Source organism: Passer domesticus, chromosome 6 (assembly GCF_036417665.1).
Source record: "Passer domesticus isolate bPasDom1 chromosome 6, bPasDom1.hap1, whole genome shotgun sequence".
NCBI lineage: Eukaryota > Metazoa > Chordata > Aves > Passeriformes > Passeridae > Passer > Passer domesticus.
In genome coordinates, this window is record NC_087479.1 from 57,878,727 (window position 1) to 58,010,472 (window position 131,746).

Below are 131,746 nucleotides of genomic sequence, written 5' to 3' on the forward strand. Positions count from 1 at the left end.
CTGTCCTTACTGGCAGCTAGCAGGATGTCATCCAGTTGGTATATAAGAGCAGACAAAGTGCCAATTGCCCATGTAAGACAAAGTTCCAAATGTTTTTTTAAGCCACATCCACGCCACCTTTAGGTGGAGTCTTGTGCCACATCATCTTCATCCTAGGTATTGTTTTGGAGACTTTGAGGTGGTTGGATGTGCCTTGCTATTGCTGTTGCTTATGTTAATATTGGTGATAACAGCTGGATAGATTTTTAAAAAACCTGTTTGTAGACACGTGTCATCTTAATGTTTTCATGCTATTGAGGACACTGTACTTGGTGCTTAGCGAGTACAAATCGTTGGCAGGGAGATGAGATGTGGGTTAGCCTGCAGTGCAAGCCCCTCCTTAGCATTAGTGTTCTTATTGTCTCTGTGTTTTCAATCCTTTTTTTTTTCTTTAGATAGTTAGTTGCTAAAGTTGAAGTAAAATTTGGGAGGGATGGGTAGTCAGCAAAGCCTTGAAGAGCTGCCCTGAAGTGTTTCTGTGTGCATCCGTGTTGAACAGTTCCAGCTGGAATCAAGCAGGAGAAAATAGCTGGAGTGAGGCATGGCAGCCCAGCCATCAGCATTCCCAAAGTCCTGGTGAGGTCTGAGCACTGTGCAAGGAGGGGAGCCTTAGGCTGAGGCTGAGCAGCAAAAACACTGAGAGGGTTGTTTCTTCAGAGTGTGTCAGACGGCCTGTCGGTGTTGTGAGTCAGGGAGTAACACAAGAGGTGTGTGCTCTCACTGTACACAGTTTGACTTGCACTTGATATTTTGTTACATTGCCTAAGCAGGGAAATACCGGTTGTACTCATACTGAAACTGTTGTGTCTCTAAAGGTGTATGAACATGTGTATGAGACTGTGGACATCAGCAGTAGCCCCGAAGTCAGAGCTAACGCAACAGCAAAGGTAAAAGCCAAACCACAACTTGCAAAAAATACACTAGTTCATTACTTCAGAAGCAGAAGATTATGTCAAGTTCAGAAGGCTATTATCTAGATGTCTGATAAAATGGATAAGCTTAACAGGATATTAAAAGGTATAACAAGACTCTCATGGCTTCTAAATTTCTTTCATTTCAGTTTTATTCTTAGAGTAATGAATTTTTCATGCTGGTGTGTTGGTATGTAGGGAATTAATTGTCTCATTTGTCTTAGCCTGTAAGTACTTTGAGATGAAATCCATTTTCAGCCTGCTCACTGTGTCTAGCTAACAGGACTGTAATTTCCTATAAATGAGTCTTGTTTCTCACAGGCCACGGTAGCTGCGTTTGCTGCTAGTGAAGGCCATTCTCATCCCAGAGTGGTTGAACTACCCAAAACAGAAGAAGGTCTTGGCTTCAACATTATGGGAGGCAAAGAACAAAATTCTCCAATTTACATCTCTCGAATTATCCCTGGAGGTATAGCTGACAGACATGGAGGCCTGAAACGTGGAGACCAGCTGCTTTCTGTAAACGGAGTGGTAGGAGCTGCTTTTCTCTTCTTATGTAGCAGTGGCTGCTTGTTTCCACTTGAGGGGGCACAGACAACACAGGGCACAAGCTCCTTGTGTCTTCTCATCTTGGCAAAACACTTTGGTTTTGTCCTCCCAAATTTTGGCTTTAGGATTGTTTTGGTTATCTGTCTCTAAAAGGAACTGTACCATCTATATCAGTATTTCAGATTCTGAGGGGTTATATAAATGTAGTCAGAGAATTTTGTAAAATACAAACTGCCTTCCTTTTTCATTGAAGTTTCATGATGCAGATTTTTACTAATGGAATTTTCTGCACCTTCTAAGGTAGGTAGGAAATTACGCTGTGTTACTTTTGGCTGACCAGATTCTCATTTTTCCCATAGTAAAAATGCTACTGTATGATGAAAGCTGTAATGAGATGGAACTACAAGGTGGTGTTACCTTGTATGGTATTTTTTTCCTTCCACTATACTGAGCTTCAGAAGCAAGCTTTTTACTGTATTTCAAGAATTGTGTCTGAAGTGCTGATGTGATTTTTTTTTTTTTTTTTTTTTAGTAAGTATCCTTTTCTGAAGAATTAACAATATAAAAAGTAAAACAAAGAGGCTGGAAAGGAAAGGTTATGGACAGGCTTTGACTTGAGACAGCTTTGAGTCAAATGCATGTAAATATCTCCCAAACACTTGCTTTTATTTACAGGGAGGCTCTATGCAGGCTTAAAATTAATATGCTTATTAACCAAATTTTATTTTAAGACTGAGGGTCAAATTAGATTCTGGGGGGTTTTGACTCTTGAAAGGAATAGTGACTGGGTGCAGATCCAGGGTGTCTGTACTCAAGGATTCCTGGCTGGCACGAATCTCTGTTACCTGGGAGTCCAGCTGTCCTTTACAAGAGGCATAAGGGAAATCAGCTGTAGTGGTGCAACTGTGCTTGCCTTTGCCTTCTGCTATTGAGGAACTGGTGCCAGACTGTCCTCACATGGGTCCTTCATCACCCACAGACTTATGGACAGCAAAACCACCACTCCACCCAAAACTGACCCTGATCATCAGGCAGCTGGCACAGCCAACAGTGGCTGTGTGTGCACGCACATGTGTAAATACATACAGCCCTTGTGAGAATACAGGGAGTGCAGAGATTGCTGTTAAGAATGCTAATGGAGTCAGAAAAATCCTTGTCATCTGATATTTACAGATGGAATCCTGTCACCATAATGTATGACAGGCATTTTCTTGTGATTGTAATTTATACTCCAGTAATAATAAAAGAAAATGCCACTGCTAAGACTGCAGGGAATATGACTGAGAAACAAGTTCACTTTTTCAGACGGGAGATCTTAAGCATACTCCAGAATTTAGGTGTTTTCATAGAATTAAACAGAGCTTTACAAACCTTTTATTACCAGTTTTAAACAGAACAGCCTGCGTATCCACTTGAATAACAAAAATGAAGACATTCAGATGTATGTGGTTGTCTAAATCTGATAGAAGAGAAATAACTTGGGGTTTTTTTAACTGTTGTTTTTCTTTCTGTAAGTAACTTTATAGTAACGGGGAAACCCTCCAATCAACAGGTGCATCACCTGCCTTCTAGCTTCTAATAGTGGGAGGTAGGCTTGGAGTAGTCCTGTCATTGTGTTTCCTAAGTTTGGGAGAAAGATTAAATATATGCTGTGCAGGAATGTATTGGATGCCATTTTTGAGAACCGTTGCTTAAAAATTGTAATGAGATGAATCTAAGGTAATTCTAAGAAATTCTGAGAGTTGGTATAGGAAAGCATTTTTATTGTTGTCTCCCTGAGCTGGGTTAGGCTATTGATAATCAGTTTAGAGGAAGTGAACTGGAATGGTGTGGGTTCACTGAGAGGCACGTGGGGCAGCACTTAGATAAGCAGCTCACTGCATGTTAGCTGCTCCATTGCAAGCAGCCAGCATGCATCGTTCTGCCTTCTTGTGAGGCAAGGTAACACCAAGAAGGCAGTTGTCCTGCAGTTGGCTGTGCCAATTTATTAAGCAAATGGGGGGTGACTGCTGAATTTAAAATGCATGCAAAAGAAGAAAAGTAATAGTAAATTTTAAGTAAGTATTCTACTAAAGCTTTTGATTTTTGAGTGTAATTTCATAATTGACTACAGTTATCATTGCAGAATTTAATTGTTTAGCATAAATCTAAATATTTTTGCACTATTCTTTTGCTAATGCTAATGAGCATTTTTATCATCACCTCACTTGGTTTGTTTAAATATAAGTCCTGAAATTGCATTACATTGTTCTTGAAAGTAAGGTACATGTAAATAAATACATAAATATAATTGCTTATACTTATATAGAATTGTACAAAGAATGTAAAAATGAATCTTGAGTTTGTCTTTACTAACACTGGTTTGTACTTCACAGAGTGTGGAAGGTGAGCACCACGAGAAAGCAGTGGAACTGCTGAAGGCAGCTCAAGGGAAGGTTAAATTAGTTGTGCGATACACACCAAAAGTCCTGGAAGAAATGGAGTCCAGGTTTGAAAAGATGAGATCAGCAAAACGAAGGCAGCAAAATTAACACTGTGTGCAATAACTTAAAGAGAAAATATATATTCCTTTTGCATTTTGTAGTTTCTTTGTGACTCAGTTGATCCAATGCCTGTCATAAGACCCTGTCCTTTTCGTAAAGTTGTGGAACAGTTGAGGATGGAGGGACTAGATCTAGCCCATGCCCCATTGCCCAGCTGAGAGGAGGGCCAGCTGGAGCAGCTTGCTCAGGAGTGAGACAAGCTGGGTTTTTAAACATCTCTAAGGGTGATGTCTCCAGAAGGTGTCTGGGCAGTGTGTTCCAGTGTTTTGCTCTCCCTTACACTACGAAGATCCATTCCTATGTCGAAGTAGAGCTTCTGTTATTTCCACTTGTGCTCCCTTCCTCTTGTCCATCACTAGATTTACTGGGAAGAGTTAGGCTGTTCTTCACTCCTCCCTCTCAGGCATTGACACAGGCTGGTGAGATCACCTGAACCTTCTCTTCTCCAGGTGAGAGAGACAATCCCAGCTCTCCCAAATTCTCCTTGTCTGTAAGATACTCCAGCCACTTAACCACCTCTGTGGCCCTTAAGTGGATTCACTCGTGTGAGCCCATTTCTGTGTGGGACTGGGGAGCCCAGAACCGGACCCAGCGCTCGAGTTGTGTCTCAGGAGGACTGAGCAGAGTGAAGAGTCCCCTCCCTCAGCTTGCTGGCAGTGCTCTTTCAGTGCAGGCCAGGGACTCCTGGTTTCTTTGCTGCAGGGGCCCGTGGTGGCTCATGGCTTGCTGCTGTTCTCTGCCAAGCTGCTCTGCAGCTGCTCAGTCCCCACTCTGCTGGTGGACAGGGCTATTCCCCCATGTAGGACTTTGCACTTCTCTTTGCTGACCTTTGTGACTTGTTTGCCCATTTCTCCAGCCTGCTGAGTCCCTTTGAATGATTTGCTGAGAGTGATGTGTGCCAGCTCTTGGGTTGATAGTAAAAACGTGCAGGAGTGTGGTCCCAGCAGGGCCCTGGGTGCACTGGTGGTGACTGGCACCCAGCAGCACGCTTGGCCACTGATCACAGCAATGCCCAGCAGCTCAGCCAGCTCCAGAATGTCTGCAGGCTCCTTGTGCTCCACGGTTCAGGAGGAATGTGTAGGTTTAGAATGGCCTAAAATGCCCTGGGAAAGCATATGTGGTGATGTTTCTCTTGGCTTTTTTTTGTAAGTCCCGTTTCAGACTTTTAAGCAACAAAGTGAATTTACAGATTTTTCTAAGGCATTTAATAAGACATACTTGTACAATCAGCATCCTTTTTTTTCCTGCTTTTTTTTTTTTGACATTACTTAGTTTAGGATCTGCTGGGGGTTTTGCTAACTGATTTTTTTAAAGAAAAAAGATTCTTATGTAGCAGTATTTTGGCACTTTTCTTAAGAATATGTTGTATGTCAACTACAAAATGTAATCACAATCTACTGTGTAGCTGATAACAATATCAGATTTTGTAATGTTTTTGGTAAGTACATTGTTTTTACACTTCTGCTAAATTATAATTCACTACTCTGGAAATTGTATTACCTCTCCTGTAAATAATTTACAGTTGGTGTTCTTATATAGTGATGTTGTAATAGCCAACATTTACAAATTTGCAACAATCATTCCTGTAATTTACATTATTTTGTACTAATTTTAAAGCAGTTATGGGGAATAACATGATTGCTGTTTGCAGTTCTGGATTGACTCTCTAGATGTATTTTTATATTGAGAAACAGAAGATATTTAAATGCAGTGCAAAAGAATTCCAGATGTTCCCCTGACTTCCTGCTGTGTAAAAGAATTTTTCATCTCTAATTGTCATGCCATTCTTGTCTTTCTAGTATCTTTTATTGTAGTCTTATTTCCATGTTGAATGTATTTGTTCTGGAATTGTTAGTACCTAAATTACTGATTGTTATTGAGTCTTATATGCCAGGTTACTGTGACATGTGAACTTGTCTGGGGTTTTGGCTGCTTCTGCCTTGGGGGGTTCTTGTTTGTACTGCAGAAGTACAGCTTCACAACTGCTAAATAAGGACATCTCTGTGGGCAAGTGCTGTCTTAGCTCATGGGTTCTGGATGGTAGCATGGTGTGTGTGTACCATTTGGAAAATTTCTGGACTTGTTGGAATCTGCCAGGTTTGATGCTGTACTTGTGTAGTTTAGGTTCTGGGTTTGGGTTTTTAAGTGACACCTTTTGAAGAATTGACTTCATTGTCTACTGGGTATCAGTTCACTTGTATGGCAGCTATGAGTACATCCTAATTGACTGTTAGTAATTTGATTTTTAGAGGCTTAAACTGACAGGTGCAGTTCTTGCCATGTGGTTAATCCCTAGTCTTATTTCACATGAAGCAATATGTGAAAGAAAGGAAAAAGTTAGTAATCTAAAAATGACAGCTTGAAGCTTGTGCTTTGTCAGTTGATCTATTTGGAAAAAAAAAGGGTTGCTATGGGCAAGTGAGAAATGTGATTGCTTTCTGCATGTTTGTAAGCATGGTAAGCCTGCAAAGAGACATTTGGGAGATACTGGTAATTTGAAAATGCAGTATAAATATTTATCAGTTAGATGACATTGAGCACTGAATTGCATGGTTGGTTTTATGTCATGGGCCTCTTTCAGAAGGCCTCATGTTGCTGATACAACCATGTTGTTGAATTGTATATTTTTATGGAACAACTAATGTTTAAAGTATTGAGACCAAAATCACTAGTTAGACCAATTGTGGATGTGTTTTAATTTAATTGTTAATTAGTAGAGATATGTTTTAGAGCCATATATAAATATATATATTACAGAAAGGTATGGATACGAGATAGGAATGTTCATTTTACAAACTGTATCCTTTGTATTACTGAACAAGGTGTGTTTTGTTACTCTAATGAAATATTTACTTCACTGCAGCTAGAGCTGCTAAATGCAGTAGCATTCTCATTCTGAATTGTAGCATTTGGTTCTGGTTTGGTGACTCCTAAAAAATGTGGAGAGGTGTACCTGGGCATATAAATAAAATAGCATGTGTAGAGTTTGATAAAATGTTTTTAAATTGCAGTAACAAAAAAATCAATAACATCCAACTAATTAATAATCATCTTTGATGCTAGAAGAACCCTTTATTAATAAGGGGGGGTCAATTAAAATACTCCAAGAAACTTCATGTCTGTTACTACTGAGCAGTGCCTGTACTGTGTTAATCTGCAGTCCCTGCACACTTCTCATACATGGATATGCCAACATATTAAGAAGAGCTATCATTTCTGCAAGTGACTTCTGCATCTGTTGCTACTGTGAAGGATCTTTGGGTTTCATCAAGAGAAAAATAAAAATTCAGTCTGACAACATTGTGTTTGTGTATTTTTCTTCTGCCTTTCCATTTGGAGTCCAGGTTCCAGACTGCTTTAATTGGCTGTTTATAGTCTCTAGGGCATAACATAAACACCTGGGTGTGTGTGGGCATCCAAAGAGAAAAACGAAGCAGTGATTTAAAGTTTGTCTCCTGGTGGCTTCTGAATCATCCCTTTTCTACCCACTGTTTGGTGATTTGCTGGGGAAAGAGTGCTATAAAGCATCTATAATAGTTAGAATCTTTTGTGTTTTTGACAAGTCAGCTGCATAAACTCTTAAGATGCACAATATTCTGAGTCAGATATTACCTTTTAGAGGTTTGAATCAAGTATCTCATTCTGAGTCAGATATTTTAATTGAATCAAGTATCTTAAGTAATGAGATACAGAAATTCAGTAAGTTCTTCAAAGGACAACTTATCAGTAAAGTGTTTCTGGAGTTATGAACTGAGATTAACACAGAAAATTCTTTGAATGTAAAACAAGTTGGGGTTTTGTTGTTTTTTTTTTGTTTGTTTGTTTTCAAATTTAAGTAGGCTGGACTGTGAATTGAAACTACATGGAGAAATGTTACATGAACACTTGATGCAGAGGATAGGAAATAACACATTCTCAGTTTTACTTAACAACCAAATACTTACCATGTCCTGTCTTATGACAGTGAGCTAAGTCGAAAAGCAAAGTTGGAATTGAATTGGTACAAGAAAAGGGTGGTAGGTAAATAGTGGAATTCCAGGGAAATGGTGGACAAGGTGCAGTTTGAGTAATTCTTTGTCTCCTGAAATGCTTGGTGAGGAGCTGGTTTCAGAGGTAAGTCTGGGCTGCAGTGTTCACTTTTACAGAGGAATTGTCCCGAGTCTACAGAGTCTTGTAGGCACACAGTTGGTGATTGGGAGTGGGGCTGATCCCTAATTGATCCCTAATTGGTCCCTAATGGGCTGCAGCTGTGCAGCACAGGTGAATGCTATTGAAGGTGAGGAGCCATGGAGTGCCCAGGGGTGCTGCCCAACCCCACAGGGAGCAGAGGGCACACAGGGGGGCTGAAGGACAAGAAGGGCAGAGAGGAGGTCAGGTGTTACTGTGTGTGGGTTGGTGCTCTGCATGATGTGTGCTGTAACTGTGAGGTTCAGAAGTGGGCCTCAGGATAAAGGTGATTGCTAGTTCTAATAGTTTTAAAACCCCTATATAGCTTCCCTTTAAAATTAAGTTAGAAATAATTTGGAGCTTGTTTCCTGTTGCTGTAGAGAAGTTAGGTTTCAAGGGATAAAATAAAACTAAAGCTCTGTATTCCTCACCTTTTTTAGCTTTAATTGTGTAGTTGTTTGGGATATTTGGCGGCAGGGATGAGTTAATTGGGCATTTTATTGGTAACCAGAGGTTTAAAATAAGTCTGCACGGAGACATGCTAACAATTTCTTTCCCACTTCTCAAAAAAAAATCCATTCCCCATTGCAGCTGTGCAGGTGCCTCTGCCCTTGGAGAGAGCCCCTCAGGTAAGAGAAGTGCCACCAGGTGCACTCAGGGCAGGTGTCCCTGCTTGTGGCAGGGGCTGGAACTGGTTCCTTCCACCCCAAACCATTCCATGAGCAGACTGCCCACTGCTGCCCTGGGTTGGCTGGGGGTAGGAAGCAGGGGAAGGTGCCTGAGAAATGGATTTTATGCTTTCTGCCTTCCTTCTGCTTTCATACAGTAAGACTGAGATGTTTTGTGCTGTCTGCTTACAGTGGAGTGCCTCTAAAATTTACAAAATACAAATTAAAGTCTCTTATTACAAAACCTTTCTAGCTAGAATACAGACTGACATGAATATTGGACTAAACCCCGAATTTAATTTTCAGCAATTTTGTCCTAAATTGCTATTTAATTCCTGTACAGCTACCTAATTTCAGCTGATGACCGGGTTAGAGTGACAAGATAAAATCAATTTGTTATGATGCTATTGTGATGTCCCTCTTGGTTCAAGGGGAACACATAGTACTGGAGAAACTCCGGAGTTAGCTCTAGACAGTAGAAGACCTGACACATCTAGGCTGAAAAAACTCCACCAGCAAAAAAAGAACAAAATAACAAAAATAACTCTACACACACACTTTTTGAGCTGTCCTCTCTTTTGGCTTTGCTCTATCCAATTTACAGAAGGTTGGAATAAGGTGCCTGCAGTCATTCTCTTTTAGCTGTGGTACAACATCTCATTTCTGCCGGCAGCCCAGCTCGCTGCCTTTCTGAGGCATCTTTTGGAATGATGGAGCAAGGATACAGTCATCAGGCCAAACTGCAAAATGCTTTCTGCTCTGGATCATCTAGGTAATCCATGCACAGGGACAGGTGGGAGAGACACTGTGCCATTGGAAGTTAAGCATTGTTTACACAGAAAGGTAATATTTAATCATAAGCAATTCTAAAATTAATTTGCTCTCAGGTTTCTATTTAACTTGTTTATTTTTTCCTTCACTTTACATGTGCTGTTTCTAAACTGTGGATTTCAGTGGTCTTGCTTGTCCTCATTGTTTTTTCTTGTTTTACAGAGGCATAAAGTAGATATTGGGAAACAAATTTTCTGGGCAAATTTTTGACTCTACCAAAATAACTTTTTTTCCCAATAACTTTTCTGAAGCTTTAAATTGTTTCTGTATTTGTGCTCTACCAAGGTTTGGATCTTTACCTTCATTTTCTTAACAAAGCTTTGAACTTGGCTGAGCCTTTCTTTTGTCACTTGTTTCCTGAAGTGACTTTCAGTTCTACTTCACCTGAGTAAAAGTTTCAGCGTTTTTTGTGGGAAGAAGTGTACTTCCATTTTAAGAGAGCTTGCTGTGCCAGTGCAGATATTCCAGACTGTTGTTCTTCCACACACAGCAGCTCTGTGTCACGTTCTCCAGCATAACTTTAATTTCCTGGTGTCGTGGTTTAACCCCAGCCAAGCCCAGCACACCGTGTAGGCAGAATCCCAGTGGTAATTGAATTTCCCTGCAGTGTGGACTCAATAACAGCAGCGGCAGCTTTTGCATGTGATGCCTCTTTCAGTTTGGGTGAATCCTTCAGGTCCATTTCCAGCCCACGGGAGCACAAAGCTTATTTTTATCACTAGACAGAGATGAAATTTAAAGCTGCTCTGAACTGCATACATTTCTGTGTTTACATCTGCACACTAAACTGGGTCTGGGCAATCCTTAGGGAGGGGAACAGCCCTTGGGGCACATCCTGCCACATCAGCATTTCTGATGGAGGAAAATTGGGATGTGTGAAACCAGGGGTGAAACAGCTCTCCTTGCAGGACTAACACACTGACTGCGTTTTTATCCTAATTTAGAAATGAAAACCTCCATGCAAATCCCATTTCTTTCTGTAAAGTCTCAGAAATTCTTACAAAGTTTTTATCACGACTATGATCTTTACATTCTCATTCCCCTGCCATCCTCTCGTGGCACAGCTCTAGCAGCAGGAGTTCTGGTGCTCTGCGTTCACTTTGTATTTATTTTTGTGTCCGTGTTTCAGGTTTTAATCTGCATGTTTTTCCACATCAGGCTCCCATTAAATCCAGATGAATTCGTGTCTCTGAAAAGGGGTTTTTGTCAGAAGCAGGTACATTGCTGGACATTTTTGTGGCAATAGAAGAAAAAAAATCCCACGTCCATACTTTTGTGTCTCCCCCTATGTCTCTCCAGCTTTCCTGATGCCTTTGCACCAAATGTCTGACAGAAGTTTCAAAACCCTGTACCTGCACATCAGGCACCAAATCCTAGAGATATGCAGTAATAAATCAGTTTGTGGTGCTCCCCATTTTCCCTGAAGAAGAACAGAGCATGGTTTCTCCACAGCTCAACCAAAATGAGCTAGTTTTATCTATTTTTTAATTGACTTGGTAGTTTGACCCTCATCTTCTTCACCTGGTTTAAAGCACACCTCAGGATTTTTCTCTTTTGCAGGTTTTTTTTTTTCATTAAATAAGCTAATTGCTGCCTTATGCTGTGTTTTGGGGGGATGCTTCTTGGGATTTGTGACTAGGTTTCAGACTAGGTTTTTAAACTATGGTATTTTCAAAATCCATGGTATAATTTTTAGTTAAATAGGTCATTTAGTAAAATATGGCCATATTTTTTCAACTTAAAACACCTTAGCATGTAGCTCTTTCTTACCAAAATAAGCCAGCTTCACAGAAAATGCTAGGGTTTTATTTATAAAGGAAAATAAAATATCAATAAATTCCTGCAAGCACGTGTCTGCTTAAGCAGAAAATGAGAGAAATGGGAGTTGTTGATGGAGAGGAGAGAGCAGTGATCCATCAGTACCAGCAAGGGAAAGGCAGAGGCTGGAAACTAAGGAAAGTATTAATTTGCCAGGACAAGTTCCAGACTAACTGGAAGCAGCAAAAGTGTTGACTGGATAAAAAGGGGAAGTGGATTGCTCCTAGGACAGGAGTTTCAAATGTGGAGACTTCAGAGAGCTGCGCTAAGGAAAGAAATCTGAAGTGGTGCTGGTAAAAGAAACAGAAAGATTGAAATCAGGCAAGGATTGAGAGGAAAAGCTAGAATATTCCAGCACTTTAAAGCATGCAGAAAAAATAAAAAAGCTCTGCTATTCAGCTTTTACTAGGTCCTGAGAGCTTCTGGAAGCATTGTAGGGTACCAAGTAATCTCCATGCTACAATTTGTCTTCCAAACTCCAAGCAGGCACCGAGGACCATTTCTGCTCCCATTATCTTTGGTTAGTGAAGTGAGACTATTTGCGGAGTGAGTGGAAGTGCTTTGTTATTTTTCTTTGCCAGTAGTGGAAGGAAAAGGTAACTTTTTCTTACGGGGATTGGTTTGGATCTGTTTTGCTGAAGGAAGTTGAGAGAGCTCCTGTGAGGGTTTTTCCCCCTTCTACTCTGGTTGCTGTTCCTCCACTGCTCTCCCTGAGCACAGGCACAGAAAGTGGCATGAATGCATGGTGGCTTTGGCCCTGACATTTCTAAGAACAACGTGGCTTTGACAACAGCATTTCTCTGCCAAGATCAGCCAGGGAGGACAAAAGATAACAGTGTCTGTACTTTTACAGCAAACATTGGTACTTTTATAGCACACGTGGGTACCTTCCACTTGGAGAACTTCATATTTCTCACCAGGTACAGGACAAGTACACAGCCTGTTATTAAAGGGACCTTTTTCACAGGTAAGTGATAATGTTAATATAAAATCAGTGCATCAGAACAGGATTCCTAAATGCAAGAAAATAACTTCTGCAACTAGATAAAGTAATGTTAACACTTTTAGAAGGGAGTTAAATTAGAAAAAATGATGAGAAATGTAGGAGATGGAGGTGATGGTGGCTGGAGGAGTTCTTAGGGTCCTCACTGTGCTCTCTACTTTCTTGGGCACAGATGATTTTAAATCTTCAGGTCCCCACCATTGACGTGCCTGATTTTTAATTTTCACCAAGTGACCATTTTTTAAGCAAAGACTTTGCTTTTTTTCCCTCCACCTCAGCTCGAGCAAGGTGTGATTAGCACAGATCCCAGCCCTGCGCGGGGTGTGCTCTGGGATGTCAGTGCTGTCACAGGCAGCCCTTGGAAGGTGAAGTGCAAGGGATGAGCTCCTCACCTCGTGCTTGAGCGGCAGTGCCAGGCCAGGGTTGCTCTGGACGCTGTCTCCAGTGTGTGATGGGGCCTGCCTCATCCCTGACCTCTCTCCCTTAGCACGTACTTGCAGGTGTTGAGGAGTTTGCACATGCAATTGCAGGAACTTGAGGCAAGTGCCGCCAGGCCGTGTGACACCCTTGGGCAGGTGCTTTTACTTGGGACTGAGGGTTCAGTTACCACTGCAGGTCTGCTGCTGGCTCTAGGGAAGCAGGCAGAGCTCTGTGTGTACAGGATGGTGGGGTTCATCCCCGTCCTGCTGCAGCCACTGAGCCCTGTCTGTGCTTCTGTCACCCTCCAAGGGTGTTGTGGGATCACATCTACAGGAAAATGGACGCGTACTGAATGAACCAGCCTCACCTTCTGGAACTAAAGAAACAAGGTAATCTTTGGGGATAAAAAAGCTGATGTTGTGAGAAGAAAGAAGAAGCAGAAAAGTTGCTGACAGAGAAAGGTGTGTCAACCTGACTACAATGACGCTTGCAGCTTCTACCAGTTAGAATAAGAAAAAGGTCTGTGCTGCCTCGTGGACAAAGCAGATGCATGGACAAATTGGAGCAACAAATCCAACAACGTGTGTACACCAAGGTAAGAAGTAAATATTGTTATGAATAAAAAGCTATCTATTTTTTTTAAGGTTGCAGAGTTAAAACAAGTTGGACCAGTTGCTGTTAAGTTAGGTTCATTGTTAAGAGTTCTTCTTCAATTACCTGTTAATGGTCGGTGATTAACCATTGTCCCCCTGATGCTTGTCAGAGACCCTGCAGGTACCAGGAGAATGGCAGTGGCATCAGAGCTGGTATGCAGATGAGAAATGCATTGCACCAAATTTTGCAGTTTTCCAGGAAAATCCCTAAAAACAACGAGCCAACATAGAACTAGGGGTACCTAGGTGATGTCTAAGGATGGGAGCGTAGTCCAGTGCCTGCTTGGATCCTTTTTGTTTCTCACCCTAACGTAAAGGATGTTGACTAGAGAGACGACCCGAGGTGTTGGACCGAAAAGGCGGAATCTCCTAATCTCTGGTGAGGACGGAATGCCCAGCTCTGTCTGCAGACCAGCAGACACAGCTGCATCACCCTCCTACTCCGTGCCACTCCTGGGAACACCGGCGGCGGCGTGGGCGCGACCCTTTGATTTCTCCCCACCTGAGCTGATTCTTCTTAATAAAGGCATTAAAAAGGAGAAAGATCTCCTGCCTACTTATTTCAAATATAAACAACGTTTAGAAGCACAATAGAGAGCTTTTGCTTGACTCACATTGAATCTGCAGCGTCCTTTGCCTTGTCTCCTCAGGGTCCCTGCTTAGCTGCTCAGCTCTGGTGCGGGCTTTGGGCTGGGCTTTGGGCTGGGCTTTAGGCTGGGCTCATAGACAGCTGCCTGGGCAGGACTCAGCCGGGCTGGCAGCGCCCAGGCAGGCTCAGAGCAGCAGCCCGAGGGTGGCACAGGTGCTGTGGCTGTGCCCAGGGCAGCATGAAGGTGGCACAGATGCTGTGGCTGCGCCAGGGCAGCAGTATGAAGGTGGCACAGACGCTGTGGCTGTGCCCAGAGCAGCAGTATGAAGGTGGCACAGGTGCTGTGGCTGTGCCCAGGGCAGCAGTATGAAGGTGGCACAGGTGCTGTGGCTGTGCCCAGGGCAGTATGAAGGTGGCACAGGCACGGTGTGGCTGTGCCCAGGGCAGTATGAAGGTGGCACAGGCGCTGTGGCTGTGCCCAGGGCAGCAGTATGAAGGTGGCACAGGCGCTGTGGCTGTGCCCAGGGCAGCAGTATGAAGGTGGCACAGGCGCTGTGGCTGTGCCCAGGGCAGTATGAAGGTGGCACAGGCGCTGTGGCTGTGCCCAGAGCAGTATGAAGGTGGCACAGGCGCTGTGGCTGTGCCCAGGGCAGCAATATGAAGGTGGCACAGGCGCTGTGGCTGTGCCCAGGGCAGTATGAAGGTGGCACAGGCGCTGTGGCTGTGCCCAGGGCAGTATGAAGGTGGCACAGGCACGGTGTGGCTGTGCCCAGGGCAGTATGAAGGTGGCACAGGCACGGTGTGGCTGTGCCCAGGGCAGTATGAAGGTGGCACAGATGCTGTGGCTGTGTCCAGGGCAGTATGAAGGTGGCACAGGCGCTGTGGTTGTGCCAGGGCAGCAGCATGAAGGTGGCACAGGCACGGTGTGGCTGTGCCCAGGGCAGTATGAAGGTGGCACAGGCGCTGTGGCTGTGCCCAGAGCAGCATGAAGGTGGCACAGGCGCTGTGGCTGTGCCCAGAGCAGCAGTATGAAGGTGGCACAGGCGGTGTGGCTGTGCCCAGGGCACTATGAAGGTGGCACAGGCGCTGTGGCTGTGCCCAGGGCAGCAGTATGAAGGTGGCACAGACACTGTGGCTGTGCCCAGAGCAGCAGTATGAAGGTGGCACAGGCGGTGTGGCTGTGCCCAGGGCAGTATGAAGGTGGCACAGGCGCTGTGGCTGTGCCCAGGGCAGCAGTATGAAGGTGGCACAGACACTGTGGCTGTGCCCAGGGCAGCAGCATGAAGGTGGCACGGGCGGTGTGGCTGTGCCCAGGGCAGTATGAAGGTGGCACAGGCGCTGTGGCTGTGCCCAGGGCAGCAGTATGAAGGTGGCACAGGCGCTGTGGCTGTGCCCAGAGCAGCAGTATGAAGGTGGCACAGGCGCTGTGGCTGTGCCCAGGGCAGCAGCCCCAGGGTGACACAGGTGCTGTGGTTGTGCCAGAGCAGCAGCATGAAGGTGGCACAGGCGCTGTGGCTGTGCCCAGGGCAGCAGTACAAAGGTGGCACAGACGCTGTGGCTGTGCCCAGGGCAGTATGAAGGTGGCACAGGCGCTGTGGCTGTGCCCAGGGCAGCAGCCCCAGGGTGGCACAGGTGCTGTGGTTGTGCCAGAGCAGCAGCCCCAAGGTGGCACAGATGCTGTGGCTGTGCCCAGGGCAGTATGAAGGTGGCACAGGCGCTGTGGCTGTGTCCCTGGTTCTGCTGGGATTTCTCCAGCCCGTGCTGTTGGCTCGCAGCCTCTCCTGGGGTCTGGGCAGAGCGGGCCAGCACTGAGAGCTCCCAGCTGGTCACCCACGGACTGCGGTGACATCTTGTCCTGGTTTAGGGTAAATCTGGGGGAAGGCAGTGGTTCGTGGTGCTGGTGCAGAAGTGGGCTGCAGGCAGGCTCATTCCTGGCCGTGGCTGTAGGGTAGAAGCATCTAAAAGAAAGCATTTAAAAGCAAGTCAGATGATGGAGGGCACTAACACAAGGGTAGATAGGGTTTCCGTTTTGTTTAGTTCTCTTTTTTAAGGTAGTTAGGAGAAAAGCACTTAGACGGGCACGGGTTTGGTTGCGATGTGTGGGCTGTACAAAAGCCAGGTACCACGGCAGTGTTTTGTGTGAGGAGGAAACAGTTCTTCCAAAGCAAACCGGTTTGGTTTTGTTGTTTTCTTTTTGAGGACAGCTTGTGCGGCAGTCACCGCAGCTTCGGGAACAGGAGTGAGAAATGCTTTTGTGTCCCGGGGGGCAGAAGGACGGCGTGGCCTCCGTGCTCATTCCTAGGGGCTGGGTGGGCCATGCCGGCTGGAATCCTCCGCTCCCGGAGCTTCATCTCCTCCCGTGCATTGTTCGGGCCCGGCTGGGGCCGGTGCGGCTGGAAATGGTGTCCGAGGTGCGGGCCCGGCGCTCCCGGGGCTCCCGGCGCCCTGAGGGAGCGGCGGCCGCCGGGCAGGGAGGGCGGGGCTGCGCGCGCCGGCCCCGCCCCCCGCGCCCGTTGGTTGCGGCCCGGCCGTGCTTTGCATATTGCCTGCCCCGCGCCAATGGGAGCGCGGGTGCGGCTGCTTCATTAGCATACGCACCTCTGCCCTGGGCGCGGAGCCGCCGCGGCCGCAGGAGCGAGCTCCGGGAGGGGCGGGAGCGCCAGCGGAGCCGCCGGGGCCGGCCCGGCACCGCCACCGCCACCGGCGCGGCCTCGCCCGAGCGCTGCCTGCGCGGCTGAGATGAGCGGCGGCCAGCAGCGCTGCGGGCTGTGCACGGGGCAGGCGGGCGGCGGAGGGCTGGCTTCCCGCTGAGGCAGCCCCGGAGTCTCTCCGGGCGGAGGAGCCCCTTTATTTTGATTATTTTTTTTTTTTTTTGGCGTTGTTGTTTTTGGTGGGTTTTTATACGTTTTCCCGGCAGGCTCGGTAGGCGGAGGGCGCCAGCGCAGAGCCGCAGGCCGAGCCGGGCCGGGGGGGCTCGGCGGCCGGCGGGGTCGGCGATGCGGTGCCTCGCTCTGCTTGGCCTCGTCGCCTGGGGCCTGGGGAGCTGGGCCGGACACAGCGGCGGAGCGTCCCCCCCGTCCTGCCCGGCCCCTTGCAGCTGCGACGGCGACCGCGGCGTGGACTGCTCCGGGCGGGGGCTGGCGGCCGTGCCTCCGGGACTCAGCGCCTTCACGCACGCACTGTGAGTCGGGGCCGGGCCGGGCAGGTATCCGGGCTTGGGGAGGGAGGGAGCGGCGGCGGCACCCCCGGCAGCCGCGTGTGCGCGGTGCTCGGTGCGGTGCGGCTCTAACGCCGCCGCGCTCCCCGGCCGAGCCCGCGGTGCGGCCTCCGCGCAGGGCCCGGCGCCGCTGGGGCAGGTGAGCTCGGCGGGGCCTGGGCGGCTCCCCGCGGCTCCGGAGCCGGCCGACCGCCAAGGCACCGGCCTCGGAGGTGCAGAGGCTGGGAGGAAGCCGCTGCGGCGGTGCGAGGCTCGGCTCGGGGTTCGGCGGGGCCCGAGTCGATGCCGGTGCCGTCCTGAGGCGGGGGGGAGCTGCTGCCCTCACACGAGCGTGGGTCCTCGCCCCGGGTCGCCTTTCTCCCAGTTCTTCTCTGGAAACCATTGCCGGTCAGTGTGCTCCCGAAAGTTAAGGTATTTCCAGTCCTAAGAATGGTTAAATACGGTGCCTTCGCTTTTACAAAATCTTCACTATGGTAAAGCACAGGGGAACCTTGGAAAAAACCAGCATAGCCAAACGTGGAAGGTTTGTCGAGTTTTGCTTGTGAATGAAGAAAAACGTAAACACTTAGAACATTTTATCCCATATTGTAGGATAATATTGTAAAGGAGGCAGAAACTGGTAGGTCTTGTGTGGCGTTTTGGTAACTTTAATAATAAAATTTTAATTGAGGAATGAGCACTGTTCTGCAGAGACACGACCGGGGAGGGATTTGCAGCTTTCAATACGGTAGCTTTGCTAATCCACAAACCTGTTAAGTTTCACAATAAAACCTGTCAGTCTTGCCCCACTTCTCAGCGCAGATTTCACAGGGTGGAGCAAGGTCTAGTATGGGCCAGTGGTCAGGTCTGGTATTACTAAAGCTTTGCCGTGTTTACAGCGTGTAGAGCAGCGCACCACGGCAAACGACAGCGCGACGTTTCACATCGCTGCTGAATTGCTGTTTTGTCAGAATGCAGCCGTGGTGCCTGCCTTCGAAAATCGCACTTCTTTGTCTTTGTCTGCCTACACTTAATATGCAGGAGGAGTCTGATTCATAGTTACTGGATATTTAGTTTACTGAGGAGGTTTCCAATTTCCCCTACATATTTGGGTTGTGTCTTAGTCGTTCAGGCTGGGTGGAGGAAGATTACTGGGCCTGCTTTCTTGTGTACTAGTTGATGAATGGTAGGAGTTGGATCTGGTCTCAGTCGTTATCTGTGCTTAAATATTTTGTTCCATTTTTTGTGCTTATAAGGTGTTAAGTGGGACCTCACTTTGTGGTGTTTTTCTTGTGGCAGAAATGGTGTTTTTCTGAGTGTTTGGGATAGGGAGTTAGACGCTGTCATCATGAACCCTTGGAATTACTGCTAAACAGTCTTGGCATCACAGATAAAACAGGGAAGTTACCCAAATTAATGAAGTGCTTGAAGTCTCTCTGGTAAAAGCTGCATTTAAGCATAAGATTTTATGGCTCCTACATTGTCTGGCTGTTGTATAAAATGAACTGGTACATCTCGGAGTGTCAGCAACATGACATAAGTTGTCTGGTGGGCACAAGTTGCCATAGCCAACACCCGTTAGAGATAAAACTGCCGAAGAGCTTCAGTTTGTAAGTTCCTCCTTGCTGTGCAGGTAAATTTCACACAGCCAGTTGTAAGTTCCCCCTTACTGTGCAGGTAAATTTCACACAGCCAGTTGTAAGTTCCCCCTTACTGTGCAGGTAAATTTCACACAGCCAGTTGTAAGTTCCTCCTTACTCTGCAGGTAAATTTCACACAGCCAGTTGTAAGTTCCTCCTTGTTGTGCAGGTAAATTTCACACAGCCAGTTGTAAGTTTCTCCTTACTCTGCAGGTAAATTTCACACAGCCAGTTGTAAGTTCCCCCTTACTCTGCAGGTAAATTTCACACAGCCAGTTGTAAGTTCCCCCTTACTCTGCAGGTAAATTTCACACAGCCAGTTGTAAGTTCCCCCTTACTCTGCAGGTAAATTTCACACAGCCAGTTGTAAGTTCCCCCTTACTCTGCAGGTAAATTTCACACAGCCAGTTGTAAGTTCCCCCTTACTCTGCAGGTAAATTTCACACAGCCAATGTGACACATATGGCAGAAGTGAGAGGAGGCCTGCACATGCTGAAATGTGCTTTGGAATGAGTTTTTGTAGCTTTTGATTTTATGCTCTTTAAACTTGAGAAGAACCTGTGTGGTGCTGTGGCAGTGGAGGATACTCTTGATCCCCATTTGTGTACAGTTCCTGCTTCCTTATTTACAGAAGGAAAATAATGGATGGCTTCTTGGTGCTTCTGAGCTGAACCAGTCTGTCTTGTAGTGAGGGCACTTGAAGTTTAGGGTATGTAGAAGACAGTCTTGGAGGCAATAAAAAACTTCTGACCTGCTTGGACTGGACAATGTATAGCTTTGCCAGAGATGCTCAGTTGGCTAGTGTGGAAGAAGAAGACACAAAAATAAAATCACACTCCTATGTGACATGTTTGTCACGGCAAAGCACCTTAGCTATGTGAAGAGAACAAAACCTTTCTGTGCTCTATGTCAGGCACCTTAATGATGTCAGGAGAGCCTGGTATTTAATTTTTACTAGTTCTGTTTTCCCAGAGTCTTAATTTCTTTGTGTTAAGTCTAATAATTTAGCCTAACTTCCCAGGTGCTGCCATGAATGGTCAGACAGAGGTTTCTGTAGAGCCTTAAAGGCATATCCTTACAGAATACCCTTCACATTCCTTATTTCTGTTTATTCAGCTCTTGACTGATCCCCTGCTGTTTCTTGCTTACTGTGGTGGTATGAAAGCAGGCAGAGAGGGGCTGGTGTGATCATGGGGGGTTATATGATTACCAGAGTATGGTGAGATCTCTTGAGGGTAATTCTCTCAGACCGAGCAGCTCGAAAAGCTTTTGAGTCATTGGTGAACTTTGAGAGGTGGAATTTGAATGAAGCTGTCCCAGCTGCAGTCAGCTCAGTGAGGAGATTGCTGGGAGATGTACAGGTGCTTGGAAAAGACAGGTGACAGCGCCAGATCAGACCTGTCTGAGGGGATGGCATCAATGGGGACGAGCTCGGAGGGAGTTGGGATGACATGAGCAAGGATAATTGCTTGATACTTTTACTGTAGGCAACCATTTGTATAATTTAGGTAGGTGTTTATGTAACTCTTAATTGCCATCTGCCAGTTCTTCTGTTTATGAAGGTTCAGTTTGCTTGGTTGCAAAATAACTGTAGTCTGTGCATGTTGTAGGCACAGAGTTTGTGGTGATTGGGAGTGGGGCTGTGGCCTCATGCCCGATGGCTCCAGCTGTGCAGGACAGGTGAACCCTGTTAAAGGTGAGGAGCCATGGAGTGCCCAGGGGTGCTGAGCAATCACACGGGGAGCAGAGGGCACACAGGGGCACTGCATTTAAGGTGAAAGTTGTAAAAGGCTGCACTGAAGAGAAGTAAGGAGCAGATGCCTGAAGCCTCCTTTGGTGTCAGTTGTGGCTCCACCACCCTTCAAATATGAGTAAGTGGTGCCTGTACTGGAATATAAAAATGGGTTTTGTTTGGGTTCTTTTCAATGCTGTATGCTCCTGGTTTTTGCTATGTTTCACATGCCGTGTTCTAGAAAACTTCATGATAGTGTGGTAAGGCATACATGTGCTTGTGCTTCTCATGGATGTCAGTTTGAGAACTCAGATTCCAGTTTGGAAGGTTTAATACTTGTATGAGTCTTGTGCAGGAGATAAAAGCAAGGAATTCTAGGTAATTAGTTTTGGAGAGCTCTTCCATTGGCCTGGCTGACTTAGGTCTTGCCTGAGACAACAATGAGGAATATAACCCCCCTCTCCATGCCTGCTATTATCTTTTAGATGCTTCAAGTAAGAAAACAATACAGATAGTTTTCATTCTAATGCTTCTTGGGTGTATTTTTGCACAAGAAGGAGGGGTAGGGTCCCCTGCTTTAATTTTGCTTTCTTTGAGTGTGAAAGGCAGAGGGGCTTGGGAGTTCTGGCTGCCCTAGACTAGGGGATAAACCTTCAGGATTAAATTGTCATCTTGATCTCTTGGGTTTTATTGCTCATTTAACATAACAGTGCTGTATTTCTGTGTGCTGTTGTGCACTAGCTTTATGAGGTTGAGAAATCTGGCAGTTGAGATCCTTTTTTTACTTGTTTTTTACTACAGGGTGCTTCAACAATCACAGAGACAAATACAGAGTTGATCTGTATTTTGGTATACATGCTATCTGGAGGTACCTGCATGCTGTCACCATTGAGGGAGATCCCTTGCTCTATCTGTGTATATATGGCAAAATTATGTAGTTCTGTTTGGGGTGAGCAGAACTTGCCCATTTCTTTTGGTCTTTTTTATCTGTCACTGTTATTTTTTTTGTAGAATGGTGATAAAATGTAATAGGGAGGTGTGAGGTATCTTCTTCTGCTGCAAAGATAGAGATATTTAGTGTACTGCTATGGTCAGATGTCTAAGTATAGAGGGACCTAGCTGAGTTTTGTTAATGCTGTCTGGTAGAGTTGTTATGGTGAAAAGTCAAGATGTCCAGATGTGACCTTGAGTCTGGAAATTGTAGCATGATTACAATTCTGAGGTAGAAAAGCCTTATCTAATTACAGGTTTGAAGGTTTTGCAGGTCAACCATTTAGTTTTTTACTTGCCTGTGCTACATACTGGTGATGTGATGGCAAGTTGTAGTTCCATACTTCTTTTTGAAAAACATGGTCGTGTCATTTCAGTTTGAATATTCCTATAGGTCAGCAGAAATGCTGTTACATTTGCATAGACTCATGAAGTCCCACAGAGAGGAGGAGTATTTCAGTTTGGTGAACCTTCAGTGATTTCAGCAACAGTCTTTCCAGCATATATCACCCAAGGATTGGAGTCTTTATCTTCATTTTAAGCTGGCCAATTTATCTGTCAGTCTCGTAAAAAAGTAGATGCTTTTAGGTAGTGTACACCAAGTGAAGTTGTTGATGTTTCAGTGTTAAATATTTTTGCCTTTTTAATGTTTTTGTTAGTATCAAATTTGGTGTTTTCCTCTTCACTGTTTGTCCCTCCCCCAGAAACCCCAACATTCTGCCATAGCATGTAATTCTCAGGTACTTGGCATTTATTTTGTACACGGAGCTCATTTGTATCATATGTAATTTCTTGTTTGATGTGTACTGGCAGAGGCTTGTAAGTGTGATTTTGGGGAATAAATACTAAGATAAGTCTGCAGCGTAGAATAAAGTTGGACTTTAATGTAAGCAAGCTTATGCTAGTAAATAATTACCATTTCAGTTCTTGAGAGGAATTTGCTAGTAACTCTCTACTTAAGAGGGAAAATATGGAAGCTGTAATATAAGGACAAAACAAAATGAAAAAACCTCCTCTGCAAGGATCTTTGTTTGTTTTGTACTCTACATCTAAGCCAGCAATTTTTGCAGAACACAAGCTCTTATTTACCCAGAGAAAATTACTGGCCTAGATTTCCGAAGGGCTGAGCACCCATATCACATTTTAGGGAGCGTGGTCGCTGCAGGGCTCTGGGAGTACCTCTGAATGTCACAGATCTCCCTCTCAGCCACCCCTCTGCCTTTCCTAAAAGCTTCTTCCTAAAGATGAGCCTCTTGTTGGGAAGGGGTGGGAGCTGGTGTTCTGTTTATCTTCTGGGGGATTTGCCAGCAGCCCGGTTTGCCTGTTCCTTGTTTTACAAACAAGCAAGGGAGTGAGATGGATGGGACTGGTTCATTTCAGCAGGGCTGCTGGAACTTCATGGAAGCAGTTACTCTGTTAAGGGTGAACTTGTTTCAGGCAGCAGCTCTGTGCTGCCAAACTGTGGTTTGAGTCTCTCTATGGAAGAAGCAGAATGTCAAAAATAGCTTAAGGAAGAATCAAAGAGATTTATATAATTCTAGAAATAGGAGAAAAAGCTGGAAAGAGCAGAAGGAGCCATTCCTATTTGAAGAAACTTGTAAATTCAAGCAGCAGAGTTTTAAATGCTACAAGCCCTTTGCTTACAGAGATCTCAATAGTGTGTCATGGTTTAGAGTCCCTGGCCATCCTCTCCACCTGGTAATTTCACCATCTGCTTCCACAGTGACCTAGGATTTTGCTACAGAGAAATACTCTTCAGTTTTTCATGCCTGCCTTTCAGCTACTGTTGCAGTTTGTGACAAGATGTTCTCAAACTTTGGTCTGAAAAGAGGTTTCTAGTCATGTGTTGGTTCTCTGCGCACTCCCACCTCTAGCTTGCCCTGCACAGCCCTGCTGAAGAAGTGCAGGTAGCTATTGGTGTTTGCTTTGCTGAGAGGTGGGCAGCTGGTGGTGTTGAGGGGAATTGCGTGCAGGGATGGCTGTCACAGGAGCTCACACAGAGAACAGGAAGATCTTGGTGTTACTGTGTAAATACTGTCCTCACTCTAAATCTGGTTGAGAGCTTTTCTTTAGAATCAGGCCCACATTCATTCACTTTTTTTCCAAATAAAGCTGGAATGTCCAAATTGGAAACATGCAGCAGTAGACATAAGGGTACCTGGAAAGTATAATTAAATAATGAAAAGATGGCCTGCGATGTACCTGCAAAACAGTTGACCTTTTTGCCTTTGTTTTTTTCCAAGTGCTAAGTTCCTGCCAGTGAGTTTTATTTGAGTTGAAAGTTTCCAATATTTTCAAATCGTGTGTCATTTGTTTTAAAATACATACTTGACATAACAGAATCCATTCATTTTACTCTTCAATGATTTAACTGTTACAGGATTGTAACAACGTCAGCACTTTCCACTTCCCAGAAGTGGACTCCTGTTGCTGAAAGAGTAAGGGAAATCTGTATTTCAGCTTCACCAAGAATTTGAAGGCACAGTGATATTATACATCTCTTACAAAACTGCGGAGGGGACTGTAGTGATCTCAAAAATAGCAGTTTAAAGGTGGTGTCTGAAAACTGCTATTGAATTTGAATGGGTAGTAGCCAGTTTACGGGATTATGCATAATGTCAGCCAATATAATGGCATGTTTTAAAAAAATACAGATAGCTATTTTTGACCAGGTGATGTTGGTGTTCCCTGGTGGACTGTGGTCCGACATCTGTCAGGGATATGTTTGATTTTGGGAAATAAGAATATCACTTAAACATTTTCTTACTAAAATATGAAGGCTTCTATTTTTTTCTTTTAAAGTGATGTCCTTGCTCGTTTTCTCTCTCCAGCCTGTTGTGGTAAAATGCTAGGTCTTGCAAGGACATTTTTTACCCCAAAACTTTTAATCGGATGTGTCTGGACTTTTAAACGGTCACATGATTAGTAGCGAATCATAAATGAATGTACTATTTCAGAGGTACACAGGGAAGGACTAAACCTGTTTAATGTAGCTTAACAATGCTGCAGATGCAGTTATATATTCTGTAGGGTTGCTCTCCGAAATGTGTTTTAACCGGGGAGTTTTGCTGTTACCCTGTTGACATGTGAGGGCTACAGATTAATAGCCTGCCCCAGGGCCCAGTGGGGAGAGCAGCATGGCTGTGCTTTCAATAGCCATGTCCCTGACAGTGAGAACAGATGGACTGCTTCATCCCCTCCTTGAGAGCCATGTGTGGGGCTGGCAGGGCAGGGGGCTGGGCCTCCAGCCTTCATGGCTCATCGGTAAGGCAGAAGGTTTCCTGGGAGCAGGTCAGCTCTTGCTGAAGCTGCTGTGCTTTGCCTGGCACTGGTCAGTGGTAGTACAAGAAGCCCAGATGTAGAACAATGCTGTTTAGGCATTGCAGTAATGCAGTGCATTGCAGAGACCATGCAGGGAGTTCACCGTGGCTGCGTTTCATGCTTTTGTGTGTGATACTATCCAGCGTGTTTTCTGAACCGTTTGGGCACAGTGGGGCTTGTATTCGGTGTTCAGTAGATGCAGAAGACTTGAGTGCAGATCCGGGTCCTGCTGGGATGTACCTGGGGGTTGGTGTCTCCTGTGCCCATTGCTTCCCCTTTCAGAGCACAAAATGCAAACGCTGTTCCCTGCTGTCCAAACAGGACGTGGCAGTGTGTTAGCTTGTAAAGGGAGAATTTGTTTTGCCTGCACTCAGGGCTTTAGGGTTGTAGCAGGAAAGCACAGGACAGTTAGCTCCTGTTGCTGGAGGAGGAGGGGATGCAAGTCAGGAAAGGATGTATGGGGAAGCTGGCTGCTCCTTGCCTGTCAGAAGGAGTTGGTGATATATAGCCTCAGTCCTTTCTTTGTTATTAGAGTTGGATATGTGGGATATCCTGGCTGTCCTTTTTAAAACTTAAGTCTCATGTCATTTTAAACATAACTCTTACTGGAGAAGTTTCCTTGCTCTTTTCTAAATGCTGATCCAGATTAGTAGTGGATGCAGTTTGTTCACCTGGACAAGTGAAGAGATTGAAGCCTGTGACTTTGGAGTGCAGGCCTGTCTCTGGTGCAGTGGGTCATTCTGTCTGAAAACATGCATGGTGTTCTTCATGTGGCAGAACTGCTGCATCTGACCTTCACTCCACTCCTGCATGTAGAAGCTGTGAAGAAGTTGCCATCTTTTTCAGGTGCCATGGTTGGAAGCCCTAGGAATATGTTGATTTTTTTTAACTAGGGAAACCTTTCCCAGACTGGGGGACTTGCCTGTAGTAGTGCTTTCAGCAGATCTGTGAGTTGCTCCTGCAGATTAGGAGTCCTTTAACCTACTGAACAGACCTCTGCACCATTTGGAAGATGGTTGCCTGACTTAGACATTCTTTAAGGGAATTTTGCAAAGCCACTGTCAGCAGCAACTTACATATTTCATGTTCATCTCCTTTATTTACAGTTTCACTCAAGTAGCTGCTCTCTTGAGACATGAAATGCTCACCGTGCTGGGTGTCCTCTTGGGGTCTTGGTAGTCTTCCTGGAATTAGCTGGGGACAGAGAAGGAAATGGTTGATTGTAAAGAGTCCTACTCTGAGAATAGAGTTACTGATGATTTGGGCCTGCACAGGCTACTACCTTATGGAAATCTTTTACTGCTCTTGGTTTTAACATTTGGGTTTAAAAAACCCACAATGGAAGTGGATGGGCTAATATTGACCAAACTGTTAATATTTTACAGAACCTAGTGTGAGTCTTGCTGGGTGTAGAAAATCCATGTCTTTTGCAAGGGCAAACCTGGCTCTGTGTTACCATGGCTAAGTGTTTACTGGAGGCATGATATCTCTTCAACATCATGTCAGTCATTTATTTAGAATTTACTTGCTCTTGCTTGACATTTTTTTCAAAAATTTCAACTAGTTTCTTTTCAACATGTTCTTTTTCCGTAACCTGCTTACTGCAAAGGCAGGTCTCTAGTTTTCAGACCAAAAACGTACAATATCTCAAATGTTCAAGAGGATTAAGCAAGGATTTAATTTGTTTTTGGTATAATAAGTGGCAGTTGTTTACTTCTTCAGCAGAATACTTTGCAGTATTGCAGCAAGACCGGTTTTTCCTCCTTAAAACTCTTCAACTCTCCTGAGTAATCATGCCAGTAAAACAAGTCTGTGTATTCAAAAAAGGCTAGCATGAAAACAATAATATATCTGAAATCCCATTTAAGAGTAGGACTCCTTGCACTGTGATTGTATCTTCACTTACACAAAATAGGTTTTTTTGTCTAAAAGCATGAATGGGAGAAATTCCATAACAAACATCAGATAAATATTCAAATACCCTGGGTATTTGCCTCACCAGATATGTTCCCTATGTCCTTCAGGCCAAGTGCATCACCTGGTCTGGGTTCGTTCAGTGCCATCAAGAACAGAGACTAGCAGAATAATAATGTAAACATAAAAAAATTTGTCCCTCGTGCCATTTGTAATTAAACTTGCCTTAGTGAATTTGGTGCCCAGTCTGATTTATTTTGTTATAAAAAAGTCAGGGTTGATACTGCTGGCCACTTTACTGTGAAAATTGACTTTCCCACCAGTTTGTCCTTTGGCGTCTTCAGTGGGAATAGGCAGCTTGTGTTTCATCTCTGGCCTGCAAGTGCCCATCACGAGATCTACTATAGAGATAGTGGAAAAACTGAGGATTCTGTGGGAGCTCAGTACATCACTCCGGATGTCCAGAGCTACCGAGACAACCCTTGGGGGGCTCGGAGGCCCTGGAATGTTGCCAAAAGTACCTGGTGGCTTGACTTTGATCCTTTTAAAGAAATGACACCTAAGGGTGAGGAGATGAGAAAATTTCATGTCTAAATAGAGAGGGGATGTTATTCACTTGTTAGAACTTAAGTTAGAATGCACTGTACAGGGGGGTTTTATGTATTGTACAGGGGGGTCTAGAATTCTGTGCATGGATCAGGAGTCCCAAGATGGAGGAATTTGGGCGTGCCCTGTCCTTCTTCTTTCTTCTCCTTGGCATCCATGTTCAGGATGATGTTGGCATGTGTGGATTGGTTCATAGAAAGAGTACACTTGCCAACAAGGGCAGAAAGTATTGGGAAGTAAAGGTAAATATCGAATACGTAATTTTCATTATAAAAGAGACAACCGCCTCGTGGGCGGGGGAGAGTGCCTTTGGCTGTCCTGCTGAACAGACCTCAGCTGGACAGACAGAAAATCTTTGTAGATAAGAAATAATAAACTCAACTGAAGACCGAAAGCAAGAGTCCAAACTCCTTCTTCGAGAGCGCGGCCTACCCAGAACCACTTTTTCCCGTGCTGGGGCAGAGACAATCAACAGCCGACCCCGGCATCTGGCGTCCCTGGGTGGGCCCGAAGGGGGGCCCGAAGGTGGGCACGAAGAGCGACAGCTCGAGCGGAGAGCCGAAGAGTGAGCTGCAAAGAGAACACCCAGGTGGGCAGCACCCGAGCGGGCAGCTCCCAGGCGGGCAGTTCCCGGAGCTGGACTCATTCCCAGGAGAGCACTGATAACTCCTTGGGAAGGCAGCCAGAAGAGTCCGAAGAAGCAGCAGCCAAAGAGAGAACACCGCACTCCACTTCTCCCGAAGAGACCTCGTATCAGAACAGCCCGGAGCGGAATCAGAAGGGCCCCTGAATCCATCTCCTGTGACCTGCTGGACGGGAACCGGGAGCCTCCAGACTGCTCTGACGACATAAATTCGGTGAGAAGGTCAAAAATTAAGAAACATGGGGAACACACTCACACAGGAACAAATAGAAACATTGTCAGCCTTACAAGGCGTGACAGAAGCGTACGCAGAGGGGGTTTCTAAAAAGGAGCTCAAAGAGTTATTATTGTGGGTCAGATTTAATTATCCGTTTGCAGAAACACATGTGTTGTTTGAGGTGGGCTTTTGGCAAGAAGTTAACAGACATTTATATTTTTTAGCTACCAGAAAGGAAGAGACGGCTTTCAAGCTGTTATCTCCAGCGAGAATTATGTTAGAGGCTATCTCTGCAAGGTGTCGGAGATCAGCCAGGGAATTAGGTTCCACAACTCCCACAAGGGCGGGGAAAACAGAGCACGGCTCGGTGCAGAGATTGGCTCTGGTTCCAATTGGCCCGGGGGGGACAGCTCCCGAGGGAGAGGAGCAAGGGGAAAAGGCACTGCTTTCAGCCCTGTCATCCCAAAGTCCCAAGAGACCTCCAAAACGCCCTGAGACCCCAGAAACTGAGGGGGGTTCAGGCTCCGATTCAGACGCGAATACAATCCCAACCCCAGAACAGCTAAGATCTTCACCCAGCGAGATCGAGGGGTCGGGGACGATTGTTCCTGAATTTCGGATCTCGGGGAACGAAGGGGCGGGGGAGGCGGAAGAATCGGGAAGGGGGGTCCGCGGGGGATTGAAGGGGGATGGGGAAACGCTTTCTCGCGGCGGCGCGGCGGCGACAGCGGCGGTCGCGACCGGCGGGGGGGGCGCGGAAGCGGTGGGGAACACGAGTTTTGGCACGGGTTTTGGGGGACCCACACCGGGGGTGGCGGCCTTGGCGGGCGCCGTGCCAAAGACGCACGCGGGGGGCGAGACACGCGGGACATCCGGGAAGGGCTCCCAAATCACAGCGTCCACGTCAGACGCGGGGAACAAGCTCAGAGCAGCCGCGGAACTCCGAGCAGCACCCGTAAGTAGACGTAGGGGACGCACGGCGGTGACGCAGGACCCGGAAGTCGAACCGCGGCGGTCAGCTCGCATCGCGGAGCAAACACGGGCACGGGCGAAGCAGGGATCGTACACACGGGTACGGGGTATGGACACAGCATCAGAGAGGGAGGAGTCGGGGACAGACACTGGGGAGGAGACATCAGAAGGGGAGCGGGGCGGAGACAGTGACGTCAGTCCAGGGGAGACGGAAAGCATTCCCGAAAAAGCGCACACGCGAAAAGTGCGGGCGGAGCGCGGTCGGGGGCGGGTCCGATCCTCGGTGACGTCTCAGGCGAGGAGGGGCCGATCTCGGGGCTCCGTATCCCGGGGCTCCACCCCTTCTCCGGTTCCGGTTTCCTCGATCCCAACCCCTGTGGTTCAGACCACTCCCATCTCAGGGCGGTGCTCAGGTGTTCAACCTCCATTGCTGGCTCAGTCAAAATCCGTGCAGGCTCAGGTTCCACAAACACAACTGCTGCAGCCAATCGATGTGGCTGAAGAGCCGATCGAGCTCGTGACGTCATCGCACCTGTCCAGGCAACCCAGTGGGGGGATGACCGAAATGCAGGGCAGAGCCACAACGTTATCTCGTGGCAGGACTGCAACCATGCAGCAGTTTTTTCCAACAACGTATAAAGGGAAGGCAACGTTAAAGAAAACAGTACCACAGTTAGAACTTAAAGATACATTATACGAGGATCAAGGGCAAGAAGAAGACGTGATACGAATCGCAGCATCAGAGGGAATTCCGGCATGGATGTTTTCAGCAGCAGAAGCAAGGAAAGGATATATGCCATCATTCGATGCGATGAAAAGGGTGCAGACACAAGAGTTTCAAAATTCCTTATTTAAGTCCAGGAGCGAGGCCAAAGACCTCGAGTCAAAGACTGTTTGAAAAACAATCACTGCTGACATCGAAGACTCCACTGTGCATGCAATTGCCAAAAGAATTTCTACAGGAAGAAGAGGAACAACCAATGAAAATGGTGGATTGGAAACAAGTCAAAAAGGAACTGACAGAAGAAGCTTTGCTGCAAGGATCAGGAGATTTGACAATGCCAGTGACATATGATGCGCAGGGGCAGAATCCAAGGTGGGAGAGATTGAATCATGATGTGATCAAAGACTTAGCGAGAGCTGTTCAACGCAATGGACTGGATTCACCATACTTTAAACAGCTCCTGAGAGGGACATTTAACATGTATGACCTGACGCCATTTGATATTCGAAGCCTTGTGTCAATGATTCTCACAGACACGCAGAATCTCATCTGGGAAAGAAGATGGCGAAGATATCTCACAGAGTTGAGGAACAATTATCAAGGCGGGCCAAACGCAAACCTCACTGAAGCACAGTTGGCAGGAGATCCTCCAGATGACAATCCAGCAGAACAAGCGGTACGTCTTCCAAGGCGAGTGTTGAATGACATCAAGGAAGCGGCGCGGAAAGCGATCTTGCAGATCGCTCCAGCAGGAGTTCCAGATGTCCCATTTTCAACCATCAGGCAGGGTCCTACAGAACCATATTCATCATTCATAGATCGACTCACGCAAGCGGTGGATCGGCAGGTGACCATCGAAGCTGCGAAGCGACCACTCTTGGAAAGTCTCGCATTCGGCAATGCCAACCCGGATTGCCAACGAGTCATCACTGCAATGCCAGGAAGACCATCCTTGGCAGAGATGGTGGAAGCATGCAGCAAGGTGGGAACACCTCAGCATGTTGCGTCGATCGTGAGAGATGAATTGAGAGGAGAGTGGGAAAGCCAGCTGAGAGAACACTCGGGAAAGCGATCAGAAGGAGAGATGCTGGACAAAATATTTCAACAGCAGAATGAAATTCTTGCAACCATCCAGAAGAAAAACAATCCACCTGGAGGACAGTGTTATAAGTGTGGAGCATTTGGACATTTTAAGAAGAATTGCCCACAAGCGCACGCACAAGCGCAGACGCAAAAACCGCAAAAACCACTCTGCGCACGATGCGGAAGAGGAAGACACTCTGTGAAAGAATGTTATTCTCAGACGGATGTGGAAGGAAACCCTTTACCACAGCCGGGAAACGGGAAAAAGAGCGCGCACACAAATCGCCAGCGCGCAACGACACAAGTGATGGCGATGACACAAGAGCAGGCAGGACAGTCATCGGAGAGCATCAAGCAGACACCCTCAGCAAAGTCCTCAGCAGACTCTCCAGCGACCCAGACCTTCTTCCACCAGGAGCGCAGTGCACATTGGCAGCTTCCAAACTAGTGTGTTTCTTGGACGAAAGTCATGCGGAGATACCAACAGGTGTCCATGGACATTCGGACAAAAAACAAGATTTTTTAATAGTAGGGCAGGACAGAAGTAGTATCCTGGGACTCATTGTTTATCCATCAGTTATATCAGCAGACAGAAATACAGAATTGACAGTTCTAGCAAAAGCCCTCCGTCCACCGTTGATCGTGGCGGAAAACACTCAAGTTGCGAGAGCTTTCGCATTGCCACCACATGCCATTGGGCAGGTTTTGTCAATCTTTGATGAGGAAGGGCATCCTCTGAGAGAGAATGTTGAAATTCATGCCACGTGGATCAAACATATAGGTCGGGATCGACCCACACTCACATGTCAGTTGACTTGTGGGGACAGAACAATAGTGGTCAGAGGAATGCTTGACACGGGAGCAGATGTCACAGTAATTTCGTACATCTTTTGGCCCCGTGATTGGAATTTGATTGTGCCTCTGGGATCTCTCTCAGGCATAGGGGGAGCTTCTCTATGTCTGCAGAGTGAGAATTCTATTGTTGTCACAGGACCGGGAAACAAGACAGCGATCATTCGTCCGTTTGTTGTGCAAAAGCCAATCACCGTTTGGGGAAGAGATTTGTTGGCTCAGTGGGGGACGAAGATCGAGATGGATTTTTAATTGGGGTCACTGCGGCACTCGCCACGCTGAAACTGACTTGGAAAACAAATGATCCGGTTTGGGTGGATCAGTGGCCCCTTGAACGAGAAAAGTTGAGTGCGCTGAAGAACCTGGTCCAACAACAATTGGAGAAGGGACACATCAAACCAACAAATAGCCCTTGGAATTCTCCAGTGTTCGTCATCAAGAAGAAACTATCAGGTAAATGGAGGCTGTTGCATGATCTCAGAAAGATCAATGAAGTCATTGAGGACATGGGACCTCTTCAGTTGGGACTTCCATCCGTTTCGATGATTCCCAGAGATTGGCAACTTGTGATCATCGATCTCAAGGATTGTTTTTTCAGCATTCCACTTCATCCAGATGATGCACCAAGACTTGCCTTTTCCGTTCCAAGTATCAACAAGGAAGCACCGTTGCAACGATACCATTGGGTGGTACTTCCACAAGGTCTGAAAAACTCGCCGACAATCTGTCAATGGTACGTGGCACGAGCTTTGTCACCAGCACGGAAGAAATTCCCGCAGGTGAAGATTATTCACTATATGGACGATTTGCTCATTGCAGCGTCAACACAACAGGAGCTGCAAAAAGCTCGTGACTGTGTGATCACAGAGGTGCAAAAGGCAGGTTTGGAAATCAGTGTTTCAAAAATTCAGGAGATTGCACCTTGGACATATTTAGGGTGGAAAATCTCAGAGAGAACGATAAAACCCCAAAAAATGGAAGTCAGCACAAAAGTCAACAATTTGCATGATGTGCAACAACTTTTGGGAGAAATCAACTGGATGAGACCAATTCTAGGGATCACGAACAACGACATTCCAGCGTTGCTCAATCTTTTGAGAGGGGACACAGACATTCGATCTCCCAGGACACTCACGCGAGAGGCAAAAAAGGAATTAGAAAAAATCACAGATGCTATTCAAAAGCGTCAAGCACATCGGTTCGTTGAATCATTGCCTTTTGAGTTGGCAGTGCTGGGAGAGAAAACACAGTTCCACGGTTTGATCTTTCAATGGGATTCATCCCAAAGAGATTCTTTGATAATTATAGAATGGATTTTTCTACCATACAGGCCTTCAAAAACAATTCTTACAAATCTAGAAATGATGGCACAAATCATCATCAAGGGGAGAACAAGATTGTTGACAATGGCAGGACGAGAATTTTCAATCATTCATTTACCATTGAAAAAAGATTATTTTAAATGGGCGATGCAGAAATCAAAAGATTTAATAATTGCATTATTAGCTTTCCCAGGAACTTGCACAATTCATTTTCCACAACACAGAGTGCTGCAGTCGCAAATATGTTACAGGGCAAAGCCAAGAATAAGTGAAGAACCTCTGGACGGGATCACAGTATTCACTGATGGCTCAGGGAAGACACACAAGTCAGTGATCACATGGGTGAACTCAGAGACAGGGAAATGGAACTCGGATGTGAGGATGATTCAGGGTTCTCCACAAATTGTGGAATTGGCGGCAGTCACTCGAGCATTTCAGTTGTTTGAACAACCTCTCAATTTGATTACGGATTCCGCATATGTCGCGGGGGTAGTCAAACGCTTGGAAAGTTCACTCTTGAAAGAGGCCAACAATGAAGTATTGTATTCACATTTGGTGAGCATGAAAACTTTGTTAGAAAATAGGGAACATGAATATTTTATCACACACATCAGAGCTCACACAACACTTCCAGGATTTTTAGCAGAGGGGAATGCTCAAGCAGACAGGTTGACAATGCCCATTTCACATTGTATGTGTTGAATTTTCTAAATAGTTCATCCTCAGAACCCAATCCTCCAATCTTGAGACATTTCTCAAACAGTTCACAAGCAAGATTAAGGGAGAATCCTTTAGTTTTGGTCAGAAACCCAGAATCAGGACAGATAGAAGGTCCTTTCAAACTAATCACTTGGGGCAAGGGTTTCGCTTGTGTTTCCACAGAGCAAGGTCCGAAGTGGGTGTCGGCACGACACGTGAAGCCGTTTCGAACGCAAGAACAAAAGAACACAGATCCCGGAAACAGAGAGACAAGTACTCAGACAGAGGAGGAGACTCAAACTACAAGCAATAATCTAGAAGAAACAGAAGAATAAAAGACTTTGGGGGGTTTTCTGAAAAACTTTGGGTGGAAAATGGTGATATTTAGTCAGAAAGGTGGGGTGATGAACTTTGCAATGTTCATGTGTTTTGTCTCATTGCCAATGGTTTTGAACAACAAAGCAAATTTACCAGTCAATCAGCCAGAGAAAAATGTTTGGGAAGCTTTAGCCCAGGCAGCAGATTTAGATAGCATTTGCCTGACGCATTCCAGACCAGGGAGGCCATTTTCAGCATGCATGATTGGATTGCCAGTGAGTGAATGGCCAATTCCAGGACACACTGCAATCGAGATCTCACAGGTCGTTAAAGATCCTGTGAATGAATGGTATACTTGGATACATTCTCTTCCTGTGGCTTCTTCTGAACCTCAGGAATTGGAGATTTTCGGGTCCATGACAATGAATGTATGCATGAAATTTGAAATTTCAGGTACAGCAAAGCCAAACAAAACTATTGATGTTACTCCCAGTCATGAATTCTACAGAAATGCGTCAGCCTGGTGCAACAACACCATGATGACAGACAAAGGGTCACTCCAAGTCCCAGTGCAACTGCCAAGGGGATTCTTTTTGATTTGTGGAGACAGGATTTGGCATGGTATTCCTGCGAATGCCAAGGGAGGTCCATGCAGCATTGGAAGAATTTCAATGCTGACGCCAGATTTAAAGATGCAGAAAGAACAAAAACATAAAGAAAAAAGATCTTTACAGTATTTCGATGAGAATTGTGATGACAGGGTTTACACTTGGAGCAAGGCAAGGAGGATTGCGATAGCAATTTTCTCACCTCAGGCAGCATCAGGAATTGCTTTGACTCAATTGGATCGTATGGGTTGTTGGCTAAGCAAGCATGCTCAATCAGTCTCTCTTGCACTGAGTGACATGTTACAAGACATGAACAGTGTAAGACAGGCAACTCTGCAAAACAGAGCAGCAATCGATTATCTTTTGCTTGCTCACGGCCATGGGTGCAAAGAATTTGAAGGAATGTGCTGTATGAATCTCTCCGACCATTCCAGGTCAATTCATGAAAATATTGAAAAAATAGAGGAGAGTGTGAAGAAACTTGGCGAGATCACAGGATCTTGGATTGAGGACATGGCAAAGTTTTTTGATCTTTCACCTTTGGGAAAAGAAATTTTAAAGATAGGGTTTCAAATTTTGGTGATTCTCATAGTTCTCTTGATTGTAATCCCATGCATTCTTTTGTGTGTGCGGGGTGTCATGAGTCGAGTTGTAAAGAGGGTGCTTTTGGTGCAAACAGAAGGGGGAGATGTGGGAGCTCAGTACATCACTCCGGATGTCCAGAGCTACCGAGACAACCCTTGGGGGGCTCGGAGGCCCTGGAATGTTGCCAAAAGTACCTGGTGGCTTGACTTTGATCCTTTTAAAGAAATGACACCTAAGGGTGAGGAGATGAGAAAATTTCATGTCTAAATAGAGAGGGGATGTTATTCACTTGTTAGAACTTAAGTTAGAATGCACTGTACAGGGGGATTTTATGTATTGTACAGGGGGGTCTAGAATTCTGTGCATGGATCAGGAGTCCCAAGATGGAGGAATTTGGGCGTGCCCTGTCCTTCTTCTTTCTTCTCCTTGGCATCCATGTTCAGGATGATGTTGGCATGTGTGGATTGGTTCATAGAAAGAGTACACTTGCCAACAAGGGCAGAAAGTATTGGGAAGTAAAGGTAAATATCGAATACGTAATTTTCATTATAAAAGAGACAACCGCCTCGTGGGCGGGGGAGAGTGCCTTTGGCTGTCCTGCTGAACAGACCTCAGCTGGACAGACAGAAAATCTTTGTAGATAAGAAATAATAAACTCAACTGAAGACCGAAAGCAAGAGTCCAAACTCCTTCTTCGAGAGCGCGGCCTACCCAGAACCACTTTTTCCCGTGCTGGGGCAGAGACAATCAACAGCCGACCCCGGCAGATTCTACAGTGTTTATGATATATGTACCTCTTCCAAAAAAATCCATTTCTTTCAAAAGAGGATACATTAGTTGTGTTGTGCTGTTACTGAGAAACAGAACAAGGACTACGCAGTGCCTGCTGTCATCCCATGTACTAAATAAGTTTTAATTGTTGGTGCCTTCCTTGAACTGTCAAATTGGAAAGTAGTTTCTTAGTGTGAATCTCAGTGTGAATCAACAGACAAAGTGTAGAGGTAGTTTTGCATATGGCCATTTTCAGCCTTACAAGTCTTTTGCATCTCTAATTTAAAGAAAGAAAAACCATTGAGTAGTAGCACCCTCCCGTGGGATTTGAGCCCTGCTCATGTTTGTGTTGAAGTAGAATCCTTATGTGTGGTAGTGGTGTGTTCTGTTTAGCTCTGCTGTACATCAGTGGAAAGCTGCAGGAACATATGGATAGCAACCTAATCTAAGGGCTTTGCTGAAATGTTTAGAGTGAGTGACTTAGAAAATTTTAAGGTTTGGTAAAGAGGCAGGTTCCTGCAGCAGAACAGTGCCAGCAGATGCTTCCTTTGAGGCTGACAGCAGACATCTTAACAATTCATATCCGCAAAACTGTTGGGAAAGTCTTAAGACCTGTCAATGTTATAGATGGTGCTTAACTCCTTTGGGAGCTCACACATACAAGCTTAGCCTTAAATGGGTTTACTTCTTAACCTGTCACTATTAAATAGTCAGTCTTTGGTTTAGGTCTCCCTGAAGTGCATAGGATGCTAGAAATACAGGATATTGCTCCCTATTTGCTTTGTATTTTAGAAACAGTTAACACATAGTAGAGTTCCAGAGAATATGTACAGATCACCCAAGAAGCCTCAGCAAATACTCCTGCATGTGCAGGTAAACCACAAACAGGCCCTGTTGTGCTGCTGTCCTGTCAGCAGCAGCAGGGCACTGCAGATGCCTTGGAAAGGCTCTTTTCTCCAGGTGTGCAACCTCCTTGGGAGGAGGGGATTCTGTTACAGCTGTTCTTTGCCAGCTTTTCACTGCAAATAGCTTTCATTCAGTTTTCACAGAGTAGCCCAAGGCTTTTGGGGAAGGACTGGGCTGGAAACTCAGCACACTTATTGCCATATGATGCATGCATTTAGAAAAGGTGGTGAATGAAGCACAAGAGGCATCTTAAACATTGAAAATCTTGGTAATATTTTAAGGTTTTTAGCTGTAACAAAGATAAAATCTGGGGAGAGGTTAATGAACAATAAGTAAACTGTTGAATTCAGGACTGCAGAATGCAGTTTAGCTGCTTTAGGTTTCAGCACACTCATTTAATTACTGGATTACTGAAGGTTTTCTCTGCTGTGGGGAATGTGTGTGTGTGTGTGTAAGGGAAAATGTGAACGTTTATACAAAGAACTGTGAATGAATTTTGGGGATATTGCCTTTGTGTTGCCTACACAATCCCACTCTATATTATCCCTGCCTTAATTTCTTTTCAAGAAGATTGTAGATAGATCTTACTATCACTTAGACTCAATTATTTCAGTGTTCACTTCGCCACGTGATTTAACATGCACAAGTTTATTCTTTTCTGTCCTAGGGAGAGATTTCCTTCCAATAATTACCTTTACTGCCCTTTACCCTTCTGCACATTAGTTTGTTTGGAGAGACATAGTTGCTTGGTAAGCAGCTCCAAACAAGGCAGTCAGTGCCTGGAGCTGTCTTGGAAACATAAATTATACCTTTTAAATAGCATGTTAAGCTTCATTTTGCAGAAAGTAAAAGACTAGATGTACTGAATACGCAAGCTCTAAACATTTCTCCCTGAGCTAGAGGCCCTGTGAATTCATCAGGAAAGCACCAGTTCACTCTGCCCTTCCGTACTCCTTTGGGGCAATGCAGGCACAAAGACATTCAAGTTACCTAACAACATCCATTCATTCAACCATTGCTTTCTACTGGCAGCTGTTTAGTCATATGGTATTAAAATGTATTTATGAGATGAGTGTGATGCAATGCTGCCAGACAGATTGCTCCTGTGGTAGCAAAGAAATACATATTTAATTTTGTGGAAATTTCTCAGGATTATATTCTTCTGTTTGCCTTCCACGATGACCTTCTTAATACTTAGTATGGATACAAAAAAAAAAAAAAAAGAAAATACAGATAGTAAAGACCAGCAGGGACAAAGTGCATACATTCTTTGTCAAAACTCTTTTAATTTGAATTCAATGGTAGTTAGAACAGAAAATTTCTTGAACTGGGTGGTACAGAATTACTTCTAAAAGTTGTTTCATTAGTTAATCTGTATGCTGTACAAAATACCGTCTGTTATGTAAGGGATGGTTGCTTAACTCTGCTGTGTTTACTATAAACAGTCCTTATATCTAACTGTTTTGTGGTAAATATAAGGAAAAGCAGGAAAAGGTTCCATTTGTCTTGAACCTTTCAAAATTTAGTGTTCTTATTAAGATGGAATAATTATTTAACTCTACTGTTATCAGCAGTAAATATTTTTGAAGTTGATGGTCTTTTTGTATGTGGAAAAAAGCAACTTTTAAATTGACAAAGCTATGAATCTTTTAAAATAAAATTACCTTCATTATACCCTGGTGTTTCTCAAAAACACAAATAGTGATCATGTTTTGCCCATTTCCTCACCTTTTCCCGTAAAGTAATCTCTCAAATCTCTAATCTGATCACTTGTCCCTCAACTAAAATTTAAAATAAACCACTGGGTAGTGAATATAAGACAGATTGTTACTTATTGTGCAGTCTGACACTGTATTTGTAGAGCATTATTTCATTTGTTGCACTAAAAATAGTTTGTCAGTTTCAATAGAAACCTTTTTACTCTTTGAACTTTGAGGGTGTTAATTTATTTTTTTAATGTTATCTTCATAGTTTTGCTGGTGATAAGTTGGAAAAATGGGTATGTTAATGGAAGTAAATTATTAAATTGGTAATGAGGAAAGAGGGTGTCAATAGCTTAAAGGTGTCTGTGTTAGGAGCAAGTTTCAAGCTGTGTGGCAAGTTTTACTGGCCTTGGTTTACTGATCCAGTAAAATTCATAGTTGTTCAAGGTAGGAGGAACCAGACTTCTTCAAAATAAGCAAGAGCAAGACCAACCAGATCATGTTGTTAATGGAGCTTGGCAAGGATACGTTTTGTCCACCTTGTATCGATTTTAGTTGTCTTCGAGTGAATTTATGTTGGTCAGTGGTCTTTAGGTAAGAGCTGGGATGTATTTCCTTGCCTGTAGAATAGCTGTGATGGTGTGAAAATATGCCATGTTTGTCCTGTGGAGATAACCAAGGAGACCAGCGTTCATAAGCCAGGTTTGTTTGTTGGGGTTCATCTGTAAAATGCATATTGCTGGGAAAATGCACATACTGTTTGTCTATAAGCAAGCTGGAAATACATGCAGATTTTGCCTTCTGTGGGTTCCTTCTTTTCACTCACACATGAATTAGGTGTGTTTGTATAAAAATTGATTCTGTGTGCATGATCAAAGTTGACAAGCCTTAGTCTTTGTTGCAAAGACTGTGGACCAGGTGGTCAGTGTGGTAGGTCTTTGTTTTTCATGTGCATACTTGAAATGCATTGTTTGTATTAAGTAAGCTGTTTTTTTTCTTGACAGTTTAGTGATTAAAATCTGATTAGTTTTAAATAACTGTAGTCATTTAAATACTGAGAACAAAGTTAAACTGAAGAGATAACTTGACCTTTTCAAGAAAATAACCTTTTCAGTAAAATAATAATAAAGTAATGGGTGCTTCTTTAACCTCTCTTTTATAATTGCAAGGGAAGGCTGTCGGTTGTTTTTGGTAGAGGGTTTCTGTGAACCATTTTATATATTTGTATACATTTTCCTTAAAAATTAGAAAATATGCTAAGTTTTTTTTAGCTTATGTTGTTGTGTCAGCAATAGTAAATATCACTAATTTTATTCACCTTAGGGCAGAATCCAGAAGTCCAGAGCTACTAAGTAAACTACTAAGTTTGGTTAGCACAACTTTTCAGTTTGGGATGCAATTCCTAACCAATAGTCTGATGTCCGAGCAGTTTTGAGGTGTTTGTTTGGTTTGATTTTTTCACAACATTGTTAGGGTTGGAGGGATCTCTGGAGATGACCCAGCCTAACCCCCTGGCCAGGGCAGGGTCACCTGGAGCAGGTGGCACAGGTGGGGTTTGAATGTCCCCAGTGACTTCCCAGGGCAGCCTCCTGTAGTGCTCTGCCACCCTCAGTGTAGAGAAGGACTTCCTCGTGTTGCTGCCTCAATGGGACTTTTGGTTTATGGCCATAATTGCTTGGTTGGGGTGGGTGTTTTTGTTTTGGTTTTTTTGAGGGTTTTGTTGGTTTTTTGTTGTTGTTTGGTTGGAGGGGATGTTTGTTTTCTGACAGCAGCAGATGAGACCCTGAGCCATGCAGCTAGCGAGAGGTGAAGTGTGGGCCTTGGGTTGCACAGGATGGATGGGGTCTCGTTAAGCTTTTCTATATTATATTGCAATGGCATATTCTCATGTTATACTGCAGTTGTATCGGATATTCTGGCAGTGTTTTTATCAGCTTGATGGAAATTTGGATTGCAGCTGATGCATTGGATGCACTTAGGATGAGCTTTCATGCTTGGTTTTAGTATGTAAATTACTTTTCTTGCTCTTTGCTGCTAGAGAAGAGTTCCTCCTGAACTGCTGTGGTAAATAATCACAGAAATTGTCAACAGTGTAACAGAACTTGAGTGCAATTAGTCCTTTATCAATGTTGAACTCTGTTAAGGTCAGGGATATGAGACATTCTGATAAAGGCTTGAAAATAGGCTTTCCAAAAATATATGTTTGGACTTAGGCCTTCCAACCAAACCATGTAGACATTGCTGTGGTTTTTTCCTCCTTATTTTTTGTGTAGTTACATCATTTTCTTTTAGGAGGAGGAAACGGGAACACCATTTAAGACAGGTGGTCATCCATTGGTGGTCGTCCACCAATATTATTTATTGTTGCCTTAATTCAGTGGTCTAAGGTAAGACTAGAAAGATATTTTGATGTATGATACCCAAGTAGGCCATCTTGCCTTTGAAAAGCAAAATCACTGAGTACCATTAGATTACCATTGCTGAAAGGAAAGTTGCTTCTTTGATTACAGGAACAAAGTTACCAGCAGCTGACTCTCTGATGTATTTTAAAAAAATACAAAAAGGATTTTTATTATTTTAAAAACAATAAAAAGGTCTACATTGATTTGTACCCAGTTGCGTTTTCATAAGATCGTAGAATGGTTTGGGTTGGAAGGGACCAAAGATCCCCTAGTTCCAGCCCCCCTGCTATGGGCAGGCACACCTTCCACTAGAGCACGTCAGGCTCCCATCCACCCTGGCCTGAGCAAGGGATGTTCCAGGGATGGGGCACCCACAGCTTCTGTGGGCAGCTTGTTCAGAGTCTCACCACCCTCACAGTAATGAATGTCTTCCTGATACCTGATGTGAGCCTGCTGCTTTCACTTGGATCCCATTCACTTTGTTCTGCCACTACACGCTCTTGTGAATAGTCTTCATCCATTTCTTTTGTAGGCTCCCTTCAGGTAAGGGAGGCTGCAGTTAGGTCACCTCAAAGCCTTCTCTTTTTCCAAGCTGAACAATCCCAGCTTTTGCCTAGACACACGCTTTTCTTTATAGCGTGTGGTGCTTGTTAAATAGTGCCTGCCTGATATGCAGGTGGTGTAGAGAGGATTTTAAAACATGGCTTTTTGCATTCACTCAGATTGGTGTTTGTAATAAAAATGGGGTTTTTTTTGTGGTTTTCATGTTTTGGGGATTTCTGTCAATGGCAAAAAGGCTATTCCAGTTTTCTCTCGGGGAGAAGGTGCTTTAGAGATTACCAGAGCCTCAGCCCATGGTTCTTTAGTGTGAAAAATATCCTCTGGTAATGATTCTGGTAGTTTCTGGCTGGACTGGCTGGCCCAGGATCCCACGGGGAAGCTGCTTGTATTCACAGGACAAGGGCATTTACAGGATCGTGGAGTGAGGCAGCAGCAGCTGGAGGGCTTGGACCGTGGTCGGGCAAGTGATGGCTTTAAGTGGTGCTTGTACCTGGTACTCTCTACCCACCCCTGAGCCCTTCACCACATGCACTGGATGCCTCCCAAAAAACAGTGACCACATTAGTCTGCTGCTTTGGAGTGGCAAGGGATTAGATGGCTAGGTTTCCTGCAACCAGCCTGCATCTGTGAGGATGATGTTTCAATGACGTTTTCTTAAAACTGTTTTGTTTTGTGTTTGTGGCTCAAATACTACAAGTTTCTATATTTCTGTCAAACAGAATCTGCCTGCGCTGCTGAAATACATGTAATCCTTAAATGTCCTGTTGAATACACAATCATCAGTATTACACCAGTTTGGTCCTAAATAGTGGAGTAGAGATTCCCTCCATTATGTTAAATGCAAGTAGACATTTAAGTGTATGAGAGGCCAGTTAGATAGCAGGGTTTGCACTCAGCCTTCAGCAGCTGCATTTTCAGAGCATGCTGATGTGTCATGTGCAGTGTCAGCAGTTCCCGGTCCTTTCTCAGCTGTGTGCCTCGGGACGCCCAGGGACGTTCCATCAGCATGCCTGTTCCACATGCTTTCATTTCGGGAGCTGCTGTCTTGTGCTGCCTTTGAGCGAGCTGCTGCACATAGGCTAGGCTTATGACTACCTGTATTAGCAGGGGATGTACAGCAAAGAGTGAGCAGAGTAAGCTTGAACTTCTTGTTATTGACGATAATATTTAAAAGCTAAAATGTAACAGTATTTCAGCTGTGAATACGTGGAAATTGTGTGTGCTGCTTAATGTGTTTCAGAAATCCCTGTTACTTTTCTTCTTTCAATACAAGAAAACAGGCGTGTAATGCCTCATTGAAAGAAGCCTGTAGGGGTGCTTTGTGAGGGACTTAATTAAGGGCTTTGAAAGACTAAACAAAAGGAAAAAGAAAATGCTACAGGGTTATTGTTATTCCAGCCCATTGGCTCAGAGAGCTGACCATCCATTGGTGCCTTCTATCCTTTTGCTAGCTGAATGACACTTTTGTTCATGGTTAACAGAGGTGAAAGAAGCCAATTATTGGCTGTCTTTTCCACAGGGCAGCTGCAGACGGATTTCACTGCAGGCAAATATGGACTCTTCTACCACAAGGATGGTTGTGATGACAGTTATTTTTGTGTAATTGTAGGAAAGAAAACAGATCTTTTTTTTGCCTTCCAGTGACTTGTGTAGATGTTTATTGAAAACTACTGTGAATATGCTGGCAGGGAATGGGAACGTGTGAGGGACTGGATTCCCCATGCTGACAGTGTACTCAGCTTTTTCTGTGAGCGTGTGAATGAGTGAGGGTTTTTAAATTTATTTTTCTCCTCTTTTTTTTTTTTACCGTGAAATTGCAGCTGATTTTAACTGTAGCATTTTTCTAATTGGTGTACAGTGTGCACTTAACTCTCTTATGGCTTGCCAGCTCAGGCTGTGCTGGCTCCTCTGTGTGCAGTAATGATAGAGGGACAACCACTGCAGGTTGGTGGGAAGCCCTACAACAGCAAAGCATATCAACATACCATTAAGGAAGTGTCTGTGCCTGAAACTTGTCACCCCTTCTCCCACATCTCTGTTGCTTGGTCCAATACATGATAAAAATCTTTTTCACCAACTCTTTCTTTTATAATTAAAAATGTATTCTTTTCCCTGCAAATTTCCTTAGTTTCAGTGGTTGTAGTTTAAATGTGTAAAGAGGCTCAGTGGGCTAAGAACCAGGTTCTCTGACTGTTGGGATTCTGGAGAAGTCCCCTCCAGTTAGGGGAAAATTTAGAGCAAGGGCCAACGTCTCAGTCAGAGTTGATCTGCTTTTGTTACACCGGAAGGTTTCTTGTCATCTTAGCTGCTCGTTGGCCTCTCGGGTGCTTGAGGTGGGCTGCTTTGGTAGCCTCTTTGCATTTGGGCACAGCTCACAATAACCGTGTTCAACAAGGGACAAAGGTGATGTTCCTCAGCTTATGTGGCTTTCTGCTGCAGGTGAGAGGAGAGTCTGCCTTTTGTCCTCAGACCTTTGCAAGTGGAAATGCTGAGTACACTCCTCCATCTCTTGGTGAATCAAGAGGTTTTATGCTTTCATTTGGTTTCTCTTTATCCAGACCGATTTTTTTCCTTCATAGATTTTTTTTGTGTGTGTGTAATGGCCTATTACAGATGGGACTGCTGCTGCCAGGTCCTGCTGTATTGCTCCCCCCCACTGATTGAAGGTGGTTGTGCCCCCATGAGCTTAGCCTGGTGCAGGCAGCATTGTCTGAGGCTCGGTGAGTCCTCGGAAGATGTGACCTGGAGGCACTTGTCATTCGTGGGCTGGTGTCAGTGGTGGGACTGTGCTCTGCAGACTCCTGAGAAGGAGGCGTGTGGTGTGTGCCCCTGTGTGCATAGTGCCCGCAGTGCCGAGGGGACTCTGCTGGGGCTGGAGGCCGAGGGAGTGGGCAGGCAGCCTGGCTCTCAGGGAAGCAACCAACCAGAGTTGTGTGTTTTTTCTTGAGGCAAAAAGCATTAGTGGATTTGGCTTCTTGAAATGAAACAATTAGCTGTGTGATAAATCAGATAATAACACGATAATTCCAGGCACTTTGTGTGAAGAAGTGAAATTGGGTTTGAATACTCCCTTGATGTCCCTTGTTCAGTCCTGTACTATTGAAATAGAAGGTGAACCTGTGACTCTTCTCTAAGAGTGTCCTGGCAGATGATTTGGGCAGCTTTCATTTTAATTCGTGTGTAAGGTTCCCTGGAAGCTACAGTGGGTGCTTAACCCATGTACTCATACGTATCTATAGGAACTTGGAGATGGACCTCAAATCAAGAAGCAAAATGTAGCTGAAACCATCATAACTCTCCAGAGCAGGAAGGCTGATGAGGCTGTTTGGATTCTTGTATTCAGCTACACTCCTTGTCAATAGGCAGCAGCTTTGCCATTTGTTGAAGGTGCAGTTTCCTGAGAGAAACACAGGCTGGGTGTTAGCACCCATGAGCTCAGCCACATGGGAAACTTTGGGCAAACTTTAATCCTTTAAATGTCATAAAGTAGAAATTATTCTTATGTTAAAATGCTATGCAGTAATTGATGACCAAAAATGTTCAAAGCTTAAGTTTTATCTTACCAAAACTGGTTGGTTTTCATAATTTTATTTAAGTTACCTTGAAAATTGCTACACATAAGCACATTTGGTTCTAAAAAGGTCCTTCCAGGTGCTGCCATGAAGTCTATTTTGGAACTAGGAAGTTGTACTATGTGCTTTTAGTTTTCCCACAGTATAGATATTTTGAGTGCTTTTTGCCAGAAATAGTTTTTAGTTAATCCAAGTTACATGTTTTGTGATTGAAAAAAAATGCTTAAACGCTAAAGCTGTTGTATATACGTTTGGACTAAGTGCAATATTTAGATTTTGTCATCTGGCTTCATTGTATCAGTGACTGTGCTCATACACCAGTTTTGTTTTGCTGTTGTTTTGGTTTAGCCTTCTAAAAATGTAGGTCTTGCCCAGACTTTTGAGGCTCTGGTTGCTTTCAAAACATTGGGCGGGACAGACTAGAACACCAAAATAAACCAGAAAAAAATGAATAAAATTCAAAGTACTTATAGTTACTAAAGTTGGCGTTTTTATGAAATTTGATTTATAGCTGTTTATGTTCTCTTGGCAGCAGAGCAAAAACACACAATGAAACTGCAACAGAAGATTTTTATGTGAATATATGTGTGAACTGATATCACTACTTTCTTACCAGTAAATAGGCTTAAGGCTCTGTGTGGACAGCTCAGGGACATGGGTAGCTTTAGCCTCCTCCTACCTCGCAGAGATGCAGAAGTAGTCTCCTCTGGACCCCAGGCTTGGGGAGGAACACAACCCGTGTAAACGCAGGAGATGTGTCTCTGCTGGAGCAGGGCAAGGCGCCGGAGCTGGCTGCGATTTACGCTGTGAGGCATTTGTTGTTTTAACGACGGTGTTGCTGGGTGTGGAGAGGGATGTGGTGTCCTCGGAGTCCAGAGGGTGAGTGTGACTCCCCACGCCGCCATTGGGGCGGGTTAGGTTTATGGCATTGCCCTTGGAGCTGTTCCAGGCAGTGAAACGTGCCTGGTAGGTGCTGGGGATTGGCAGCAGGAGCCTGAGACTGGAGCGGGGGTGGGACAGACGGACCCAAATCTCATGGAACTGGTTTGGTTACATACTGCCTCCTGTTCCTGGGCTTCCTGCAGGGCTCTGATAAGGGAAAAGGGCTCCAGAACTTCTCAGCAGTCACGAACAAAGCTGTGGCTTGGTCGTGTGGGAAGTGCTGGTGTCGAGTTTTGCAGTATGTTTTAACTTAAAACACAGATATGGATTAAACCTGGAACTGACAACTCAATAAAGAAAAGCCAGTTGGAGTTGTTTAAAAATGACATAGTTAACCTCAGTGACTCACCAGTCATTCCATGTGATTCCATTATGGTAAGGACAATTGATGCAACTGGCAATGCTACCCTTTTTTAACTTAGTTGCTGGTGTAGTGTTAAACTTTATGTACCTAAAACATAACAAATATCCTTCCATAAAACTCCTTTAGGCTTTCTGTTGTTGATTTTATAGCAGGCATGAGCTACTAGTGACGCTTTTTCCTAGTGTCAAGCTCCCGCTGTCTTCTTCAGTACTTTCCTCTCCTACTACCATAGGAGTCTGCTGTTCCATAAAAGGCAGCTAACACCATCTGATGACATTAAAAAAACATAGAAAAACACAGCCAGGGTATAGCTGGTTGAACTTTTAAGTGTGTAACCTGTTGCTGCGTTCCTCTCTCCCCTGTGCGTGGATACATGGTTTAAAAGAAATAGAAATATTTCTGCTTTCCTTTACTGGCTATTACAAATAATGTCAAGTATTGCCAGAAATGGTGGTTGTAAGGTATGGTTTTTAGACGCTTTTTTTTGAGCTAAGATGATCTTTTTATAAATTATTTTTAAAATGTCTCAAGTCAGAGGGTAGCTGTGATGTAACCATGCTGAAAGCTTTTCTGTCAGGAGTTTGGCTGATAGCAGGACATGCAAATTGGTTCCAGATCAGGGATGTGCATGATGTGAGTTCCCACCTGCTTTTGACCTCTTTGTGGTCTTACTGGTTATTTGCATTTTGTGGTGAATACTCCTAGTATTGGAGAAGTATCTTGGTACAGATTTGCCCTCAGATTGCTGGATTAGTGTGCCTGTCACATGGTGTGATTTTTTTTTTGTACTCAATTCTCTGTCATTACTGTATTCCATAGAATAAATAATTCTGAAACTGTGAATAATACATAATTTTACTCTGCTGTAAATCATCTGTAGCTGTAAATCTCTGTGCAAAAGAAATGCTCCTGCACTGAAAGACATTTTGTTCCCTCCACCAGTTTACAATAAGCCCTTCCTTTAGGCTGTAATCTGCACTCAAAGTGTGTCTCTTAAAAATTAACTGCTGAGCATGTTAACTTGCACTATATTCCTATTCCGGGACGGGATCACTTTCATAATAATGCAGTGGAATTTTTTTCTAGGTTAATTCCCTACCGTGTGTCAACATAAGCCATTAACTGTATGTGTGATTGCTTAATGGCTGGCCCGCAGTGACTCAAATACCAGTTCAAAATAGGGCTTTGCATACAGGTATTGTTCTCGCCGAGATCTTGACGATGGCTTGATTGGCACATGAATAGGGTACATTAGAGCTAGTTACTGTGTCTGAAAGAAAGCTAAAACACCGTGTTGGAAGGAAAAAAAACCCAACAACAGGTTGATGTGACACGAGGAGGAGGAGGCAGGAGAAGTAACTTTAGAGATATGGAGGGAGAAAGAGGGAGATGTTACTTCTCTTGCAGGAACAGGCCTGCCTGAAGTTTTGCAAGTTTTCAGTTGCTGCCAGTGAAAACGCTGTAGGTCCTGCTTCAGCAAAATGCTAAAAGCTCACTGAAATCTACAGGACGTATGTGATGCTTTTTTAAAAAAAAAATTTAAAGGGTTCTGTGTACCACTATTTACTAAAACTTTGGTAATCAAAATCTTATTTAATAGCCAGGGTCGGTGGGTGATCTGAAGTTTATTTCTATGAAAAATCAGTGTTGTCACAAGTGCTGTCACATAGTTTCCAGCTCGAGCCACAGAAAAGTGAATGGAAACGTTGTATGTAAGTCAGAGCATAATTCCTTTCTGCTGCTACCAAATGGAGAGAACCTACATATCTAGCAAACAAGAATTGACAGAACAGTCTCCTGTCCTGTTTTCCTGTTAGACAAGAAAAAGGGGCAGGGGAGGAAAGGTAATTAATTGATTTTGGAAAGGTCGTGATAGGTGGTAGCTGAGCATAGAACATGGGAACAGCCTTGGTCAGGTGGAGGGGGCTTCAGGCTCTGTTGGTGACTTTTTTTTTAGCTTACTTCACGTAACTCTGCACACTTGTTTTTCCTGCCCTGCTGTTTGCTCAGTGCATTTGGGCAGCAAACCCCTCCAGGTGAGGAGTGTCTCCAGCTGTGTATTTGTACAGCACCAATCCACTGACGTGTGGAGCGGGGCCCTCAGCTTCCCCTGCAATACAAACAACAGATGATAAGACCTTGTGCTCATTAGTGAGATAGCGCGGGCACTTAGGAAATGGCAAGTGGATTTGCTGGGTGGGAATGCAACCTGTGCCTTAGGTAGCCACTCAGTGCAGGTACTGACTGAGGCTTTAAATATTTGGATATTTTCTTTCTTGTAAGAGTGTTTTCCTGGAAGAATTGGAAAATGAAGCATGCTTGTAAATGTTGTCATGTCTCATAGGCTTTCTTTTACTCCAGAGTGGCCTGTGAGTACAGAACAAGTTTGTGTGCTTTTAAGTGTTGGAGGTCCCTGTGATCTTGTCAGAGGCAGTAGAAGCATACTTAAGATTGCTGGGGAGAGATGAAAAAAGAAGAACAATCTGTAATAATTAAAATCTTCCGTTTTGTCATTACATTAACAGCTTTGTCTGTGTTAAAAGGAACAGTAGATAAGTATCAGAAGGAAAAAATGTGTTGGGACATGGCAGTAAGGATTGGAAATAAGGGATGGTTAATACTGCAGAGTTCTGGCTGTTGGAATACCCAGTGGACCCTTCCCATTGGAAGATGGGCACATGTAGTTGTGACTGTCAGAAATGGAGAGAATGCAGGCTTTAAATACAATGCCACTGACACTGGGGTCCTCTCACCACAGAGATGTTAGGTAATGGTATAGGTATTATACTGTCATACTACTCCCTTGTAGTAATAGATGTAGGTAGTAGATAAAAGGTAAGAAATTAATTTCTCAACATGTTATTTAAACTTTATTTTCAACTCAAACATCATTGCAAACTCAAACACTTTCCAAGTGTAGGTTCCTCTGTAAACATCACCTTGGCCTCATATTTCTTTTCTTGCTGTTCATGATTTCTCACTGTTGGGGCTGGCATGTCTGTAATGCGTATCGCTGGATTTTAGCTGCACTCTTTGGGTTCATAGTGCAGGCAGTTGCCATTCCAAGCAGCAGATGTGACATGGTGCTTCTGGAAGAGAACTGTTGGCTTCTTGTCATCGTGAAGATAGAATAAAACAACACTCTACTACCAAGTTTGTTTCTTTTTAATTGAATTGAAAAGTTCCTTGTCGATCCTGTAGGCTTTCCATGCTTTCATTACATACTGAATACAATTAAGATATGGGGCAGTATTAACGTGACTTCCTTTATCCTGTCCCTTCAGTAGTTTTATCACCATCCTGAAGGAACTGGCTAAATGGGAGGGAAGATCTAAAGCAGAGATGTAATTCAGTTCCTTCTCTCCCATGAGATTGGCTGCTGAGGGGTGTGATTTGGATGAAAATCACATTGGTTTTCATCATATAAACATGTTCCTACAAGGAGCTGGGCACTGAATGTATTTCCTCAAGACTGTAGTATTGCAGTACAGCTTAATATTAGTCTCAGCTTGAGTTGGTCTGATTTCCTTTCTCCCCCTGCCCACTCGTCTTGGCTCCAGTGTCTGCCTCTCCCTGCTGCCGCAGCACCAGGAGGCTCTCTTGGTTAACACAGATATCACCTGGACAAAACTTCAAGCACTGACCGTTGCCATGCAGCTGTATAATCTGTCCTTTTTGTTTGTTTCTTTGTGGGCTTTGTTTGCTTGTTTTTGTTTTGGTGGTTTTTTTTTGCTTTGTTTTTGTGTGGTTTTTTATTTTTTGTTTCTGATAACTGGTGAAGAGCCTTTGGTCTGTATGCTAAGAAGAATCTATGTCACTTTGTCTTTATCCTCACCAGTTACTGTAATCAGGCCGTGATCTGTGTTATCAATTGTCCAGATGATAATGGATGGCTGATTGCTGCTGGGAACTTCCCAGCATCGTGTTGAGGTGCATTTGCAATATCCTGGCTTATTTAACGTAGTTTCTAAAAATATTAACAGCCTCAGCTTTTCCTACTGCTGAAACTGGATCATGGTTACTACCTGGGGAATTTTATATAATATTAAGACCTATTACCTAATAGTTTTGTACAAGTAGGTAGGAGGGCTTTATTCAAATATAGATAGCTCTGCCTAAGTAATTTTCTATGTGTTATAATTAAATAACTCGGTGGCAGACGGCCCAGACATTGGAAAAGACTGAATGGAGCCTACAGTATTACATGCTATTATCTATCAACAAACAGGTTAAGCTTGCTCAGAGGCAGTATTTTATAGGAATTTAAAGGTGCCTTGTTGAAACATGATCTTCTTTCCTTCAACCAACGCTCCCCTCTCTTTTTCTATCTCCTTCCCTTTCTCTCTTTTCTAAACTTGACAGAATCAAAAAGCCAAAAAGTAGATAGCTATTAATAAAGTGCTGGGAAGCACAGAGATGTATTTGGATCTTGTTTTAAACAGCCATTCTCAGTTTGGTTTTGTTGAGATTTAATTTGGCTTTTCTGTAGCTAGGTATTTCATGGTTTGGCTTAGCACCTTTTTAGCAAAGCAGAGTGTTTTAGGTCATTAGCAAGCAGTGGTGGGAAGGTGTGTGTGTCCCCAGCTCAGTGCAGATCCAAGTTTGAGGGAGGAGAGCGTGAGCTAGGACAGAAAGTATAACACTGGCATCTCCTGTGGGTTTTAGGAGACATGGTAGCACAACAGAGCTGTGCGGAAAGCTTCTTCGCCTGAGGTGTGCATGCATCTGGGAGAGAGCAGTTAGGAATGGTAGGTATTGTCTTTAAAAAAAAAAGAAAGAAAAAAGAAGACTGTTGCAGCTAAATGTCTCTCAGTTCACAGAGACTGGCATTGTTTTCCTTTTCAATACCCGTCAGTTATTTTGGGTCACTTGCTTTTATTCTGTGCTTATATCTTGGACTAGTTTATTTATCATTTTGTTGTCCTTTCTGTCCCTACAGGAAGTCTGTACTTCCCATTTTGTGGTCCCTTTTTGTTGTTGCAGCTTTTCTTCTCATGCAAGAATTATCATCCCACTCCTCCCTCTCCATCATCTCTAGTCATCTGTTCTTTCCAGGCAGAACCATGCTCAGGCAGTTGGTGTAAGAGTGAAATCTAACAGGGGTCAGGCTCCTTTATGGCAGAGGCAGTGCTTTAAAATGACAGAGGAGGCTACCTGTGCCTGCAGGAGACACTGGGACATGCTGTGCATTGCATCTAATGATCTTTTGTCTGATACCACTTATGAAAGCTGTGGTTGAAGCCTCTGTTAAAGATGAGAGTTTCTGTTTTTAAAATATGAGAGAATTAGTAAGTTGCCATCCAAGAGACAAAGTATTTCTGCTCATCCTGAAGCCTGGGGGTGTTTCTCTTTGCTTAGTGGTAAAATCAACAATCCTTGGAAAAAAAATAAAATCCAAGTAACAAAACCCTCACATCAGGAACTAGAATTCTTGCAGAAGGAGTTTAATAAAAAGTTTAAGTGTGTTATATTTTCTAGTTCAGTTCTGAAGCCTCCACCGCTGGTTGATCTAAAAGTGACTAAATGTTTGGCATTATGCAAGATGAGATTGTTTTTTACTGTGTCCAGCAAAGCTGCCTTCCTCTTCCAAGGAAAATGGACACAACAGCTTTAAATGGGGAAAACCCAACAGTTTCATATTCAAAAGAACACAGAAACCACATTTGATGCCTGTTTTCAGCAGAGTGAGGGTTTCAGTGCTTTACCATGGTTGCCAGTTAGTATAAGTATTTTTAATGACTTTAAAGTGTTCCTGTGTTAGGTGAAAGCAGGAAACTGTTGGACTCAGCTGGAAGTGAATATTCAAGTAGTTGTCAGAATAAACTGAAAGGATCTACCTGAGCAGGCTGGAGACAGCAAATGAGTGCTGGAGTACCTTGGCTTGACTTTTCACCTTTTGCCTGTAAAAATTAATCTCTGCATTACCTGGGATGGTGAAAGAACATTCATAGCTACAAGCTACTAATTTTAGTTAGTTTTATTCTTTTCTGTAGTACCTTCTTGGAAGAAGGACAAAGCTTCTGGCAGAGTGTAAGAAGCCTTATTTATCATTCAAAGCTGCAGCCATGGTATGTAGGAGAGAGTGCAACTGTGTTTATTTTCTGTGTTACATCTCTCCCACCTGAAATAGTGACACTGACTGCAATTATAAGGCTGTGATTCATGTTATCCCCCAAGATGCAGCCTCTTGCTGAAGAGGTTACCACCTTTGGCAGCTCGTATTTTAGTTTCAATGCCAGCTTCTTGGCCATCCTTTCAGTTTCAATGCCAGCTTCTTGCCCCTCATGCCCTTCAGTATTTCCAGGAACGGGGCATCTGCCACCTCTGCCTTGGTGATCTTGGTCAATGAGTGAAGAGTTAGCCTGGCTCTTTAGCACAGACAAACCCAGTTAATGCCTACCTGGTGAAAGGTGCAGGTCTACCCATAGTTCTCATTTTTCCTGATGAATGTGCAATGTAAACCATGGTATTACCATAATCTCGACTCTCTTGGAGCTGTTGTGTCTGACTTTCTGGGGAAAATGTCCCAAGTATAAATGTGGGTCTGAACTTAATTTTGAGGCAGAGGTGTAGTTTGCTGGGCTGACAGACCATACTGGGGACTTGTTGGAAGAACCAAGTCTGAACTTCAATTTACCAGTAAAATTTAGAGCAAACGTATGGATGTTTTGGTGTTTTATTTGTTGGGAGTTTTGTGTGTTTGGTGGACATTCAGAGGTTTGCAGAGGTTGTGCTGCTTTTAGGGGACTTAGATCTGGATGTAGTAACCCAATCCATAGTAGGTCTTCTAAGCCTAGTCCTGCTGAAAAGGGGCTTTAGGCAACTGCTGCCTTCTGTTGTGTGATAGCATCATTCCCATGAACACTGCTAGAGGATGGAATAGTACTGCTAGTGTTCTTTTATTCATTCTGAGGAACTTTTTAAATATATTAGCACCCTAAATGATTTCTGGGCTTATATTACTGAGGGATTTTTAGTAGAGAAACAGATGGTGTATGACAGCTTCTCAGTGGAGATTTTTTTGACATGTCAAAGGGCATACTAATATTTATCTTTATTAAATAGAGAGCCTTCTTGATACTGTATAGACTGATCCCCTTTTTTTAGGTTTAGGAGTAGTAAAATCACTATTTCTTAAATGCAAACAGTAGAAACTTAGCAGGGACTATTTTTGTTTTGGACTGTGGCTTTGGGGATTATTTGTCATTATTATTTTGCTACAGTATATTGTGCTCTGCCATTTTTGTTGCAATTCTTCTATTAATTTTGTGTTATTAAGAGTATCTTCCCAAATTAACTAGGTCAACTTCATAGAGACTAGTTATTAAGTAATCTAATTTTAGTGTCATGGGTGTTCCTAATATTGTTTGAAAATTCTTGGTCATGAACTGCTTAATACTTTATTACCAGTGTATAGTGCTTATGAACTCATTCTTTGAGGAGATTCTGTAGAGTGAAATGAAAAAAGAAAAAATAATTTTAATATATATCAGCAAAGCTGCTTTTGCATAATGTTCTTCATTAAACAGGAATTGTTTTAAGGCTTGTATGATGATCATTAGGAAACTTACAGAGCTGGTGCTTGGATATTCCCCAAAGTTTGCAAATCAGTGCTATAATGATTGACTTGTTTATTTATTAAGAATTACTATCATATGTAATGAAGGCAAAGGCAGAAACTTTGTAAAAATGTCAGCTTTTTAGCAAGGCATCATGATAAGCAGTCCCTGAAGATTCACGCGATAAAGACAATCACAGTTTCTATTTCTGTCTGGATTTTTTACAAATTCAGCTTCACTGAAAATAGATTTCAGTAGAACTTGACAATATTGATGATGGTTGTCATTATTAAGATGATCTGTTTCATGCTTACATCCAAAGAATCTACTTCCCAAATTAAAATTGTAGAGCCTAATACTTGAAGCTACACAGAAAAAACATTATTAGCTAATTTCAGATCCTAGAGAAATGAAAATTGCTTTGAATTTGGATGTCAACCATTCTGTGTGTCTGCATGGTTTCCATGGGCTTTGTGTAGGATTGCATATGGCACTTTTGAAACTGGGCTCTGGAAATTTATAGCTCTGGAAATTTCAAGACCACTGCATGTCAAAGAGCTGCCATGTAGTGGAACAAACGTGGATGCAGCCACAATCTGTGCCAAGGTGATGCATAAGCATTCATACAGTGCTTTCTGATGCTATGTGCTGTTATTTCTACTACCACTAGTTATTGTGGTGCATATGACAGTAAGGTTTTATATCACCAGGAATGTTTTTTCAGAGTTGGGATTTTCTTGCACAGGTTATTGGTTCTCAAGATTAGGGTCTCCACTCTCTTCTTACTCTTCTGCCCGATTCATAAATGCTTCCCAGCTGATAACAAAAGTGGAATTGCAGCTCTCTAAAAAGGACAGGACAAGCCTCGATGTGTCAAATGTGTGTTTATGAGAATTTGAAAAATGAGTGAGAATAAATGTTGCAGTCTCCCATGGAGCAGACAGATGACAGGTCATGGACCTGATACGTTCATTTACTTTTCTGCACAAGAAGAAAAACATCCTGAGCAGCAACATTTTACTGTGACCAGGCTGCTGCCAAGGCACAAAACACTGCTTAAAGCATGCAGGCTGTCGGGTCTGGGGATAAAGCATCTCCAGTTATCTCCTGGAGCTTGGTGAAGGAACCTTTTGTACCATAGTGGATTTATTTTGGCTCTTACCACAGCTGGGTTTGTTTTATATGTGCTGAACCTTATTTTGATGTCACTGCTCTTGAGTTAGGTTAGTGTACTATTAGCTGCTGAGGAGTAACTTTCTTCGTTTATGCTGGGAAGTGAGAAATGAAGTTTTTTGACTACTGTTTCATTAACACTTATTTTAGAGAAATGGTTGCCTCTGGATTTAGTGTAAGTGCAGTTTTAGAGGAATGGTGTCTCTGGATTTAGTGTAAGAGGGTAGTTTTAGAGGAATGGCTGTGCAGTTCAGAGGAATGGCTGTCTGGATTTAGTGTAAGTGCAGTTTTACAGGAATGGCTGGATTTAGTGTTAGAGTGCAGTTTTCACGCCGGCAGCACCTGAGGGTCTCTGCTGCACAGGTGGTGCAGCAGATCAGCTGCCGGTTACTTGTTAATGTCAGGGAGAAGCTTCAGCGATACTTGTTGGCCATTAGCGAGATAAAAGGAGAGTTTGGTTTTGTTTGGTTTTTTTATCTGAATTATGTAGAAGTGGCATGCAGGCACTAGAGAACAAGATGTGGAAGACAGCAAGCAGGGAAGGCTCTACTAACAAGTGTTACTGAATTGCTTATTAACTGCATACTGGAAAAACCCAAACCAACAACCGAGTGGAAAGTAAGAACTTGGATTATGTCATGAACTGTTACGCAGTTAGTTGAATTATCAAACCAAATTGTTTTCATGCTGCTTTTATTCACATTGGGTAATAACTTGCTTTAGGACTGGATTATCTGCGATCATTGTGTAGGTGTGAAGTGAGGTGATGGCACCAAGTTTGCCACTTACTGCTGCTTTGTAGAGAAAAAAGCTGAGCAGGTCCGCATACCTATCATGTAAGCACTTGCTGCCAGCTTCCCTCTGCTCAGGGACTGAGAATGAAATCTGCTTAAAACTATTACCTCGAGGACTTTATGGGTTTTATAGAAGGAAAACAAAAAAAGACTGTGGTAGAGCTAGGACATGTTTCTGCTATTCTTGCCAGTTGTTCCAGAAGCGTTGTTTGCCAGAAGCTATTTATTAAGTCCTAATGCACGTATTATTTTTTTTAGAGACACTGTGGGATGAAAATTTGCGTGGTGGGTGGTCACAATATTTTTTTTTCATATGCTTGTGGTTTTAGAGTATTCTTAATCATCTGAGTTAAAACTGTATGTAAGTGTAAGTTGGTAAAAATTAGTACTGTAGATAGCAGTACTGTAGAGCCTCTTCCATGCATGCCTTCCCTGTAGTTTCACAGTAATTATTTTTGTTTAGAGGTATTGGAAAACTTTATTTTGTCAACTTCCCATTTTATAGGTCTTTGCTGCAGCTTGATTCTCAAATTACAGTGACTTGAAAGTTTAGCATGTAAATTTCTGGAAAGAGATATTACTGTTTGATACGAGAGTAGGTTTTTTTTTCTGTTGTCATACTCTCTGATGAGACTTTCTTTTTTGTATCCTCCTCATACAGTGTAAAAATCCTTTCCTGGTCATTGATAAGTATGTATTTGTTGTTTTCTAGAGATATCAGCATGAATAACATCACGAGACTACCAGAAGATGCCTTCAAGAACTTTCCCTACTTGGAAGAGCTGTAAGTAATCTACACGTTGAAGTTTTGCTGCAACATCACATGGCTGTATAAAGTGGGAGGTGGGTGGAGAAACACTGTTGAGCTGTGAACAGAAAAAGCAATTATACTTTAAAAATATAATCTTCTACCTGTTTGGAAACCAGGACAGTAAATGCTACTTACAAGGGACTTTTTATAGTGATTATTTTAATCATGGCTAGAGTGATGACACATATTAATTACAGTGTTATCCAAAGATAACACAAGAGTTGTGTAATTACCATTGTTTCTGAAGGAGCTACAGTATAGCTGTTGCATAAGTTCCATAAAATAGGTGTTGCTTCATTTACTGAGCAGCTAGCTTCCATTGTCCTTATAGGCTGCAGATGCAATGCTCACAAGCCCATCCTGACCTATATCAGAAGTTCTGTGGTACAGGGCTGCTTTTTCTTAATTTCTCTGGCAGAAATTTTTTTCCCCCACTTCCGATCTCCCTTTTCCGATCTCCCTCTCCTACTCTTATTTTAGCTTTCTTTTTTTGTGCTTTATTTAACTGATACTTGGATTTCTGAATCCCTGACCTCATGTGCTCAGTATTTTGCTGAAGTCTTAGCTAAGATGCCTTTGCAAAGCTGAAGCATGCTCTCAGCAGCATTGTCCTTAATTAGGTTGGGTTTCAGTCAGTACACAGGGAGGCAGGTTTGGCATTCACTTACTGCTTTAAGTGCTGTTAGGTGACACGTGCTTTCTGTGTGCCTTAGAGTTTCCTTATCTGTGAAGAGAGGGCGAGGGTAATGGTTCAACCTGTGCAAGAGAGCTTTGAGAACTTCCAGTACTAAGCGGCAGATAAGACAAAACCCCTGCAATTTGCTGTGCCTCTCTTATATTTTCAGTGACAAACTAGAATTTCTTTTATTAAAGAGCATTTCAAGTACAAATTAAAGCTGTCTTTGGTTGTGACTTTGGCAAGACTAGGACTATGGATGCTGCTGCAGTGAGAGGTTTTTCAGTAAGTTACCTTAGGGGAAGAACAGCTTGTTTCCCCAAAGAGACCCCCCTTATGAGGTAGGGAAGTGTTCTTCTGACTTCACCAAGCAGGAAACAAGCCAAGAATGAAAACCATTTGTAGAGGGCAAAAGAATAAATGAACCCTGTAGCAAAACTGCAGATAAAGCCCTGAACCCTTTGACTCTGGTTATCTGTTATAACCAGTACAACCACTGCACTTCACTGGAACAAAGATATTGAGAAATTGATAAGAGAGGGATTGCCTGCTTCTGAAGAAAGATTTGGGCTCCTGTAGGCTGCTTCTTTGCACTGCTGCCTCACTGGTTACTCTAATAAGGTGTTCCACCTCTCCTTAGAATTTTGATCTCTCTTACATCCTGATAACATAGCAGCTACCATTACTAAAGCACTTAAATAACTCCATTTTACCCAGTTCTTAAATAGTTTTGACTCAGGTCAGTGCAACTGTGAAGTGCAGTTGAGTTGATTTATGTCAGATAAGTTGTGTGTGAGATCTCATTTCATGTTTAACAGGTCCTGGGTTTTTTTCCCTCTGATTTAAGCTATTGCTTATGTCTGTGATATAGTCAAGAATGCTTTATGAAGAAAAATAGGTTTTCAGATGGTGCTTTTGTGTAATTGACAGAATTTAAGAAAGGCTCTATGGCATGAGTAGTCAGCTGGAAAAAAAAAAGTGGACTAGGAAGGCTTGGTTGGCTTCAGAATATATACTAGCAAATATTCCATATGTGCTTTATAATATGCGCTTGTCTATGTCTTTGTTTTGTTAGACTAGATCTGTAACCCCCTTTTTAAATTTTAATTTTTCACAGGCATGTTTCACACCAGAAGTAGAAAAGCCCAAACAATTCTGTTTTTCCAACTTTGATGACTGTGGTAGACTTCATTTTTTTTTCCTCAATGAGTAATTAAGCAATAAAACCTAATGGGTGGGTGTTATTGTGTAACTTCATAAACCTTGGGGTGTGTCAGGAGATAAGGAGGAAAGGCAGAGCCTTCAGCCATCATCTGTTGTGCTTATTACCTAAGAGCCATTTGCTTCATGTACCTCATTGCCCCTCTGAATTCTAGGTTTTCAGTTTAAAAAAAAATTAGGTTAGCATTAAGCTCAGAATTACGTGTGAACACAAAGAGCTTTAAATCATTCTTAGCATGCTTACTTGATGTGTTAAAACAACTTCTGGGAGAAAGAAATCTCCGAAACAAAAACACAATTCCAGATTCCCTTGTTTCAGTTCAAGTTATTCTTAAATGGGAGTATAATGAAGTTCAAACAAAACAGCTTGCCTCCTTAAAAGAAATGACCAGCAGCAGATATGACAATGTTTCTTCTTCGTTCTCCCTGTTCCCTTTTCTCTATGGGACAGGGTACAAAAATACTTCATTCTTTATTTTTGCTGGTTATGAACAGGAGCAATTGAACTTTCATGCTTCCGTCTGTACGACCACAATTTTCCTTTTTATGATTGTCAAAAGTTTCTTCCTGGCTTTTATTTATAGTTGAACCAATCCAAATTCTGATTGCCAGGCAAAAGTTGCTTTTTCAGCATGCAAACCTTGGAGTTAGTGTCCATGCCAAAGAAAAGTGATTTAAAGAAAAGACTTAAAGAGGTGTTGGAACCTGTGCTAAAAGTGCCTTTTCATTGAGAAGTTCTCCCAAGAATTACGCTAAGGAAAATGAAAATCCCACAAACTAATGGGAATGTAGTAAGTACCTACACCAGCACGCAGTCTAGTGGGTCTCCATCAAGGAGACAGCCTCAGACACTTTTATCTTCATGCCATGCCATAGCCTTGCGCTGTCAAATGCTGTGTTCAATTAGCCCTTGGCAGATTTTGCTAATTAATCTTGCAAAATAGTATCATAGAATTTAATGGAATGGAAATGGGAGACAATTAGAATGTATTATTTAGGCAACTGAGTTACATGTATGGAGAGGCTGAGATTAATAAGTTCAGTAGGAGCCATTTAAAATGGGAGTTGTCATTTCTTCAATGACATGAATTATTTGGTAGTCCACAGACTTCAGAGGATCATTTTCCAAATCCTAAAAAGAGCACTAGTGGAAGAAGCAGAGCACCTGACTTGGAAAAGCTGGCTGCTCAATTCAGAAGTGTCCTCTGCATCACCAAAGAGGAAGCAACTCGGGTGCTTCAATTCAAAACCATCCCAGGCTGGTTTTAGATGTTCTGGATTAGCCAAGACACCTGCACCAGGACTGACAGGTGTGACACAGATGGGAAACCAGTGGGGGCCAGGTGGAAGAGGACATCTGAAATGGCACCAAACGGCCATGTTAAGGCATCCCCAGCAAAGAATGAAATTTGCAGGAATAATGTGGGATTTTGTAACTTCGAGGTAATGTGCTGTGGGAGCATTACTCACAGGTACCAGCAGAGGGGTTTTGCCTTGTCCAGGGTCAGAATGTGCCCGTTGGGTTGAGCGCCCCATGTGCCCCCATTCACAGCCTGGTCGTGCGTGTCACCGCGTAGCACACTCACCATCTGTCAGCAGGACTGAGCACTGTTTATAAATGTTGTAAAAATTCTCCGTGTCTGTGTAACTGATACCCATCTGGAAGTCATTTGCAAACTATTGGAATGGCAATGGTCAGAGTCAGGGAGAAGCAGACCACCAAGGGTTTTGCCTTAGCAGTTAATGATGTGTATTCTTCAGAAAATGCTAACGTAAACATGCTGCTGCCTTAAACACGATATAGAAACTAAAAATTCTTCAAGAACTTGGCCGTGGTTTTCTAACCACACCTGAAGTATTTATAGAAAGCTAGAAGAGGAAAATATAACTAGATAATGCAGTGTTTTTAGAAAGTAGAAACCATTTTCTAGTGTGACTTTTTAACTGGAATATCCAGGTTGTGTTATGTTTTGATGGCCTTTTTAAAAGGTGGCATCCCTTCCAGTATGTAAAGTTATCTAAAGTAGTTTGAAGGTTTTTAGACTTCATTTGTGAATGATCTGCTAGATTAATTGAAAAGGCAGTCTCTTACTGAGGAAGGCAAAATGAAAATTATTTTTGTTCTTGGCCAGTTTTCTAGTCTGTCTTCAGAAACTTGAACCACTCCAATAACGCAGAAGTGTCTTTGACTTAATGACCTTTTAAGCTTGTTTTGATTTCCACTCTTAACTCTTAAGAATGTTGTGATCTGATTTGGCCCGCACTCATGGGCGAGATTGAGGTGATCACCTTTTAGCTGTGTGGCTGCTGGTCCATGCGAGAAGCAGAGGACTGTAATCTGTTCCATATCTGTCTGTGGGTTGCTTGTGACAGAAGGATGTGACTGTATGATGCAGGTAATTTCCCAGCCAGTCAGCCTTGGGCTGGGCCCTGGCCTCCTCCAGCAGCGGTCAGGGAGGAGGGTGCTCTGCGCTTTTGGACCATTGGGTATAAAAACCATATCACAGCCAGTAATGCTGCAAGGAAAATAATCCTTCCTGAAGGCACCAACAGACACGAGGGCTCAGTCAACTTCCAGATGTGTACTGATATCAAGATCTGTTGTGTTTTTGTTTTTTGCTCATACATGATATGCAGTAGTCTCTCTCCTGTGACACTACCTACAGATACTGTTCGTTTTATCAGGCAAGGGCAAAACTTTCTGATTTAATGGCTGGTTGAAAATGGTTGGGGAAATAAAGAGTTTTCTCATTTCTGAAACACAATGCTATTCTGCTTTTTGAGAAATGAGTAAACAGTGAACAAGAGACCACACACGTGCAACTAATTTTTGCAAGAAAATAAACAGTGTGACTGAGTATTTGCTTGACTATTTAATTATATCCATGTTGATTACAAGCCTTAAGAGGTTTTGCTTAAATATCTCCAGAGTCTCTGCTCATGGCTTTTAGTTGACAAAGTATATTTTAGGAACGTAAGGAATAATTAAAATGTATACTGGCAGTGAAAATGAGGTGGGTTTTTGCCATAAGGTTGTAATCAGGAAGTATCTGCAAGGGAGATGTGTAGAGTTATTTTCCCTCTTGACTGCAGCTGAAGATGACCACCTGGCTGAAATGCCACAGCTGCTTATTTTTTGTAGTATCTGTTTCAGTGTGTAATTTAGATAGTACCCTTCCTTCTTATTTCTGAATCAGCACCAAGTTCTATCTTCCATGCAGAGGGAGAGGGAGTATCATGTCTTTTTTATTACCTGAGTTTTGTGAATAAGACATGTCTTGGAGCTATGCCAAGGCTGTTAGTTTAACATGCTGTGTCTTTTCTCACCTGGCTGTGGAACACTTGATGGAAAGGCTTGACTTGTCCTTCAGTGCTGGGTCTTTAAAGAGCAGGATTTTCAAGGCAGTGTGTGAATGTTGATGAGATGGTGCCATTCTTTTCTCTTTTGTCTATGTGAGAAATCCCCAGGTTTGTAGTTAGAAACTGGAGGTGAAGGACTTGTTTTGAGTAGAAGAGGTAAGAATGAATCTTCATGTTGTCCTGATGCCTTGTGTTAGCTCACATGTGATAACTAAAACTGTGGTTAAATGTCCTCTTGTAAAACAGGCTGGTACAATTGGAGACATTAATGCCCCATCTCTGTCCATTAAGCCCCACCAGCAGCGTCTGAGGAACAGGCAGAGATCTTTCTCCAGCTGCTTTTTTACAAAGGCAGCCAGTGTAGATACCAGCTGTTGGTTCCTCAAAAAGAGCCATATCACATGGGGTTAGTAGCCAGTGAGTGCTCTTCCATCGATCTACCAGCTCTGAATATTTGAACAGCTGCAGGAGGTGATTTCCTCAGTTGATCCAGCCTGAATTCCAAGAGGTAAAATGTTAATGAAAAAAATGTAAGGGGTAGGTTTCTCGTGTGGTGGCAAGTTAAAAGCCTAACAACTTGACCAGCCTGCTCACATTAGAAACGCTTGCTGCCTTGTGTGCACTGCAGCTTCAGAAAGCCATCAGCGTGTTGTAACTTGCACCTTCAAATTCTAGTCAAGACAAACCTTTAGGCAAAGACTCCCAAGTAGAATTAACCACAGTCAGCTAAGATATTTTTAAACATCACTTACTTGGTCTGCATTAAATGCTAAATGATGTTTCAAAACATGTTGGCCAACCTGTGTTTAATTAGTGTTTTCTTATCTCTGTGAATCCTAAATCAATTTGATTCTGGATGAGTTTTAATCATGCTGATACAAGAATATTTCTGTAGCTTAGAAGGTTCTTGCTCTGCTTGACAGCTGCGTGTTTTTTCCTGTTTGTGGGGATAGATGCTAGTAGATTGAGTAAATTCCATTGTTTTTTGGAAGATGAGGAAGTTCTTTCTTTCCAGTTTCGGTTTCTACATGTTAATTTCCAAAGTTGATGTGGTTGTATATAAGGATCCCAAGACTGGTTATTCTGCTGCAAGTACTTTCAGAGGACAACAAAACCTTTTCCTTATCTGTTGCTTTTTTTGAGTTTGAGTGTTCTGCTCACATGCACACACACACACAGAAGCTGGCTTAGCTGAATGGCCTGAAGGCTGAACTTTGCTGTGTTACACTTCAAGACCAGTCTTACAAGCCTTATTTATTATGCTGCCTGAGTTGCCAGGTTGAGGCTGTCTGAAGGTATAAACCAGATAAGAAAGTTCTGGAAGCTGTGCAGCAACTTGAGGAGCTCGTAAGCTATGTCTCTCCAAGTACAGTTCTCCAAATGGCGCTCATGCCATGCAGTCCTCCATCCTTCTCCTTTCAGTTTCAGAAACTGGTGTGGAACAAAAGGGGTGTGTGTGTGAGTGACCAGGTTGCCAGTTTGAGGGCAGGTTCTCAAGAGTCATCACATGAGCTCTGAAAACCTTAGACAACAAAGGAGAAAAAATAAATCCTGTATTTTGAAGGTAAATGCCTTATCCTCTGAGAAGGTAACTGAGTATTTGCTGTCATTGTAATTTCACAGTACGACGCTGGGTTACCTTAAGATGTGGTGATGCCATTCTTTTAGCTCCTTTCCTCCCCTCTGTTCAGATGTTAGTGTTCTTGTATTTCTTTGTTATTACAGAGGTATTCTTGGCTAATTAGCTTTGGCAGATGTCCTGGCACAGAAATGGTAACCAGACTCCTATCAAGTTCTTTTTCCTGCTCTTCTTATATAAAAGTAAAATTCTATATTATTCTGTTAAAATATTTGTTTTTATTTCAGCTGGAAAAAAGCTAACCGTCAACCTAAACTGAATCAGAGAATCATACTGAAAATTACTTCAATTTCTCTAAGGTCATTCATTGTGAAGGTGTCTGCAGAACCTGTGTCTTGCATTTACCCAGTATGCATCTGAAGTGGTTAGAAAACCAGTAATGAAAGTTTGATTGCCAAATACATGTAGACTTAACCCACTTTGCCATTTTGCAGTGGGTATCCATGCCTGGATAGCCAGTCAATGCCAGGGCAAGAGACAGGGCTGTATGAACAGATCAAAGCAACTCTGAGGATTCACTGTATCAGCAGCAGTTTTTTCACCCTCTCATGTCTGACCATTAACATATTTCATGATCTTGGAAACATTCTGAGCATCCAGATAGCACTACCTGCTAAAAGCACAAATCTGTAGTTAATTGAATTGTTGCATCCCAGTTGATCAAAACCATACTGGGCAGCTTTCATCTCTGTCTCTGTTGTGCAGACTAGGAAAGTGAAATGCGTTATTGCCTGAGCGTTGAGATGGCTATCAAGAGAAAGGTCTATCTGTTACCACAGATAGCAAAGTTACCACAACGTAGTACAAGATATGCAAAGGCAAGTAGGGAGAGGACAATGTATTTTATAAAATATATTCTGGATTTTGCTTTGAAAGTGAGAGGAATCAAAATTGCTTTCTGCAGCAACTCAATGTTTCTGCTGCACACTAGGTGTTAACCAGTTTTCTAATACCATGGTATTGTTGCTTATGTTGACAACAAATATGTCCATGTGAAGAACTTTATGCAAACTTCTGAGGGTTTTTTGCTGCAGAATACTAGTTGAGATTACAAAGACCACTTGTTTCAACAACTTGTAGTGTATGATAATTGTTTTATGTTACATTATTTCTATAGGTGCATGTGTTGCAGTCTGTGGGTTCTACTTCGAGGTCTTGGCCAAATACAGAAACTGCTTGAAAATGAAAGCATAGAGCTTTTTTTGCGTGGCTCTAAATGCTTCCTTTCCTGAAAATCCATTGTAGTTTATTTTCCTGGTTTTGACAGTCCATGAAAAATGTTACCATACAGCATATTTTGTCTTCTGGTAGATGCTGGTGACTCTTGGTGACAATTTAACCATAGAACTTGTGAACGAGCTTTAGACTTTTTAATCAGTCAGTTTTGTTTACTTAGATAGTTTAGCTTTTTAGACCAGAAATGCATTTTGAAAACAAGCAATTATCTTAAAGCTCAGTATAACTTTGAGAAAGCTGTAAATGCTGGAAAGGGAGAGAGATCATGACAAGAAGTGGAGTTGGTGCTGTTGTAGTTACGGTCATCTTTCTCCAGTCATCATGTGTCTTGGTGTAGTACTCACAATTTTATAAACAATGGTGAAGGCTGTATAATAGTAAAACTGCCATAAGAAAAGGAGGAGACAAATGCATTTTCTATTAGTAGCAGTGAAGTAAAGTATCTATTCAGTTTTGTTAAATTGGTGTGCAGGAATTTGGGGTAACCTGGTGGCAGTAGATTGGCTTCCAGCAATGCAGCAGGTTGCAGCTGACAGAAGTGCCCAAGTTTGCTGCTCCCAGATAGGCAAAGCCAGGTTCAGTGGAGACCCAGCTGCCTTTCCCAGCTCCTCCTTTCTGCAGCTGCCCATCTGGGGTAGGAGCTGTCTGCAGGAAGGGCACCCACCCCTGCACAAGGCATGCAGCAAAACCCTGTATTTTCTTGCAAATGGCTGTACCTCTCCTGTAGAGTTTTCAGCCTTGACTAATAAATTATAGCACATAAATAGGCATAATCTGTTGAGAAAAAACAGAATTCTGTTCCAAAGTGACTGCTACTTTGGCACAGATGGAAACTGAAGCTCTTTCAGCTTTGAGGAAACACTTGCTGGGCATCCTGGATTAAGTTATCTATGAGGTGTTTCCAAAGATTACTTCTGTTCTGGGACAACTTAAAATAAAATTCAAGTTTGTATTTGGAAAACACAGAGAACCCAGAAAAAGTGGAAGTTAGGGACAGGCATGTAAAGATAGCAGGACAATTCTATGTAAGACAGCATGAAAAGTAGGGTTTGTGAAAGTACAGGTGGAGAAGCAGTGCAATGTTTTCCAATGGGATGAAAATAGGTAAAAGTTGGATAGCTAAAAGTAGATGTTGGCCAGGCAGAGAAACAGTGATGGGTTATGGAAGGCTCAGGCTAGACTAAACCTTGAAACACAGTCTTGGCTCTCGCTACAAATCGGCTAATGTAGAAGTAAAAATAATAAGTCAGGGGTTTATTATGACATGTCAGGGTTGCGGTCTGTGTCACTCTTTGAATTTGTTCTGTGTAGCCATTATACTTTGCTCTGAGACAAGACAGACGAAAGGTTAGAAGCATACTACCAAGAGGAAAAGAAAAACATTTTCTGTATGAGCGTGAGACCTTCAGATGGAGGGAAGGAGATGAAAGTCTTTGCTCAAGTATCCTAGGGTTCACTGCCATCTGGGATGCAAGATAAGGACAGAGGTTTCCAAGAGGTTTTATTGCGTCCTGCCATAATAAGAGCGATGCTTTTAATTGTTACAGGCAAAATGTATCCTTGGAACACCCTCCCTGACTTTTGGAGCCACACCAGTGATTAACTTGGCTTGGTTAACATGCAGCTGGGTTGCCAGACTCATAATTGCAAAAGTTTTAATTTCCCAAAGGAGAGGAAACCGTATTAGCTGCAGTTCAGTGCAAGAGCCTAGGCTTGGTGTGTACTGTGGGAATGAGACACCATGAAAGGCTAGTCTTCAGGTACATTGCATCCTGATCTCTGTAATAACAAGGTGTCATCCACATCTGGAGATTATTTACTGGGTCACTAAAAGAATGATTAAAGGATATTGCTCACCTCTGTATGACAGGCTAGCAGGAGGATTTTATTCTCCATGTGTCCTGTTCTGTTATCCTGCTATGCTGAAATTGACTCTGTAAACTTGAATTTGTTGAAATTTACCATTAAAACACTCAATATGTATTTTTAAAGTCAAAATAGAAGACTAGAACATTCAATGCTAAGCAGTTACAAGAAAGATATACCCATTGTGGTCATATATTGCATCTGTGACTCCACTGGAGAAACCTCTAAGATTTAACTCAGATGCAGTAATTCCAGCTAGAATTAATAATAATAATAATAGCTGCAGTCCTTGGCAGAGCCTCCAAACAAGGGGAGCCAGGATAGAGTTAGCAGAAAAACTCATGGTCAGTGTGATACACATTTATGATGCCTGCTGTTGTGTCTGTGCCTTGAGAAGTAAGAGACAGCAAAGTTTTCTGTGGCCTTGTAGCATGGCAGGATGCTTTACACTTGTCTGTTTAATTTAATTTTTTACTGTCTTTGTGGGTGAGTCTGTTTTGCAGCCCGCTGCCTTTTGGAGGAAGAGCTCTAATTAATGGTGATGTGCCGTGGTTCAGTGGCAGCTGGTGGATTTCAGACTAGGTCTTTGTAGCCATTTCCACTCAGAATGAGGGGAAGGATAGGTACTCAGCCCTTGATAGTGTAAATGTGGGCTACCTTAAGGTGCTGCTTTGTGACAATGTGAAATTGTCCCACCACGGAGCAGGACATTCCAGGGCTGCTCTCAAGCAGGGTAGTGAGTCTTGCTGCAAGGAGATGAAAGTTGTGTCTTTTCTGTTGTGCTAGAGTTTTGGCCTTGGTAAAACTGTGATTTCCCTTAGCCCATTTAGCATGTGTGTGAGAGAGAGAAAAATATATGCTTTTAAGTTATTTAATAATAAATATTTTTAAGACTTGCTGAAAGAAGGTAACATGAAAAACCTGACTGGATGATTTCAATGACAGTTTATAATGCTGTATGTGTATGCTATGCTATTTATTTCTCAATTCTCTCTTTAAAATGAACCTGGTTGTGTAGAGAGAAACATTTCCATCCTTCCAGCTGCTGCACGGGAAATGTGTTGAGAGCAGTGTGTGATATACTGATCTTTGCCTGCTTGGGAGCTGCACTTGGAACCTCCTCAGGAGCAGCTCCCCAAGGCTAGGATGTGAATGATAAATGTGCATTTGGCAAACTGAGGAGTAAAGCCTGGAACACTGCCAGAGAGTGGAGAAATGGAAATGTAATTGATCACAAAGGCTGGGGTTTTTTGGTTGGTTGGAAAAAGGCTGAAGAAGCTGGAGCTGCCTTGAGGAAAGCAGAGTCCTGCTATTTGAAGTCACACAAATATTGCTCTGGCTCAGCAATGTGTTGCAGTCTGTGGGTTCTTATGGCAGTTTTACTATTGCTCTGGCTCAGCTGTCATATGTTTCCAGTGCTCTCTAGGTTGTTGTTAGTGCCATTCAGGTTGAGGGAGACTATTCAACTCTATTAGTAGCTATTTGTATATTATTTTTTAAAATTGCTCTATTATTAATAATATCTATTATTATAAATGTTATTTATATTTTTTTAAAGCTCTATTTAAAAGCTATTTAATTTAGCTTTTTTAAAGCTAAAGTAACAATCCCCAGTCTCTTTGGGAGAGGAAGCAGATGCCTGACAAGCCTCACAGACAGCAGATTAATGGGGAGCCTTGGCAGAGCTGCAGCCAGAGCTGCCTGACACATTTACCAGGGCTGCCACTCCTTGAGTTGTGTAACATGTAATCATAGTAGTGTTTGCATGCAGAATGATGAGGTGCTACAGCCTCAGTTGAATTTTGTTTAAGGATTTGTATTATGCTGTTTCAAACACATTTTAACATAAACGTGTTTTGCAGATTACTGGCTCTGCTGTAGAGACCCAGCACGTTTCATCAATACTTCTTTCTGTTTACAGTGAACTTGTAAATAAATTATTAGAAGGAAAGACATGACATATTGCAAACCTTCCTCCACATCCCCCCAGATAAAGTTAATCAGGTCGATTTGGACAGCTACTGACAACAAAATTAATTTTAGGGGACCGTTTTGTGGCCATCTGGAAACTTCCATTAATGTTAAAAATTCGAAGTATTTGAAAAAGTCATGTCCTGGTTCTGAAATTCTGAGGTTGTTTGCAAACAGGAGATTTCAAGAATAAGCATAAGTAGATTCTTCTTATTTTTCTTCTAGTTTCAGAGCTGTTTGATAATAGTCAAGCATGCAGACAAACTTTTCTCAGCAATCAGCAGATGTGGGTTTTTTTTAAACATGCTTGTAGTGATGTCAGAACAATGGCAATTGTGGCGTATGTGAAAATACCAGGACTAGAACCAAGCAAGCAAGAGTAACAGTTTTCTAAGTAGGATCTTCTGCTGTCACCTTGTTTTTCATAAAGGTGGACTAGTCCTCTTCTCCCTTGGTTTATAAATATAACCATCTGCATTTGAGAAATGGATTTAATAAAGATAACTAGCATCCTCTCTATCACGCAGCATTTTATTAAGTCACTAGTTCTGTTGCAAGCAGATTTATGTAAGCTTTAAGTGCTTTGGTAATCTCTTCTGTGTAGTTGTAGAAGGAGATAAAAATGCAATAACATTGCTATGTTCTGGCAAGCTGATCCTTTAGGTGTTCCTCTTGTTATTTCCTTTGCTTGCCTATTTGAAATAATATTTTCCCTTTGCTGTGTCTGGCTTGCCTCACAGTGCCTTGTAACAGCAGAGGTGGGTTTTGATATTCTCTAACCTTTGTTAAGGCACATTGATTGTTTTTTGATTATTAACACTTACTGGATTGTATGTAGTATTCCCATGGGTGATTTCATTGCACAGCCTTGTCCAGCATTGCTTTTGCGTAGCTGGGATATGAAACCCAAGACTAAAACCAAATACTTTGGCTGAAAATTTTGCATCTTGTGTCAGTTATGGATGACCAGGTGTTTTGCATTATTGTCTTTCCCCTTGATGAAATACAGCTATTAGCAGCTCAACCTAGGCTGGACTGCACAGATCTGCTGGGCAGGGGAGAGGTGAAACCTTGAAGAAAGAAAAGGAGTGGGGGAACGGGGAACAAATTGTTTGGAAGCAGCTGTTTTGGCTGCTGCTTCTGCTTTCATGCTTTGTATTCTGCAGCATCTCTCATCTTGATTACTTTTAGTATCATATTGATCTTCATAATTTACTCTGTGTTCTTGTCTAACAGTCCAGATTTGAAACCAGCCACATTTTGAGAGAGAGTATAGGGCTGAGAATCCTGTTCCATTTCTCCCTGCCCTAAAAGAGTTTCCTTTCTTCAAAAGTTCCTCCAAATAGCTGACCAAAAAGATGAAATATTGCCAATATTATGTCTTGGTCATATCAGCAGGTGTCCTGTCAATTGTCAGCACTGGGTGAATATACCACTTACTTGTGAATATTTTTTCATATTTGAGATTTTCATAGAGACTTCTGCTGCTTTGCTCTAGCATCTGTTTTTACCTAACTTCATACTTTCTTCAGAAACTGCTGTATAGATTAAAAATGCATGGGTCTCAGAGCTTGTTTCAGTGGAGCAATGCTGAAATCCAGAGGATCATGTTGGTAAATGCCCTTCCAAACCTAGTACCATAAGAAGGTTTTTCATCATTCTAGGCTGTGCTTTTTCTAGCACCTTTGCAAAAGAATATCCACGAGGTTGAGTAATGCATCCTCATGGTTAAAAATGTGCTGTAAGTAGCATAACTGTTAAAAACTTGGAAGACTGTGGATGTAGCATAGTTGAATGCAAAATGCATAATTGCTTGCAAGATCTGATATTGCAGTGATTTTCCTTGTTAGATGGCTGTAGAAGTACTGTATTTTGTGACTGAAATTATTATTGCAATTTTTTTCCAGGCGACTGGCTGGCAATGACCTTACTTTTATCCACCCAAAGGCCTTGTCCGGGTTGAAAGAACTCAAAGTTCTGTAAGTAATTGGGTTGTAGAGCTTCATAGCTTGCTCTGTGCTTTCTTACTGCATAGCCAGACTGTTTACTGGTGGGCTGGAGGAAATGTTTTTGCCCTCTGTCCTTCTAAAGCAGAGCTCTTCTCCTTTTTTTTTTTCTTTACAAAGCCTGCTGGATATGGTCAAGATGATAGTGATGAACTTGACTAAATGGGAATTACTGTATTTTATTAGAATACTTCTTTATTTCTGAAGTATATTTTGTAGCAGAAGAATCAGAGGAAAAATCCTAAAAAGGACATGTAAGCTTTTATTGTTTTGCACACCTTCAGCATACTCTGTCAGGTACCTGACATTGTCAGGTGCCACTGTTACTTAGAGGTTTAATACACTGCTTGACTTACTCCCTACTGGCAATAGAAAAAATTGCTATAGCTTGGTACTTCTCTAGGTGAAAATGCCTTACTATTAAAAAAAAAATCTTTTGTTTTTCATTCTGAAATAAAAATTTTTGTGGCAGTTGTTTTTCCATAGCTAAGGATAGAAAAAGCTTTCTGTTGTTTAAGGTTTTAAAAAACTCTGTTGGAAAACTGCAGCATTTCTGATAATGTAAATACTTCCAAATGGTAGCAGGGTATTAGGTAGCTAATTAAAGAGATGTTAGAAAAAAAAATAGCAGACCTTGAGGTTTTAAAGAAAAAAACCCACAGGCACTATTACCAGGCTACAGATTAGGGAGCTGCCCATTTGCAATACTATTCAATACAATATTTTGTAAATTGAATGCAAAGTGTCAAAGTTCTTGAAGACATATCCATTGCAATACTAACACTGGAGGTGCCTGAAATTCTGGCAGTTCTTGGAAAAATGTGGGACATGGGTTTTAATTAAAAGTTGTGACTTGAATTTTTACCCCAGTATGCACCAAAACTGAGTAAGATTTTACAAGGTTATTTACCACATGACATAGATTGTTCTAGAAGAGAATTTTGAAGAAACCCACAACAGTATAGCTTAATTCAGCTTCGCCCAGTGGTGCTTTGTTGTGAGCACACTTCATAAATTAGATTGTTGATGCATTGTGTATTGATGCAACTTCAGGAAAAATTAGAGGTTTGTGTATTTTCTAGCATGTGTGAGGTAATTCCACAAGAAAACAATAACATATAATCTCTTCTAGCATATTTGTCCTAGTGTTAAGTTGTTTTAACCTCTTCAGCAAGTTCCCAAGGGAATTTCAGCATATTGTGTCACAGCTTGTTCTCTGCAAATTAATGCTGTTAATGAATGAGTTGTAAATAAAACCGAAGTAGATCATTGTTTCATTGCTGCCTTTGGGCATCTGGTCTTGAGAATTCTACATGCATTTACATTCACTAGAAATCTGGGAAACCATAAGAGGACTATGGGCTTTTGTTACCTCTAGCTTTGATAAGGATGATTGTGCAATTCTACTTTATTAACACGGTGGATTTTTACAGAACCCTCCAGAACAACCAGCTGAAGACTGTACCTAACGAGGCCATCAGAGGATTGAGTGGCTTGCAGTCCTTGTAAGTTGCCTTATGTTGCTTTTGGTTTGGGATTGTTCTGAAAGTTCCACTTTCAGTCACTCTGTCACCTTTGCTTCATTCTATAGAGTTATGAACTGTAATAATGTAGGTGTCATAATGTACCTGGAGTTTCTGAAAGTGCAGTTGCAAGTGGAACAAAGTTTCACAATTGAAATTCATGAGGAATTTTATTTGTCATCTTTGGTGGAGTGACCCAAATGCAAACTCTTTCAAAACTCCAGCAGCAGGTACAGGATTGCTGTGTGAGTGCAGTGCTGGTGTAGTTAAACTGTAAACCCTCTTGCACATCCTGAGGTATTTAAGCAATTCTTGAATGTTGTGCAAACATGAATGATGCCCAAGCCTGTTGTATCCAGAGCAGGAAAAGGGATTTCTGGGAAGAAGTGTTACTTGAGGCATGCAGAGTATTGGTTTTGCAGGAAGGTGTTGAAATCTCACAGACAGTTATGAATACCTCAGCCTTTATTGCCACTTGCACATAAGGTATTTCATATGTGCTTATACTATCTCATGGCTTATTATGTTTTATAAAGCATCTTAATCAGACCTTAATAGTTAGTTACAGTTCTCTAGGTAGTAGATGCCTATCACTGTGAGGAGGAGGAGGTGGGAGGGGCTGCAAAATATTTCCTCCTTCCCACTTAGCTCCAGAGAGTGAGGGAGGAGAAGAGAGAGTGTAAATTATGTGTTCTCTCTGTGTCAAAGTTCAGGTTTCTGGCCCAAGACCCTGCTTCTTTCAGATTATGGATTTTGGAAAAAAAAAATTAGTTTTGCAAAGTAGATTTGCAAACTATTGTACAGCTCTTGCAAAGGTGCTTTTCTGCATTCCCTAATCTTGGATCTTGGCCCTGCTTGTTGCAGCTGCTTGGATATTGCAGTGAGCAGGGAATTCAGTGTCCACATTTCACTCTTGTTCTAGTGTGTGTGGAAAAGAGAAAATACCTTGGTCTTGGTGCAAACACTATTGTGTAATAGTAATAAAAGCCCTTCAATTTGCATGATCAGAATAAACCTTTAGTAATAATTTAAAACAAAACAAAAGCTTCTTCTTGGCTTTCAGAATTTCTTTGATGCCAAAAAGAGAAACTGCTTTAGTAAAAATGTTTGTCTACAAATCATCCAGTTCATTTTCAGTGAACATTCTTCTTTCTATACATATGTACAGTAATGTTTGTTCTCTAATTAAAGTTTAAAATATTAAGTCTCCAGTTGCTGGAGATGATTATTTGATGATAATTTCATGTGCAAAAGGGAAGGAACAAAATTTAAGAGAAAAATTATGAATGTATAGATTAAGTAATTATCTATTTTTTAAAGAAATCATGTGTTCTTTAGTATTTTTTGAAAGATGACTATGTTAGAACTATTTTTAAAAAAGCAAACAATTTAGTTTTGAAAAAAAATTACGGTTATGTAAGGTTGTATGATGTAATCATTATAATCACTTGACCAAAACATCCTTACAATTAAGACAAAATAGTATCACCTTAAAATGTGGTGAGATTTCCCCTTCTAGGAGCTTCAATGTTCAAGGGCAAATGATAAAATATATCAATTTCAGGATGGTGATAAAGGAGGAAATTAGGTTAGTAAGTAGTAGCAAGCTGCTTGTTACTTTTTTCTGAGGAGAAGCAAATTGAGACTTCCAGATAACCATTGGAAATATGGTGGGCAAATCCAGTGTAGAAGTCACTGGTACCAGAGTCCCAGACAGTTCTGAGCTGGGAGGATCACTGCATCCAGCGCTCTAGTGAATGGTCAGGGAGCTGAATTAATGAATTAATGAGTTACACAGGGATTGGAGCCATGGCCTTGGTGTTAGCAGCACCATGCTCTAACCAACTGAGCTCATCTGAAGCTCAGGAGGATTTGATCTTGGGCTGGTTTTTTTTCCATCCACTGATGTGACTCAGCTTTTGGTTTGCAATGTGTTAGAATGGGCAGGAATTTGAGAATAAATTGGGTTTTGAGACAAGTGTAGTGGGAGATCAAAATAATTTTTTCTATGCAGTTTGTTTACTTCACCAGAATGCATTTTTGTGATTTTAATGAATTTCAGGAAAACTTTGTTAGCATTATTAATGCATAATTACACTGACTATGCATATCCCCTAGTAATGTAGATAGCACCTTCTGGTAAAGGAATGTAAAAGTGGTCCTCTGAATTTTGTGTCTGAACATGGAAACATAAGTGTCATCATCCTGTTTTATTGTCTAAAGAAAAAGGAAAAAAAGTTATTTATTTCCCTCACTAAGGAATTTTTGTTAGTTCAAAACTCCCTAGTTGCTGCAAGCCTCTTTTAAAACAAATAATTCATTGCAGATTATGATAGAAAAAACTGCTTCTGCTCTTCTATATGACCTCCATCCCAAACCTACAAATTTAAATGTTACTGAGCTGTCCCTCTTTTGGCAGTTTGCCAGTTTGCTCTGAAGTATGGTTCAGGGGTATTTTTTTCCCTTGGTGAAGGCACAAATTACTTCCTCATTAAACTTTATAGTATATTGATAATAATTTCATTTTAAGCACCTTTACAGCTGTTTTCTGTCTGAATGTGCTCCAGTTTTTAGGTTCATAGGAAGGCAGTTGCCCCGGTGTGGTATGTGTTAACAGACTCAGCAGACATACCTGGGTGGAAATAAAGGAGATGGTTGTAGGAGCTTCATGGTCTGTAGTGTTTATATTACAGCTGGTGAGTAGCCAGCCTGGTTCAGGATACTGAATGGCAACTCTTTATTTTCTGTTTGCATTGAATGTTTTTTCCCAGCTCTGGCCTCCAAAAGAGAATTAGAATGGGGTTCTTTATATGGAGGTGAAATTTAGCAGAATTAAGGAGTTGGACTGAGGGGAAGCTTGCTGTGTAGTACCCCAGACAAGTTTGTCTGGCAGGATGTGTGCTCACATTGCAGGGTGCTGTGAAGGTGTGGCTGTGAGATGGCTCTGCTGAGGGAGAAGCCACTGTTTGTCCAGCTTGTGCCTCTTTCAGTAGCAGAACAACCTGACAGAGAGCTTCACAAACGTGTCTTGGTGCATTTTGGTTACTGCAAAGCACGTTGTTGATAGTAAAGGGCATGAAGTACCTTGTGTTTTAGGTCTGGAGATGGTGTTGGTGAGGTTTGTGGGCAGTCCCAGGGTCACACAGAGATCAGGAGGTGCAGCAACACAGTGCTGCAGCTGCTTCCTGGGAACCACCAGGGAGCCATTGAGCAAAGTCTCTCCTCTAAGTGCCTTGGCATATTTCACTGTGATGACTTATTTTGTATTTATTCTGAGCTTTGACCCAGAATTTGGGGATTTGTAAAATGGGTCTGTAAACTGCAGCAATCTTCAGGGCTGCTCTGACTGACCCTAGAAACCCAGCAACACAGGACTAGTAGGAATATTCTAGTACAGTCCCGAGTGTGTGACAAATATTGGAAATACTCTATTTAAACAAAGACTTTCAGATGCTTTACAAAGGAGACCTTTATTCCACTTGAATAAAAAACCCACAAACCTAATTGCCACTGTGCATTTGCCATCAAATCCAGGAGTCTTCTGAAAGCCTGTCAATACCTGCCAATGTGTTAGGCATGATTTATTGTAATTGCAGTTCTGCTGTCCCAGCACATGTGCACACTTGTCCACATGCGGGGAATACTCGAGCATTCTGCAGCAGCAGTTCAAAGCACTGCAGCTTAGCAGTTGTGCCAGATTCCCAAAGTGTGGGGTTTGGGATGCTGCCAGCGTGATCCTGAGCTGTGATAGCTGCTGCCTCTGCTGCTGGGTGGGTGGGTGTTCACCTGAGCTGCACGCCGAGTGTCTCCATGCCTGTGGTCAGCGGGCATTCTCTGCGCTGCCCGCTGGCGCTCCTGGCTCCCTCAGCAGCCTGCTCTGTTCAGCAGGACCATAACCAGTTCTTCAGCCTGCTTCCCTATCTTAGGAGGCTGGAGCAGCCTTGAGGCAGGGTAAGGCAGGAGGCATGAATGTGCTGAACTGGCATGGGATAATGTTTTCTGGGAGTGGGCATCTTCTCGGCCCAGGTGGGAAAGACTGGGCTCCCAATGTAGAACTGAAAGGAATGAGAGCAGAATCATGCTTTGCAGGGTAAAAATGTGTGGTAAAAGCATGGGGACAGAGAATGGAAGCAGATTTCAGTCACATTAAAAAATATAAAGATGACTGAAATATGTCTGATTATAAAATAATTTTTAACATGTCTGGTTATAAATTAATAGAGATTTAAATTAGTACAAATAAATTCAGACGTATTTCAAATACAGGCTATAACACATAACAACTGCAGTCTTGAATTTCTAGCTTTTTTGTATTTTAGGAAGGGTTCCTTATACAGATCAAGTTAATATATGTCATTATTTAAAAAGTCGAATCTAGAAACATTCTGCTGGTAATGAAACTGCCCAATTTTAAGCCATAGTTCATGCTGCTGACAATTTTAGTAATGTAAACCATAAACACAAAATGTGTCAGAAGGGAAGATCCATGAATTCAGAGAGAACAATACAATAAAATCTTATATCAAAAATAGGTAGTTCTATTCTAATTCTGCTATCTTCTTAAAGAGTGCTTTAGGGCTCCAGTTGATAATTTTGTGATTCTGGATTGTAGTTTGGAAGGACAGGACATGTCTGTAGGGACAGTAGTGTCTGGGAGGCTGTGGAAGGTGTTCATCAACAGCAATGACTAGAAGAAGTTAAGAAGCTTTAAATGGTTTTATATGTAGTATGCACCCCTTAGTGTGGCAGGTGTTTTTTCAGGTAAGCACCTTTTAATGGTCTGCATTCAGAGGTTTTCCAGTGTCCTGCTTTGCTATTACTAAGGGGTTAAAGGGCATCAGCCCTCAGATTTAGTCTGTGTTAAGGTACGGGATTAATCAGAATGTGTCGATTTCTTTCATTCCCATTTTCCCTTCAACCTGTAAAGCCACTACAGACTTAAATACACTGAATATGTTGTTGTTCCTTGACTCTTTAGAGTTAAGAAGTATAAGAGCTCTTCTGAGTAGGTCTGATTGTGCTTTAAAAACTTTAAATATACTGCTTTGTATACTTCGCTTACTTTTCTATGTCATCTTTACCTTTAGAAGGTGTTCTGGTTTTCCTGAAAGTGAGGTATGTTTTTTTGTGAACTTCAGGAATTTCTGGCATTATTCTAGCCCTTTTTTTTTAAAAACTTCCATGCTTAAGGAATTGCTAAGTTTAAATAAAACCAGGAAATTATTTAGAAATTGAATGATTAGAAACTTACGTGTTGTGAAAGTTAAATAGCGTGTAGGCAAAATAGTCTGAATCCTCTGTGGGGTCTTTGCAGCAAACTGTGACCTTTTACTGGTACCATCTGAACAGATGTGAAGAAACAGAAGTGATGGAAACAGCTTCAGCATGTATCACTAGTTCCTGAGGGCTGCTGTAAATTGGTCTTTGAATGAAGCAAATCCTTGTGTTGATGTTCTCAACAGCCAGTGCCCAGAGAGGCACTGCTGGATGCAGTGAGCAAACTCTCGAGTACTCTAAAGTGCCTCTGTTAACATGGGTTTCTGCTTCCCCCTGCAGCAGGATTCCCAGGTACCAGGCTTATCGGCACTCAACTTCCAGGCTAAAAACCTGCTCCGCTGTTATTGGAGTGAGTTCTTTGTGGTTTTTGAAGGAGCACTTTAAAGAGCAACGTTCTTTAATGATTGCCATTGAGCATAAGTGGTTTAACACAAGAGCTGGGAGTGATTTGCCTTTTATTAACATCAGCAGTAAACTCCTGCTGTACAAGGCTGTTAATTAGGCTATTAGTACAAGGCTTTAAAACTTCCTAGTGCTGAAGCCTGGAAGACTGAATGTGGTCACAGATGAGGGTTGGTGTGGCTGGTCCTGGAGGCCTCTCAGGTGTTACCTATGGGGGATGCAGGCTGTAGGGCACTTGCCCTAAGCAGTGAGTGTGCATTTGCGTGTAAAATTTCATTTATGTGTGTGTTACATTTGGAACTCCTATTCGTATGAATTGGGGTAGGCGTTCTTACTAGTTCTGGTCTCCTTAAAGCAGAGTCTATTGTTTGAAGAGCCTGCTATGTTCTGTTTTAACAATATATCAAATACTGATGTGAGAGCTGCTGAATTTAGGTTTCTATCATCCTTCTGCTCTTTTCTTCTGAAGTTGGTGCTTGTGTAAGGAGGGGACATGAGAGGAATGAAAGTGAAGATGACAGCTCCACAACTGAACTCTTAATTTATAGGCTGAAATGTAAAGGTCTCTCAAGCCAGTGTCTATAAGAAAGCTGGAATTGAAGTAGCTTCTGAAAGATTAAGGTCAAATTTGAAGAATATACTTGTATCTTTAACAATATAATGGAGAAAGACTTTGTACAAAGTCCAGTCCAAGCAAAGAATATTGCTTGTTTTTTGTTAATTATTGGAGCTAGGGAATATTCCCTTATCTACCTTAAGAAAAGTTGTGGTCCTTAATTTTCAATGTTTTGTGAAGGTTGTCAAATATTTTAGGTTGGCTTTTCAGTTGTTTCACTAAGTGCTTTGTTTTGTGCGTTTCACACTAAATAGGAGTGTTTCAGCTGTGTTTTGTGCATTCAGTATTGTGTGGATAAGCTTTGACTGTTTGGAAGAGAAAGAAAAACAACTGTGGCATATTGGGCTCTTAGCAGAAATGAAGGAACACAAAAAATTGTGGATGAGGCCAAATAAATTAAAAATATCACTTTCCAAACCTCCCTGGTAATGTCAGTAGTGGGTGGTGGTGTTCTTTCCCCCCTCATCTTTGCTGCTCTGGGCAGCAGTAGAAAATAAACACAGTAGCTGGGATGGCTGTGGAGAGTCATCAGTTGAAAGTGTGATCCTTGGGTGCTCTATCCTCCTGTTCTGAGGGACAGAGGGCTTGGCAGAGCGGGGGTGAGACATCAAAAATCAGGGTGAAAATCACATATCAGGGTGAGACATCATCTCCACAACTGTCTCTGTTCTCCCTAACTGAGCTCAGCTCCGCACTGTGTGCATCCATCCTTCCTCTGTTCACCTCCTCCTTTAAGGCTGGGAGAGGAGGAGCAGGACGTGGGGCTTTTCTGTGTGCTTTTGTTTTCCAAAGTCTCCTAGAATAAATGGAATTTAGCAAGGTGCCAGTGGAAGTACAGATGGACTAGACGAGTGGGGGCAATGATTGAGGCCTGTCTCTTGAGTATGCTGCTCTTAAAAAATCCCAAACCAACTCCTTCCTCCAAAAGAAAAACAACTGAGGAGAAAAAAAAAGGAGGAGAGGGGTAGGGAGAAATTAGAAGACTCAGATATGTTTATTCCATTTGGAAATAATTTTTTGATCTTGAGGGAGCTGTGTAAATTTAGGAGAGAAGAAAGACAGGTAATTTCTAATTGCTTTTTTTTCTGAAGCAGAGCCTCAGGCGTTTTTCCTCTCTTCCCCCAGCCTCTTTGCTTTCCTCCTTTATTATCATCAGACTTAGTTTCTCTGAGATGTTCTAGTCTCCATGCAGCCTAAGAGCATTCAAATAGGATATCATGCTCAGACCATGGGTGAGTGATGAGGGGATGCCAGTGTATGAACCACAGGCATTGACTCTTTGATGTACACCTCTAGAGCTAATGACACCTCACTCATCTTAGGAGAGAACTTTGACTGCAGACAATATTGTAAGTTCCCATTTGTAATAGCATATTGCTTAATTTGGTGTATTTTTAGACTTTTTACTACATGGAAATTCAGCTGATGACTTTTTTTTCATAATAAATTGAAATATGCAAACCGCATGCATCACAACAACAAACCTCTGTTTTAAGGAAAAAGATTAAGTGTGTTAAATTTGTGATCAGCCTTGTCTTCTGCATTAACTCTTAGTCAGGGTTGTCTTCTCCCTTTGAATTCTGCATGTCCTTTAAGTGCTGGGATCAGATCTGTTGTGACTGTGCCTGGGGACAAATGCAGTGAAGTCACTTGGTCCACACTGCCTGCCCAGAGAAGGACAGGATGAAGGGCTGGAGGAAATTACTTCTGAAACTAGCCCAGCTAGACTTTCAAGAGCATATCTGATCATGGCTTTAGAAACTGGAGAGTGCCAAGTAATTCCAGAGCTGTGCTGATTTGTATCTTAATGAGCATCCCTGCTACTGGAGGAGGGTGTGTGTGTTCTGTGTCCCTGCACCATAGCTGGTGCAGCAGTCATTTCACACCAGCTGTGCAAGGTGCTTGCCTTGTGTTTGCAGGGAAGTCACCATGGTGCAGCACCATGGTGTGGTCACCTGGAGAAGCCTTTAGGTCAGAGGGCCATCAAATACTGCCCAGTGCTCTCTGCTCTGTGCCTTCTCAGACCCACTGAGGGCCACGGACTATGAATGTTTTGCTTCTTCCCAGCATATGGAATAACCTCTGGGTCCTAAATATGTCCCTTTGTCCCCTCTTAGTTACTGCAAAGATTAACCCTGTCATGGTTGGAACCAGGACAGTTACTATAGCTAATTGTGCAATTTGCATTCATGTAGGGAAAAAGCATGATGGCAAATGCAGTGCTGTACAATAGGTAATAGTACTGATGTGCTATTTTGTTTTGGAGAATGTTAGAAAAGATCAGGGGCGAGAGAGCAATCAGTTGTAGTTGAGCTGTTTTATTTGTTGGGATAATTCATAACTCTGACTTGGTTCACAAGCAGCTTTTAATAATCTTGTTCCCCAAACTAGGTGCTTTGTTACTGTATAGCAGTGCCACAAAACAAAGCATACAACACTACACGATGCTGCCCACAAGGGTGATGTAGGGGTAATCCATTCAAATTAGTAAGTGCTTCTGCAGTCTTAGATATGCTGTCAAGCTACTGTTTTAAGGGTTTTTTGCTGTGTTAGAAGCTAGGGGTTTTGTGGGAGATGCCTTATAGAGTTATTAATTCATTTGGTTAGCTGATTATAAGCATATCAATTTGTTCAAATGTTTTATTAAAAATGTCTGAAAAGTTTATTATGAAACTTTATTTTATGGGCTCTTCATTTGCCTTGAAAAGGGTTTTCATGTATCTTTCAATAAAACTTCAAACTTTGAAGTATTGAATTATTTCAGTGAAAGACACAGAAGCTTGAAAAGAGATGTTCACGAATAGTAGGGCTTCAGCTGGACTTTGCTGATGTGTGGTCTGTGAGTTTGTTGATGAGTTCTTTGTTGCACTGCAGGCGCTTGGATGCTAACCACATCACTGCCATCCCAGAGGACAGCTTTGAGGGGCTGCTGCAGCTGCGGCACCTCTGGCTGGATGACAACAGCTTGACCGAGGTTCCCATCTCCCCGCTCAGCAATCTCCCCTCCCTGCAGGCCTTGACGCTGGCTCTCAACAGGATAACTCACATTCCTGACTATGCATTCACCAACCTCTCCAGCCTGGTTGTTCTGTGAGTGCTTGTGTTGCACAGGGCACTTCGCTTTTCTCCTCATTTACGCTTTGGTTAATCCAGGGTGGCACTGAAAATGGTTTGCTCAGCTGGCTACTGCCAACCTGAGATGATACCATGTATGGTAGAGAACCTGCTGATGGTTTGCTAAAGACTTGCTCCTAAACAAAAAGCCACACTGGTTGTGGGTGGTGGGATTTGATTTCTGACATCTCATTATATACTGAATACTTCACAACAGTGGTTGTCAGAGAAAGCTTTCAGAGATACAAAAAGAAGAAAAAATTATTTTATCTGAAACCTGTCTCTTTGTATTCTTAAAAATCTCTGTGGAATAATAAGAATAATATGTTTGATTTCTGAGTTTGCTGTATTTTTATCACATTTCTGAATAGTGATTAAATATTTAAAATAGGTTGTCTTGACTGCAAGCAATCTTATTATTTTTCCATATGAGGATGAAATATTCTGTCTGGAAGTGAAAGATACTCTTCTGTGTAATCCACCCCATGTAATGTTTTTTCCTAAACTGTTTAACTCTCTTGATTTCATAGAAATATCTGGTAATTTGTTAACTTATATGAAATCATTCACTTGTTTTGGTTTTGTTTTTCAGACATCTTCATAATAATAAAATAAAAACTATAGGAAAACACTGTTTTGATGGATTAGACAACCTTGAAACCTTGTAAGTATGTTTCTTAAAATGAATTGTGGTCTGTGTGTCTCAGTCTCAGCTTAATCAAGATTGCCATGCTGGTGATGACAGTTTTGCAAATCAGTCATGTGTGCACTGACACTTAGGTCCAGCTGAGTTTTGGAACTGCAGGCTGGTACCAGTGCCCTGCCCCCCAAAAACGAATTAACTAGGTTGAGCAGCAGGTAAGCACTGGCCTGGCTGAGATGTCATGCTGGGTGATGTGGCTCTAGTGTTCCTAGCCCTGGTCTAGCTGGTGTACCTTTGCACAGCACTCTGCTGAGCCAGGTGGACAGATCACAAGTGTTTGAGTGGCCCCATGAGTGATAAGGGACAAATATTTGTTTCTAGGTTTCCTGTAGGGTTAAACATATATAGGATACGTTGCCAAAGCTGTTGTGTGACACTAGGAGTTTCTGAGGGGGTCTGAGAGGGCTGTGGCTCCATTGTTCCTCATCCTGGAACTTCCGAGTGCCTCAGTGGCAAGAACTGGCTTTCAGCTGCTTGATCCCATTTCCCTGGAGCTCACTCAGGGTATGTCCAATAAGTGATACCTCCCTCAGCAGTGCCTTTTTGTATGCTTTGGGGAATGCTAAATGAGTGGAGCTAATGAAGGAGGCGAGGGTGAGGCAGTGACAAGCTCTGTTAACATGAGGAGCTTGGAGGAGTCCAGAGATGCTGCTTACTTCATCTCTTTCACCCTCAATTAAGCAATGATGTGCTGGGTAAATAGATACAGCTGATGCAGGACTCTGAAAATGGGTTTTGCCTTCTATAAAGAATCCCTTTTGCAGAGGTCCTGACATTACTGCTGGGAGAGTGACAGCTTAACTGAGAATTCAACAGATCCCACTCACCAGTCTGCCATGAGGTTTTTCCATGCTTCTGATCAGTATTTATAATTGGTTTTGCTGCAGGATCTGCTTTTACACAATGGTTTATTTACTGTTTGTTTTTTAAAACCTTGACAAAAGGTATTCTTAGTCAGATGATAATAAAGAGTATTAATTTATATCTACTTAAAAAAAAATCTTTGAAATCATACTCCATTTCTGTGTAAATTCTGTTGAAGAAAAATCTATGAGGTATTGAAAAATACTGAGCTTTGCAGTAAGGAAATATTATTTGACTTGATATGAATAATCCTCTGGGTAATAATAAATATCTTACCTGAGTTATTAGCTGGTTATAAAGCATGTAAAACATCAGAAGATTAAATCTAAGATGAAGTTCTTCTATGACCGTAGTTAAAGATGTTCTGAGAACTTTTTTTTGTGTTGGAATGTCTTAAAAATTATTTTGACAATTCATGGCTACTGTTGAAAATTTTATAATGTTCTTGCTTTATTTCTTCTAGGGATTTAAATTATAATAACATGGTAGAGTTCCCTGAAGCCATAAAAGCACTTCCAAGTCTAAAGGAGTTGTGAGTATTACTTATTCTCCCTTTTTACCAAGTGTTTTTTTTTTTCCTTTTCATAAATAAAAAGGAAAAAAAAATCCTGGATTTAAGAATGCTTGTCTCATTGTGCAGGAGCCTAAATTAGATTAAGTTATGCTAAGTGAGGCTATGATGAAAAGAAAATAAAATCATCATCTAGAGAAGGGCATGTGTTGAAAATGTTTTTGGAGTTACATAAGCAGGAGTAGCATTAGCATAGATCTGAATCAGGAGAGGGTTCTGGCCTCCAGGTTAGATACTCATTGATGATGCACGTTTTCCTTGTGCCCTCCTTAACAGATGAGTGAGAAAAGCGAAAGTACAGCATCGTGTTGGGTCAAAAGAATTCCTTTCTTATGAAATACTTGCAGTTTAGCTGCTGTGCAGTGAACAGAAATCATTCATATTATTCCTGCAGATGGACTTAGTCCTATTGCTATGGCAGGATTGGGAATTGAGTAGGTATGATGAAAATCACTACTGGTTGAATCTGCTGGCAGTATAGTTTTAAATGCTAATGTTTAAATGTTTTTCTGTGTTGATGTCTTTAGGGGATTTCACAGTAACTACATTTCCATAATTCCTGATGGTGCATTTGCAGGAAACCCCCTTCTAAGAACGATGTAAGTAATTTTCATCTGTCTGTTTTTGGCCTTTAGCAGCCAGTGACTGTAAGAACAAACACTGAAATGTGTTTTTCATTTTCCAGACATTTGTATGACAATCCTTTGTCTTTTGTGGGGAACTCAGCATTTCAGAATCTGTCAGATCTGCATTCCCTGTAAGTACCTTTTTGACAATACTGTACAAAGGGGTATGAAATGTTGTGGCTAAGAACTCTAAATAAATAAATTTTCTGACTCCTCCTTATATTAGAGGGTTTTTTCAGTAAGTTCTAATAAATATTGTTATTGTTGGGAATATCTAGTTTTTTAAGAAGCTCTATTAAATATGCTCTACAACTTTTTTTTTTAATTACCTTTCATAAGATACATAACCCAAGGCCAAATGCTCAGATTCTTAGTTAAACAATCTGCAGTATGTCCTTGGTGGTTTTTTGAGCAGGGATGTACATTGTGAGAATGTTTTGCAGGTTAGTGCATGTATGCCCTTAGAAGATACCATTTCAGGGGGTGATGAGTAAGCAAAATGGAGAGAGATTTGGAATTGCAAGCTGCAGTTTTCATGTGTATTGATAGCACTCTTTGCAGTTTGATGAATTGCAGTTGTTTGCTCATGGAGGAGTAATTTATTAACCAAATGAGTAGCATAAGAAGCAGTGAAAAGATAGTGTTTCACACATTATTCAAGTATAAAATTTAAAAGCAGTAATAATGTTAGAATGTCTCCTTGGTGTAAATATCTACCTGATAATAAGACTGAATGTCCCAATTCAATTTCATAGTAGTTCACACCTGATTTTCATGGGGATTTTTTCCAGGGTCATTCGAGGTGCCAGCATGGTGCAGTGGTTTCCTAATTTGACAGGAACCGTAAATCTGGAGAGCTTGTAAGTGCCTTCTGCAGAAATAAATTCTTGGGTTTGCCTCTTGGGAAGTAATTGAAATATGATTAGTGAATCTGGAGAGCAACTGCATATATGTTCTCTTCCTGTCAATAAATGTCATGATAGTTTTCCTCACTGTGATACCTGGGAGACTAACCTCCTCTCCCAGAAATAAAAAACAGAAAAATTGTCCTCTTAAAAAAAACCCAAAAAAAACCAAAAAAACAAAAAAACAAACAAACAAAAAAAATCAAAAAAACCCCACAAACAAAAAAACCCAAAAAAATAAACAAAAAAAACCCAACAAAACAAACAAAAAAATTTTGGTGGGTGAATCTAGCATCCTGATAGCATTCTGTTCTGATATATCCTTGTCATGCCATCTGTCAGAAACAAAACCAGCATTTATATGTGTGGGTTTGTTGTTTTTTTTTTCCCACAGAACTCTTACAGGAACCAAGATAAACAGTATTCCTGTTAATTTATGCCAAGAGCAAAAGGTGCTTCGAACTTTGTAAGTATATATTGTGCCTCTCTTCATGCATCAGAATGTTTTGAAAGAAATTGAAATCTAATTTAAAATAAAAGTGTTGCTTTCAATTTTTCATCCTAATAGTTCTACCAAAGTTGGAAATGTGGTTTTTTGATTGTTTTGTGATTTGATGTAATGCCTTACACTCCTTAAACAGAGTCTCCTTTATAGGGATATGTTACATTTGTCATGTGTTAGAGAGATATGTAAGGTGATGCTGCAAAGACCAATCTTCAAATTTGTTCTGCCACCACTGATTGTTAACAGAAGCTCAGTCAGCTACATTCAGAGGTTAAAGAAGAGTTTAGTTACAGTGCCTCAACTTCTTGTGTTCAGGAGCAGAGCAGAGATCATCAGGAACCAAAGACATGGAGATGAGAAGTAGGAAGAAGATAGCAATGCAAAGGCTAGGCATAAAAAGCAGTGAGGATGTGTTAAAATTAATGCAAACAACCCCAAACTGGTAACTGAAACCATTAGGGGATGAGAACAAACCATGTTTGCAAAGGATGCATGCAGGAAAATGTGGAACAAAAGCAAATCCTGAAAAAGGGAGGAGAAAAAATATGTTCTGTTTGATAGAAGAAAAACAGGAGAAAAAAATTGAGGTGGGATTTATTTTTTAACAGCTGTTTGCCTTTCAAATTTTAACATAGTTTGCTTGTTTCTAGTCTTGTTTTTCTTCATTGTCTCACAGAATATTTTGAGTTTTTCTAGCTTTGCTTAAGCAATCACCAGCACACTAAACAAAATTGGCACCAAATTTGTAGGCTTTACATGCAGTTTACCTAGTTTCTCCTAAAAAAGCAGATTATGAATAATTTTTTTAGATTATAACTCTCTGAATTCAGGGAGCATGTCCTAAATGTTTTTAGGGTATGTGTATACTGAGATGCAGAGTTCACACTTGTGATTCCCTCTGTGATTTTTCTCTAAACTACCCTTGGTTTCTCAGCAGAATGGTACTAACAGGATGATTTTTCTGTCATTCTATTTAATAGTTAAAAGTGATGAGATGTTTCAAGTAGAAAGGAGTTGAACTAAGCACCCTTCTCCCATTTTCTGTTTTGAAGGGACTTGTCTTATAACAATATAAAGGACCTCCCAAGTTTTAAGGGCTGCCACACCTTGGAAGAAATGTAAGTAGAAATAAGTGTTGTTTATTTTTATAAACTCTTTAGTACTCTGAGTCCACATCTCTAGAGATGTTTTTACTTCATGTTTGATCCTAATTTTGAAAAATTAAGGACAGAGAGAGAGAGATCTCATGAGAAGTGTTCCGGACAGAGAATTCAACCACTTGTGCCTTCCTTAATTATCTAATGCTTAATTATTCCTGTGGCACAAAAGTAATAAAAGACACAGCCTAATCCTGCATTTCATAGTAGTACTGCTATGCTCATAAATGGAATGGTTAGAATATGCCCAAAGACTCCACTCAGAATGGAGAGTTGCTTTGTATTTCAGTATGTCTCTCCAGTGCTTGCAAAGTGTTACTTTTAGCTTGAAAGTAATTCAGTCCACACTTAAAAGTTTGTTCTACATTAAATAACTTGTAAATTGGGATTGGGCAGAGGTGCCAGGAAGGTGCTCCATGGTTGTATGAACATAGCTGATGCAGAATACTTGACAGTCTGTCTACAAGGGGAAATGAGTAAAACTTGGCACTGATAAGGCTAAAGCCATCCATTAGCACACACCAAGCTATCCCTGTGCTTGAAATCAGCTAATAAAGTTTTGTTTCTGCTTCTTCCCTTTGCAGTTCCTTACAGCATAATCAAATCCACGAAATTGCAGAGGACACCTTTCAAGGACTATCCTCCCTTCGTGTCCTGTGAGTGCAGATGTAGCTGCATGCTGAGTGAAACAAGATCCTGGTTTTGATTCCTGTGTAAACTGGTGTCAGGGTTTGGTGTTACAAGTTTGATTGATGGCACAAGGCCAGCAGCCAGTTTCAGCCCTGTTCCTTCTATTCTCCATTTTATTTTTCTGGCCTATAAAAATATTTTTATAAATATGAAGTCTAAAAAATGAGATTTTTTTCAGCGGTCTAGTATTTTGCATTGTAACTACATTAGTCCATTATATAGTATTTGTTGGAGAGGTCCTATCTGGTTTCCTCAGGAGAAGCAGATAAGTAAATAATTATTCTCTCCCCTTACAACTCAAGCTATATTAAGTTAGCAGAAAGAACAATTCAGAAAAAGACAGGTATTTTAAGAAGAATGTTATAACTCATGGTGGTCCAGTAGGAGCTGTAGCTGGGTTTGAAATGCAGCAAAGCAGGTGCTCCTCTGCTTGTTCTTTTGTTGTCCTCCACCATCTCTCCCAACATGCCCTGCTATAGATGCAGTTGTCACCAAAGTGATCATCCTGGCACCTTTGTGCTGGGAATAGGAGATGCCAGGGGCAGCCTCTGCCCTGGGAGCCCAGCTTGTGCTGTAGTGTCAGAGAGAAGGGAGAGGGAGCAGGAATAGCAGATGAGCTGGAGCAGGATACAGCTGCATTACCAAGGAATTTGGCTGCTATTGGACCTGGCTGAATGGGGAGAGAGGGGATATGTTCTGCTTTTCTGTTACAGGCATGATATATTTGTCACCTTAGTTTTTTTCTCAGTACAGTGGCTGTTAGTTTTGGTGAAACTGTCAAATAATCTCCTTTGACATTCATTGCAGGGACCTCAGTAGGAATCGGATCCATCGGATCCACAAGGGAGCTTTCATCACTGTTGGAGCTCTTCTTAACCTGTAAGTAGGCTGTTCTGTGCAGTCACCTCCTCTCTCTAGCATTCAGCTGCTGAGATAGTATATGTTTTCACCTTAAAAGTGATGTGTTCATCATCTGTTTAATATCTGCGAATCAGGAAGGCTCCTGCTAGCTGAACACCTGCAGGGCACACTTCTTTGGAGTGCCTGCTGCACTGACAGGCATTTCCAGACCACAGCCTCCTATGATAAAGCCCTTCCCTACTTCAGTGAAATGTGTGCCAGAGGGTCTTCAAACTTACTTTGTAACACGGTGTTAATATTCACATTGCAGAGACCTGAGTTTCAATGAGCTCAGTTCAGTTCCAGCTGAAGGACTGAGTGGCCTGAACCAGCTCAAACTCACAGGCAATTCTGAGCTGAAAGAAGCTTTGGCAGCCAAGAACTTCGCCAAGCTGCGGTATGTTGGTAAAGAACACCCCAGGGTGCTGGCAGTGCCCAGCAGTGTTTTTTGGGATTTTTAAATATTTTTCCTCCACCACTCTTCAGGCAAGATATCATCTGGTTTGAGAGTAGTGCTTTGGGTGGATTTCCATTTGTTACTGAGCTGAGCACATCTGTCTTTCACAGTGAGGAAAACAGGAGCAGACAGGCAGGTCTCTGATTACATAATCACCATGCTTTATATGTATTTTCTTGGAGGCAAATGATAAGAATAAAAATAATCATTCAAATGGAAACCTGTAATTGATTTTTGTGGGAGATGGATCAGACAGTGATGAACTGTTTCCCATTTTACAAAGATCTTTCTGCACATTAAGAAGAAGTAATCTGATATTCCTCCTAAATATTTTCAAGAAGAGAATTCAGGATAGTTGATATTGTAGTCCTGAGTGAAAAAAAATTAAGATTCTGGTCTGCTATTCCCTCATTGTTTATGTGGTTTTTTTAGAACTCTGTGTGAAGATGTACTACTTCTCTGCCAGAATAACAGTATGTACCATTTCTGCCAAACGCACAAAAAATGCAAATCTTATTTTGGTATCGCAGAATGAAGAGTGAGAAGGAAAGAAGTAACACGAGGTTGTGGTCATCTGGGAATTAACTTTCTTAGAAAACAGTTACTCTTCAATTAGGTTGCTTAATTATTTTTCAGTTTAATTTCTGCAGCAATGCCACAAACTAACCCTGATCAGAATTTGGTTTGTATGTGGAGTAGAAAGAATAGTAGAGAGCTAAACATCACAACACATTTGTACTTCTCACTTGTATACATCACCTGCCCTTGATCTTAGTGCAAGAGTTCATTAGAAATGGTTATACCGGATCCAGTTTGAAACAGCTTTTATCAGCCACCGTGAGAAAAAGAAGATTTGAGCTTAGCACTCAAGTGTGCTACTGAAATATTTTTAATAAGTGGTAGTCTTAACTTTAGTTACAAAGTTTAATGGTCTTCCTTGTCCTGCCTGTATTTCAGGTCACTCTCTGTACCATATGCTTATCAGTGCTGTGCATTTTGGGGTTGTGATTCTTATCTAAACTCCAATGCTGAAGATTCCAGTCACCAAGATCAAGGTGCCTTGGTGGATCATGAGAAGGGTAAATGTTTTATGTACTTAACCAGCAGTATTGTTTTGTACCAGGCTAGTATAACAGTGTGTGTTGCCTTTCAATAAGGGAATAGGAAAAATATAAGTCTTTATAGGGAAACCAAAGAGGTTTCTCAAAGTGCTTAGCAATTGTTTACAAATCAGCAGTGCTATGTTCCTTCTTAATATGTGAAAGATGTGCTGGACACTGTAAGACATGCCTGTCTGAAAAAAAAAAAGGCAATTAACAAAAAAGTCAAACTGCAGGTATTGCTTCTGTTAGGCTGAAACACTGAGAACAATAAAAGCATTTCTGTTCAGATGGGACTTGTCCTTCCCCTGACTACTTCAGGATCCACAGATCCTTCCCCACTGATCAAAGATGTTGCTTTGTTACAAAGCTTTGTGAGCAACAATTTCTGCACTGAGCATCTGACCTTATGTGGCAAACCAGAACCAGTTCACTTGTCACAAGGCTCAGGTGTCAGTGAACTACTTCCATCCTAGGCAGCTTTACTGCCATTTCACTTATTTTTCTTCCTGCAACTAATATGTTTTTTCACTTTTACAGCTAATGCAGATATTGTAAGAAATGAGAAAAATGAGGAATTGGGACAGACTATTATTCACTGTACACCAGCAACAGGTAAATCTTATCATGTGCTTTAGTCACACTGAACTTCAGGCATGGTGTTATGCAAAGGGTTGAGTGCAGAATTAGATCTTTCATTCCTGGTAGTCATTCTGTACACAGAAGATTAAATTCTCCAGTGCTTTCAGTGAAACTTGATTTGATGTCAGTGTTGTTTTGGATGAGCAATCACAAAGATCTGACTCAGCTTTAGATACATATCCCTTCATTGGAGAACTGTGCTGGGAAAAATACCAAAATTTCTTTCCATAAGCAGAATAGTCAAGACTAATGCTTATATTTGGAGTCTGCTAATGCACTGCCTCCTAATTCTGCCTTATTTTTCCAAGGAGATGTCTGAAGCAGACTGTGTCAATGCTCATCTGTTTCAGTGAGAGTTCAGCCTGTGCTTTAAAAGCTTAACTCAAACTGCTGTCTGTCAGTGGTGGTTTTAAGGAAGCTTGATGTATTTCCAGGAGAGAGGATAAGGAGCAGCCATGTGATCTGTTCCCCAGCCCTGCTGTAGCTGCATTAACTGAGAGCAGAGGGCTGTTACAAGCAGCTGGAGCAGGCAGCAGCATCTTAAACTGCTCAAGACACTTGTGTAGTGAATAGTCTTATTGGCATACCAGATTTACTCCAAGTCAGGCTTGAACAGTCCAGGAGTGTTGCAAGTCTTTGATCTTGCAGTGAATATTTTCATTCTAGGCAGCTTTGTTTCTGCCCTTCTGTTTCTCTTACTCAAACTGCCAGTTTCTGTACATGGTTCCACTCAGCTCCTGAAGCAGTTGCTGTGGTGCCTCTTGCTTTCTGCCTTTGCCTGTCCAGAGGATTCCTTCTCTACAGCTTGTACCCTTTTGTCTGCACAAACAGGAACATACAATATGTTTCCAATGAAGTTACTCTGGGGTGAGCAGGAGTTTTCCAAGTCTTACTTCTTTCTCTTCTCCTAACTACTGTTTTATGTTAGGAAAACCTGTTTATCTTTTGAGCTAGCTCTGGCTTTAATATCCAGAATACCATAAGGATTTCTTCATCACAGCCAAAAAAACCCTGTAATCAGAAAGTCAAATATATTAATGTAATTGTACGTAATCTGAAAGTTAATTTGTTAAAGGTGCTTATTTACTTTTGATCTCCTGTTTCCAGAGTGAGAATTGAGATGGTGTGTTAAATTTTTAAAGTCTTTAGCTCTTTCTTTTTGTCCATGCCAGAAATGCTGTAGTAGGTCTAAAAGAAAGAGCTTGTTCTACAAGTTCACAGTTTGCCTTGTTTTTCACCCGTCCCTCTCGTAATAACAAGTTTGTGTCATGCTGCTGTCTGGTCATAGGATACTCCACCCACCATGTCAGTTCTGAATCACTGCTCAGCCTGTAGATCCACTTTACATTTTGCCTAAAGAATGGATTGCTGAGCAGTGGTGCTCAAGGAGCTCAAGTTTGCTGAAATATGCTTCCAAGCATGAATTTTTTTCCCCCTCCCAGCACGGGTTGGGAATATTAGCGTGAGAGGAGGGAAACTTTTAACCCAAAGTATTTGGGAGAAAGGCAGGAAAGGGTACTGGTTTTATTTGTCTAAAGTACAACTACTAGAAAAATGGCTTCAAATTGACTTTTGGAAGCACAGAATTGACATCTTAAAATTTCATAAGTAGGAAGTTGCTTTCATTTTTAAGTAGATCAGCTTAGTAGGTTATTGTTGTGTCAGTTATTGTGTTGTTGTTAATTATTCTGTCATTGATGTTTTACTTGGGAATACCTGCTAAAAAGGGGTTTTACTTCTGGTTTTCTGATAATTCAGTGGGCTTCATTATTTTCTGCCCAAAAAAATGAAGCTTGATCATTTAAACAAACAAAAATATTTATTTTTTTTCCCTTGTCAGTTCATTAATTTCTGGAAGTTGCTTTAGGCCTTGGGAGATCTTTGCACTGACATTGAATCATTCTTGGCAGTTCTGTTCCTGCCCACAGCAGGGAGGGGTTGTCCTTCCCTTTCCCCTGCCTGGAGGAAAGGCATGTGCAGCACAGAGCCAGCCCTCAGTCACAGGCTGACTCCAGCTCAGAAGCTCCAGCCTTTGCAGTCTGGCATTTTTCATTAGCTCCCTCAGCTGCAGGGAGGGATCCTGAGCTGCTGTGCTAAGGACAATTAGAGGTGCCTGATGGGGATGTAGGAGAGGTTAAATTCTTCTAATTGTTACTTAAAATCAGTAGGATTTCCCTATGGAATAAATGGCAGATAGGGGGATGAGAAGGTTATGCAATAGTCGTGGCCTTTGTTGCTTGTCTTGTCTCCTATTATTTTGTTTGTTGGAAATTTTTATTATGTAAGGTGTTTTAAGGAGAAGAAAATAATTTTCTCATATGACTCTTCAAGCTCACAGTGCCTTTCAGTAGCGAGGCTGGGGGGACAGGGCTTGTGGTAAATTCATGTTCCTATTAAAGCTGCTTAAATTGAATTTGTCTGCTGTTCTACAAATGTTTCCCTGTCACCAGAAGTTACTCCAGAAGGCATGTTTGTGAATAATTTTTTGACAGAACATGTTCCTTCTAAAAAATTCTTTTCCCTTACAAGGGGATTATGAACATTGACTTTTATATTTTTGTCCAACCTTTTCTATGAAGTATGAAATGTACATAAAATAAAAAAGTATTTAGGTCACACTATGAAAAGCTATTTTGAATAGCTAAAAGGTAATTAAGTTTGTTTAGCTAGCTTGTTTATACAAAACGTTCTCAAGTGACCATTCACTGCAGTAATTATTATTTCAGGCATAATTAATTAGTAAATAACTTCAGCAGAATAGGCTACTTTCAGCTGACCTATTTAGCACTCCAGCTGTATATTCTACTCATGAATTAATGAGGAGTACACTTCTAAGACCTTTTCAAAATCTTGCTTATTAAGGCAGAATTTTTTTCCTCAATTGGTTGTCCTTCTGTTTGTTTTTTGTTTTCTTCTAGGTGCTTTTAAGCCTTGTGAATATTTATTGGGCAGCTGGATGATTCGCCTTACTGTCTGGTTTATTTTTTTGGTTGCTTTGTTCTTCAACCTGCTTGTCTTGTTAACAATATTTGCATCCTGTACTACATTGCCATCTTCCAAACTGTTTATAAGCCTGATTTCTGTCTCTAACTTATTTATGGGAGTCTATACCGGTATTTTAACTTTCTTGGATGCTGTATCTTGGGGAAGATTTGCTGAATTTGGCATATGGTGGGAGACTGGCAGTGGTTGCAGAATTGCTGGGTTTCTTGCAGTTTTTTCATCAGAAAGTGCCATTTTTTTCCTGATGTTGGCAGCTGTTGAACGGAGCTTGTCTGCCAAGGAATTTATTAAAAAGGGGAAAAGCAATCGCCAAAAACAATTTCAAATTGCAGCATTTTTTGCTTTCCTGTGCGCTCTGGTAGCGGGCTGCTTGCCACTTTTTTATAAAGCAGAGTACTCAGCATCACCCCTTTGCTTGCCCTTCCCCACCGGAGAAACACCTTTGTTAGGTTTCACAGTAACTCTGGTGCTGCTGAATTCACTAGCGTTTTTGCTGATGGCTGTCATCTACACTAAGCTCTATTGCAACTTGGAGAAGGAGGATCTCTCCGAGAACTCCCAGTCCAGCACGATTAAGCATGTCGCTTGGCTGATCTTCACCAACTGCATCTTCTTCTGTCCTGTTGCATTCTTCTCCTTTGCACCGCTGATCACGGCCATTTCTATCAGCCCTGAAATCATGAAGTCTGTCACTTTGATATTTTTCCCGTTGCCTGCTTGCCTGAACCCAGTCCTGTACGTGTTCTTCAACCCGAAGTTCAAGGAGGACTGGAAGCTGCTGAGGCGCCGCCTGAGCAGGAGGAGCGGGGCAGCGGCGATGGCCGCCGGTGCGCAAGGGGACGCGGCGCAGGACTTGTACTACGACTGCGGCATCTACTCCCACTTGCAGGGCGGTAACGTGGCTCTGTGTGAATGCTGCGAGTCGCTCCTGCTGTCCAAGCCCGTGCCCTGTAAACATTTGATGAAGTCCCAGAGCTGCCCCGCGCTGGCGGTGGTGCCGTGCCCGAGGCCGGATGGCTCCTGGTCAGACTGCGGCACGCCGTCCGCCCACTCGGACTACGTGGACGAGGACGACTCCTTCGTGTCGGACAGCTCGGACCAAGTGCAGGCCTGCGGCCGTGCCTGCTTCTACCAAAGCAGGGGCTTTCCCCTGGTGCGTTACGCCTACAACATACCGAGAATCAAAGACTGAGGAGGCTTTCTGCCCTCAGCTGTTCCAATAAAGAGGTATCGTGTTTCGCAGACTGTCGCCTGCTTTGACCTTTCGAGCAGGAAGCACTTTTGTAATTGTTATTTAGTGTCATTTGTAAAGAAGGGAAGTGGGCGGTAACTTCTTGAGCCATACATTTTAAAAAAAATTAAATAAATCAATTGCCCTGACTGTAAATAATTGGTAAACCAAAATTGTTACCCAATATTTTTACTCTTTTCACACAATAGATGTTTCTTTTATACAGTTTTTACATGCTAATGGAGTGTTTCCACATCATATTGCAGTTGTACTTTGCTTCTTCTGGTGGTGAGGTAAGTTCTGGTGATTTTTTTTTCCCCCTGAGAAAGCACAATATAAAGGACAGCTGTTTAATATTATAGAAATTATTTTTAAATGTGACTTTTCTATAATTAAGCAAAAAAATCTATTGCTAGCTTTGTATATTATATTCAGCATTGAATCTCAGGATGCATTTTATTGCAGGGCCAAAAAAGGGATTAATTCTCCCATATGTAACTGTGACAGCAATATCAGAATACTGTGTTTGTTTTGTATTTTAGCTCATGTTCAATTTTTTTAAAAAGTTTGTTGCAGTAAAGTACTTGTAATCCAGTACTCTGTAGATTTATTGGAATAACAATATTAACAGCTGTCAGGAGCAGTAGGGTTAAACACATTTTTCCAGTGATGGTGCATCACTTCAGGTGAACCACAGCAAGTTTGTTCAGTATTAGGAGTCGAGTCACAGCCTTGGCAGGAGTGTGGGGTGACAGCAGACTGGCCCTGTGCACAGCTTGTGTCTGTGCCATCCAGGCTGGCCAGTGCTCTGCAGCCTGCTCAGTGTCACAGCACTCCAGGAATGATAGAGTGAGACTTCAGGAAAGGGAGAGAAAATGCAACGCAATTTGGCACTGAAAAAGAAAGCATTTTTCCAATTACTTTACTGACAGTGAAGTACACTGTGCAAAGTCACTGATTTTCACCTAAATCAGTGCAGTCTTTTTAAAGCATTAAACTTCTGAGACCCAAATTTAAGTACAACCAGTGATCATTTTTTCTATTTAGTTTGAAGTATGATCAATACAATTTAATAATGCATGATTAAGTAATTATGTAAGGTTTTTGGACGATACACTAGATCAAGAATAAATCCACTGCCATCCCAGTTACTCTGGAGAAATTCTTGTTAAGATCTAAAGCTAGATTGCTGTTTTGAGAATTAAACTGTACATACTGTTCATACAATGAATTTTTATCTTTGTATTGTAAGTTATTTGATAGAACCCATGATGGGAAATGTGGCTTCAGTTCATTTTGTTAATTAAAGCTACCTCCTAAACAATAGTGGCTGCCAGTAGCAGAATGTTTAAAATGTGGTTTATGTACTTTTTTCCTTGTAAATAGATGTGGTTGTATATTGTCACTATAATAAAAACAGGATCCTTGTATATCAAAATCATGTAGTTTGTACAAAGTATGGGAGGAATATTTACTGTATGCTGTTAATTTTGTAAGCCAAAACATTCAAGTGTAAAAAGGGAAGAAAACCATCCAAGAGTTTTTAATTCTTACATTTACACTCATTAATATTACATCTGCAATTAGCATGGAATGTTACACTGAAAGCAAATAAAGGGTACATGAATACCTATGGTTATTTATCTCTGTTTTTCAAAAGTTAAAGCTGAAAACAGTGCACATGTAAAATTGTTGAGTATAAATTACGTCTCCTCTGCTCTTGTGAAGCAGATGTGAAAGTTTCAGGAAAGAACTGCTGGAAAAACAACAAAGTTGCCAGTTTACCAGTGGGTTTATGATTTCAGAATAATGCTGACTGTTGGCTTGCAAAAGGTTAAAAACCTTAAGTGAAGTGTTAGCCTTCTTATGAAGCAATCTCTTGATTAAAGGTATTTTGTATTGTGTTTGAGTGGAATGTTTTTAGTATGTTTTGAATAATCATACAGATTGATTTTTATATTTATACTGTGTAATGTTGAAAACTGGCGGTTTTTTAAGCCATCACTGTAAAAGAGTCACAGTTTGTCCCACGTTCCCTCTGTTGGCCAACCTGTCAAAGGTAATAAGAATGCTTCTCAGGAAAGACTGTAAATGTCAGCTGCTATTTATAATCAGTGGGGAAGGGAATCCTGCCACAAAGCTTCCAGAAAGCCTGTGGTGTTTTTAGTGTTCTTATGTACGGATTTATTTCTTCTGTTCTACAAGTGAGCCTTTGCTGCCGTGCTGTGTACAGAGGAGATGTGATCCATTTGAAGCTCTGGTATTTCACTGCATCTCAGGATGTTTTTGGAGTTCAGTTATCCTAGCAATTAACTCTTCAATGCAGTCAGCCCAGTGCCTTGCAGCACACGCTGGTGGAGGGGAAGGAGTATGAGCAGCAGCTCCTGCAGCCAGCCTGTTCAGCAGCAGTGCTGCAAACCTGCCTCTCTCAACCTGACCGTGGAGGATGGCCACAGGAGAATCCAGACAGATGCAGGTAACAAATGCCAACTTCCTTTGTGCCTTTGCTGGTCAGGCTGATCTCAGGCCAGGGCACAGTGTGGTGTTCAGGTGTTCTCATCCACTTGCTGCTGCTCCAAAAGCAATGTCAAATACATGGGGACGGCTTGCCTTAAAGCTGTTCTGTGTTAACAACGTGTGGGATTTTTGTTACCTGTGTACCAGTGGCTTTCTGAGCTGTCACCTCAGCAGTCTCATCAGGTGGGTAAAGCTTCCTAATTTCAGTTTTCAGACTAAAACAAGTGAAACCTCAAGTTGCACCCTTCTGGGGTGCCCACAGAAAATGCCTCCTCTGGTTTTCTAGAGTCTAAAGCTAGCTGAAACTGTTCTTACAGGTGCAGTGTCACATATCTTGTCTCTGGACCTCTACAGCTGCTATACTGAGCTCCAGTGCTGGATTTAGCAGTCAAACAGGCTTTGCTGTTGACTTTAAACGAAAAACACGGGGCAAGGAGAACATTTTGTTGTTGTTTTTCTTCGTTATCTTATGCTGTTGGGAGGAAGCAACTTTTTGCAGGGAGATGGTCACAAATAAAATTGCCAAATGTATTCCTTATTTTTCCCCCATTATGAGCAATGTCTTAGAGATGGCTATTAGCCTGCTCTGTGGCAACATGCTGGTGAGAGCTCTTTGTTTGAAATTGAGCTTTTTCATTCTCTTATAAAAATAATGCATCTGCTTTGCAACTTTTTGATCTAGATGCCTTTTGCCTTTTTTAGCTGTATTTCCTGTAGAATTTCCTGTTTATTTGTGATTTTACTCAGAAATTTCAAACTTACACAAAGATACTTCAGTAATTCTTTTCACTTTGATTACTATTTTTAAGCCTTCAGTTTAATTTACAGGGTAATATTTTTAATTAAAAGCACAATGCACAGTTTGTTTTATATGTGCTCTCAATAATTTTAATTACACAAATGCTTTTGATCTTTTAATGTTAGCATAAGTTAATATTCTTAGCCGGAGTTTTTTCAATATTACCTTTCACATATTGTACAGTAGAGTCTGATTTAACACTAAGGTTCAGTTGAAGATGATTCAGTAAGTAAGGAAATGGATTCTGCAATGGGATAACATATCACTGTACAGACTGCTGTTTTCTGTACTCTTGTGTACTGTAAGAACTTGGAAGGTGAATGGACATATTTCATACCTTGCACTTTTGGCACTACTCCAGTACAAAGTAACAGTGTAGGTTTCCCCTAAGAAATACTAGTTAGTGGCCACTGTGGTGTTTGCTATAGGGAGCTAATTTTGATTTGAGGGTAACAAAATACGAAGTGCCTCACTGGTTTCCAGTAACAAAAGCATAACCTATGTTCTGAAAATTCCATCCCAAAAATGAATCTATTAGCAACTGATGCTTTTTAAAAGAGAGACTTTATGGAGAACTATAAACTAGCTAAAGAAGTGAAGGCTGTTGAAAAGCAGGAGGGCTGTGGTCTCCAGCTAGCATAAAACAGCTGGGTTGAATGGGAATCCTGCTAGTGATTGACAAAGATGTGATTTTAACCTAAACGTGTTGCATAGAGCTCTTGCACATTCCCCCAGACAAGAGGAATTCCCATCTGGAGGCTCTGTCCCTTTAAAGCAGAGGCTTCCACATCTGCAGGCAGCAGAACCTGGGCTGGGACTGGCGGTGTGTACAGTGCACTGCAAGGATGAGAATACATCATACCGTGGAGGAAAGTGAGGCAATCCAGGACCTCTCAGGTTTCACAGCCTCTAATCAAGCAGAACTACACATCCAGGCACAAAAATAGCCAGCAGACAAGTACAGGCAGTGTTCCTTGAGCTCTGACATGGAGGGTGAGCCAAGTAGCTTTCTCCCTTGCTCCTGTGCCTGCCACAGTGTTTTTCCTTATGCTGGAAAATCTGAAGACTTAAGGACACCTGAATTCAACTATATTTGGTTCAAATTTTCTACTTTTTTCAAGGTTGCAAGTAAAATAGTCTTTTTTTCAAGCCTAAAGCTTGATGTCTAAGCCTCTTTTTCTCCATACATTTAGTATTTTTTTCTGTTTTCATTATTTTTATGCCTCTGTGTTCCTTAATGTCTAGTGGGGAATTAGACATGACATGTACAAGCAAACTGATCTCATTCTTTTCATTAAACCTGGCTAGTGTTCATCAAGTTGAACTGAGAAGTTCCCTTCTGGCTCTTGTCTTTTCAGAGACTGAGTTCATCAGATTACAGTTGAATTTCTAAAACTGAATGATTTCAGAAACAAGAGTTGGCAAGTCAAGGTGCGTAGTGATTCAGAGTAGTTGATTTGTGTCTAGAATATAGACCTTTTCTATGTCTTTTATCTAAGGAATTGCTTTCTTGATATTGTTATGAGTAAAATGTTTTTTTTTTAAATACTGTGGGTGGCTATTGGGGAATACTTCTGAGAAATTTGTCACGAGCATTTGGTTGTTCAGACATGCTGATTGGCATGAGCATGCAGACAAAGTATGGGTCTGTGAACACATCTTGCTAGTTGCACTCTGAATTTTCTTGCTGTTGCTAGATAGCTCTAAGTGCTTATTCTATAGGCTGTGACAGTGAGCTAGCACTGAAAGACTGAATGTAGTTTTGGTAGTTTCTTTAGTGAGAAATTGGGATGATTTTGCACATTGGTATCAACTGTAGGCGTGTGTGTATTTATTCAATTCATTCAGTTGTTTGTGGCAACTTCTGTTCTTCATTGTGGCAGTTTGATTTTGCCTATGGGTCTTAGCAGTGTTCGCATGTAATTCTTGCCAGGGCAGCTGCTTCTAGCATTCAGTTCACAGAATTAAGGTTTTGCATCCTTGCAGCATGCCATTTATCTTATCAGTCCTTCTGTGGCCATAGAAGTTGTGTACTGAAGCTGCAGGATTGTTGTTTCAATGCTTTTTAACAAAATTACATTATTTGGGCTCATACCTTTCCTGTGTTAACTAGGGCACAGTGGCTGTGGAGCTGGTTTGACAAGTTGGGCACAATGGTAAGCAAGATAGTAACAATATTATGTTTTCACATCTCTTCAGAGCTGGAGTGCTTCTGCCATTCCAGCAACAATGCTTTAATTTCCCAAAGGGTCACCTGGTTTTTGCCACCCTCCCTATGGGCAGTCTTGATGCATAAACTCCTCTAGCTTGTCCCAGTGCTAAGGTTTGTTAATATAAGCTGTTTGCCCAATATTGCTCTGGCATCCTGAGAAATTCTCATATTCGGTATAACAGGATAGGAAGGGACTAGACAAGCTCAAATGTTTATGTTTGGCAAAGTTGCTGCTGCCTCGCCTTGAGACATCCATTTCCCAGTTTCTGGCCATTCCTGGTGATGTGGGCCTCCATGAGAAGTGAGAGATGCTCAGTGCAGCAAGTTCCAGAATTCCTCAATTCACCGAGACAACCTGGGACTTTTCATTTTTCCTATTAATTTATGATTGTTGCCACTCTACACTGTGAGATGGGCTTTAAGGCCAGGCAAGGTTTTCAAGCCTTGCTGAGATGTTTTGAAATTACTTTGGTCTGCAGCCTGTTGAAATACCTGAGGCTTTCCTGCTTGCCATGACATGGATATTTGCTCACAGTGCCTGGGTAGCCATGGAGTGAACAACTTTTATGGTGCTTTTATTTCTCAGCTGAGTGCAGCATGTATACAAAAGTGCCTGTAAAACCATAGGTGGTTTGTGTTGAACAAAGCTAAGGCATTGGATTGTGTAACTTGTATCTTAAGAATTCAGACCAGTTTCAAATTTTCTTCTTGTTGTAACTTTACTCGGCCTGAAATTTAGATTCTAGTGATACTCTGTTGTCTGCAGTATTTGAATCATCAAATTATTTCAACAGGTATAATTTGTTTGTGAGATACTGTGGCCAATCATACTTGATTCTTTATTTTATGATAATCATAGAATAACAATCAACAATCTACCACAATTGGATGGAGTTATTGAAGCATCATGAGCATCAATTTGGTGCATAGTGATGTATTCAGTGTTCTGGGGGTGCTTAGATGAGAGCTGTATTCAGGTCCTTTTTGTGTTTTTCAGCTTGCTGGAAAACAATTCTGTATTATTATTTGGTGATCAGCAGTGCAATAACATGTGTTCTTTTCTTACAGGAGCCATAATGTTATTTCTCCAGCCTGTCAAAAGTGCAGTTCCTTGTGAAATGGTAAGCCAAATGCAGAAGCTCCACCGCTGAAGGGGGACATCCCAAATTCCTGCCACCTCTGCCTCTGAGTCTGTGTTCCTGTTGCTTGCCTGGCTTTGGCCTCAGCAGTTGTCTGATGCACCCTGAGCTTCAGCTTGCTCAGACCACAAGTTGTTTGGGTGAATATTTTTCTTTAGTAAGGTTTTGTGTGTCAATGAAGGGTCCAAAGAGCAAGAGGGAGGGAGAAGTACGTGCTCCTGAGAGACAGGAGAGATGCAGCCTGTTTGTCAGAGAAATTACAGATTTGGGTGCCTGTCAGTCTGCAGCCCAAGCACCAAACATCCCCACTTAAAATCTTCAAATACGACCATTTTGGGCATCTTTTAGGACTGTTAATGATGGTGTTGAGATGTTTCCTCCCTCGGAGCATTATTTTTGCTGGTATCTAGGTGCACATAATGGTTGTGTAGATTTGATGACCTTTTTGTATCACTCAGCTACTGAAATTCAATTGTTACGTCAAGTCAATTGCCTCAGATGTCACAACTGATTTTCCTGATTGAGAGAAGCATTTCTAATGCTGTTTCCCATTTTTCAACTTGCCTATCCAATTAAAAATACATTTCTTGTTAAACTTACGTGAAGAATCTCCACAAGAACAATTAATACAGCAGCCAAATTTCCACTAATTTTCAAACTTCTATATCTCATGTTAATGTCAGTAATGCTTCTGCTTAGTCAGCCACAGCAAAATCAGTCAAAGTTTTATAAAAATTTATCAACTGCTGATCAGCAGTTATCTCCTTGGTTGATGAAATTCGAAGGTAATGGAAAGCTTTGGTTGTGCAAATGTTTATTGCTGCTGATCCTGCTTAAGATTTGGCTGAAAGGTGGGGGGGGGAGGTGGTAAGGGTGGCCCAGCACAAGCAATGAAGGGGACCACATTCCATTCCACAAGCAATGGAATTCCCAGAATTTGGAACCCAAATAGAAGGCTGACAAAGAATGCAGTGGCAAACGGGGATAGAAATATCTATATAGATATATAATCTGACCTATTTATTACAGATAGTTGTAGACTCGGTGGAAAATCAAGGACACAGTTTTCCTAGCAGAGGTGTATGAAAACCAAGCTTTAGAACTGTGACTCAGAAACAAGACAGTAACTCTGAGTACTGAAATGGGGTTTTGCAATTCAATGCCAGTATAGATTACGAATTTTGACTTGGCTGTTTGAATGTTGAGATGCCTTCTTCTGATGCGTCGGGACTGTCACCTGCAGACGAGGTTACCGGTTCCTGTTTATTGCGCGGCTACTCGTGCAGAAACGTTCAGCAATAAAGAACTGCGAGCAGTCGCTAGAGATCGGCACAGGCGTGTCAGGGCTCGCCCTGGCGGTGCCGGGCAGGCAGATCCCACCGCAGGGAGCCTCGGCTCAGCGCTCACCAGAGGCTCAGGGCCGGTCTTTGCCCGGTGTCTCGCCCAGGCCGTGCCCCAGCCCCGGCCGCAGCCGGCCCGGGCCCGGCGGGACGCGGCCATGGCAGCGCCGCGGGGGCCGCCGGGAGCGCGGCCGGCCCGCCCCGCCGGGGCCCGGCTCTGCCGGCGTCCGGAACCGGGACCGCCCTGTCGGTAACCGGGACCGCCCCTGCCGGCCCGCCCTGCTCGGCAACCGGTGCCGCTCCCGCCGCGGCCCCGCCATGAGCGGCGGGGCCAGCCGCCCGAGCCCGCCGCCCGCTGAGGGCGAGCCGCCCCCCAGCCCCTCGGAGGGCTCGCCGCTGTCGCTCGCGTCCCGCTGCAGCTCCCCGGGCCGTGAGGAGCCGGAGCAGGAGCGGGCGGAGGCTCCCGGAGGCTCCCGGAGCCCGCCGGGCCATAGGTAACCCCTGCGGCAGGGACCGGGCTCCAGGGGGCTCGGGGCTGCCTTGCACTCGCTTCCCTCTGCCGGCGGCAGAAGATTATTTTACATAAATATAGCCTTGTTTGCAGACATGAGCGACGAGCGCCTTAAGTGCCTTGTTTGTTTTTGGTGTTGTTTTTTTTTTTTTTTGAGTATCTTGGAAAGTCTAAAAGTGCCGGTGAAGTGAAGGAAGGTCAGCAGAGCTTCACGGGGTGCAGGTTTCCATGGGGAGCAGTGAAGGAACATGGACCATACTGCACTTTACTTAAAAGCATTTCTTGAAAAAAAGTGCTGAAAGTCCAGGGGAAGAGTGTTCAAGTGTAGCCAGAGGCTTTGGAGTGAAGAGATCAGCTAGTTCATGGTCCCTTCTTTCCGTTTTCCTGTTGGCTCTCTGTATGCTACTTCCCAGTGAGCAGTTTTGTTCATGCCCCTTGGAGTTCTGTTGCAGTTTCTTCATGCTACATCACGTCTTTGAGCTTCAGAGGCTGTTGGAAGCAGCTCCCAATCGGGCCTGTTGCTGCGGTGTTCTCTGGCACACTGAGGTGCAGCTGAAGACAGCCCCTTCTAGGGTCTGAGCTGGCAGTCCTGTTAAACCGTGGGCTAAATACACTGGGCTGGTATGGGCACTGCCGCTGTGTCTCACTAAGTGCCCACCTTGTGTTCAAATAGCAGCTTCTGTGTGTGGCTGCCAGGATCTCAGAAGTGCAATAGTAAAAACCATTTCTTATGTAGCCCCCCCATGCGCTCTGAGTATTGTTGTTGTCCTCTTAAAAGTACACAAGAATTGGAGGCAGCTATGCTGTGGGAAATGCAATATTTGCAAAAGAGAAGGGGTGGGAGCAAGGCCTTGTTAATGCTGTTAGGCATTTTCATGTTTTCGTTGTGGATCCAGTGTTATGTTTGATGTGTCGCCTTTGTGAATATACAACAAACAATAATCACTGCTCACTATTAATCACATTTGGGTCTAATGCCAAATGTCTCTCCTTTGATTTAAGATACTTACTTAGAATTAAATGTGCATGTGAGAATAGGCTATTTTAAGAAATCTATTGCTTCAATTATTTTGAGGAAGTTCATAGCTGCTAGAATTTCAGAAAATGGTCCTGTGAAATTCAAGGTGTGAGTGGTTTAAAATGCATGGTTGGTGTGCCAGGAGAGTGTGACTGGTGGCTGGAATGCACACCAGGGAAGACGGGGTTCTGGTGCAATTGGAGAGCTTTAGACACAGTATTGGATAAGTGTGTCTCCTCACAGATCTTTATACTGAGCTTGTGTTTTCCTGTTTAAGCTTCATTTTGTGTTATTTTTTAGTCATCTGCAGTAAGTTTTCAATCTATTACTATGAATATTTTTTTTTTTTACAAATTGACATCTTGAATTTCATGAGTACTGATAGAAGAAAATACATAATAAATACTATTTTTCCTAATTTATTCATTCTCCTAGTACTTGTTCCAGGTTGGTTTAATTTGTCAGCTGTGTTCCACTAGGTGCCATAATGCAAATCATGCAAAGCAAATCAATGTATTGAGGAAGTATCCCTGCCCAAAATGTCAAATCTGTACAAAGTTATGTTTTTTTTTTTTTCCTGAATGTGAATGTATAATACTTTTGTCCTTTAATGAACTTTCAGAGACTTATTTTCTTATAAAATGTGTTATTAGGCATTCTTAAGTGGCATCTCTTACCATATGTATGTGTTTAAAAGCTGTCTTTGTTAAAATTTTGGTCTTTATTAATGCTGTAGCATAAAAGCCCTAGATGTGTGTGGCTGTGCTGGACTGGTGTGTTTGGTCTGTGCTGCTTCTGACCTTGCATTGTCTGTGTGTCAGGGTGTCCCTGTCAGTTCTGTCACTCTGCATTTCACACCGTAGAAGTGGGTTTGTCTGGGGAAATAAACCTGCTCCAGGTAGGTTTCCGTGTGAGTCAGTTACCCTGACCTGACCAGCAAAGTCCTGTTAGTGCAAACACACATGGGTAAAACAACAGGGAAGAGTAGGACAAAACTGTAACACTGACTTTGTCCCCAAATGCTTTCTAGCACAGAAATGTGTTCTAAAGATGACTGGGACAGAAAATGTTGTGCAGTTGAATGTTGGAGTACTGCTGTGTCCTGAGTATGTTGTACTTTTGTATTGATAAAATACAGATGTCTTACATTTAAAAATTTGATTTCTGGAGCATTAGCATAATATGCTTGTTGGGTGCTTCTTCTGTATCTTAGGTTCAGCAAAGAGAATTCCTCACTGTAGCGGAGTATATATGTAGGTAGGTATTTCCAGAGCCTGAACGTCCATAGGAAATAGTGAAGTCTAGTTTCATTGCTTTGTTCTCAAGAAAAACTTGTGGCAGACAGAAACAAATCTTTTAAAGAAATCTCTTTACCTGTTTTCAGATTTATCTGACTTGGACGCTAATGCACTGTGTTACTTAGGAAATAGTACATGTATGGAATATTGTATAAGATATTTGTGACCTGGGGCTAGGATTGCTGCAATATTCATGAGTGAAGAAGTTATGAGTGACTTAGGTAAGATATCCTATTAAACATCTAATAGAACCTTGTATAATACCATCAAGTGTTGTATGCTGGCTGTATTTCTTCAGCACATTTCCTGTGAAAGTGTTTTAAGATGGAAAACATCCTGGATTGAACAGATGGATTTGTAATGAATACACTCTTAGTGCTGAGGTTTCTTGGTACCGTGAATCCATCTGTGTAAGGCTTGAACAAAGAAAATAACATTGTCTGCTTTTGCTTTGCTTTTGCTGAAGACCACTGGCTACAAGGAGCTTCTTGTGACCACAGACAGGATGTTAATGTTCAATCTCTGTTCTTTCTTGGCTTCCATCTGTGAGAAGCAAAGGGACACTGATGTTACAGGTATTCTTTCAGTTTAGTTCCTAAAAGGTAGTGTTCCAATCTGTTCCGCAGTCTAAATCACTAACAAGCTAGAATTTAGTAAGTAAAATGCAGACTGTGAGGGGGATGGTCAGAGTGTATTATAAATGCCATTTATCCATTAGGGAGATTAGTAAACAAGTAGAAAGCTTATATCATTGTTGTCACATTATGCCATGAAAGAAAAGTACTTTTTCAAGACAATAACACTAACTTTTCAGTGAAATACATTATAGATAATACTCTCTTCATTTCTTTTTTCTAATTCAGGAAGGCTGAACACTCTGAAACAGCAGTGGGGAGAAAAGTGTCACCTTTGAAAGATAACCTTTCACCATGGGAAGAGTGGTTCATTGGCAAAGAGAAGGAGCTGCGTGCCCGCTTACAGGCCAGAGCTGCAGAGGTGACCACATCCAGCTTTTCTGATTCTGAGTCTAATAGAAGAGAGCAGACACAGGATTTTCTTTTCCTTGGTTGTAGAAACATGAGTAGTTGTTTTTTTAGTGCTTTAGGCCTCCATAGAGTTGGTGTTTGTCAGTGCTGGTGTGATTCATGTTATGTGCATTTTCTTTTGCTGCGTGTTACGCTTCATTGAACTGGTGCTGTATAATATTTTTGTATCTGTCAGGTCATGGTTCGATGTTAGAAGATTAAAACATTTATGTAATTACTGCCTTGATTTTCATCATGGGTGCATAGGCCTACATGTAGGTTGTAGAAGAAGATGGGATGTGTGCTGGTTCTAAGTGTGCCAAGCTACACTGTTGGTTCTGAGGAACAATGTTGTTACCTGCTTAGCACATAATTTTACAGCTGTTTGGTGTCCTTTCCCAGGAAAGGAATCCCCGCTACAGCATTTTTTTTCCTTATTCTTTCTTTTTGCCCCTTGCAGATGAGTAGTTCTTGAGAACCAGGGCTGGGTCTCAATTAAGTGAGAGCACCCTATCTTTTCCTGATTACTCTGTTTGTAGTTGCAGTTGGTTAAATTACACCATTGTTGAACATCAAATGGGAAGTATTGCGTAGTGATTAGAGCAATCACATCAAAATTAGATAATTTCTCACTTTAGTTACTGATTAACTGCTTGACCTTGAATGTTTTCCTGGCCTTTCTGGGATTATCTGTAAAGTTTTATGTGGGCTACCTCATGTTGTGTATAAAACACCTACCACTGGAAGGCTCAGGAACAGAATTTTACAGGTCAGCAGTACACCAAAGTAGTTTGCTAAACTTGAGGAATATTCTTTGATCCTTTAATCCACATCCACCAAATGTTCCATGACTTCCCATTTGTATTCTTGATTGGTAATGTAAATGTAAGCTGGCTGATGTCTCTCAACTAAGTATTAAGAACAGTTGTAGAACAAGCATTGCTTAAGGCCATGTAGAAAATAGTCATACAGTTTGTAAGATTTTGAAAACATTAGATGTTAAACTGCAGCAAGACAGAGCGAAAACCTTATATTTGGGAGAAAAATATAATCAACATTTTTGTAGGATGCCAGAAGAGAATGAGATATGTGATATTTATACCAAAAAATGTTGCTCTGTTTGCATTATAAAAGTGTTCTAAACTTCTACAGAAACCAGGATCCCTGCACTACAGGTGTCTTGGAACTCAAGAGAGATGTTACTTGGGGTAACTTTGCCTCAATGCAGCAACAACTGTATTTTCAAACTATGTCTGTATTGTGGGTGTTTGAGCTTTCTGTAAGCTTCTACTGATGTCCTACTGAACTGAAATTCTGTGTCATAAGAAAGGGGTTCTCTCTGAAACTGACTGCAGTGTAGGGACCAAAAAATCAGTTTCATGGAAATAATTCCATCTGTGTTTGAAGGTATAAATTTTCATTGAAAATTAATACTTTGTGTTAATGTTACTGTTGGAGAAGATGGACACCTCAAATTGTCTCCTTAGTTTTTTTTCTTTATTAACTTCACTGGAGAGATACAAATGGTTGCATATATACTGTATGTTATATAAATATACTTGGAAAATTTCTTCTCACCTTCCAATTAAAACTCCTGTTTGAAAATTTGCTAGAATCTGCAATAATTTTGGCTTTAGTAAGCCTTGTGTTAAGCCCTAAAGTTCTAATAGTTCTGGTACTAAAAATCACAGGTGAATAACACTTCACTTAGCTTTTCATACCATTCACAGTGCAGAGCAGTACACAGTGTAAATTTTAAATATTGTAGGAGAGTACTGCTGCAAATTAAGAGTCTGCTGACTAAAAAGGCATTTCAGTAAGCTGAGGAATTATTTGATGCATTTAATTGCTTCCAAAGCCTAATTAAAATCTGTATTTTTAGTTAATATCCTCAAAATTATACATTTTCATTAATTGTATTTCATAGCATTTCTGTGTTCACTGCCATTCTTCTGCTCTAAAATCTTAATGAAGGAAAATATACCAAAATCTAATGCTTACATTGCTTTAACTGCAGCACTACTGCCAGTATTGCTGTAAATGGTCACCACAGATTTGAAATGTATACTTTTTTGTAATTAGGAAATGAATAAACAACTCGAGGAAATGAAGCAAAATCAAGAATGGGAAAGAAGAAAAAGAATAGCTGAAGAGAAACACAAGGAATGGGTCTTAAAAAAGAGAGAAGAGGTAAATATTGCTTTGACTGGAAATATTCTAGTAGATGGCATGCTTGAGTAAGCCTGTGTAAAATTTACTCAGTCTGTTTGCCATGTTTTCAGTTAGCTGAGTAAATGGCTGCTTTAATTGAAAATTATAAGAACATGCCAAAGCAGCTAAACATTTTTTCAAGGTTGATATTTTTTTTTTTTTCCTGTGGGGTACGAGGGGATTTGTTTTCTGAGTAGTCACATAATTGACAATGGGTGTGCATCTTATGCAGTAGCCTTCTGCTGGTGATAGCAGGGATTTTGGTCTTCAGTGCACCCAGAATTCCCAGGTTCAGTGCCCAAACATTTTTGGGTAAGTGTACATCTTGACTGTGTGCAATGTTTTGTACACCAGGCAGAACCAGAAGAAGGATTTAGTTAAATATCACTATGGGCAGGCAAGGAGTATTTACCACAGGATGTGGTTTAGGAGGGGTAACTGAGGTGTGGGGCCAGATTGAGGGAACTGTCAGAAGACACAGTTAGCAATTGGGAATTCCTACAGCCAGTAAGGAATTTCGGGGTGGGATCAAAAGGCTTTTGAGTTCTCTGGAGGGAGTGCCTGGGTCCAGGGTGAGAAACAGTGCTGGTCTCAGTGGGGCTGTGTGACAGCTGTGTCACAGCAGGTGAGCACTTGCCCTGGGTGGCAGCAATGGGAGCCCAAGGCGTGTCCAGTTCGTGTGTTCATAGTCCTGTGGTCTGCAGCAATACCAGCTGCTCACTGCATCCACTTCTGCTTCTGAGCAAAAGCAGATGAAAATTTACCCAGAATATCTCAGCAACACTAGCTGGGTGGGATGGGCAGACCTCCTACATTTAGAACTCCTTCAGATTCAGCCTAGATGCAGTAGACTAACATATATTTGGATCTAACCTAATTCATCTTAGTCTCAGTGCTGGTTGGATAATTGGCAGAAACCCTCTGCAGAACCTATCCTGCTCTATTAATTTCTTATTACTTGTATTACTAATTAAAGTACACAGGTAAAAGTAGATTTATTTTTCAGCATATACAATTCCATTTTCCTCTTCCAAAATGAAATTTAAATGAAAATTAAATTCTGGTTGTCTGTAACTATTCGTTGGCTTGAAGAAGTTGGTCTGCCTCTTAAAATAGTTTTAGTTCAAAACCAGAGTTTTCCTTCTGCCTCCTCCTCACTCCCCCTACCACCTCCTTCAGCTTCCATAAATTTCTACTTATTTGTGTTTTCCTTGGAACTCTGTGGATTTAGTGGTTAACAATTTATATTCTGTTGTCAGTGGGATTAGGAGGTTATTTTTATGGTAATTGCACCAGCCCAGAAGACAGGAGAAAAAAAATGCTTGTGTCTGGACTTTATCAAATTATGTTTTGGAAGCATAGGGTCATCCTTAGAGCAAGTGGTTAGAAAAAAGTAAGCTGATTTTCATTTAAATCAGACGATTCATTGGCTAGTCTTTTCTATAAACCACACTCAAATCAAGGATGGACTGAGTTTAAAAGCTTAGCTGTCCATAGGATATTAACATTTGTGCTGTGTAGACTGTCCCACCTCAAGTTTCTGCAAGACTATTTGTGGATTTGGATACAGACTGAAGGACAAATATGTCAATTCAGTGACTAAGATGTTTAAAGGTGCATCAAGATTTCACCTGTAGTTGAGGTAATAGTCGTGAGCACTGACATTTGATATCCTTTTTTTGGGGAGTGTATACATATCTCCTGTTTTTAAAACACTTATTTTCCTCATAGAAGTATCCGAAGATGCTTCTTGGGGCAAAGCTTGCAGTATTTTTTCACTGAAATTTGCATTAGGCACTCACCTTTTTGGAGCTCAGTTATTGGTTCTGAGCCCTGTGTGCAGAAAGTGCTTTATTTGGAAGAGGCAGTACTTTCAGGGACCTTACCTTTGTAATTCCCACAAGGCTGTGTCCTGTCCCATTGCTCAGTACTGTAGTGATAAAGAAAAGAGGGCACACGTGAGCACACGTGAAACTTCTTCCTTCATCTCGAGCATCCAGCACCAGGAGACACTGCTGGAACTGTCTTTGTCCTGGGAATGTGAGACATGCTTGTGAGAGAAGTAAAATGTTTGTATATGCATAAGAGAATTCTGGTTTTCTGTATGTCAAGCCAGTATTCTTACATGGCAGTTTTAGTTGTGATGCTCTCTTTAACTGTTAAATATACTCCTTTAGGGTGAGGTTAGGAAGCAAAGCTTGAACACTGTTTTTGTTCACTACTGGGTTTTTTTTTTATTATTTAATATAGATTAAAAAATATATGCTGTTGTGGTTTTCTTATGGTTCTATATATTTTGCAGAAACTATTTTTGAAAGTAAAGGAATCCTAGCTATTTAGTGTTCCTCTATGTAAATAGCTTTTGTGGTTCTTAAAGGTGGTAAATGGACTAGAAGTAGTGTTTTGAAATACGAGCTATCAAAGAACATTGAAGCCATGAAATATGTTTATAGAAATATTTGTTCATGGCAACATTTTTCAGCTCACTAGGAATTAAAAGCTTAATAAAACCAATTTTTAGGAACTATCTTGGACCTGATAATGCCTTTACAATTTTCAGTAAGATACTGAATCCCTCCTGGACAAAAATAGTCTCACTTTCTCTCCCTCTTAAAGTTGAGCCATTTGTGGGTAAACAATAAATTGTCTGTTAACTTTTTAGCAAGTATCAATTGAAATATTTTAAATATAAAATAATGCTAAGCATGCTTTTGATTCCAGAAGGAAAATGAACATAACATGATTTTTTTATGTAACTAAAATGTTTATTTCTGAGTTACTGATAGCTTTAGTGATAAAATGAAGTGGCTATGGTTGTAAATGCTGAGCAAGTAAGTTTGGTATTGAGTTCCTGTTTTATGTGAATTTGTGATGTGAAGTCTCTTTCATTCCTGTCATCAGCTGTGGGACTGAACACTTTAGTAAGGTAATTTCAGTAAGGTACCTATAATTGTGGAATTGCAGATTGCAAATCAAAGTATGAAAAGCTTTTGTGAAATGCCTTGTGAATGCATAAAATGTGGAGAGCCTGTAAACTGCCATGACAGTTTAATTCTTTATCACTGTCATCACAGTCAGAACCTCTTAGGAATTATTGCTGAATAAAATATTAGCATTAAAGCTCAGGCCTGATGACAACAGGTTTTTGATTGCATATTAAAAAAAAAAAAGCAGCTCTGATGCAGTGCACTCTACCTTGTACAATCTAATATGGTATCTCGAAATCATATTTAATCCACCTTTACTGGCTCTGCAAAGCTGCTGCATTTTTACAATGTCAATAGAGCATGAACTTAGAAATACCTGGAGTACGCAATTCATATATATACGTGAGTGTACATATAAATATTTATATTATTATTGTTGTGGGTTAGCCCCGGGAGGCAGCTGAGACCCTCCCTTCCTCCCCCAGCTTTTCTTGCTGAGCAGGATGGTCTGGGATTTCCCTTGGGCTGGGGGCTGTCAGTTCTGGCTGTGCCCCCTCCCAGCTCCTCGTGTGCCCCCCAGCTGTGCCCTGCTGGCATGGGGTGAGAGGCAGAAAAGGTCTTGAAGCTTTATCAGCACTGCTTAGTGGTAACTTGTTATCACAAACAATTTTTTTTTCTCAAATCCAAACATAGCACAGCAGGAGCTGCTGTGAAGAAAATTAACTCCATCCAAACCAAAACCCAGTACATGTGTTGTGCATGTGTTTGCAACAGTGACAGAAATCCCCAAAGAGGAATACTTGCATTCCAAAATAACTGCAATTCTGAAACTCATTTTGTTAACATCCCTGTATTTAATGTTTGCATGTAATTCTTTATTCTGTAGTAATGTGATACCTATCAAAGTTGTAACAGCACAAGTAGTGAAGTTAGAATTTTCCATTGGAAAAAACAATTATTCTAATACCAATCTAAAATTGACTGTAGCATTTCTAAATACTTTCTGCATTGTTGAATAGAGAATAAGGCAACAATTTTTTTCTATAAAAGTAAACATTACCAAGCAGGCATTAAAGATGGAATTTGAATGTTCAACAGTTTTTATTGTTCTTTTCTTTTCAATAAGTCCCCTTTACTTACTGAAAGATATAATTTGTAGTGGAAACTAGGTACAGGATGGAAAAGTTCTGTTGGAATGTTTTTTCATTGAAAATTTTGTTCTTTCCATTTACTATGCTGTTGGCTGGTAGTCTTTATGAGAAGCAAAAAGCATTAAGGAGTATATGAAAGCCTAGAACCAACACAGTGTGCAGTAATGAATGACAGTGTCCTTGGAGCAGCCTTCCCTTTTTGGTGTGCTGGTTCCTCCAGAAGAGACACCTAGGTGCCAACTCTTACACCAAAGGCTTTTTGTTTAATGTCTCTTTTATCTCAGCATGGTTAATACAGAGCACAGATTGTTCCACAGCTTGAGCATGACTTTCAAGTTCAAAAGCTGTGCTTGCTCATGCTCTCTGTCTTTCATCCAATGGGTTGGTAATGATTTTGTGAGGAATAGTAGCACTTCCACAGAAGGGGTGGGGAATCCTGTCATGCCAGCCTGCAGCTTGGGGACATGTTAATTGGAATCTCCTCTGGCAGAAAGGTGATGAAATCCAGATCTTTCCTGTCTGGGTTAATATTCTCACAGCTGAACTGTTGTTGAGTCAAACACTGGTTGCTAATGGAGAGCCTGATGTACTATGCTTTTTGCTGACAGTTTAGACTTGAAAGAGATGCCAAGATGTCCACTTATTTAAGACTGAAGCCTTTCAAGAAGTGTTTTTGTGAGGGAAGCTGCTAGTAGAAATGCTTTCCAGTCATGAGAACCAACTGCATTAAAGAACTAAAATTTTGTTTACATACCTAAGTCTGTCTTTACATATCTAATTTTTTTTTTTTTTCTGAGTCTGGGCTTAATTTCTTACGGATTTTTTTTCCCCCATATTGTGGGTCTTTTGCTCTCTGGACCTGAAAAGTCTTTACACAGAATTTTTCTGTGGTGTCATGCATGACCAATGCCATGGTTATAATTTTAAGTTGTACCTGAATCTTAATCTCCTTTAGATTGCTGTAAGTAGAATGAACTAATTTCTCATGTTGAATGTTAGAATGAGTTTTAGACAGCATTTTGGAAGAGGAATTCAGTGTGACAGGTGAATATGAATGGTCAATTATTTCAGCAGCATTCATGGAGTCCATATTCTTCTGGAGATCCCAGGAGTGTTCCAGGAACAGGTACACTAAATCTTTGTGCTTGTCACATGCATCGAGTCCCCACATGAAATGAACACAGTTTGGGAGAAAGATGCAGTAATTCTCCAGTTCCTAGGCTGCAGTGGGGTCTGCCCTGACTGTGAACTTGAGCAGTAAATTGGTATAAACCAGCTTGTCAAGAGCCATTTTCAGCTCAGGCTGTTGCTGATCTCCTTTGTAGCCTCTTGTTGTTTTCACATGGAAATTCTAGAGAGATTAGAGAAGTATTCATGTGGGCTAAGCCTGGTCACTGAGTTGTGTTATGGAGCAAAGTTGAAAAGATAATTACAGCTGTTTGAATGTCCCTGATTTCCAAGAGTGCCAGAAGTAGTTAATGTCCACAATTATTATGAGGATAAACAAGTAAATTAGGATGTATGTTCTGATGTTGGCAATGTGGGCTTTTCCTGTATTTTGCCATTGGTCAGCATTAACTGATGCTAGAATATGCTAGCTAAGATGTCAGCAAACAGCTGTGAAGTAGAACTCTTGTCTGTGAAAAGAAACATGTCACATTCTGCAGATCATAAGATGGAAAGGACTGCTTTGAGAAGTATCTTAAAAATATCAATCACATATTAGTTTCTGGAAATGCTTCCACTCAGGGGCAGTCTACACAGAAAATGCAGAACAGAAAGCACCTCTGCACTTTGCTCATTCCAGCCTCTCGATTGCTCAGTGATGTGAAAATACAGAAATACATATTCTTATAGTTTTCTTCCAGCTGGATATAGTGCCTCTGTTTCAAAAGCAATTAGGGTTTTTTTTCCCTGCATGGAAAATTATTTAGTGTTCTTACCTTCTGTCAGGACACTACTTCAAATTTTAAAATCCTTTGACCATTCACCAGATCTGTGTGGGTCTGGTTTTTCTGCAGAAGACACCTGCTGTGGGCAGTCACCATCACAGCTTTGTGGAACAGGGGATGTGTGTGGGCTGGGGGATTTCCAAGGACTCACCTAAGCCAGGCTTCATTGCGTTCTCAGACCTGATAGAATCACAGCACAGAGCACTGAACCTTCAGGGTAGATTTGGATCCTTTCTCCTTGACCATGTGCTTGGCCAGGGTGGCAGGAGAACAAGCCTTTCTTGCAGTGACTAATTGAATGTTTTACAATCAATACCTTAATTTAGGTAATACCACAACCATATAGCAGTGTAGGTAAATTTACTGGGGTTTAGTGAATAGATTGTGACTGTTTTGAACACAAGATCAAAGAGAATTTTAAAAATCTAAACAACACCAAGCATAAACAATATTCACATATACATGGAAGGAAAGGAAAAGTAGCAGTGAAGAACATGGACATTAATATGCACATTCATAGCATTTTTTATAGACTTCTATAATGAGGATGGGTTACTAAAGCTGGGGATGTGGTCTACACTAACTATATGAAGGAAAATCTGTTCTGATTGTGAGAGAAAGAGGAAGCATTTCTGGTTTGTCTGCAGAAAAATTTCTAGGCAGTGTATAAAGTCTGCAATTCTGCAGGGAGTCCCCCTGTCTTAGGGATGTCTCACTGGAAGTAAAACTTAGCAATAGTCGTGGCTTTCATGGTAGTGTGTGTGGCATGTTATTGTTTACATAGGACCTAATTTAACTTTGAGTCAGCCTAGAGAGTAGCTAGACTCATCTAAGTATTGTGATTTAAAATAGATAAGTTAAGAAGCTTCCCTGCCTTGCTTTTGTAGTATTTAGACAGATTTGTAGTCTACTTTTTGCTTATAAAGGTTTTGCATTATGGAACCATTCCCCTAAGTATGGAAGTAGCCCCCTTTTTTTTTTTTTTTTTCAGTTTTCTCCTATATTTATTTTCATGTCTTTTATACAATAAACCCTTAGGTAAAGATTCCAGACACTTCATAAAGGTTACAAGGAACAGAAATGAGAGCTATTGTCACTCTTTAAATGAAAACACCTCCCTCTCCAGATCAAGCAAAGGCCAGTAGATATGTGGTTGTTTGCTTAGAGCAGGATCCTCAGAACACTGTTGTTGGATACACACACACTGAAAAGATGTAGAAGTGAGTGAGGCCTCTGGTGTTTCTCTGTTCCAAATCATACAGGCAGCAATTTCACTTCACCCTCAAGTTATCATTTTGCTTACCCCAGAATGTGTTTTCTCATTTTCCTTTTCATAATTTGAAGAGGAGAATTGTGTGGATTGATTTATTAAAGTAGTCCCTGTGTGAATAAATGGAAGGGTATAAATACTGAAGAGAATGCCACAAAATATGAACTGTATTTTTATGTGACATTTTTTTATTGTTTAATTTATGCTGAACTGTGCTGAACAATCTGCATATCTCAGTGACTCTTAGAAGGGGGCAGTTTACCCGACTTGCATTTGGAACTGTAGTTTGCTCTAGATTCACTGACAAGTAAAGCTAACACATCACTGTTGAGAATTGCAACATATGTATTTCATTCCCAGAAATATTGAGATGTGTCTAAAGTGTTTAAAAATCTCTGAATAAATAAAACAGAGCAGTAAAGCTGTGGAGATCTGAAAGTAAAATTTTTATTGTCTTTTTTGACAAGTTTGTATGTCTATCATACCTGGAATCTAGCAGTGAATAGGTTCTGATTTCAAAAAGCTTATAGCATCATATATTTTTTCATGTTTATGGTAATTTTCTTTGTAATTGTGTAATAAAATTTACTGTATTCCTCAAAAGAATTGCTCATTGGAATATACTAAAAAAATTCTGTTCTATTTTTTTGATGTGTTTCATATAGGAAAGAAGAGAAAGAAAACGAAAACTGAACAAAGAAATGACAGAAAAAGCCACAAGGGAACTAGAAAAAATGCAGTTAAAAGAAAAGGCTGACGTAAAGTATAAAGAATGGTTAGAGAAGAAGAGAGCTGAAGAGGCAGAAAAGAAGAAAAAAGAGAAGGTGTTAATGAACTGACCATTTATATGGATGGAGTTACTTAATCTGCAACTTCTTGCAGATTCAGATTTGATATATTCAAATCTGGCATTGAATATATGGACATCAAATGGCAGTGTTGTACATGAAGAAAAATCTTTCAGGAGTTACAATGTTAGTGCATTAAAGGCACTGTGGTATGGTCAGCAAAGTAAGATGCATATTAGTGCATTTTTGTTAATAGCATTTGATATTTTTTTTAGGGAAACACTGGAGTAACATGGAGGTTGGGGGTTGGGGTTTTTTTCAGTCTTAAACCAAAAAATGCATATTTTCCATTGTTAGGACAAGATGCTTGTATTTGAAGAAATATTTGAGTTGTATTCAGCAATCTGGAAATGGGCAAAAAATTATTTACTATTTTGTATATGTTGTACAGGGCTTTGTCTAGGACTACCTTTTATTTTTTATTTCTAGGAAAAAGAAAAAGAACGGGAGGCTGAGCTACAGGAGAAGAGAACAAGATCAGAGAAAATCTTTAAGGAATGGCTGCAAAATGCTAGAAATAAACCACAACCTGCTTTAAATGGTTATGGTTTCCCACATGGGAGGTCTACAGGTTTGTATGTACAGTACAAATATGGAGTGATGGGGGTTTGTGGTTCCTTCCTTCTAGTATTTTAGTGTAAAATAAAAGCTGTTTGAGACACTCATCTAATACCTAGTTTTGGCACATAGGAATGGTTACTTATGCTATAAGTCAGGGAAACAGGTTGAGACCTTTTGTGTCTTTTTCTTAGCTTTTTTTTTTATTTGGGAGGAAAATGACATTTTGGAGATAATTATGTGGCATACCAAAGGATGATTTCATCCGATTTTTCTTACCAGGCATAGGAATCTCTAGAACAAAGTACTGGGTCCTGTGAATCACATTATTTATGTCATTTTCAAGTTAGTTTTTGTGTTACAGAAGGTGTGTGTCAGCACATCTGAATGCCCCTTAGAAAAGAGGTGGGGTTTTGAGGCACAAGAACAGTTAGAAGCTGGCAGAAGTCCTGTCTGAAAAAGGAGACAGGAGCATCAATCTGTGTTCTGAGCTAAAATTATGCTTTTCACCTGCACTGCACCTCCTTGGCTTCTGTAATCCTGGTCCATTTTTGTTTGAAAACATTTTTCTGTGCAACTAAAATAATTGCTTCTGTTTGACTTTGCAACAGAAATAGTTTTGAGACCAAAATTCTGATCTCTGAATGTTTAAGAGACAGGAATCTCTGAATGTTTAAGAGACAGGAATCTCTGAATGTTTAAGAGACAGGTATAAAGCAGGTGAACAACCTTTACTCTTCTGCTTACATTTATTTGTATATAGTGATATACCTTGCCTTGCTGTTTTGGTTGGACCTGCATTATATACTGACAGCTGCAATCATTTATTTAAATGATTTTTGAAAAATATTTGTTTACGCACTTGTGTCATTCAGTGTAACGTATTACAAACTTTGAAGTGTAGGCATCATGTGGCTGCGTAAAACAAAGTAGCAAATTTGTAGACATTGACAGTTTTTAAGAACACAAAGGACTGAGCATTCAACCTGCTTATTATTTCAGTAGAGGTGAAGAATATACCAGTGACTGTGTAAAAAACAAAAAGGTGGAATGGTTATCATTTTGGGTCACTTTAAATATGTGATGTGCCTGTGCTGCCTTTCTCTGAAGATGTGTTGTATTTAGTCCAGATAATTATTATAACTGCTTGCATTGGCAAGCTTGTAGTGGAAATACTCCTTCTCAGTTATGTGTATTTTCTAAATGTTTCAGGGAGTGCTGATAGAAATTTGTATCCAGCTCCAGCATATTGTAACCCCATTCCTTGGAAGCCGGTACATGTGCCTCCCCCAAAGGAAGACAGAGTTCTCACCATGAAGAAGAGTCAGAGACCTGTATCTTGTCAGCCACGTGCAGCTTTACCAGTGGTGATTTCTAAGCCCAGGAGTAACCCTTGTACTGGATCCCTGTGCAGAAAGAAGTTATAGTCCAGAAGAAATGTCCTTACAATCTTGACCAAATCGGACCATAAATGTGACCTTCTGTGTAGTTACATGTCCAGTGCAGATTGCTTTGTGTCTTTTTTTCCCCATTTTTGTGAGCAGGTTTTGTGTTTACTGCTAGTTGACCAATCAGGCTTTTAATGTTTTTTTCTATATTGCATTTTAGTTTAAAAAAAAGGAGAAGATTAATTGTAATGGGAGTGTACCTTGATGCCAATAAAATGCACAGGGTTATTTCTTCCTTTCCTCTCTTGTTGTTAAAGGAGTTCTTTTGTATGTGTAGTTATTCTTTTGGGCACCAGTGTTCACTAAGTTATTTTAAAGATAAATTAATTTGTAACAAATTGTTTTAATTTGTAACAATTTTTAAAACAGTTCTTGGCTTAATGCAGTAGGAATTGGCGTGCCTCAGTTCCAGGGTTATCATGTCACTGTGATTGCAGATACAGTGGGATAGCTGGAGTGCTGCCAGCAATGGATACAGGCTCTTTGCTGGCCCTGATGTACAAACCAGGGACAGCTGGTCAGGGGTGTGAGGTTTGGTGCCAGTGACGACATGCATGAACCTGTGGGTGCACCTGAGAAAGCTGAGGAAGTGGCACATGTCACTGTAAGGATACTCTCAGTGGTCTTTGAGAGGTCTGGTGATAAGGGAGGTTCCTGAGAGCTAGAAGGAAGCGAGTGTCAAGCCAGCCTTCAGCAGGGGTGTGTGCCGGGGTGCAAGCCAGCAGTCAGCCTCACCTCAGTCCCCTGGACAGCTGATGGATGTGGCCAGTGCAGCCAGCAGCCTCCTGGGCTGCAGGGGAAGAGTCTGTCCCCTGTACCATAACTGTGAGACCACACTTGGGGTGCTGGGCCCATTCCTGGGCAGGAATGTGCCAGGAAAAGACTGACACTGACATTCTGGAGGAAGCTCTGTGAAGGGCCACAAAGGTGATGAAAGGATTGTAGCACCTGACAGACAGAAGCTGAGGGAGCTGTGACTGTTCAGCATGAAGGAGAGAAGGTCCAGTACTGTCTCTGAGCAATGTCTGTAAAAATCCCTGATGGCTGGAGAGAGAGAGCAGACCCTTCTCAGTAGTGCCCAGCGAGAGGAGAAGAGGCGGGGAGTGGAAATCAAAATACAGGAAATTCCATTTAAACGTGAGACAAAAATGTTAAGAGGAAGAGTCATCAAATGCTGGAAAAAATTGGCCAGTGGTGTGGAGTTTCCATTCTTGGATATACTCAAAACCTGACTGGACATAGCCCTGAGAAACCTTTTCCAGTTGGTCCTCTATGGAACAACAGAGTTGGACTAGACCATTTCAAGAGATCCATCCCAATCTCAACAATTCTGTTTTTAATGGTGAAAAGGAAAAAGCAGAAATAAAAAGACTTATTTTTTATGTTGTAGTTGAATCACTTTGAGAAATACCTTGTTATCCTTAAAAAGTTACAGTATTAAAAAGTATATTGCACATTATAAAACTTATGTGGTAAGAAAACACACCAAGTCATATTCTGGAATGTAAGTTTTCTATTGATCTAGTTCTAGGCTTAATGTTATATTTTAATTTCTTCAGAGCAAGTTGTAAAAAATAGTAAACTATCTCCTGTCAAGTTTATACCTAATACAATACTTGTACCATTACTTTGGGTGAATCAGTGTATACAATATGCCTGTGTCTGTTCTTTCTAGATAGTGGAAAATGCTAATGAGACTGCAACACCTTATAGTTGCACTGATAGATTATTTGCTTTGTGTTTGCATTTAGACTTTCACAAAGTCTTAATTTTACTGTATGCATTTAGGAGAAGTCTGGCATCTGTAAAATACATGAAACATCAAACTGTGAGTCTGTTAAGTAGAAGCACACAGAACACTGCACATTATCTTCAGCATGTAGAACTCTGTGTCCATATTTTTCTAGAGTAACGTTGTTGTAGGTGCTCGGTGGTGACTGGGGCTGGGGCTGATCCCTAATTGATCCCTAATTGGTCCCTAATGGGCTGCAGCCGTGCAGCACAGGTGAATGCTATTGAAGGTGAGGAGCCATGGAGTGCCCAGGGGTGCTGCCCAACCCCGCAGGGAGCAGAGGGCACACAGGGGCACTGCACCAACAGCAGGGCACTGAAGGTGGTCAGCAATGCTCAAAGCCTTCTCTGGTGTCGGTGGTGGCTCCGCTGTGGTTCCCATGTATTGGTGACCCCAGCATGATTTGGGATTTTGCTGTAGGGTGAGGTGGAGCCGGAGCCCAGCGCAGCCTTGAGAGCAGTGGGGGCACCCTGCCCGATGGACCAGACTGGATTTGGCACCTGGGGTACAGGTGAGCTGCTGGGAACGTCATGGGAAATAACTCCAGGCCATCTAATGCAACAGAAGCTGCAAAAGGAGCAAGGGAAGTTGTTAAAACAGCAGTAGGGGCTAGAGGCGGAGTGGCTCTGCTGTTCAGTGCCACGTGTTGGTTTGCTGGTAAAGTGTGTGTTGTGCTTGGGAATTGCAGCTCTTAGGATGGGGGCTTGTAGATTCTATCTCGTTCCTGTGTGTTACTTTATGGAGGTTTGTGCCTGTGGATGGAATTCTGTTATTCTTGTGTGTTACTTTATGAAATTGTGTGGCTGTGGGTGGGATTCTGGAACTGTTTTTCTTGTGTCTTGCTTTATAAAGTTGTACAGGTATTGATACTGTCGGTGTTCTAGAAGCATAGGTATGAGAATTTTTGATGGTATGAAATGCAAGTTTGGGGAGTGAATCAACGTCAAAACACATTCCAGAGTCAGTGGAGCCTGCACAAGGGATATTTGTGTCATATCTGATATTTCTTCTGCAAGGGCCCTGTTAGGGGAATGGTTGACATGGCATTTATTGAACAGAAAACATAAAGAGGGGAATTATAGGTACTCAGTTGGTGGTGATTGGGAGTGGGGCTGATCCCTAATTGATCCCTAATTGGTCCCTAATGGGCTGCAGCTGTGCAGCGCAGGTGAATGCTATTGAAGGTGAGGAGCCATGGAGTGCCCAGGGGTGCTGCCCAACCCCGCAGGGAGCAGAGGGCACACAGGGGCCCTGCACCAACAGCAGGGCACTGAAGGGGGCTGAAGAGGAATAAGCAGCAGGTGCCTGAAGCCTCCTTGGGTGTCATTGTGGCTCTGCCTTTGCCCTGATATTAGGTGAGCTGTGTGAAGCTTGTGAGTGTTTAAGATAAAGGGACAGTGTTTGATTGTAATCCAAATGATTAATTTTGTATTAGTTTACAGAGATTTCTTGGGACTCTGATTTAGTTGAAGAGTCATATGCTATTTTAGTGTTTTCTCTAACAGATTCTCTGAATGTGGCCACCAGTAAGGTGTGTTGGCATAATTATCTGCATGTATGTTCATGGCTTTGTATTTCTTTTTGGATTTATTTGCTTGTAGTGAAATAAAATGAACTAGTGGACTTAGAACCCCTAAATAGAATGAGGCCCTTGCTATAGCTTATCCATACCATTGTAAAGACAATTCTGTCCTAACTAAATTACAGCAAAAGGTTAAGGCAAGATAGCTGCTGAATGCACATATTGGCCCAAGTTCAATCCACATAATGATTTTGCTAAAGAAGAGAAATAAAGTTTGGATTTTTTCCAACAAGGTATCAACTATACTATAAAATGGGCTGGCCTTGTAACATAATTTCAGATTGTGTGCCACAGAAGGCTATAATTTTATGCTGTTGTGGCAAATAACTTACACCATTCCTTCTCAGATTTTAGAAGATAAAATCATGGCACTAGAGTAACTGGTTTAAAGGGTTGATAGCAATGGTTGATTTCCACTGATCTGAAGGGATTTCTCTCTCTGTTAGGATATCTGTGCCAGGCTGGGCATAGCTCACAGTGCACTGAGGGAGGCAGTGGCAGATCTGTAGGATGTGTTGGGGGTCTGGCTGAGCTGGAGTTCATGTCCCCACAGCAATCCTCGCAGTGCTGTGCTTTGCATTGCTGGCTGCAAAGGTGTTGATAACAAAACTGCAAAACAATTTCCATGCCAGATGCAGGAAACAAAGATGAAAGGTGGATGGGATGGCAGGTGAGGCTGCAGCTGTGACTGGGCACAGTATGATGCCTCTGCTGCATTATTTATTTCACTCAATATCAAAGTTTATGCACTGGGAGAAGGGAGTTACTGTGCCCACCCAGCACTTTCTGCTCTGCCACTCTGTGTAAGCAGTTTGTCAGAGGTGTCCCAAGCCAAATGTGCATGCCAAGAGCTTGTGGTGCCCTCAGCAGCAGAATCTGGGCAGGGATATTTATAGAGCTAAGTGCCAAAGCTGCTGCAGTGATCCACAGATGAACACTGGAGTTTCTGGCTGGCTCTTTGTAGTGTTCCAGCCCATTGCAGCTGACATAACCTGTGTGGAACCTCCTTGTACCTACTGTAAACTCAAATGCCTTTCAGACCTTGGGTCTGTTTCATATCCAAGTTCTTCTCAGGAAGGAAAATGGGAGGGTAAAACTACCAGCATTCTTGGTGGAGGGAAAGTGGGTAATATAACCCAAATTAATTTAGGAAGAATGTATTTTCATGCTGCTTTAATCAGCTACTTATACAAAATGTTACAGAAAATTTAATTTGAAGAAACTCTAGGATTTAGGTGCTGCTGCTGCTATTTTTTTTTTCTTAACTGGGTTTTTTTTAGGCTGATGTTATTATTGATTTATTTGTACAGTTCATGCTTAAATGCTGACTAGGGAAGTATTTTTGCTTCTATGTTAGGCTGAACAGCTTTAAAAATTGAAAATATTTTATGTAATTTCCTGAATGTAGTGGATGTTCTGATCATGTTTCACAAGATTCCAACACAAACAGATCTTTGAAAAAAGAACTCCATACTTTTTTGTTATTTCAGGTGGTCTGGGTGTGTTCCTCCTATGTAAAATTGTTAGGGTTCTTCTAATATTGCTTTAAAGGTGTAAGATTTCAGGATTAAAGTGCTTAAACAGGAGTAAGGATAATAAGCTTCAACTTGGTGCCTTTCAAAACTATTGAAAAGTGTCATTGCTGCTTACCTTTAAGCCTTTGAGACTTTTGAGGCATAATCATCTTGTAAAACAGTTTAAATGGTTGGTACAGTCCCTTAAAATGTTCATCTGCTGCATGCCTAGTTAAGTTAGACCAGTGATTTGTTGTTCATGCACTGTCCTTGTCAATAGATTCACAGAATTTGACCTCTCTCCTCTTGAAACCTTTGGCATTCCTCTTGCAATGGTTGTGGTTTTTCTAAAATAGCTTACAGGTAAGAGTAATTCCAGAGCCAGTGGCCTAGAAAATAAGATCTGTGAGTTTCAGTCTCTGATCCATGAACTTCTACTTGTAGCCTCAAAATAAAATACTTTCAGCAGAAGGATTAAACAGTTGAGGTAATATGTTGTCTCACCTGAGCACCATGGGAGAAATTAATGAAAATAGCAAGGTGACTGTTGAGAGATACTGTTCTGATTTTTTTTTTCAGAAGGTCTGTGAAAAATCTTTTAACCATATTTATGATTTTTTTAAAATTGTGTGTTAAATGCTGAGTGGACAATATTTTAGTCTTTGGCTCTCTGTGGGAAATTTTAGGTTGGGTTTGGATGCAGTTTGAATGGTATTTCAGGGAAGTGATATTTCAATGGAAATACCTGAGGTGGGAAAATGATGATGCTAGTGAAAATGATCCTGATGCTAAAACATTGTTTTTACAAGTGTGTCCCTTGGTGTCTGAGTGAAGCTTTTGCTGCACACAGCTGGTTGGCAGGACATGGACGTGTGGATGGTAAATCATGTTTGTGCCCTGCCCTTGTGTTTCCTGTGTGCTCCACAGAGAGGCTGGCTAGGAAGAGAAACATTTAATTGGCATTTTGACTTCACAAGTATTGCAATACTGTGCTACTGTTTGCTTTTAATTTTGCATGTGTTCAGTTGTAAACTTTGTGCAATTCCTGTACGAGGAGGATTTACGGTCTAGACTTGCTAGACCAAATCACTGGGAAGCAAAAGACACACCTCATGAGCTGATATGATCTACAAAGCCTGTCTGGGGATTGGTTTGTTCTCTCCTGCCTGCTAATATTGTGAAGCATTTTTGTTCTGTTTTATCTTGGGACTTTTTCATGAGTAGAAACATATATGAAATTACTTTTTTTATTTGCATAGAGATTTCATACATACTCTCTCATAGTCTTAATATGTGTGTGTATTTAAATGTATGAAAAACATTTGGCTAAGTTTTAGTATTACTTCAGTTTCTTAGCACAAAGGGGAAGTAAATTGAATTATCATGAGCTTTTGAATTATGTTCTCAAAAGAGAATTCTTGTCTAGCTGTGCATCGTTCACAGAATTACACAGTATGCTCTTTAATTAGCACTGAGACAATATATAATGGGTGAAAAATGCTGCCTTGTAATGAAATCACAGAACTTGATTTGAAATTCACAAGTTATATATCTGCATCTTTGCTAGATCAAGGACATGTTAAGTAACTTCCCTCTGCCAAAATTACAGCACGTCTGAAAGGTGCTAGCTTTCATAAATGGCACATTGGCTTGCCAGGTGCAGAGCACATGTGTGCATTTCCAGGGGGTAGGAGGCTGGGCTGCTCTGCACAGCCGTGTGAGGGGGGATTCCATTGTCTGGAACAATCTGGCTTTTTGGTAGTGGCTGCCATGTAAAGGAGTGCTTGAGTGCTCCAGTGATACATCCAGACAGAAGGCACTGTCTCGAGCAAATGCAATTAAATATTATCTAGGAACCAGATCATGACCTGTTTTCCATGACTTTGGTTTGATTTTGTTTCTTTCTTTGCTGCCATGTTGTTGGTGTTGATTATGAGTAAAGGCGTGCTCTGCTAGGCAACTAAATCCAATTGGAAATGTGAACTTTTAAAAATAATATACTAAGAACTTACCTGGTAGAGCATAAACCAAGTTCAAACAATGTCTGGAACTAACATTAAAAGGCAGAAGTGATTGCCCTTTCAAAAACAAAGCCCCAGAAAAAACCTTGGCAGTAAAGTAAATTATAACTAATTACGTGTGTGCTATACCACACAAATAATTGCTATGTACAGGGAAGTCATTACTTAAAGTTTTCCTCTCTATTCCCAGTTACAAAAGATAACTTTTAGATTACTTTTCTGCACTTGAAGTCCACCCCAGACTGCCTCAGTAGTTTTTTAGGGGAATCAAAAGCAAAAACCAGAAGACAAAAAACCAGCAGCAGCTCAACCAGTCTAATATGAAGCCTTGACTCAGAGCAGCTCGAGGCAGAGTTTGTAATCCAGCTTTCTGGATAAACGAGTTCTCCCTGTTGCTGGAGAAGGGAGGGGAGGGATGAGAGCCTGTCACAGATTTCAAATGTAGCTGGATTTGTAACATCACTGCTTGCAGTGCTCTGTTCTCTCAAGAGTGCTTTTAAAGGCTGGGTTTTTTTTCCTCGGGTAGTGAGTTTACAATGTGTGGCAAAGTGGGTAGATTTTTGAGAAGCTGCTCAGCAGTGTAAATCTGATGAGCCTTTCCTAAAATTTCTCTCAAGAAATTGGAGGGAAAGGGAAAATAAAAGTTGCTTGGGTTGGCTTTCATCTTGCCTAGCTCCAGCCGCCTGCCTTGTGAGCTGCTCCCCCTGTGTCTGTACCTGGAGTCCACGCTGGCAGGCTCAGGCTGCAGCAGTGCTTTTGGGAAAGGCAGATGACATGATGGAAGTGTGTGGATTCCCCATGCTGTGCCACTGCTCTTCTGGAGGTGTCTGCTGCTTCAGCAGCCCCACAGGGCCAGCCTGTGCCTTTGCAGCCCACGGCTTCTGTAGCAGCTGCTGGGTCTGGAGATGAGTGGTGTCTGTCGCAGTCACTGTCACAGCTGCGTTCTGAGCCTTCCCTGGGGTATTCTTTCCTTAACAAGCCTGGGCTTAATCCCACTTCCATTAAAAGCAAGCAAAGGATGAACTCTAAAGCTGCTGTGAAAATCAAGGAAGGTTTATTGTTGTGATTTGTAAACTACTGTTCCAGCAGTACACTAATGCGTGTTGTGCTTTTTGGTAAGCAGCACTGCCGGCCAATCAAAACTCAATTTCTGTTTGTGTGGGTTCCAGTTCCTCCCAGACATAAGTTGCCCCTGTCTGTCGGATTTCAGTTGTCAGTGTCTCATAGTTAATTTAACTCTGTCAGATGGAGAAAACTGAGAAACTCAGAAATTAAAAAGACAAATTTTGTCTATGTGGCTGTGTAGGTTTTGGGTAGGACAGAGCACCAGGAGCACGAGGATCCTCAGTCCCTGAGGAGTCTCCAGTGTCACTTGAGCAGGACCAGAATGGGTCACACAGCAATGGACAGTGTGGCTTGTGCATCTGCTCCCCAGCAGCGTTGCCTGCCGCAACAAAACAAACAAAAGCAAAAAATGATACTCATGAAATTTTACTCTGTTAAATTAAACTCCCTGCAAATCGTCTGGAAGATGATTTTTGTGAAGAAGCCTGTAGGAGGCTTCTGGAGCCTGTGCAGTTGAGACAGTGGTGAGGTGGGGAATTGAGGGTATGCTTAAATTTTCAGAGTGCTGGGTAGTAATGATACTGCAGTACTGGAGATTGTGGTATGTGGAAAAAAACCATAATCTTCTAAACTAAATCAAATTAATGTACTTTAAAAATCTGTTCTTTCATGACAGTGAAATATCCAGTATATAACCTTTGATTTTGTGTTCACTGTCACTCAGCCTGTGACTCACTAATGCTCCTCCTTACCTAACTCTCTTTTCTCCTCCTCTCCAGAAGCTGTGCAAATACCTTTTTAAATACAGACATGTTGCAACTAGTGGGATGTTTAGAAATTTCTGAGAAATTCTGGCTGGGGAGTTTCTGGCTGGATTGTAACACAAGATATTTGTAAAAAAAAGTAATTTCATATGTAAAAATAACTAATGATAGAATCCTAATCAATGTGAGGCAGAAAATCTCTTAGATAACTGAAGTCAGTCTGAACTCAATATTTATAGGATTCCCATGCTTTTTAATCCAAAATGTTCTCACAACATCACAAAAAGCAAAGTTTAAATACCAAGAAATCTGAAAATACCCGGTCAAACTTAAGCAATTAAAACCTAAGCAGAGTCCTAAACCAAGAATGTGTGTCCAGAAAAACAGCCAGCATATGGGTGATGCAAGGTCTGCCTACATGTCAGCAGACAGGGAAAACACCTATTTTACCCCTGAAGTTGTTAAAGGAAAAAAATAAATCCTTGTACTATTTCTCCTACTTTAAAGATTATATTTTTCTAAGTGAAAGACAGGGAAATATAGATGTGGAGTATATGCTATTTATTGTGTACAAAAGTGAATACTATTTATTTTAGGTTGAAAAAAAGAGAAATTGATAAAGAAAATGACATAAATTGGGGAATCTGACCTAAATTTTCAATTTCAAGGTGTTTGAACGTTTCTTATAATTTCCAAACATTGCAACTTACAGTGATCCTGTTACAAAACACTGATCAATTTCTTTTTATCCTCAATTTTTTGTTGTGTTCCTTTGATAATTTCAGTTTGAAGGAGAACGTTTCTGTTTCTCCAGCCTTATTCCTGTGTTGGTGTCACATCTTTCCTACGTCATTTTCCACATGCATTTTCTGGCAGAACATGAAGGGATCTGCTCTGAACTAATCTTCTTTATTTTGTGAGCACCAAGAAGCAGTTCTGATGTATTTGAAGCTGACGATGGCAAATTTTTTGAACTGTGTTTGCCAGGGCAATAGGGAGAAAAATTAGTTTGATCTTTTTATTGAATCAGGAATTAAGTGATTCCAGATTATTGTTATACTTTGTCAACAACGTTGTGGAAAGCTTGTGTTTCCTTCAGAAAGGATGGTTTAGACGTGCTGTGCCATGGGGCTCATCCCAGTGTCTGAGCTGTAATTTAAATGCAGTGCCAGGTTTGTGTTTGATGGGCAGGACTCGATCCCAGATCTGCACTTGGGCAAAGGCAGCGTGCTTGATTTCTCTCAGCTGGTGTGACACGAGCTCTTGGCTAAAGCCAGCACCTGAAACAAGCCCAGAGCACTGCAGTGGGATCCTGCACCAGGAGGGTTTTGGGGCAGGCAGTTCTTTCCCTGGGAGCTGTCAGAACTGGAAATGCACAGGGAAAAAATCCTGAGGTAATAATTGACCTGCAGCAGTGATCCCACAGACTGCCTGCATCTCATAACTAAACCAGCTCTGCTGAGTTTACACAACACACAACAATTCTGCTTGCAGTTTGTTTTTCCCTCGCTAGATGTCTTTGTGCTCTGTAATATCCTGGACATGGTATGATCCTTGCTAAACCGAGTCTTGAAAAAGAGCTGGAGACCAGACATAAAAAACATAATTGGCAAACCTCCTGTTCCCCCACCCCTGCATTTGAGAACCTTCTCTGGATTTAGGTACCTAAAATGTACATATATAGAATTATTATATAGTACATAATGATACCCTATAGCACTAATTTTGCTTTTTAAGAAGGGATGGGCACTTTTGAATCTGAGAACAATTCTACCAAACAAAACAATCCTAGCATCAATTAAATGTCTGTGGTGTTTGTCCAGTTATTGACTCCAGTAGAAGGTGATGTTACTGTTCCCATTAACCTTAGTTTTTTACAGTACGGAATTGTTCAAGTTGATTTAAGTAATAAGATTGTGAAGCAAATCATTAAAATATCACTTATCAGTGCATTGGGAAAATAGCAAGGAGTTTGGCTCTAAAGACATTTTCAATCTATTGTGTTTAGATTAAAATTATGATGGCAATGAATGGGATTTTTCTTTGATTTAGTTGAATTCTGAGCCCAGATACATCTCTAGGTTCTCTTATTGCTGGAAGCTCATTCTCCTCAAGTGCTTTGGAATGCAAATGTTTCATCTTTGGGACACCTCATACCTTCCAGGCCTTCTCTCCTGCAGTTGACTTCTGAACCTTCTAATAATATTTTATCTCCTCTTTCTCCTGTTCCAGGTAAGCCCTGATAGCCCAGGCAGGGTATAGGAAGGCAGGGGAAGAAAAGGACTTTTCTCCTGTTGTCCCTAGGCCGGTGCAAGGGAGGGGTGCAGCAATTAATGTGCAGCACATTAATTCTGAGATATCAGCTACTCTGGCATGGTCTGAGCTGCACGTGTGCTCAGATGCTGCTGTGGGCTTCCTTTGCATTCCTGTTTCAGGGAACTAGTACACTTCCTGTAGATATTCCCTATGAACTTTTGTGTTGGTGTATGTGCTTTAAAAAACTTCTCCAGGTTCCTTCAGATTAAGGAGGCAACTTCTGAACTCTGTGGAGGGTTCCTCTCACTAGGTGCTTAAATCTTCATCTGTATGTTTTAATCTAATCAAAGCAGAAAGAGAGCTTATGTTTAATTACATTGTTAGAGGCTTGATTTTCACAAAATATTTCAAAAAGTGTTGTGGGAAGACTAAACTGCTATGGAAAGCAAAAATGTGACCTTACTGTTCTTTCTGTTGCTGAATATTTGTGACTGGCTAAAATATTTACAAAAGAGTGAATCTGCACATCTAAAGAGGTTCCAAATATGAAAAGCAGCAGAGGGGAGCTGTTCAATGTCTGGCAAAGGCTCTGGCTGTATTTTCTATATCAATATACACACACGAAATACAAAAAATTATACTCCATGTGTTAAGTCTGTATGGTGCAGATGAGATGTCAGATTCATTCTACATTTTTACATGTCTCATTAGACTGCAAACATCCAGGTTCCGTTTGGTTTTGTTTGTTAATAGAGTCATTGTGCATCTGCATTTTTGTTAATTTTTATTTCATAGGCTATAGCTGTAATCAGAATCATTGTGAAGAGTAGCACTGTTATTTGCTGCCCTCTAGCACTTGTTGAAGTATCAGATGACTGCAGGAGAAATTTTCTGATTTATCCTATTTCAGTGTCTGAAGCCAGGCCAATTTTTGAGACAGGAAGCTCGAGCTATTTTTAGAAAGAGGGCACAGTATACAGAGGAGTTAAAATATTTTGTTGAAATCATAAATGACAGCATTTAAAATCTTGTGCAGGTAAAAATTCCTGGGCGTTATAGCTTAGAGGTGACAGTGGTGGTAGTAGGTTGACAGACT

General features: G+C 41.7%; 3 protein-coding genes across 4 annotated transcripts in view; all 3 read left to right on the forward strand.

Moving 5' to 3' along the window:
* The window catches only part of LIN7C (lin-7 homolog C, crumbs cell polarity complex component), a 9,458-nt gene extending 5,383 nt beyond the window's left edge, over positions 1-4,075 (forward strand). The window contains exons 3-5 of the mRNA XM_064426058.1: positions 855-926; positions 1,272-1,481; positions 3,875-4,075. Coding sequence (XP_064282128.1) covers positions 855-926; positions 1,272-1,481; positions 3,875-4,030 — 438 coding nt within the window. The 3' untranslated portion in view covers positions 4,031-4,075. The remainder of the gene's footprint in view (positions 1-854; positions 927-1,271; positions 1,482-3,874) is intronic.
* Positions 4,076-16,739: 12,664 nt separating this feature from the next.
* LGR4 (leucine rich repeat containing G protein-coupled receptor 4) lies at positions 16,740-97,061 on the forward strand. 2 transcript variants are annotated; one of them, XM_064426066.1, is made up of 18 exons: positions 16,740-17,372; positions 57,073-57,144; positions 71,048-71,119; positions 72,580-72,651; positions 81,839-82,054; positions 82,671-82,742; positions 84,109-84,177; positions 84,744-84,815; positions 84,902-84,973; positions 85,634-85,702; positions 86,142-86,213; positions 87,305-87,370; positions 87,994-88,065; positions 88,907-88,978; positions 89,271-89,396; positions 90,414-90,535; positions 91,097-91,171; positions 94,117-97,061. In XM_064426066.1, exons 1-18 carry the CDS (start codon positions 17,188-17,190, stop codon positions 95,391-95,393), a joined length of 2,853 nt encoding a protein of 950 aa, XP_064282136.1. In that variant the 5' UTR covers positions 16,740-17,187; the 3' UTR covers positions 95,394-97,061. The 2 variants fall into 2 exon arrangements, with proteins under 2 accessions (XP_064282136.1, XP_064282137.1); XM_064426067.1 differs by lacking the exon at positions 16,740-17,372 and adding an exon at positions 20,815-20,898.
* Positions 97,062-103,699: 6,638 nt separating this feature from the next.
* Positions 103,700-121,038, forward strand: CCDC34 (coiled-coil domain containing 34). Its single transcript, XM_064426075.1, has 6 exons — positions 103,700-103,933; positions 107,130-107,262; positions 109,374-109,481; positions 117,468-117,626; positions 118,080-118,221; positions 119,421-121,038. The coding sequence occupies exons 1-6, from the start codon at positions 103,758-103,760 to the stop codon at positions 119,633-119,635; spliced, it is 933 nt and encodes a 310-aa protein (XP_064282145.1). The 5' UTR covers positions 103,700-103,757; the 3' UTR covers positions 119,636-121,038.
* Positions 121,039-131,746: the final 10,708 nt, after the last annotated feature.

Bases quoted from the DNA above. Each gene is read 5' to 3' on its own strand.
- LGR4 (XM_064426066.1), top strand. From the start codon at position 17,188: ATGCGGTGCCTCGCTCTGCTTGGCCTCGTCGCCTGGGGCCTGGGGAGC. The intron at 82,055-82,670 runs GTGAGTGCTTGT...TTTGTTTTTCAG, and splicing joins CTCTCCAGCCTGGTTGTTCT to ACATCTTCATAATAATAAAA. The intron at 91,172-94,116 runs GTAAATCTTATC...GTTTTCTTCTAG, and splicing joins TCACTGTACACCAGCAACAG to GTGCTTTTAAGCCTTGTGAA.
- CCDC34 (XM_064426075.1), top strand. From the start codon at position 103,758: ATGAGCGGCGGGGCCAGCCGCCCGAGCCCGCCGCCCGCTGAGGGCGAG. The intron at 103,934-107,129 runs GTAACCCCTGCG...TTTCTAATTCAG, and splicing joins CGGAGCCCGCCGGGCCATAG to GAAGGCTGAACACTCTGAAA. The intron at 118,222-119,420 runs GTTTGTATGTAC...TAAATGTTTCAG, and splicing joins CCCACATGGGAGGTCTACAG to GGAGTGCTGATAGAAATTTG.